This window comes from Hippopotamus amphibius, chromosome 8, assembly GCF_030028045.1.
Source record: "Hippopotamus amphibius kiboko isolate mHipAmp2 chromosome 8, mHipAmp2.hap2, whole genome shotgun sequence".
NCBI classification, from domain to species: Eukaryota; Metazoa; Chordata; class Mammalia; order Artiodactyla; family Hippopotamidae; genus Hippopotamus; species Hippopotamus amphibius.
In genome coordinates, this window is record NC_080193.1 from 138,756,443 (window position 1) to 138,900,621 (window position 144,179).

The 144,179-nt window shown below is 37.6% G+C and overlaps 1 protein-coding gene across 1 annotated transcript; it reads right to left on the reverse strand.

Moving 5' to 3' along the window:
* Positions 1–4,007: 4,007 nt before the first annotated feature.
* Positions 4,008–119,242, reverse strand: FIGN (fidgetin, microtubule severing factor). Its single transcript, XM_057746595.1, has 2 exons — positions 119,110–119,242; positions 4,008–6,741 (listed from the first exon to the last, which is right to left on the reverse strand). Exon 2 carries the CDS (start codon positions 6,731–6,733, stop codon positions 4,487–4,489), a length of 2,247 nt encoding a protein of 748 aa, XP_057602578.1. The 5' UTR covers positions 6,734–6,741; positions 119,110–119,242; the 3' UTR covers positions 4,008–4,486.
* Between the last annotated feature and the right edge of the window lie 24,937 nt (positions 119,243–144,179).

Here is a 144,179-nt window from a genome sequence, read left to right on the forward strand (position 1 = left end):
GACTGATTCATATATTCTCACACAACTCTGTGGCAAGGCTGACCCATGCTGCCGACATTCTACATATCACTGAGACAGGGAGGTGAAATTTTCCTGCTTTCAGTCTAATTGTCTTTGACAATTGCAGTGCCTAGTGCTACACTGCTTGTGTTGTATTTAAAAACAGGGGAAAGAGGAGAGACTTGTTCATTAAAGATGCAGTATCCCTGGTTCACACAAATGCATCTGGCAGGTTCAAAATCGAATGTCAACCAGAGGTCTTAGCAGAGTGTGAGCTTCAGTTCATGTGTGGGTTAGTCACAATTACAGCTGGTTTTGAATTCTGAAATACTAATAGCTCCATGTTTGCTAATGTGCTTCATATGAAAATCAGCAGGTGATTCAACAACTGAAGGCTTTACTTTTCAGAAGAAAAAAATGTATTAAAACACTTTGAATTGTAAAGTGGTCATGTATATCTCTGCATATATGAAGAGAGGACGTAACCAGTTGCTTCTGAGTCATGGAAAATAAACAGTTTTAAAGTTCACATAGTTGGCGGTGACAACAGCACACATACGTACACACAAACATACACGCTAATTATATATATGTATGTATATATATATATTAAAACTCTACTTTAGTGGCCTCAATAGTTCAACAAACTGTGTCCCTTTCACTTTGCAAAATAGTTTGAATGAGCATGATACCCAATTCTTGCTAAAAAGCACGAGCATGAGATTATATAAGTAACTTTCTGCTTGGTGTTAGACACATTGTTGAAGAAATAAATTCTAAATGCCTCTAAAACATATTTTCCAACCCACAAATATATTTAAATTTACAAAGACCTATTGTGGGAATTAATTTGGACTTTTTTTGGATGTATTCTTTTGAAAACTGCATAGCCAAGTACTATGCAACCAATGTAAATGGACCTTGGTATTTTACATAGCATAGCCTCTGGATAGCTTTTATCAGTTGCCCAGATGGTGTCTGGCCTATGTATTTTAGTGAAATGGTTTATTTTCTCCTTGATAGGTTTCAAATGCACAAGAAAACATTATACCCGTCTATCTGCATTTGAGTAGAATACAAACTAATAGATAAATATTTTGTGTGAAAGTAAATCGCCTTAACGTATACTGCCTTCACATTCCATTGATCAGCTCAGTCAGAAAATTTTTCTATATTGTCACTAATGTTCTAAATATTTTGGTGAGACGCATGCCAGAAGTGTAGAGTATTTCCATTCGTGTCACACATAAGGTCATTATGAACTACCTCCTGAATTTCTATTGATCCTTCTACTGAAGTAGTTTCTTTCACTTCCTTGTTGTCCCTGTTGGAAATGTTACTGCAGTTGTGAAGAAGGGAATTAGGGGCTAAGTGGACTGGCTCAAATCCCCTGGCCAGACAGCAAGAGATTTGGACTGCTTCATTACCTTACCTTCATTAGCAGCCTTCTCCAAATTCTTAGCTGTCAAAAAGAGGCCAAGACTCTGAAGCCCCATGACTCAGTTGTACCATCACTGATTGTACACATTCACTTCTTAGGCTGTGGTACCCCACCCCCACCCCAAGCTCCAGAACCGATGGTCAGAAAAGAGCTCATTATTAGGCTAGTCCGTAGAAGAGCTCGTAATGCTGCCGGGCAGAATCAAAGACTCACAGGAGAGCACTACCTACTCAAAGGTCAGCCTTATCTCCCCCAACAGATCTTCATTTCTTCAGCATGCCCAACTGCCTAAGAGATCAAATCCTAGAATTCGTGAGGCTGAATGAAATCCACACACGACTTCAGCTTCTGCCTAAATACGTGGATTTTTGACCACGCATATCTCAAAAGTAGTTTTTAAGTCATTTAAAGCTAAAAGCCAGTAGGCATGACTTTATTTTCAGTTTTATAAATGAGTGTAAAACACAATAGTGCAGTCCCATATTTGGCATGAACTCTTACTAGCCATGAAAATGTGGGTCAACACTGGATTTTCCAAAGTTGTCTAAATAAGATTGGGTTTGTCAAAACTTGCCAGTTGCTTTCAAGTGAACAAAGAATGTTGGCGGAAATGAAATGTGACGTCCAAAAGACTGAAAATAGGTCAGCACCGTGCAAAAGTAAACTCGTCAGTGAGATCAATATGAACCTACAAGTTAATGAGGATACTAGAATTTCCTTACAATAAAGGATGCGTGCAGGGTAGAGCCAGAACACGATGTAGTGTTTATTCACTTGTGAAAAGCAGAGTACGTACTTAAATATTATTTTTTGTATCCTTAATGAAAGGCACTGCTTTTTAATATGGAATATTTATATGTAAGAACAGTTTTAATTGATAGAAAATCATACTAAGTTAAATTCTGGTTCATTTGCTCAGTTTTTAGCAACAAGAAAAAGAAAAAAGGGGAGTAATGATGAAGCGTCATAAGATTTCAGAAATATGAAGTCCTTCATTAACTTTCTGTGTGTTAAGTGTTTCAGAGAATTTGACATTGTGGATGAAATCAGTAAAAAAAAAAATCGAAGGAAAACAAAACAATAACAGAAAGACCTTTCTTAGGGCTTCTCATTACATTTATTTAAAATTTTTAAAAATGTACATCACTTTTTGAATACATAAAATGCCAGTGCTTTGCAACAGTTTTGTTACTGCATCTCTCGGAAAAAAAAAGGAAGGAAGAGGGGGGAATAAAAAACAGGAAAAATACATTCAAAAAGCCAGGCTGTTCTGCTTATGCACGGGCAGTGGCTTTGGAGGGCTACAGCCTACACTATGTCTGTTCAGAGGCATTGCCGAACATCAGTCAGCTAGCAATGAAAAGTTGCACACAGAGCATTGAAGGATACAAAGAACAACTTGGTGGGGAGCAGAAGAGAAATGGGAAATTAAGAAAAATGCCACATATGCTATTGGGATGGGGTGGACTCAGGTGGAAGTGATGACTGATGTTTTTTGGAAACTAGATTCATGGTCAAAGATGAAAGAAAACAAAGTAACATGTTTGGCAAGCTATATTTGTGTGTGTGTGTGTGTGTGTGTGTGTGTGTGTCTGTCTGTCTGTCTGTCTGCTTCCAATTTTCTACTTCACTTTCCAAGAGAAATGTAACAAAACTGAGGTAGAAATGAATGTGGGAGCACTACAGCCCAGATTTCAAAATGAGAAGCAGAATTGCACTGACAAGAGAGGAGTCCAAAAGAAGGAAAGGGGACGTAGATATATTCTTTGTGGATATATATAAGTTGGTTGCTTGCTTTTGTATTTATTTGTTTGCTTGTTTGTTTTGGTTGCTATCTTCTGCATTCTGTCAAACAGCATGGCAAGCCTATAAGCTAGATTAGTGAACAGAATGACACCATTCCCAGCAGTTTTCAGAGAGAACTTGCAAACCACCACCACCACCATTACCACCTCTGCAGGAAAAGGCAGTCCTAGTTTTTAGGTACTGTGACTTTCAGGGTCCTAAACAGGTCTTGTGGCTGACTGTTCTAGACACTAACACAAACTGAATAAGTAGCTCTCCATTAACCAGTGTACCTTTTAAGAACATTTTCACTTCATTATCAAGGAGCAATGTACGAAGAACTCTTGCAGGTATTGATATAAAGAATTACTCTGCTCTGGTTAATTCCCCATAATTAGTGAAAGAACCTTAAAAAAAAAATCCTTCCATTTTTACTTTAAACTGTAAATATTCAGTTGTATCACACGTCAGTATTTTTCTGGATACATTCAAAGTAATTTTCCTTGCTATTTTCCAATTGTTGAGGTAAACATACATTTAATATAAAGTAACATTGAAGCCTATCCCATTACTCTCAGCAGTACATAGTGCTTTCAACACATTCCTTTGAGGTACTGTACAAATCACAATCACTTTCCTGAGTTTTTGCAGACAAGAACATTAAAAGAAATGAACTGCAGAAATTAAGGTCCAGATTACCGTTACCCTGTTTTACCTGTTCTTAGCTTAATACTGCAGAACAGACAGGATTGAGGAATACTGTTGCTCTTAAAATGGCAAAAATCTGGTTTTCTGTCGAAACACAACTGTTCATCTCTTTAGTCCAATAATGTTTGAAGTTAAAGCTCTTTATATTAGCACATGCCACCAATGTAATTGTGAGGCAAACAAAAAATAAAGCACCACTCCAGGCACTTGACAGCAACTAAATCTCGAGAACAGCAGAATGGAATCAACACACGAGGTTCATGTCCTTCTGAAATCAACACACTCGCGCCTTGCTCCTTGGTGAGTGTTGTCTAGCTGGAACCGAACGGAGCATCAGCAGGTGCTTTCTGTCATCTGGGGCTTTCACATCAGAAGCTCTCACTGGATGCATTTTTCCTCCAAATCTACCCTGACTCTAAAGATGCAACTTAATCGTCTTCTTCCCCAGTACCCTTTGCGATTTAAACACTACTGGGAAGAGGCTCTCTACCCTATGGAGCAGGTTTTATGTGTGTGTGCCAACATTCATTACATGTTTTTTTAAAGAAGTTATCACTGACTGCAACCAAACATTTTGTTCCATTCAACATACATATCAAGCTCTTTTTGAGATATGCTAGGCTGAATCTTGCAGAAAGCATTTTCAAAGTCTTGATATGTAACAGGTCTCAACTGGCTGGGCATAATGGCTGAAAGGTCTGTGGCTGGCATGGCATGGAGGGGGCCCACCGCCGCTTCCTGACACAAATGAGCCACGTCTAGTCCAGAAAAGCCTTCTGTGCGCTGGACGAGCAGTGCAAACTCCTTGTCATTGAGACAGTAATTGTGCTGTGAGAGCAGTTGTACTATTATCTGGTGCCTCGCTGTGCTGTCAGGAAGTGGGATTAAAAGTCGTTTCATGAAGTACCTCCGAAGAGATTCATCTATTTCTTCTGGTTTACTGGTGGCACAAATTACTACGATTTGGTCCTCAGCCGAAGTTAGTACAGTGTCCAGCTGCATCAGAAATTCGGTTCTCATCCGACTGACTGGACTGTGTTCCTCACTCACTTGAGAGGAGAGAAGCATGTCAATGTCACTGACAAAAATCACCGAGGGCTGGCGACATCTGGCCACGAGAAAAGAGGCGTGGATAATTTTCTCCGCTTCTCCTAACCACTTGGCGATAAGTCCAGAACCAGCGATTTTGAAAAACGTGGCCCCCAGCTGACTAGCTATGCATCTGCCCAATAAGGTTTTGCCTGTTCCCCGAGGTCCAAATAAAAGGATGCTCCGAGGTAAGGCCGTCAGTCCACTGAATGCATCTGACCTCAACACTGGCCATAAAACCTCCTCTTTAATGACAGCCTTTACCAGATCGAGACCAGCAATGTCGTTCCAGTCCACTGGCGGTCCTTGGGTGATAATCTCGTTGGTTACCAGGTCAATGAGGTGCGTGTCAGTATTCTTCAGTTGCTCGTCCACAGAGTGGTTGGATGAGGTAGCTGCACGGAGTCCGGGGCCTTGCATCGGGTGGGAGAGGAGCTGCCTGTGCTCGTCCCCCTGCTCACTCATCACTGGCGAAGTGTACTTCCCAAAGGAGTCACTGGATCTTGATCCCAATGAATTTTTAGCAGTGCTGTAGGAAGGAGGGGTCAGAGCCCTACTGGACTGGCTGCTGAATTTCCTTTGCTGTTCAGAGGACATTAGCTGCTTCGTTGGCTTAAATGCTAAGGATGATGTTTCAGCACTTCTGTCAAAGCCATTCCCCCGATTTGAGTTTGAAATGCTGTTGTCGGGCATTCTGTACATAGGACTCTGTGTAGATCTCTGTTGGCCATAGCTGTAATTTCCATAACTGGAGTCCATGTCTCCTTGCCCTGCCATATAGAAAGCCTTCCTTTTGAGAGAACTTGCCGAACTGTTTGTCAGAGCCGAGGGCGCGATAGGTGTCAAGCCGTGACCCTGGTAGGTGTAGCCAGGGACCGTGGTGGGGGGGAGGGGGGTAGGAGCAGGAATTCCTGAAGGCAGGTATGCTGAAGGAGGAGGCGGTGCACCCCCAGGGCTGTACCCAGATCCCACAGCAGTCTGAGGAGGGTAGCTAGCAGAGGGATAGCTGTAACTGGAGAGGTTAGAAGTCCCATTGTAGCCTGGCACCAGGGCTGGGGGCGGAGGCGGCGGTGGCGGCGGCTGCAGGAGCCCAGAGCTATGCAAAGGAGAAGGATGAGGTGAAGGAAGTGCAGGTGCTGGCTGGCTACTGTAAGTAGAATGCAAATATGAGCCGTTGTATCCTGGGGCATATTCCTGAGATGGGAGCCCTGTATGAAGACTAGGTACAGTGTGGCTTCCACAGGTACTACTTGAATAACTAGGTTCCGTCAGGTTGCCGGCCACCCCAGGAGAGCTCCCTATACTTGCAGAGACATCTGCTGGAGGGAGGGCTGAACTGACTCCAGCTTTGCTGGCAGTGATAACATCCGGAACACAGTTCATGGGATACACAGCGTCTGAATTCAAGGAAGGCTGCCAGGGTTCACTTTCATTTTTCCGACCGTTCACTAGTCCTGATGGTGCATCGGAGTAGTTACTGAGTACAGGTCGGTCCACAGGGCCTTCCAAAATGCCAGAATACTTCTCTGCATATTTTTTTAGGAGGTTGGATGCAGTCAGAGCAGATATGTCATCATTTGCCCAGGCGTACTGGTAGGTGCGCTGCAGATGACCTCTGTAAGCTTCAACTTTGTGGGCAGGAGACCGAGTGGTGGAGGTGATGTCAAAGTGCTGTTCTGGCCACTGGGCATGTTCCGGCGTCCACTGCATCTTCAAGCCTAAAGATGTGGGGGGAAAAATTTAATTTACTTAGATACTCATCAGAACTGTTAAAGCTTTTTTCCCAAACTTCTTTTGTTACCTATTATTTTCCACTGATGATAGTGACATTATAAAGGATTTCCACAGTTTGTAATACCTATCATGGTCTCTACAATGCAGACACGTTAAAAGGGAGTGAATTTCAACCCCGTATAAAAAGGAAGCAATTTAAAAGAAAACTCTGTAGAAGGCCTATTTTTTTCACTTTTAAGTAATAAGTACATTTATTTCTGCTAAGCCTATCAAGTTAGTTGTTACGCACACACAGAAACACACATATATATATGTACACACACATCCCTGTCAAATTAGAATTCAATCACAGGTTCTTACAACAAAATATGCATACATTTTAAATATCTAGCACGTGACAGCATTAACATGCAATATCTAGCTATCCTGTCTCTTCACATCACAGTTTCTGTTTTATATTTTAACCAATATAAAAATGAGACACAGCTGACAGATCGCATCTAGGATATCTCTCTTATTTGGTACTGAACACCTAGTTAGCACAGTATAATGCTCCCTGCGCAGAACAATATGACACAGACATAGCAGGTCATTCCATAATCCAACTCTCATCTAAAGTGGTCCACGACAGTTTCAAATCTGCTTCGTGGAGTGCAGCAAAGCAATCTCCCAGGCAGCGCTCCATCGCTTTCATCGCACAAAGCCTACAACTCGGTATGAATTACAACTGGCTCCTTTCTGCCTCTCAGTTCTGTTGTTGAAACTCTGAAAAAAAAAACAAGCATCACTTGTCTGTCGGTCTTCTAGCTACCGTTCTCCCTCCTCTTACCATCTTTCCCTCTGCCTTACAGCCTCCAAGGTACTGAGAGGGGAGAATATACAGAGAGAGAGAGACTGGGGTGGGGGGAGATCAAGAGAGAGGAAGGAAGCAAGTAAAAGGGAAGATAAGAATAGAGGATCTGGATTCTAACTCTTTACATTTATGGAAAGCAGTGTGTGGCATAAACTCAAAGAGTAAAACTAGAAAATGAGATGCTATGTGTAACTAACTCTATCATCTGCTAGATGACTAACTGAAGCAAGGTGACTATGTAGCAAACTATACGAGTATCTTCTCATTACAAAGCAGTTAGAATCAGAGAATCATTTGAATTTTACAGTTTAAAGCGAGACCTTAGACATTACCTTATTTCCCACATTAGGGAACCAGTACCCAAAGGGATTTATAATGTACCCTCGAGGACTCACATATAGTTAGTCACAGAAGAGCACTGGAACCCTGTTCTATTTCCCAATGCTGATTCCTCCCATTCTAATCTCTGCTTGACTGGAACACTTCCTATTCTGATACAACTGTATTAAGCAGGCCTCCTTAATCTCCTTTGTATTATCCTAAGTGAATTTTGCAAACTCTCTTGTGCCCTCTGGCAGAGATTCCTTGGTAAGAAGGAGGTCTGGTCCAAATGAAGCATCTGTGGCATCAGCTCCCTTCTGAATTACCACAGTCTATTTTGACAGCTCCTACCCCCTTCTGCTTTCCTCCTCCAACCCCTTTAGCTCTTCATTGCCTGCCTCTGGCTTCTGACATGGCCAGCTTTGACTTACTGAGCTAAACTGAACATAGCACAGAGTTTGGTAACAGAATGGCATGTTGATTCCCTTCTGACTCCCTCTTCCTTGTTTGCAAAACCACTGCACCAGACACTGGAAGTTAATTAGCAGGATGATGCTGTGCTAATTGTGTTAATTTACAAGGTTTTAGTCAAAGAGAATCATGCCAGGGCTGGCACTGCTGTCATGCTTCCGACTTAATGATTAAGAAATAGTGAAAACAAGGTGGGAAAGATTGCAGTAATTACACAATAAATGAATAAAGCAACAGGATTCATTTGCAAATATATTTTACTGCAGTTGTACTCATTTGCATTTGGATTTTTTAAAAGGATCCATGTAGATATTCATTTGCAAATCACCATCTCAGTTAAATTAACTCTGAATGTGCCACTGTATAACTTAATCAAGCTTCATACATATATATATATATTTAGTAAAAATACTAAACACCTTTCTACTTCTCTTATATATGCAACAGATTCTTCAGCTTCCTTTTCTTCACCTCCCCCCGAATCTTTATGTTTCTCTTTTAAAACTATTTTCAAAAATAATCTCATCAATTGGAAAGAACATATTATAAAATCCTGATGAAGTGCAGCTTGCATCATCTCACTCAGAGGAACTCTGGGGGGGCCTTCTAGGAAGAACCAAAGTGATACTCCTAATTGTTTCTGCTTTCTCAATCATTACTTTTTAAGGGGGAGGAAAACACACCGCAAAATGGGTGAAATGACCGAGACCACACTTAAAGGGGGAAAGATGCAATTTTAATGAAGCAGCATTTCAGGAATCATACTTTCATTAAATTCAACTGGAAATTATTAAGAGCAAATCACCAGGAACCAATCGCAAGTAATCAGTATCTAAATTCTTCTAGTGTCATGGGATTTACTTCAAGCCTTATAAAAAGGAGAGAATATTAATGTGACTGTAATGTAGAACTATCTAAAAGACCTACAAATTCATTAGTCCTGTAAATTATTTCCAGGGAATTTCTATTAGAATTTTTTTTTTCCTTTAAAAGATTATGAAAATACAGAGTTGAGAAAATAAGAAAACACATATGCTATGAGTAGGAATTTGATGAGATTGATACAGAAGAAACATGAATAAATGTCTTGAAAAAGGGTCTCAGAAAATAATTTAGGAGTCACAGGCAATGGAATTTACCACAAACACAATACAACACACACACACACACACACACACACACATACACACCTGCACACACCCCATAAAAGGGTCTGGCTTCCTTTCAGTTAGCTAAGCTAAGCCAAGCCACTGTTGGCATTAGTTAACAAACATATACAACAAACATGATAAAAAAAAAGCCCATTTAAAAAAAAATAAAACTGCTTTAGTTTTAGAGTAATTATTTTAAAAAACAACCAAAAAGCGCAACTTTCACCTTTATTGGCTTAAAATTTTCCTTATAAATTAATAATTTGTAAAATACATGCATAAATGATTTTAGAAAGTTATAATCACTATAAAAGACAGGAATATATAATAAGATTTAAATTAAAAAGAGGTTGGCCATTTTCACCGCATAGAGAAATGCATAGTTTAACTGCATAGTTTAACTCTAGCAAAAATAATTTTCATAAGATTTCTGTTTCATCGGAAATTAAACAAAGATCCTATCAAAATTATTTATTTGGAACACTTACTGGATACATCGTTGCCTTTTGATTCTCATGCTATTTTTAGATGTGCTTACCAAGACAACTGAAAGTTTATTTATTGATGCATACTAAATAACAACCTAAGCAGGGCTGCAAAAGTTAAGATTGAGCTTTCATTTAGTAACCTTAAGGGAACAGAATTATTCACATCCCCTGCAACATGAGTATTTATCCAGTGCTTTAAAATCATTAATACTATTTGGAAGTATAAATTAATAGTTAAACCATAAGCTAGTTCCTAATATTAGTAGGAGCTGAAGAAGCCAGTGTTCAGGAGACGGTTCTGGTCTTAGGACCACACAGAGCTTTTGCACCATTTTCTTGAATTTTAATACTAATTGGAAGTAGAACTAAACTTATTTTCATTGTTATTATTGTTCTATTTATTTGTGGCAATATTTCGGATGTGAAATGGAATAAAAACGGAGAGCCAAATGTTCTTTGAACAAAATATCATGCTCCCTTTGATTACAATGCTGTTATCTGTAAGAAGCAGCACATGTGTGTCACTTAACTTGGCACCCAAATAATAAGATGGGTTTTAAAAACAGTTTTTATATGGTTTCTCTTTGAAACACGAAGAGGAAAACCTCAGAAACAATACTGTTTTAACATTATTAGAAACATAACTCCAGAACAATAACTCCTGCTGCTGTTTAGAATAGCTTAAATCGGTACAATAAAAATTCAGAAAACAGTGGAAAGTAAGAAAAATAGTTCTTCAAGATAATTGAAGAATTGTTCCAAGACATCAATTTTTATTTTTGAAAGGATCAGAAAGTTCTTAATACAGCTGGCAAATTCCACCATGCAATGTGTTTGTTTTTAAAATATGTAATTTAATAGAAAATTGCTTTTAAGATACTTTGACATGTGTTCACAAGGATGACAGATACTACAGTAAAAAGCCTGAGCATTTTGTTATTTTATTGTTATAGGATGAATTTATGTATATATAAATGAACAAGTCTGTATTTCCCATAAAACCGGACAGCTTGGATAACAATATCCATTCTTATCATTACTGACCATTTTATAACTTAGGTTTACTTACTGAACAGTTGCTGCCTCATTGCTTTACTTCTTCCATTTTACTCTATTTTGAAACAAAACAACTGTGGCAGCCTTCAAAGTTCTGTCACAGCTTCAAAATGATAAAGACACTGTTATATAGAAAAATGAAGGACATAAAAACAACTTTCAGAATAGGAGGAAATAGGAGGAATAAAAGACTAGGTCTTCCAGGATCTATTTTTAGCCCACATTCCTGGAAATATTATCTAAGACACTCACTACCCCACCCCCACCCCTAACACACGTATGCTATTCAGAAGTTCATGAGGTCTATAAAAGCTGCTCTCTTCTACAAGGTCCCCATAGGGTAATTCTGGCTGTTAGGGACTCTGCCTTCATTTGTAGGTGTTCTCAGACTTCCTAAGGGCAGGGACCTGAGGCAAACACCTGCAGGCACGGCAGGCTTGCTCTAGGAAAGCAGTGCGGCACTCACACAGGCCTGCACGACATCTCTACACCTATTACACTCCTTTGGGCTACTGTACCTCTGAACCTTTCATTACCATTTTTAAAAATAGTTTTTAAAAAACTGAACACCACACTTACCAAGATTCTCTCTAGAAAAAAATCACTACTGGGGTAAATACAAAAAAGGAATTATGATCGTTTACTGCCCCCTCAGCCTAATAATGCAACAGATTCATCATCTCCTAGGTAGGGAATGGCAGAACGAACACACAGAACATTCAGAATTTCAAGCACAGAGTAGCAAATTCATTGGCTAAGAAATAAGAGTCTTCTGAGAGAGGGCCCACACACTTCCCGATGCTTCAAAATGGCCCTATGCAATAACTACTCACCTTTATCCTTTAAGGGGAGTGATGACCTGTTGAAATGTTTCAGCAGACTAAGCATGCTCCTTTTGTGTACCCACCCTCGTAAGCCAAGAGGCCAACACAGCAGTATCTAGTATTACCTGTTCTAATCTATTTGATCTAAAATCTTCCTTAGTCCATGTCCCAATAATTCCTAGCCTGAAAATGTGATGTCATATTTGAAAGTATTATCAGAGGAAAAGCGAGGGGAAGAAGCACAGTCTCCTTAACCTATTTAAATAGCTTCCATTATCAAGAACACCAAAATAAAAAGTCCTTTATAAGCTGAATATGATATATGGAATGTTAATTTTAATTAGTCAACAAGTTGAAGGCCCACTGTGTGTAAAGCCTTGTGATTCAGTGCTAAGAAATTAAATCAAGGGAATCCGTTTACCACACAAGGAAACTTCTCCAGCTTTCTGCAATTCTTTGTAGTTTCACATTCTAAATTCTCTTAGACTCTCTGATTTTAGTGATTAAGGGAACTTTCAAAGGACCTAGTCCCCAATCCAGACAGCCTCAGTTTAGTACTTCACTGATCATGGTGTACTGTGGGGTTGAACACTATTTTGTCTAGCCCAGTGCTTTATTTGGAGGCATTACTAGATTGATGGGATAGAAAGGGACTGGAGGAAATATAAAGAAGGTTCTAGAATTTTGTGTGAAGGGTGAATATCCCAAGCTTGAGAATCAGACCACTGGCCTGATCCATGCCATCACTTATGTGTTCCAATCTTGGTGAAATCACGTAAGCATATCATACTCAATTTTTTCAGCCATAAAATATGTACAGTAATAGTATCATACGCTTTACTGGATTGTTATTAAGGTTACCTAAAGCAGTGATATTTGTGAAGATATTTTCCAACGGTAACCTGCTACACAAATATTTCTCATTATGCTTTTATTTTGAAAAAGCCAGAGATGCATTAAACACAAAGCAAAACAAAGCAAAACTGACTAGACAGAAAAAAACTAAAATCACTCCTAGAATTTATAAATCACTTTTTCTTCAACCTCTGGACAGCTACTGAAAAGGAAATTTTCCAGTGGGAATGTTGCTTATAAGAAAGGTAGAGAAATTCTTTTATACTCAGCAAAACACAGAGCATGATCTCCTTAATCAAAAAGCTGTCAAAAATTCAAAATATTTTTATAGTATTTATTCTTAATGGTATTTGTGCCTCAACATTGTAGAGACCACAACTAAGAAACAACAGAGGTTTAAAACCAGTTAAGGATGATCTTAAAACCGACAGTCTCAAAATAAGATATTCTAATTATATAGCAATACTGTCAAAGATTTTTCTCTTCAAATCATACTCTCACATCAAGAATCCCAAGTATAATACATTTTGCAACAAACTACTCCCTCCCCCCATTCCACATTATTTGCATAAAGCAATCCTTTTTAACAATCACAAAGGCATTTCTGGCCAAATGGTCCTTAGTAAATATAGTTTAAACACCTCACCTTCTAACACAGAGAAATTGCCACCTGACAGCCTGAAGGCAGCATGTAACCTATAACTATGTTTTGTTTGGCCAACACAGAGTTTTTAAAATCAGTCGATTTTATATAAAAGAATCTGTAGTTCCGTATTTCCCACTCTTTCAAGACAAGCTGAATAAGCTTACAGCACCAGACCTCATGCTTGCCTGGCAAGTTGGCTGAATCTGAGCTCCAGTTGCCCCCCTAGACACAGCATGCCCGCTCCACTTTGTCATGATGCTCCCACTCCCCACTACAATAGCAGGTATTTTTATGGTACCTGCTGGTCACGTAAGCAATTAAAATTATGACCTCACTCTGAAGCTTCAAGCTCCAGTTTTTTCACTGAACTACATTTTCTTGACAACTAGCAAGTATAGTGCTTTAAAACGTAAAAAAAAAAAAAAAAAAAAAAAAGTAGTGCCTTTAGATTAAAAGTTTTCCAAAGACTACTTATCATTCCTGTCCTCTTACTCAATGCACAGGGAAAATATCTGATATTTCCCTTGTTGATTCAGTGTCAGTAGTACAACAGTGTAAAATGAGAAATGATTGCTTAAAAAAACGGTTTCCAGATTGCTGCTATTTCAGCATTCCCCCCTTTGCTCTGATTTGTTAGATACTTTTTCTGTTCTCCATGTCAGTCTCCACCATTCCTAATACGCTCCCTGAATACACCATAGGTTCAGATTCTACAAACCAAGACTTCACTTAATTAGACAATCACGACCTCTAGCACAACTTTTGAGACATTAAGTTACTCCAAAGTTATGCTTATTTCTCATAGAAAGTTATTAGGTAGATGGTATCTGGATAAGCAACTGATCTTGTTCTATATGTCATCATTTTGGGGTTTAAAGGAAAGTATTCAGTGTTACAGGCATCATGACTTGGACTAGAATGATATATAGCCTGTCCTTCAATTAAATTTGTGGGTAGCTTACGATCTGAATCAGTTTTCCTAAAATGCATTAAACTTTATTCACAGCAACAAAATAAAAACTCATCAAAATGTGACCAAGTATAAAAACGTCTATTTTGCCAGTATTTCATAATGAGGTTGAAACTTGGTATGCACGGGTCTCACAGGTCATCTTTTTTAACATGCAAGACATTATATAAGAGAATGACTTGCGTTTATGAGGATGAATGCATAAGGACTTATGCAAAGCAAATTACACTGATGAAAGAAATATCACTTTTAGGTCACTGGGCTTATGTTCAATACATTATCAAGATAGATAGCCTATCACTTAAAGCAAACCAAAAATTGTAATCATAATTCAAATAAATAATTTTTTTTCCTGTGGGGGATCCTAAAACTTCCCATACTCAAAGTATTCAAGTGAACATATAATCACACTCACATAAAATCCATATAGTTTATAGTTTAGATTTACAGGTTTTCTTTTTTCGGGGCATAGTTTTACAAAAGCATATGTGTACAAATTTTTGAATAATTATCTAAATCAAGTAAAAAACAGTGTCCCAAAGTCTGTGTATATCCTACCATAATTAATTCAACAGAATACACAACTATGCATAGACATGCAATTTAAAATGTACAAATGATTCACGCTCTGCATCTTCGTATTTAGTGTCAGGTGTTGTCAACTATTGCAAGGGAAAGAGTCTGAGGGTTAGTGGGTAAGAGGACCGATTTCCCCGTGTTAAGTCAAATGTTATCTTGTTTATTCTACCTCCGTGAATGATTTTAGACAATTTTAATCAGTTTAAATAGTGCTTTGTAGTTAACCTTTAAAGTTGTTGCTTTATGGCCTTTCATTACTCATTCTGTCTCCTCCCTTTTTCCATATATGTTTTCAATCCATTAAGGCCCCCCCCCCGTATGATCTTTCTGTCATACAGAGATCATCAGGACACACCACATATGTCCACAGGGACTGCCAGGGCTAATGAATATGTATATTCGTGTCACAACAGAGCACTTCCCCTGTTCTGCTGTATCAACCCTCTTATGTGTGTAAATAACAGGTGAGCCGTAGCGTGCAGGGATAAATAGGGTTAACACAACCTGAAAGCCCCATGCTAGATTCATAGTATCCAGCCTGTATGATTGATCCAGAAGGGGAAATCCAAATACCAAATGTATTGTGCATTTTCTATGTGTTTTGAATCTTTATTTTTTAAAAGGACTCTGCTGAGATAACATTACCATTGTCCTAAAAGTCTGAGGTTATTCCAGTTGATTCTCAAGATACTCTTGTGCCATATAAAATAAATGTGCACTTTTAATTAACACAATCCGGGCATGGGACCAACCCTGAATTACGACATGGCTGGTTAATGTCCTCGGTCACACTGCTAAAATGTTATGTTAATCATCGTGTGTACATAGTGCTATTTGTAAATAGTTATTTGTGTGTATCTATTCTATTTCAAGTATATAAATGCAAAGCTCAATTTAGCTATATCTAAGCTGGACTACATTCATTTTTGCCCAACATACCATGCAGACATGGGTCAATAAACAAATTCAGACTCTCCCAAGCCTCACGACCTTGTGTAAGATGGAATTTGCATTCGGCTTCTTTTTGTGTTCCTCTGAAACCTTACTCTGAAAAGACAGTTTACATAAAACAAAATGGATAATTAAGACTGCTTATTTAAATTGGCGGTTTCTCTCACATGATTAGACAAAGACATAAGAATATTACTTACATATATGTATACAACTCCAACCATTCTCCTTAAAAATTATTTGCTTAAGGTAACTCTAAAGTCTGCAAAGCCCAGACAAAATTTGTTTAGGTTATTCGTTCATTTTTCTCTTTTTGGCAATCTGTGCATTAATTTTTAATGCAGTAACAAAATAGCGCCTTGGACTTTGATAAAAATATTCTATAGTCAGGACTGGGTGACATGGTGCATTAATTCAGTGTCCTTCACTCCTGGGACCTGTGTATAATTTAGTCCAGGCTGAAGAAAATAACTTTGATCTGAAGGCAGTGGAAAAAGCAACATATGAAATGAGTTTTAGTAGGTTTAGTGTTGTTTCATCCATACAAGACAACATATGAAGATAAACTGCTTTAGAATACAATCAATATGGTCAAGGTTTAAAAGTGAAGAGCTCTTAGGAACACGGTAGTTTCCTCACCTTTCCTTTCTCCCTACTTGGCCCCATTCTATGGTTTGGTGAAATAAATCTGAGCACCACCTGTAATTCGGATGCTCTAATCCCCAGATAAACAGAACATTGTTAAAGTGCAGTGTGAATGACAGTCCGGTCATTAGCGCTGTTGGCTCTTCCATTTGTAAAAACAAAGAATGCTGCATAATGAGACAGAAACAGAAGAGAGGATATCAGCATCCTCAAAGAAAGTGGCATTTCCTGTCCTGGAGGGGGTGCCCAACAAAGTAATCCTTGGGGGAAAGCTAACAATAGGAGGGACCACAAGCAAAGAAATTGTTTCTTCAGATGCCACCTTGACTGCATTCTCTATGACAATATTCAACTGCATAGTTTCATCTACTGTTAGCATACACGAGGCCATTAAAAAAAAAAGTTTAGGCTTTGGCTGAATTGAATAAAATTGGTTGATCCAGTGGCATCTGTCACATGAAATACAGATCCCTTTTGCTTATAAATTCTACTTTAATTCCAATCCAGCTGTCTTCTGTTGTGAATAAACACAGCCTACTTTGTCTCTAATGTAGCAGTGAAACACAAGGTTGCTCTCAATACTGTCAAACAGAATTCAAAGCTCTACGGATGTTACTTCTATATGGTGAAAACTATTCTACAATTTTATACTTCTTATGGATGGTAATGAACTATTTTATGGGCCTCAGTTATGGATAAGCTCCAGGATTTGCTAAGAATTCTAAAGAAAAGATTTTTTTCCACTCACATTTTTAAATTAGCAGATAATTTGAAAGAAATGTAACTGAAAATTTGCTAGTTTTAGTTGCTTATGTTAAAAGAGTAAATAAGTCAAATCTTTCTGCTACCTCTCCAAATAGTGTGCTTCCTGTTTACCCAAAGTCCCTAAACAACAGAAAAACCAGAACCCTGCAGGTGATACAGGTAGGTTACACAGAAAAATCAAATCTAGGTGCTTCTATGTGTATATGTAAGTGTTGTGTCTGTAGTTGTGGAAAGGATATAGAGAAAATGGGAAAGATGACAGAGAAAAGGAAAAGAGACTTTTAAAAATGCTTTTATCCTAAAAATGATCTGCTTTATTATTTATAATCTGAGTCCAAAGCACATTCTAAGTTATTTAACTAGCATGTATACATAATATTTTAATCAAATATAATAAGCATTACTTAAAGTTTTCTTTAGCTATAAATTTATTATTTGTGGCTTGAATCAAGTCATAGATCTCAAAAAGTTTCCATACTTATAAAACTTAAAAGTCTTATTTATAACCTCCAAATATACTATGAACATCATTTCCTTAACTGAGTGCTATTTTCAAGGAGGTCTGGGTTTACATATATAAAGTTTTTTCAAAAAGGAGACCTAACGACAATATTTATTGACATATTTTCTCAATTGCATTCAAAAAGAAAAACACTTTATCAGAATCATTTGAGATGAAATGCTTAAAAAAATCCTAGAAAAGCAAATAATTAAAATATATATTTATAAGTATATAATTATTTATAAAAAATATAATAATTGAGTTACTTAAGAAAGCACCCCAATTATACATTTATAATTGTTTTTGTGTTTTCTATACAAAAGGGTTTTTTCTCCCCCTTAAACAGAATAGAAAAATTCATAGAATTAATGAATCATAGGTCTAAAAGTACATTCTCATTCACTGAACTGACATACCTGGAACTGGTCTCCTTTAAAGCAAATCTTTTTGAAAGTATCCAAATGCCTACAAGAGCACTATCATCTCACTTACATGTGACTTTCAGTCTTATGGCCCTTACATGATCACTTAGCTAACTTGTCAAGTTTTTCAGGTTAGGATGTTTGATTGTGCCCTCCTTTTTTTAAATGCTTCTACACCCACCCATTGTTTTCATATTTTACTTCAGAAATTATTTTATCCAGTTCAATGTCAAATGATATTATACTTTAAAAATAATCTATTCAGAAAATATAAAATAGTGGATTGCACCCCTGGCCATAGCTCTCAGAAGCATTAAAATGTTACTAGAGTGCCCGAATGACAGCAGTGACAGCTTAATCACTTAAAGGCTTTTTACATTAACAGTTTTTTTCTTCCAATTTGAGCAGTATATTCAGGCATGATTTAATAGGAGGTTAGCTGTTAAATGCAGCTAAATAACATACTTTTTAAAAATATCAAAATCAAGTTTAGTGTCTAATGAACATTCCTCTACACTTCCTGATATATTAGTGCACATTCATAAAGCCTGGCTTCTTTTATTTTTCTCCCAAATCAGTTGGATAATTAGCATGCATAGTGTAACAGCTTTCAGTATTGTTATGATTTTAAGTAGACGATCCATGGATAAAACATAACTGAAAGGTGAGCCTATTAATCTGAAGAATAACCTCTACAAACTAAATAGGAATGAAGCATGTTTAAGTCTCCTCCTCATTTATAGCTTTGTATTCCTAAGGAAAAATAAAATAAAATAACCCAAAGCAGAGGGAAACTAAAGGTGACCTTATTTAGACATATTAGTCAAGGCAGCCTTTGCTGTTTTTAAGCAAACATGATTGTGACTCCACTTTGTCCATCCAGTTCTCCAGTGTGTAAATTGGATGATGACTTGGACAATTCTCTCTTCATTAGTGAACTGTGGAAAGGAAATACAGAGGTGGCTTTTTATTTTTTAAACTCTGTAGTGTCTTGTAACCAGATTCTGAAGCATCAAGAAAAAAAAAATATATATATATATAATTTTTTTTTGCTAGACAAGCTGTCGTAATTGAAATGAAGTCTAATCAGACTCATTACTGTTTTCAGCAATTGGCACCACCAAAGATGCTTATTAGGTAACTGTGTTTAATAAACCACTCTTTAGAAAAATACCAGTAATGAGCTCTTAACAGCCAATCTTTAGCGTGAATGTAATGTGAAAAGTGTTCCTAGCGCTGAATAGATTTTCACATTTAGTAGTGTCATAATTAAGCTCCATGAATTGTTGCTGTGATGTTAGATTTATTACAATAATCTTACTTTTTTTCTATATTAGATCTACTTGGAAATGCAGTCACCTTCTATTAGAGTTGGATTATACTCATTGTACAGCCAATTTTCGGCTAGTGCCAAGCTGTCGAAAGGTTTTTCAACTGAGGATTTGTTAACAAATGACAAGCGAGGATTTTATGACTGATAATGGATGCTATCAAGTCTTTTCCTCGTGAGCATCCCCATACCTCAAAAAAAAGTCTTCCTGTCATTTGATTATATGGGAAAAGTTACCCAACATATAAATGTATTATGATCGTGAAAAGGAAAAAAAGTGCATTTCTATCACTAAGTTAAAACATAGGGAAAAAATGGACATTCTGAAAGGAATATTTGAAAATGTTGGCCTTTCATAATAGCAGCTGTGAATAACACTATATTGCTTCATTAGATATTATTCTTAAAAAACATGAATACCATTTTCCTCCTTGAGTCTTCCTTTTGGTAGCACTCCTTACTAAGATCTTAACAGTAAAGAAGAGTATCGTGGATATGTATTATTTATATGCACTAAAGGTGGTCATGAGAGTTAGCTAGTCTTCTTATTGAGAAAGGCCGAAAAAGAGTTACATACCTCCAAGGAGAGGAGTTACTTCCATGCAAGATGATACATGTGCTAAAATAAGTATATATCTATAGAATCTATATTGATTAGTCTATCAACAGAGTATATCTGAAGGTATTTCCATGGATACAAAATTATACAGAAGGGGGGCTTCTCTGGTGGCGCAGTGGTTAAGAATATGCCTGCCAATGCAGAGGACACTGGTTCGATCCCTGGTCCAGGAAGATCCCACATGCCTCGGAGCAACTAAGCCCGTGTGCCACAACTACTGAGCCCAAGAGCCGCAACTACTGAAGCCTGTGTGCCTAAAGCCTGTGCTCCGCAACAAGAGAAACCACTGTAAAAAGAAGCCTGCGCACCGCAATGAAGAGTAGCCCCCGTTCTCCACAACTAGAGAAAGCCTGTGAGCAGCAACAAAGACCCAATGCAGCCAATAAATAAATAAATTATGATATAGAAGGGATTGAAAATATTTCTTGAGAACATCTAAATAAGACTTATAGGGAAGCTGTTGAGCTCTTTATCATGAAATGTCTCACATAAGGTAAATATCTTTTTGTTTGCTAACAAACATTCTGAGACTATTCCATAAAGAAAATAAATTTAAAAGTCCCCCCAAAACCCAAAAGCCAGCCAACAAACAAAAAACCTGGAGACCAAGACTTTATATCTGCTCATGATAAACTGTTAAGAAGAATTCTGTTAGTGAATGATTCCTCTCCCAATACACTCTTATTTCTTCTAACCCAAAGCTTCACAACTCCTAATTGGAGCCAATAAGCCTCCATAACTGTTCTCAGCTTTCTGAATCAATAGCTATGAGAAGTGAGATGGTCAAATTGATGGCTTGTTTCATCTGATTTTGTGGAATGCACTTCTGTGCATTACAAAGTAGAGAAGAAACCAACTCATTCCCTTGTGAATTCTTACAGCTTTCAGATCAAAATATCTTCTAGTTTCTTTAAGTCTTGACTGAATTCGTATTCAGAACCACAAAAGACAAAGCCAGTGCATAAAACTACTAGAAACCTATATTTACATACTTAAATGACTCAGAGATAAAAAACAAAAATTAAGACAGGGTCCCTTTTAGTGCCTTTGGAATGCCTTATCATAACCTTGAATAACTTAATTTACAAATCAGAATTTATGAATGTTTTTGTAAAAGAGTGGATGTTTTGTACACTTGAATTTATTAAAAAAGCCAAGAGGCTCTACGATGTCAAATAATAGTATTGATGGCAATAATATTAATGATGTAATATGAGTAATTCTTTTGGTGAGCTTTCAAAATAACTTTCCATAATGATGAAGATAGAGTTTTAATTATGAATTTCAATTAGGAACTGAGTACTTAGTTAATAGTTATTTTACCTAGATCTAACTCCTGAGCTATAGAAGGTTGACAGAATTTGCCTCGGTCTTCATTTCTAATTTGAGGAAAACAAGCTAGTGAGTATGGATATATGCATAGATGAATTTTAGTGCAGAGAATAAACAACACATAAATATATATTATCACATAAATACAAGATATGGGTTATAAGGCATAATAAAATGATAGTGGTGATAGGGAGACCTGTATTATCAAGACTTTTTGGAGAAGGTGGGTTTCAAACTTCAGCTGTTGGCCATATCATTTAGACATTGATCTGAACATGCAGAGAAGTCACATACTTAAGCTTGCAAATAATTTTTAAAGAGAATTAGAGCTCATTAATCCTTAAAATTTTCAAAGACCCACAATACCTAATAATAGCATTATCAGTCTTAGAACCTTACTCAATTTTATCATTTGCTATATTCCTGAGCTAATAAAACTTAAGTAAATATTCTTCCATGTAACAAACAACAGCCAAGCAAGCAAACAAAAATGAAACCTGAAAAAAATTCAACTTCTTTTACTTATGTCTTAAATTCTTTCAGACTTACTCCAAGATCCCTTCTCCTCCATCTTCTTTTTGGCTCTGGCATGTGGGGCAATGAGTTATTTTCTCTCTTTTCCTTTCCTTCCCTTTCTCTCTGTTTTCAAGTAGTTTGTCAATTATGAGAAAATAGGTTGCAGAGAAAATGTATTTTAAACCTCAAAACTAGATCCTAAAAACAATCTTCCTTGAGTCTCTGAATCTTGATAACTTTTGTTGTCACTATTAAAAACAAATTGGACTAGTTGGCTAAACTGTTTAAAATATGATAATGACATTCATGTTCTAATAACATGTGAGTGCCTACAACTTGAGAGCTTCTGCCCTAAGTGCTAGCAAACAGAGGTCCCTGCCCCAATGGAACGTAGAAGTCTATCTTTAGTGGTGATCTACCAAAGAAAATATTTAGTTCTGAATCTGGTAGGGGAAGGTGACTATACAGAGGAGTTAAGAGTTGACGTATATCTTGAAAGCTGAATAGAATTTTACCAGTTAGAACAGGGAGAGATGACTTTTCCTCCTGAGGCAAGACTCAGTCAAAGTTACAGATGAAGCTAAGTGTACCTGGCACATATGGGAAACACGGTAGCTTGATATGGTTAGAAGACAGGAGGGAAGTATATGTCTATGCATAGGGAGGGATGGAGGTAAAGATGAAGCTTGAATTCAGTTTGCAAAGGGACTTGAATGTTCAAACTTTCTTTTCACCAACATAAAGTGCTGCCCTCGTCTATTCTTTAGAAATATATCAATAATAACAATATGGGGGGGGGGGGCGCTAGAAGCAGGGCCTGAACTTGAACAAAAAGAAGAAAAATATCTGAGAAAGATTTCAGATGTAGAGTCAGCAGGATCAGCTGACCAGTTTGAGGAATGAAGAACGAGAAAGGGGATATCATCATAAAAATAGAAATACCTGTGCGATATCTGTCAACAGTTAATAAAGAGATTGTGATGGATATTACATTTAATCCTTCAAAAGCCTAGTGAAGGATTCATTCCCTTTTATATAAGATAAAATAGGTTGCATGAACCTAAGGAATTTTCCCAAGGCCACCCTGGAGCCAGAACTGGGGATTATGTGACACAAAACTGTTGCATTTTGTCTCTCCTTGGAGAACTTCTCCAAGGCTTTTAGCTTGTATGACCAATAGATTGGCCACTAGAAGTTCCCATCTTTCAATGGAAGAGAAGTCAAAGGTCTACAAGGATATTTAAGAATCATGAGCAAATGGGAACCACTGAAGTTATGGTCATGGAAGGCATAGCAGAGAGAAAGTTGTATAGAATGAGATGAGAATGGAACTTGAGTTAAATCAGCATTTAAGGAGCAGACACTGGGGATTGGGAGGGCATTTATAGAGGAGAAAGAGAAACAGAGAGAGAGAGAATATGTTGTTGTAAAAGACAAGTGAGGAAGATTTTTCAAGGACAGAGTGCTTATTCACAGCACAGGCATCAGAGAATTCAAGTAGGATAGGAGGCTAGAGATGACCTGTGAGCGAGTGGTGCGGTCAGAAGCCATGGCGAGTGGGTTAGGGAGGAAATGGGTGGTGAGAAAGTGACATGGCAAGCATGAAAGAATTATCCTCACTGATAAACATCTTAATAAACATGAACAGCAGTTTATGGGGCAAAGGAGAACCGAGGCAAGAGATTTTAAGGGTTATGGGGAAAACCCTAGACCAAGGGTTCAGCAAACTATGGCCAGTAGGCCAAACACGATTATTACTTCATCTAGGAAGACTTCCCAGACATCACTGCCTTCCCTTTCTCGCTACCATTTTCCATATCACCCTGTACTTACGCTGCATTTTCATGTGCATTTTATTTTTCTATTTCATCTGTATCAACTACTAGCCTAATCTCTGAGACCAGGAATCCATGCCGTTAGACTAGGGCAGGGACCTTGTCTGTCTTGTTCATAGCTATATGTCCAATGCTCACAAAGAAGTGTCCTCACAAAGAAGGTACTGTTATCTATCTATACCTATAGATATATATCTATATCGATATATGTATCCATATCTTTATCTGTATCTATATAGAAAGATTTCATGCAGGCTCTAACACATACCATATGTCTAAATACTTAAGGTATTTGAAAAGTTTTGAGGGTATACATAATTTTGAAAGTATACACTGAACAAAAAATGTTAAATAAAATGTTTTTTCTTTCTACCTTGACAATTATATCTTCATAAACACCTGGAAGGCTAAGTTCAAATTTAGAATTTTCTGTCTCCTGGGTCATCAGGGCTCTTCCAGAATGGGAGGCTGACCTGTGGCTCTTTGTGGTTCCCTATCATCAAGAGGCTTACCATGCATGCTGTAGATGAATGTTCAATCCATTCCCTGACATTTCCAACTCCACCCAGCCTCCTGGCCTCATCTTGTGAGAGGACAGACCTGGATTAGAGCACTGTATGTGTCCAGGAAGTAGAGTCAGGGAATTTCAGGTGCCTGGGACATGGTCTCAAAGGAGAGCACGGGTTCTAAGTGGGCCCATCCTCATGGCCACTTGGATTCCTCATGATGGGGTAAAGTAATAGACGAGGGAAAGACTGGACTTTCTAAAACATGGCACCCTTCTCGCCTGAACCAAAAGATGGTTGCAGTGACTTGTATAAATAATTCAGTGGTCTCAAAAGTTAAAAGAAACATTATGTTTTACTTTGCTCTTTGCAATAGAAGATACAATATAAGGAGCTGAAAGACATACATTTTAATACTAGTTCCCTAGTCATTATCAAGATTATCTTGGTCTGAAGACCAATCTCTGAATTTAAGATTCCTCAGTGGTCAACCCCAAGCAATTGCTATAAGTGTCAATTGACATAATGCATGAAATTACTATTACATAGCTTATAATTGGCAGAAATTGGAGCCAGAACTTAAGTTTAATATTCTTATCATAATAGTTTTGTTACTCCACTTCTTTTTTACTAAAATCTTCTATATATTCCACACATTGGCTTTGATACTGCCTTCTAGGCCAACAGTGAGCAAGATATTTTCTCATATAAAAAGTAACCCTTCTATCTCACCATTCAGAACTCTTCAACAGGTTTATATTAGTCTCCAAACTAGAGCTTGTCTGTATCCATTTTCATGGGTACTCACCTCTGAGAGGAAGGAATTATAACCAGGAAGTATGATTGTAAACCTCTCTGTACTTTCTGGACCTCTCACTAACTTCTACCCATTAAAAAAAAAAAAATTAGGTGAGAATATACCAATTCCTATATACCTTACTGAATGTAGAAAACAGTACAAGGTCTCTTGGAAGAAACTTTAATAATGTAGAATTTGCTGCAGGATGTAATAACTTGCATTTGAAAAAAACATGTTCAAAGAACAAAACAGGAATCTGGTCTTTATTTTACATATTTTACCAAAATCTTTTTTCATACTGTTCATAATATCTTATTTATTCTTCTTACCAAGAACTACCTTCCAAAGATCATCATTTACCATAATAAGGACCTTAATTCTCAGTGATCAACTCTGTTGAAACATCAATGTTGTCACAGTCTGACCATGGTGGATTTGAATTTGGGCATATATTTGAGCTGTCCCAGATCTGAATCCCTACATTTCCAGTTTCTAATCATAGGTCCTTAAGCAGGCTACTTAGCCTTCCTAAGTCTCAGTATTCCCACCTTTCAATTTGGGGGATAATAATAATTTCATTGCAAGTTTGTCTGAGAATTAAATGAGATAATGGGAGGTGAGCAACTAGTACATTATATTACTGTCCAGGAACTATCACTGCCAGAAGGAGTTCTTTGATGTTCTAGGGGACAGAACTAAAGAGAAGTATTGAAGGCAAGGTACAGGTAAGTAGATTTCAGAAGCATAATGTGAAACACCCTCTAACCCTTCCCCTACTCATTTATGATTAGGAGATTTAAATTCATTTTCTGGCCCTGACAATAACTTACTGTGTTACTTTTATTAAAAATATTTTTTTTCCGGACAGCTAGAGTTAAGTTCTTAGCACATGCAAAGAAAATTCACTGATCACTCTCCAGGTTTTCTAGCTCTTCTCTTATCCTACATTCAATCAATGACAAAGTTTTCTCAATTCACCTTCTAAACACTAATATCTATTCCTTCCTCATTCTCCAAGCTGTTGCTTTAGGTCAGCCTCATCCCTTTTCAGCACGGTATCTTAGATTTCCTGTGTGTTTTTCTTCTAGTTCTTCTTATTTTGTATGTATGTATTTATGTATTTTGGGGCTCACTTTAAAAAAAAAATAAAAACTTGTTTTCCTGATTTTAAAACACAAGCTTATTATTTTAAATTATGGAAAATACAGAAACATAAATACTAAGTGACCATTATCTATAATCACGTAGCAATGACCTCCACTAAAGTCATTTTTCATTTAAAGTTTTTATTTTCCTTTGAATACTTTAATATTTGCTTTGAAATTTTCTATGTATTTCTAGTTCTTAATATTGTTGAGAGCATGCTGTACATACTACGAACTTTGAGAAAGCATCCTAGCCTCTCTCATACCTTATATCCTTGTGCACGCTGTTCTCTCTACTTGTAATGTCCTTCCCTGCCCCTCAGCATCCTTTTCATCCTGGACCAACTTCATTGTGTCTTTTTGACTTTCTCACTAGACTGTGATGTCCTTGAGGTCAGTTATCTTTTTCTTTTGTTTTCAGTACTGATCGTGTGTGTGTGTATCAAAATCTTATGAATTTATAACATGGATGCTATAATGCACATCTACAACAAAACTATTTTTGATAAGTGAGTATGAGTATTATATTGCACTCCTGTTCAGTGATTAGAATGCTGTCTGATTAAGAGTTACACACAGTCCTGCAAAAAAATATTTGGGGAACTTAAGCAGAGAGTGTTTACTCATCTACAGTAAATTCCTAGAATTTAAAGAATCATTCAGCCAATTATGGCACTTAGTTTCTTGCACCAAAATTGTTTATGTGTTGGTTTCTTTCACTAGGCTCAGACTGTCTTAGTCATCTTATGTTCCCAGCACCTCTCACTATACTTTGCACGGAGTATGTACTCAATAAATAAGAAAAGAAGAAAATAAGCAAAAATGTCAAATTAGTGATAAAACCTGCCTTACAAGACTCTTATGAAAACACAGAGAAGACACTATCTACCTAAACAGTACTTGTCACTCTTTTATAAAATCAGAATAACAGATATTTTCTATTAGTATCTATTATGTGTATGGTTAATACCAAATGCAATTGATAATTATAATATTCATTAATGCAGCCCTCACAAAATCTAACAAATAAAACAAGACTTCATTAAAACAGGGACTTCCCTGGTGGTCTAGTGGTTAAGAATTCGCCTTCCAATGCAGGGGACACAGGTTCAATCCCTGGTCAGGGAACTAAGATCCCACATGCCATAGGGCAACTAAGCCTCTGCACCGCAACTACTGAGCCCATGCACCACAACTAGAGAGCCCATGTGCCACAACTACTGAGCCCGTGCACAGCAACAAAGAGCTAGCATGCCACAATGAAAGATCTTGCATGCTGCGATGAAGACCTGACGCAGCCAAAAATAAAAACACACAAGCAAATATTTTAAACAAACAAAAAACAAAGCATATGTTCTTTAAGAAAAAAAGACTACATTATAATACTTTATAGGTGCTACTGAATAAGACATGCAAAAAGATGACCACAACATACTTACTGCACATATTTAAATATTCTGTTTAAACACTTTATATGGATAACCAAATATCAGAAACAAGCATTATAAATATGATTTTAAGTTTCTTATAGTTGAATTCATATCATTTGCAATCTATTTGCAAAACTCTATTAACAGAATTTATGTCGTGACTGGTCTAAACGATACTTGATAACTAATGGTTAGAGGGCACAGACTGATATTTAAGATGTAAGGTTGTACCACGGTAAATTTGATGGGTTATTTTATATTGAGGATAACCAGATATGACATTTCTAAGAAAGGTCTAGATCACTAAGGAAAAGGAATGGCCTAATTTTATCAGTGGGAACTGCTCCTTAGCATAGCTTAAAAAAAAAAAAAAGAAAGATAAATAAATGGATGGGGTGGTGAGAGGGTTTTTTTTTTTTTTGCGGGGTGGGGGGGGATTGCCATTTTTGAGAAGCGTCATACTATAAGTTTTTTTCAGTAAATCTAAAGGGAATAATAGGTACTTATAAAATCAGTAGCTTGCTCTTGTAATGACAACATAGTCTCTTTATGGTGGCTGATATGTTAGGATCAGTTCTGAGTTGCTTTAGCATACAGCTTGCTTTTTACAAGCTTCTCTGTTACACATTTCCTCTTTTGTGTAAGGTCATTTAGTTAGATTAAACTATTTGCAACAATACTACTTTTCAAACTACATATGCCTGCTTTCCAAGGGTGATATTATAATGAAGATGGAACAAACAAGCTACTGCACAATGACTTGCATCCAGTAGATGTTTCAGTAGATATAGATATTTAGCATAAATGTACTTCTCACATTATTCCAAATGCAATCCTAGGGATGTAGGTAAAACTTGCTTCCAGGGGAAAATAAACTATAACATTGCCAAGCAAACCATGGAACAGATTTTTAAAAATAGGTACTATCAAAAATAAAGCAAAAGAGTTCTTAATTATAAATTAAAATGAAATACTACATATCCTTAATTCATTCTAATAATAAAGAGTATTGAGGGCCTACTGTATGCCAGGCACTCTTCACTATTTGCAAATAAAACAGTGAGAAATTAAAAGGAAAGAGGAAACATAATCAACAAACAGCAATTACAAACTCAAATCTGACAATTGTTGCAACATGCTTTTTGGTTCTCTGGGACTTGGAAAGAGACTGTGTATTCTCAGCTTTCATCTCCTAAATAGGTTATATTCTTCTTGGGGTGTTAAAATCTTTTCTCACAAATCTAATTCTGACAGTTTTTGACTTTGCCCAATAAATTAAACAACAGTAACATCTCCTATGATAATAAAGGAAATCAAACTGGAGAAAACATCTTCAGTGCTGACTTCCGGCAAATAAGGTTTAATGGCAACTCATGTCTTCTTAGTGCCTCTCACTTAGAAGAGATAATGTATGTGAAAACAGACAAAAATGTAGGTTCAGTCGTATCAAAATGTGATTTATGCCAAAATAGATCTGGGAATGTCAATAACTGCAGAATAAATGACAAATTCTGAACTCCTTAAAAAAGAAGTGAATTCAGTAATTAACTTTTTTTGTGTGTGTGGTTGCAATAATTCTTTCTTGCAAAACTTTAAAATTTTTATTTTTCCTTGAGCAAGCCTTGGGAATCCAATAAAATGCTGTAACTACAGAGCAACACATATCTTAGTGTTTTTACCCTCCTGGCATATTTTTGGCATGATATGACTTTTGCCATTAAAAAAAATTAAACTGAAGTGGCACTGACAGAATTTCAAGTAAACAAAGCATCAACAGAAAGCACAGTGCCTCTGTGTGCTAAGAGCTCCAACAGACAGTCATCTGCAAATGGACAACTTTAATTCGATTCCTGGCACCATTGGCCGTGCTGAGAATTCTCCTATCTCTTCACACCAGGGGTTTGCTCTTTTAAGCATTGCTCCCTGAAGGGAAGGAAAAACTAGAGAGAGAGGATTTCCAATGACCCTGCACAGATGAATGGATATGTCAATGGTGAATATTGGTTCAGCTTTGAACAGGGAGTCCTGCAGTGGCCTCGCTTCTCTAGCCCTTCTGTGCTAGTGTGAGTGTCGCTGAAGACTTGTGTGAGCGTGAACCTTTAAAAGATCAAGACAGAGAATGAGACAGTAAAAATATAAGCAGAAAAAAAGACAAAATGCTTTTTAAAAATTAATGATAATTTAAATGTTTGGGAAATTCAATTCTCCCGAGACAAGTAAGAGTGTATTAACTCTTGTGTAAGTGGGGCTTTGCATTTAAAACCTGGGCCTCTGAAAGGTAAATTCCAAAATACTAATTGTTCATAGAGTCAATTAGTAACATGCTGTCTGTTTGACAGGTCTTGAGGAACAATTAAATACCAAATTGAACACTAAGCACTTAGAATCCTCTTATTTTTTCCCCTGCCAGTATTATAATGAAAGCATACACAGACACAAGCAAAAGGAAAAAATATCAATTCCACTTTGTTTGGAAGATGAGTGTTTTAGTTACTAATCTTGCAACTGGGTAGATGCAAAAATTCTGCTTGAGTAACTGCAGAACACGCATTTATTTTCACATGCTTTATGGTTAGTTTTCATTCAGCTATCAATCAATCAATTATGCTGTGACATGCTGTAATTTCCTAATCATACTAATATTCATGCTTTTATCACCATCAAACCTAGAGCACATACATTTCCATGAGACAGAAGTCTAATTATTTAAATATGCTAGAGCATATTACATCTCCAAGGCTGTTTCCTTTATGAGTTTTTCTCCCCTAAAAAAAAATCTAATTTAATTGCAAAGGGAAGAGTATATTAAACAGCATTATACCCCTCCAGTAAGCAAAACTGATTTTTTACAGACCCCTAGAAGTATGGAATTTTTATGGACCCTTATTTAAAATTAATGTTTTCTGCTTGTTACTCAAAATAGCCAAATAGAATTTATGTCACAAAAAGAAATAATAATCATATTCAAGGTGAAAGATACAATGTGCTTATTTTATTTTTCAATGCTCCTAACCTGAAAAAAATTATAGGGACTAACTAGGAATTGCTTTATATCCCCAAAATAGGATTTTGCATCATTTCTTAAAACTGGCTTAGCCCTCAAAACTTTTTCCTACACCTTAACATTTTTCATACTTTGAAAAAAGCACTTTTATTTAATCATTTCAATTTTATCCTTGACAGATGCCAGAGAAAATTTTTAAATTTTCAAGTAAGACTACTTTCCTGATGCATATGTTGCAATCTATAATTACAGGCTCTGTTGTGCAGATTACTTTAAAGGCAATAAATCAGTATAGGTGGTATAGGTTACACATGGCAAATATACATATTCCTTTACATCTTTACAAGGAAAAAAATTCAGACTCGGTTGCCACAATGAATACTTCCTACAGTGCTACGAAGCCAACAGTCCCCTCAAATCATGGATATAGCTCCTCAGATACATTTCCTTTAAGAAAATATGTTTCAATTTATATTTTCAAGAGAGTCCTGAAAATTCCATTACTTTCTTCAGTGGGGAGGGAGCACAGATACATTGAAAATTAATAGGAAACAGTTATACCATGAACAACAGCAAAAACAACAAAAAATCCAAAAGGCATTATTTTTTAAGTACAAAATCAATTAGTTTTCAACTAATAAAAGTTGTCTGTTCTAAATTTCATACCTTTACATTCACTTTTAAATAAAAAATCTTTTGGAGAAAATTTCCATCTGTTGTAGAATTAGCACATCATTATGAAACAGTAAACTGTTTTTAATTATGAAAAAATTAATATTTTTAATCAAGTTAAAACAGATACAGAAGGGACTTCCCTGGTGGCGCAGAGGTTAAGAATCTGCCTGCCAATGCAGGGGACACAGGGTTCAAGCCCTTGTCTGGGAAGATCCCACATGTAGTGGAGCAACTAAGCTTGTGCACTACAACTACTGAGCCTGTGCTCAAGCTCGTGAGCCACAACTACTAAGCCCGCGTGCCACAACTACTGAAGCCTGAAGCCTATGTGCCTAGAGCCTATGCTCTGCAACAAGAGAAGCCACTGCAATGAGAAGCCCGTGCACCACAAAGAAGAGTAGCCCCCACTTGCTGCAACTAGAGAAAGCCTGCACGCAGTAACAAAGACCCAATCTAGCCAATAAATAAAATAAATTAAAAATAAAACATTAAAAAGACATCAAAGATGTCTATAAATAATTTTTAAAAAATAAAATAAAATAAAAAAGATACTGAAAATACTGCCCTGGAAAATTTCACAAGATTGAACTAAGGAACACTTTCATGGTTATGTAACAAGAATTAGAAAATACAGTATATTCCTAATCAATTTCATGAAAATCTCCATTGATTATTCATCATTTTCCTTCTCCAGCACACCTTCTACCCTTCCCACATATATATGTGTATACACACACACACATATGCAGACACACACATATATACACACACATATATATTCGGTATATATGGTTATTTGTGTGTGTCTATACATGTATTTCTACTATTTAGATTTCAATTGTTTTTATTCAGACATTTCTGCTAGGAAACAAATAATCATTTGTAACTCCTGAGTTGAAGTATCTTTTATACTTTTAAAGGTCTCTACTTAAAAAGCTATTGAAGAGAGCAGACAGCAGTATCAAGCAGTATCAGCAGTATTTCGTCTTGTGGAACTGAAAACCACAGCCACAGAAAGATAGAGAAAAGCATGATATATTTAAAGTGATGCAAGGGAAGAACCTACAACCAAGAATACTCTACCCAGCAAGGATCTCATTCAGATTCGATGGAGAAATCAAAAGCTTTACAGACAAGCAACAGCTAAGAGAATTCAGCATCACCAAACCAGCCCTACAACAAATGCTAAAGGAACTTTTCTAAGCGGGAAACATAAGAGAAGAAAAGGACCTACAAAAACAACAACAAAACAATTAAGAAAATGGTAATAGGAACATACATATCAATAACTACCTTGAATGTAAATGGACTAAATGCACCAACCAAAAGACACAGACTGGCTGAATGGATACAAAAACAAGACCCATATATATGCTGTCTCCAAGAGACCCACTTCAGACCTAGGGACACATACAGACGGAAAGTGAGGGGATGGAAAAAGATATTCCATGCAAATGGAAATCAAAAGAAAGCTGGAGTAGCAATAGTCACATCAGATAAAATAGACTTTAAAATAAGAAATGTTACAAGAGACAAGAAAGGACACTACATAAAGATCAAGGGATCCATCCAAGAAGAGGAGATAACAATTATAAATATATATGCACCCAATATAGGAGCACCTGAATACATAAGACAAATGCTAACAACTATGAAAGAGGAAATGCAAGGCAGAAATAGAGACACAGATGTAGAGAACAAACATATGGACACCAAGTGGGGAAAGTGGGGAGGGTTGGAGGTGAATGAATTGGGAGATTGGGATACCAAATTGTACACTCTAAATATATGCTGTTTATTGTCTGTTAACTGTATCTCAATAAAAGTTCTAAAAAGAAAAAAAAAGCTATTTAATTCATTTTTCTGGAAATGGGAGTTTCTTATGTGAGGAACATCTCCCTTTCATCCTAGAGTCTGTTAGTAAATCACGATCTGTTGAATTTGAAAAAACAAAAACAACCCAAATGTTCTGAGTCTAATGCTAGGTCTCTGAACTATATTTAATTACACAAAAGATAGAGTTAACAAATATATGAACAGAATGCAAGTGTCTTCTTATGATAAAGACAAACAGCCAGGAGAAAATTCCTCAACATGTACTTGAGCAAATATTTAGAATAAAACCGGTATCTCTCAGTCCTGATGCTTTGCACCTCAAGTCTCCTAAATAGTGATAAATACCAGGGATCCCCAAAGAGTCTCTTCCTTGTCCCTTAACAGACTGTTTGGCATCAAGTGCTCAGCGGGCCGGAAACCCACAGCCAGCCAGGGAGGGACAGCACAGACGGAACCGTGTTTACTCTGTCAGAGGCAGCTGATTAGGATGACACCAACTCTTCACATTAAACCTGCTAAGCAGGGCTTTACCCAGAGGGCTTCCCGAAACCTGAAGCACTCACCAATGAAGTTCACAAACTACAGTGTACGTTATTAACGGTGGCGGTAGGCTGTTGTCGCTGCTTATACAATGCACGCTAAGTAAGACGTCTCCGGCAGTGGATTTCCCGCAAAGTTCATTTTGAAAAGTTAGGATTGTGCAGTTTTAAATTATTTAAAGAGAATATCTGCAGTAACTTCATCATTCTGATTTTTGTATTTGACTTATTTCAGAATCAGAGATATCCTAAAGGAGAATCTCAGAAATCAATGGAAAAATGAACGGCCAAAGCTCCAATTTCATATCACTGAATCACACAACTTGAAAGGACTCTGGAGGCCACTACTTCAGCCCTTTCATCTCACAGTTGAGGGGGCCGAGGCCCAAGAGTCCCCGCGGCTCAGGAGCAGCAGGGCCAGGGTGAGAACCTAGACGTCTCCACCAGTCCAGAGAGCTTTCTGTTATACAATCCTGGCTGACTCGCACCTTTTTAGAAAATACAAAAATCCACGTACTGGGACTTAATCATCGTTTCAAAGACAGTTCTCCAGAGGCAAAGGAGTTGGAAATCTGATGAGGAAAAGGAAAGCAGAATGGCGATCGCAGCAAATATCATGGGTGGTGGCCTTAAAAAAAAATCAGTTTCAATGGGTACAAAATATTCTTCGAATTACAACATGACTCGTGTTGCTAATGATCAGGGATGAGCTTATCATTCATTTTTCACTTAAAATCTAGTAAATAAGTCTGAGGTCCTTGTATGTATCGCATCTATGTTCTTTAGACCATTCAGGCTCCAAAGATTTCCAAAAGAATTCATGTTTATGCATTCAGATGCTTTTCAGTAATAAAGAACACTTGTCTGTCAAAACTGCATTATTAATGTGTTATGGTATAATCATGTACCAACCTAATCTGATAGATTCATTTAGTTGTCATTTTAAGTGAACGAAATATTCTTTTTCTACCACTACAGACTATTCTGGCCCAAGTTACTTGGGAATGACTGAGTCATGACGCCCAGCATGTAAAGTACCCATGGAGAGCTATTTTCTCAAAGTACATTTACTCTCCAGCCATCATGGTATAGTTTCACACACTGTTAGCCTAGCTTGATGCTAACGACTGGCACCCCAGTGATCCAACGGAAGTAGTGACTGCTTCCCAAAAGCTTCCATAAATACTTGTAAACCCTGTGGGACAATGGCAACAATGCTAGACTTAGGAGTAAAGAAGTCTGGGTAATTAATCTCAGCTCTCATAATTAGGTGTTCACTTAGCACTTGATTGTTTGTCTCTTCATCTACAAATGGAGTTCGCTTAGATCACCCCTAAGGCCTTCTTTATCTCTAGAAAGTACCTTTAGGAACTAAAGAAATGGGAAAGTAGGAGAGTATATGTATGCCTTATCTAAGACAACCTACAACCTACAAAACACTGTGGATACTCAGATGATGGAACACCTAATAACACTTGATAGAGCCGGTTATACATCCACCAGAACTCTAAGTTCTCAGAGACAAGTACTGAATATAACCCACCTTTACATCACTAAGAGCTAACACAGTTCTTGACCCATGGTGTATTGTATATCAGATGAATAAATAAATCTGAATCTTGTGGGATGGAAAAGTGGAATGGCATTCCAGATAGGTGGAATACTGCATGCGAAGGCTTTACAGGTATGAAAGGATACGATATATGTTCAGGGAAAGAAGAGAAGTATGCCTAGATCATGAGGAATGTGGTATAAGAGTGGCAGGAAATGAGTTTGGTTTCCCATTTGGGAAGGGTCCAAGAACACTCTATATCTGAGCAGAATAGGGAAAACATCCTCCATTTTGTATACCAGGTGGTAGCATGCAAAGCAAAATATGCAAACAATATACAGAATACACCCACAGTGTCATGATATGCCAAATGAAGTGGAACTGCTGGAAGAAATGCAGCAAATGAAGAGAAGGGAATTCGGTATTATACTTCCCAGGGAGGATCCTATACCTCTCCTCCCACATTCTCACTCCCAAGCCACATGGTGATGCTAGGCTTAACCATGTTGAGCAGAGGGTCCTCTGGATCCTTGACATTAAGCTGTCGCACTCCCTACCTTATTCTTACTTTCCCACATCCCAGCAAGTGTGGGGCAGGTCCTTGTTGCCCAGGACATTTTCCTTCCTGGGAAGTGGCACATGTTCTTGCTCTAGAAACAATGGCTCCCAAGGTAAAGCTGGCTGACTTACAAGAAAACAGGGCCTCTAATTATAACTATTTCTTAACTAGTCTCCTTGGATGAATCTACTTTAAATAATAAAGCTTGAGTAAAGGTTCTAAAAGCAAACTAACATCTGAGAGTAACTCAAGACTCAGAAAAAATAGTTGTAACTAACTATACAAGGAAATAAATAAGCAAGCCCAAAGAACCAATCTATTACTACAATACTCGTCACTATATACTAGTCACCATAAGCTTTGCAATTGTGCAAATTGTACAGTTAGCTTTGAAATTGAGTGTAAATTGTCAGCAGCACTAAATGTATTAGTACAGTCATTAACACAATCATTGGTTAATCATTAGTTAATCTTTAGCCTGGTTACTGCCCTTATCTCTGGTAATCCGCAACTATGCAAAGATCTTGAGATACAAAGCTCATTTATATAATCTTAGCTTTGGAGGGAGAAATTGTTTTAAAATCTTTATAGGACAATTTTTTTCTCTATTTACTGTGTTCTTAAAGGATAAAAAACTAAGAGATAATGTGATGTAATCTTTTGGAGTGACTCCACAGTCACTTCTGGGGAAAAGATGACCATTACTTCAAAGGGAAGCATTTGTAGTCACACTGTATTTTTCTTCATGCAAATATGATGTATGTATTTCATATAGGAATTTAATGGACATTTCTGCATTTTATACTCAACTGTAGGTATTGTTTCAAAAAGAAAATGAAAACATTATACTACAGTGATGTCAGCAGCCTAAAAGTTAAGAATGGTTTTGACCATTTGGTAGCTCAGGAATATCTTTTCATAGAAATAGCATTTTAAGCTCAATAGTTATATTTGCAGGTGAGTCTACAAAATGATAAGTACCTTACAAAAAGTATTACGCTTGCTCACACTAAAAGCACTGTTTACATGGAATACCAAGTCTGAGTTACAACTATATATGTGTAAAAGACACATGGGATGGGACCCAGTGCTCAACGGCTACTTAATAGAAAGTATACGTCCAGGTCAGTCATTCTCCAGTTTCTGTAAACCAGGAGACAAACGTTCATTATACATGTGAGGTGATCCTACAGACTTCCAACTGCGGGAGTAAGTCATTAGTAAGCCCAGAGGCTGGCCTGTATTTGCATATGTAAATTGATCACCGACATACAGCAATCTCCAGTACAACTTAAGGATGAAAATTATTTTCATCACTTCTGTTCATAAGACTATTAAAATAAATATGTAATTTGGAATATATGGCTTTTGGAAAAAATGTTTCTTTTTCTGGTTACTGAATTTTTACTGTTCTGTCAAATCAGGAGCAATATCAGTTGAATGGATCTGGTCAAAAATCTTCAACTATATTATAAGACTAACTCAGTGTAGGGCTACTATATAAAGAAATGCCTTTGTTCTACTGTATCTCCTTTTTGTTAACTAAAACCAAATTTACTTAAGCATTGTACTGTGTATTTTAGTCATAAGCCATTGTTGCTATGTTATTAAACTCTTATAAAAGAGACCCTAAACTATAAAAGTTTGAGAATTTGTGCATTTCATTGAAAACATTCACTGAGATAATAGGCCAAAAAGAAATTAGGGGTTTATAACCAACATTTTACTTTTCAAGTCAAAGGAGTCACATTCCCCCAGTATGTCCAAAATCTTACAATGATAGATCTGAAGATTCTACTTCAATTTTTTTTACAAAAGTATAGCTATAGCATGTTTCGATGAAATAACATTAAAGTGAAAGTAGTAAGAAAATAAATGTTATTACTGTTCTTTAACGATTAGCATATATATGTACCTCTCAGCCAAATAAACATTTAGTTTTAAACATAAAGTCAGTTTATGCACCATTCTATTAGAACAAGATAAATAGGGCCCACCACCATCTCTGTTGACAATACATTGATCTCACATTAATTTGATTGAAGGTGGCTTGCCAACACATCTCACTTTCCCCATTTGAGAGCACTCAGATAAGAAAAACACAGTGATGTTTAGCAGATAGGCCGGGTGACACAATAGAACACAACTCATTGAAGAAGTGTAATTATAGTGATTACTTCAGAAAAGAGAGTAGATACACTGATGGAAAGAAGTAAACACTGCCACAATTATGGGAGCCCAGTTCCCTTTTGGTATAGATACACACGTTCCAGACAACACCAACCTAGCAATAAGAACACAGAAAGAAAGCCTTCCAACTTAACAACATAAAAGCAGTAAAGGTTACAAAATGGTGTGAGCCAATTTGCCAAAGTGCTGGAACAAAGGCCCCCTCTGTTTTGGGTGAATTCAACATATCAAGTAGATTAGTCAAACAGAGAAGTCCTCATTCTACAATTAAAACGAAGTACCAACATCAGGAAAGTTTGCCCCAAAGGAATGTAATCTGCAAATGATTTTTAAAGCTCTTACTTTGAGGGCTGTGAAAAATAAACAATGTGAGGTGTCTAGTTCTCTCAGGTACCATCCCATGAGAGCAGCTGTAGAGGCAGGGAGGGTTCATCTATGACATTAATTAGGCATATATAATCTACTGGCATAAAAGCACCTAAGAATTGTATGATAATATGACCAAAGTAAGGAAAACCTCATCTCTCCCCCAGTCCACTAGATTAGAGATAAAAATAGAAAACCAGAGCTTGAAAAAGGTCCCCTAACTCACCTAGTGTAACCTGCCATTTCTGAAGAAACAGAGGCTCTAGGAGGTTTACAGCCTGGTCTCAGATCACACAGCAAGTTAGTCAAAGAGCAAGATTAGAACCTGACTCCTGACTCCCAGTTCTACATGTTTCCACTATAACCTAATTATTTTTCAGTAACACATCTTATAAAACACAAACAGCCATTTATATAACTCTGCAAAAAGTTTTAGAATACTTCAAAAGCATTTGAATCATCTTCTTTGTCACCAGCTCTCTGTGAGATACACAGAAATATTTTTATGTCACATGTATATGTACCTATATATGCAGATACGTAAAAAGAGAGACAAAGTGGAAGAAACACATAGATACTAAGAGAGAGAGAAGGAATGTGGGAGACCGAGAGACAGAAGACAGGAGACAAGAAAGTATGAAAGAGAGATGAGTGAGTGCAAAAGCCAGAGAAAGTGGCAGACAGACACACAAACAGAGACGTACACGCAGGCAGAAAAGAAGAGACAGTGAGGGCTTAAATGACCTGCCCAAGGTCAAAGAACCAGTACTTGAAATCCCCCTGCTCCTTCCACAAACCTTAAGGAAGGCTCCAAACAAAAGCAGAGGTGAATTAGAATACAACCCTTTAATTTTGTTTTTGGTCGCTGCTCTTTGACTTTGGCCTCAACCCCCAGCCCAACTCTTACCTCCAAGTAGGACGGTTAGAATGGAATGGGTAGAACCATCTTGACAAAATCAAAGCAATGGCTATGCTCTAAATGGTTGAAAGAGGCACTTTTCTTTTTAAACCATTAGCGAAGTCCTGCCTTGGGAAATAAAATATCAGGAGAAACATTTCTTTTGCCTGTCATAAGGGATTTAATGACCTCTACAGCATGGCGTTCTTAACCTGGGATTCATAGATGCATCTGATTATATCTGTAAACCCTGACACTGTATGCAAAATTCAGAGCATGTGTGCATTTTCTAGAAAAAGGGTAGATCTGATTCTCAGAGGTCCCTCACTCAGAAATTTTCAGCCACTGCTTTGTAAGTCTGTGGAAAGGCTAAAGGCATAAGTACTTTTTTTGTACATCAGAAATTACCTGAATAATTTGGACAAAATAACTTAATTTAGAAAACTAATGGTAATCAATCTTCAGTGCTCCCACACCCTACATATTTTTGTTTTGAGTTTAACTGCAAAATATTTCCCAGTATTTTTGCTCCAGCCAGTTTTAATGTGGAACTCTATTTATGAAAATGGTATGAGAAAGTGAATTTCATTTTAAAAGAACCATGGCTTAATTTAAAACTAAGTTCATCAGTATTTGGTGTGATTTGGTGACAATACCAAATTGGTAGGCTTTTTTTTGTTTAAAGCAAATCCTATATAAAATATACTGCATTTAATTCAAGTGTATTCTTAATGGGCTGCTCTATTTCTCAACGCTAAAACAAAGTGTTTTAAAACTAGACCAAAGGCAATCATCTCATATGTTGATACATATAAAATTTCCAATGCTCTTTGCTTCCTAATTAAAGCAGAATTATAAAAAGGACTCTCCTATACTGCTGAAGTATATCACCACCCGGGTCGTGGGGGCAAGTCAGGGATGAAGAATTAGAAAACCAATGATGTAGCAGATAGTATCCAAAATGGCCTCTGGGCAACCACACTTCCAGCCTGTCTTTGGTCTGATTCTTTAATCACAGTTGAATCACACCCTGGTTCCCTGTCCCCAGTAGAACGCAGCAGAAGAAGCAGCACCAAGCTAGTTCTTGTCATAAGCTTTTACACTTTTGGGGGCCTGATCTTTAATGTAAGAAGTCTGTCATCTGTTGAAGAGGCCACAAGGAGAGGCCACGTGGAGGGGCCATGGCAAAAGCAAGAGGCCCTGACACTAAGGCAAAGAGAGGCCCAGCTGTTCGGTGTCCCAGCTGAGCTTAGCATCCCTGCAGCCCGACCAAGGTACCAGACACCTGAGTGACCATACTGGCCATTCTAGTACATGAGTCCTGCTATGCCTGCAGCCCCAGCCCACGGCACCTTGAAGAATTGCTCATCTGCACCCCATCAACCCACATAATCATGAGAAATAGTAAAACTGTTATTGTTGTAAGCTACTAAGTTTTTGAGTGATTCATTAAGCAGCAATAGATAAAACTGAAGATAGGGGTAATACGGCATGAATAGTGAGTTTACAAGACGAAATTCAGAAGATGATGAAGTGTAAGTAACTGGAGCTTATCCCTGTTGAGCATGAAAGAAAAACATTTATTAAGCACTAACTAATTCTCCCATCACTTATCTCATTAAACCTCATCACTACACTGACAAAGGGAGTTTGAATAACGTTATTGCCCAAGGTCATGGTGCTAAAAAGTGGAAGAGCCGGAAGTCGAACACAGGTTTTCTTTCGCAGATTCAATGTGCTCATTTCATTGCACCCTATAGGCTGTGAAGAGGGAGGTCAGGAAGAAGGGAGAAGACTGACACATAGAGAGAGGCCTGACATTTAATAATTTGTGATGAAAACCTTTCTGTGGCATATCTATACTTTTAAAAATAGAATATATCCACCATTATTTAACCTGTTTTAATGACTAGGCATCATTATTACTGACACCTATATTGCAATGGCAATGTACTGTAATATAATATATACTTGGATAATGGAAATAAAATAAAAAATAAACAAATGGGACATAATGAAACTTAAAAGCTTTTGCACAACAAAAGAAACCATAAAAAAGACAAGACAACCCTCAGAATGGGAGAAAATATTTCCCAATGAAGCAACTGACAAAGGATTAATCTCCAAAATATACATGCAGCTCATGCAGCTTAATACCAAAAAAGCAAATAACCCAATCCACAAATGGGCAGAAGACAATTTCTCCAAAGAAGACATGCAGATGGCTAACAAACACATGAAAAGATGCTCAACATCACTAATCATGAGAGAAATGCAAGTCAAAGCCGCAATGAGGTATCAAAGCCACAATGAGGTATCACCTCGCACTGGTCAGAATGGCCATCATCACAAAATCTAGAAACAATAAATGCTGGAGAGGGTGCAGAGTAAAAGGAACCCTCCTGCACGGCTGGAGGGAATGTAAATTGGTACAGCCGCTATGGAAAACAGTATGGAGGTTCCTTAAAAAAATAAAAATGGAACTACCATATGACCCAGTAATCCCACTACTGGGCATATACCCAGAGGAAACCATAATCCAAAAAGAAACACGTACCACAGTGTTCACTGCAGTACTATTTACAATAGCCAGGACATGGAAGCAACCTAAATGCCCATCAACAGATGAGTGGGTAAAGAACATGTGGCACATATATACAATGGAATATTACTCAGCTATAAAAAGGAATGAAATTATCAGAGAAAAACAAATACCGTATATTAACACATATATGCGGACTATAGAAAAATGGTACAAATCAACCGGTTTGCAAGGCAGAAATAGAGACACAGATGTAGAGAACAAACATATGGACACCAAGTGGGGAAAGTGGGGAGGGTTGGGGGGGAATGAACTGGGAGATTGGGATACCAAACTGTACGCTCTAAATATATGCAGTTTATTGTAAAAAAAAACAAAAAAACAAAAAAAAAGAATGAAATTGAGTTATTTGTAGTGAGCTGGATGGACTTAGAGTCTGTCATACAGAGCGAGGTAAGCCAGAAAGAGAAAAACAAATACCGTATGCTAACTCACATATATGGAATCTAAAAAAATGGTACAGATGAACCCAGTGACAGGGCAAGAATAAAGATGCAGATGTAGAGAACAGACTTGAGGACACGGGGTGGGGGGCGAAGGGGAAGCTGGGATGAAGTGAGAGAGTAGCATTAACATAAATACACTACCAACTGTAAAATAGATGGCTAGTGGCAAGCTGCTGCATAGCACAGGGAGATCAATTTGATGATGGGTGAGGACTTAGAGGGCTGGGATAGGGAGGGTGGGAAGGAGTCGAGGGAGGGGATATGGAGATATATGTATAAATACAGCTGACTCACTGTTGTACAGTGAAAACTGGCAAAACAGTGTAAAGCAATTATATTCCAATAAAAAGCTTAAAAAATATATATACTTGGAGACATGTAGGATTATTTGATTCTATATTAAGATGATACCAAACGCCATAATAAATTTTGGTTCCTCTTTCTGATTTTCATATATTTTCTGTTTCTCTTCTGGTGTTAGGCTACCTCTTGTAGACACAGAAAAAGTGGATAACCAAGCTTATATGATCTTTGTGAAGAGAGACGATGACAGCTTGCAGGACTCTCCGATGAACAAAGTACATGTACCTTCTAACATAAAGTTTGATGTTTGGGGTAGCTAGATAAGTAAATTCTAGATGAAGCTGTTAGTTAGCTGCTGAATTCCTTGCAACACTGTGACTTTGTACAGGAACTAAAGGAATAGTTTCTGCTCTAAAGAACTCTAAGCCCTGTGGACAGCCTGGTGATTTTCAAATTGGACTCAGTGGGTACCCAGGGGTCTGCACCAACCCAACAAAAGATGTTTTACAGAAGCTGCAATTAAGTATTTTCTGGCAAATGCTAAAGACTTAAAGCTATCCTTTCATTGCTTTTATCCATTTTACAGTTTGGGGTTCTGCATTTGACTTGGTTTGAAAACAAAAAGTTCTACTGTTCAGATGCTTTTTGAAAATCAGTGATTTGGGAGATGCATTGTGGTGAAGGAGAGGTGACAGAGTTGTGGGGTTGTCTAGCAAGGGATCTTAAGTATTTTTGCCCATTTTTATGTTCTGTAAGGAGTAAGAAATGTAATGCTTTCAAAAATGAGAGCTAACAGTTACTAGAGAAAGTTTACGTTGTTGATACTCTGCTGGTGGCCACTGTGTGACTCAAATAGCTACAATATTGGCAGTGCCTCTAAGCTCAATTCATTCTATTTAGGAGATAAAAGACTTTTGATAGCAAGTCATTACATCATCGACAAACATATTTATGAGATACAACACCGGACCAAGTTATTTTTAGTGTTAAAACATTCAGCAGGTTAGGGTTGTCCAAGAAATTTCTAAAATGCCAATTTTAAAGGATTTAATTCAAGCAAAACTTATACCTACTTATAGTTACTTCTTTCAAAGTGAACTCAGGGTATTCACTGATCAAAATGTGTACAGCTATCCTTTAAGGACATCTACAATTACTGTTGTCATACCTCCAGTTAGGCAGTTCAAATTGCTTAAAACTTTGGTAATGACTACTTGGCTATGTTTGAATGAAGGTCATTTGCCCCTCCAGTCACAGCTCATACAGCGCCTTTTGTACACATATCGCGGGGTCCTTTACAAAGAACACTAATCAAGATACAAAATAACATTGTAGCAAATAATCTTGTCACAAATTCCATTACACAGTAAAAGCTAAATAAAAAATAACAGCTTTTCTGCCTATATTTAGAAATTTATATCACTTAGTGTCAGGCAATTCAGAGACAAGAATTCCACAAAAGAGAGGAAGGTGACAGGAAAATATCCATTAACCACACACACACACACACACACACACACGCGTGCGCACACACGCACAGAGACACTTTCACCAATAAAAATGTTAAGAATGAGCCTAGAAACTTAGTAATTAGGGATAGGATTTTTCTACATTCTTTTAACATATTTTACCCAAAAACTGGATTAAACTGATAAACTGTCTATTCTGAAATTACTTTGAGCAAATATATTCATCCAAATTTAGGCAATAACATAATATCTCAATTTAAACATTAAGCAGTTAAAATTCCTGCTTAGGTTAGTTAGCAGATATTCTGCTAAAGAAGCTTCTGTACTGTGGCTTATTTAAGAAGAAAAGGATGAATTATTCCGACTCCCATTTCTTAGGCCTCACAAACACCCTTTGAACTTCCATAACCTCTTATCGTCCATAATTTCTCAAACTTTTTTAATACTTGTTAGGTAATTTTCACTGGTTGCCAGGCAAAATTCTAATTGTCTTTTTTTTTTTTTGCCCTCGACGGCCGGCCCCGCCCCCCCAATTGTCTTTCTTGTTCTAGAAGTTGAAAAAACTAGAAGTTGGAAGAAATGAATGACTTTAATAAAACACATACTTAGCAGTGCATGTAGGAACTGACTGATTTCTATAGCACAAGGAATACTAATTGATTTTCCCTCAGACCTAAATATTTTGAAAAATTCTTTATCCTTCTTTCTAAGGCCTACTCCTTTTATTGCTCTCTCATATGTAACTCATACATATTAATTTGAAAGGAGTTCTTGAAAAACAGTACCTATCTCATGACAAGCTTGATAAACACTGGAAAATATATACATAAGTGACCTTGAAGAACTCACAAAGTCCTCAATTCACTTAAACTGCACATCTTCCTACATGTGCTCTCAAACATACACACACCCACTCTGCTTTAAATACATGTGCTATCATACTTTCTTTTGAAAACCTTGAGGTGATGACCCATAATAAGAAAAAAAAAGGCAGATTTTTGTGTTTACTCACTCCCACTCTTTTAGTCATTCAACACTTAAACTTTGTCTACTACACCAAGTATGGAGTAATAGTAATTAAGAGACAAGGTGTGGAGCAAGATTTCCAGAGTTTGAATTTTAACTCTACTTCTTACTGGCAATATAATCTACCAACCTGGGCCTCAGTTTTCTTATCTGTAAAGTGGCACCTACTTCAAAGAACTGATGTGAAGATTAAACGAGCTAATATATGTAACGTGCTTAGACAATTTCTACTATAGAATAAGCACTCAATAAATATTAATTATTTCTATCATATTTCAGGCCCTGTGCTAGCACTGGGAAGCCATAGTAAATAAAAATGGGCACAGTCCTCAGCCTTGCTAGACACTGTCTAGTTCTAGAGCTTTATGTATTATTTCCTTCCATTAAAATATAAAGTTGTTACCAGAGAATGAACAGACTTTAACAATGGGGAAAAGTTTAAAAGAAAAAACAAACTAAAAGTAGAAAACAAAACAGAACAGTATTTTGGATATAAAATTGAAGGCGATATTTAGCTTTATTTAAAGCTTCATATATTTCTGCTGCTTTTATGGATAAAACTATGACAACAACATTACCAGTTTTTCCAGAACAAAATTATGGTTTCAGTTTATTTTCTGATTTATTGATTATATTAAGGCATTACTATTTTTTAAAATATCATTGCTAATGTTTTATATCAGAAAGTAATCTATTTTAGGTCTGCAATTTCAAAATATTTAACTGATCTTAGTCTATTTGGAGCAATTCCTTCCCTTTATCAATGAATCTCTATCTGTAAGATGGAAATTAGTGCGAAATGCAAAACAGATTTTGTGCAACAGAAATTTTCTTTTCAGGAGGTTTTACTTTTTATTGCTATTTATTTTAGAAACACTTTTATGGACATTTTTTTTCCCCTAGTTCTGAAAGTAACAGAAAGGTAGCAGGATGTTTTTAAGGTCTATATTTAGTGTTATCTAAACAATCTATGGTTGTGGATTTAAGTTATAGAAACGTTTTGCTAAACTGGAGCCAAGACCTAATATGAATATAAGAAGAATTTGAAAGCTCTGGTGTCCATAGGTCTCCTTTTGAGTAGGTAGAAGTCTTGATGTATGAATAATCTTGAAGACTGGAAGAAAGGTGGAAAAAAAAGTTTTCTCATGTAATTTCATTAACTATTTTTTTATTTCACTTTCTATCACTGATTTCATTCCAACTATCACAAAGACTGAATTACTGCATCCTCAACAGGGTGTTGTGCAATATTTAATACACTGTATCTTCATCTGTATTTGAAGGGAGAGCATATTAGAATGATAGAAAGTGCATATTAAACTGTAATTGTTTACAGGCAAGAACCTCATGTTATTTGCCTTTAATTTTGGCACAGTACTTAGCACCAATCAGGTTAAGAAAAGAGAGGTTATTGATGAAGATGGTAACGTATTAATCAGGTGTTCACTCATCCTCAAGAGCGCTAATGCTGGCCTCTAGGTAATTATTTCTTTACGGTAGTTGAGACTTTGACGCACTTTCAAGCTTAGTAATAAGAATTAGGGTATAACTCAGTGTTGTATTTGACTTTAAAGCACCAAGTACATCAGCATAAAATGGATTAGAACTGCTCTCTAAAGAGGAAGGGGAAAGGCAAGAGAACAAATCTACATCAGGTGCTAGTCTCTAGGCCTAGTTATTTTTCACAGGCCCTCACAGTTAATCATTTACTTAAAGGAGTGAAGAAAAAGAAAGAAGTGGGGGTATTTTATTAATTCACAAAGGAGGAGAGTTCTAGCAGGAGACTGATAAAGTGTAGAGGGCATTCCAGCCTGGGATGAGAAGTTGAACCAGGGGCTTCTAATGTGAGTTTATCAGTTCTGTTATCATAAGACTTTATGCTAAAACACACCCTGTGTTAAAACAAGGTACGTGTTTGCATGCACGCGCGCGCGTGTGCACACACACACACACACACACACACACACACACACACACACAGCACATACTCAAGAGATTTTTATTCTTCTCTAAGAACTGGTTTCCAGCTAGGAAATATGGTATCTTGGGCCATGACTTTCTTTCAAGATGAAGTAGCCTACACTTGACAAGCCATAACTTGCATACAGTTGGTAGCCCAAATGGCTCCTTGACATTTATTTACCAAACCTCACATGTATTAAGCACCTCCAGAGATAAAGAGGTAAGACAACTTTAAGCACCTCACAGTCCAGTGTTGAAGACAAGATAACAATCAATTGTTAGATAATGTGGTAAGAAACGTGACAGAAAAAGATCTTCCTAGTTTCTATCATCAAATTCTACCAGCAGCTTTTGTAACCAATCACATCCTCCTGAAAAGGTAATCACATTTTTTATAATTCATGACTGATGAATCCATTTTGGTATGCTGTATTGTAAAATCAGGATATATTCCAGACTCTTGAGGCTGATGCTCTTTCTCCCACATTTGGCTTGGTTTCTCAGAGCAAAATATGTGGTTTAAGCTCTAATGTTTATAATGTCTCCTATAATGAGGCATATACTACACTATACCCCCCCACACACACACACACAGATCTACATTTGCAAAGCTAACTCCTCTAAACACTCCAGGCAGCAGAGACATTTTGGGTCCTACTAAGATTCTGGAGGTACTTACAGAATAAGTGACCTGAGCTAGGTAAGCTTTCACTGCTTCTTCAATAGCTTCTTATAACAGCTCTTTGAACAGTGTCAAATTAGGTTAAGAACACTTTTACATCAAATGACTGAGATTTGGAATAAGCAGCTTTCCTGTTGCAAATAATCAGATACATAAAAAGTGTTAGCAACAAAATATGCTATCTCTCCAAGATTATTCATGTACAAAATAAATCTGTAAGATTATTAATGAATAAAAGAATATTACCCCCTGGTTGCTGACTCTTCCCTAGAGATATCCAGAGATAATTTGGGAGCTAAATAAATTTTTTCTTGATGCTGATGAATGATCACCTTATACTGTTTACTGGATATCAAGAGTTCTAAATATCCAGCAGCTTTAAGACAAGCACTGTGACATGCCACCCCAAATCAGAACTTACTAGAAGTGAAACTTATATGATTATAATGAAACAGTCAGAAAATTAGGAAGGTATCCCATAAAAGCATAAAACTTGAAAGGCTAAATAAACTTGCTCTTAGAACTAATCCAGCCCCTAGTTGTAGCCAGCCAAGTCAGGCCCCACTCCTAGAGGGGTTCCTCAAGCCAAATTTCTGCTATGCGCTAAACCTGAGCAGATTAGATTGCCTCCACCTGCCAAATCAGAAAAACTGGGACACTGGATCTGGCATGAGAGTTTGGGTTAGAAATCTACTGGGAAGTCAGAAGCTAAACTATCAAATGATTAAAATTGCTTCCAACAGGCATTATTTTCCACTGTTTCATCAATAAGGAAGCAGGCGCCTCTGTACTATTTCACAGGATGGGAATGCTTTCTGGAGTTAGATTGTTCAAGAGCTGCTTTTTAAAATAGCAGTACTCTTATCATAGTAAAACTTGCCTGCTGAGTCAAAAGGAAAGTTGGCCTCATCTACCTGTAGAGCCCAGGAAGAATTTAAATTGTAAAGTTGCCTGGCATGATTCCAGCTATTGGCTACTACAGATATTTTTAAATACCCACTCTTTTATTGATCTGAAGGTATATGGATTAGCAGGTATACACTGTAAATGGAAAACAGAAAGAAGGCCATCTTTAAAAGTCCAACTGACTGAAAGCAAACAATAAGAAACCTGTACTTTTCTTTTGTCCATCCAAAGAATCTGGCTCTACCAAACTCCAGTCCAGGAGAAAAAAAAAATCACAAATAGTGCCAGAGTCTATCTCATTCCTTATGATGATGAAGGGAGGAAAAGTTTCAAAAAAAAAGAAATAATATCCCCAATAAGGACATTAAATCTAATACTATTTTGATGTCAAGTCCACCTTCCCCAATCCTCACTGATTTGTATTCAGCTCAATTTGAAGCCACCGCAGAATTCTGTTTTAGGAAGCCTCCTCACTCTCAACAAATTTAATTAGGAAGGATGACAAAATAGGTTTTGTAACAGTAAATGACTAACCTGGAAACATAAACATTGATAAATTCCAATGGAACATTTGTGCATAAAATGCATAAAATGTGCCAGAAGAGGTATATCCTTGCAAAATGTTGGCGTATGTCAAAGATCAGGATGTCAGACAAACGACAGAGAGAGAGAGAGAGAGAGAGAGAGAGAGAGAGAGTGTGTGTGTGTGTGTGTGTGTGTGTGTGTGTGTGTGTATGTTAGGATGGAGTTCACCCAAAGCTGCCTGAGTGAAGCTGAAAATTCAAGAGGAATTCTAGAGTAGTCACTTAATACAAATTAGAAGACTAGGATAATTAAGAGAAGCCTATATATAATCAGCAACAAATTCTTTCACTTGGCCAGACTCTGGTAGTAAGAGGGAGGTGGAACCCCTTATTACATATTTTTAGTATGCCATGCCAAATGGTGTAAAAAGTAGAATTATTCATACTTCAATGAAAAGACTTCAGAAATACATAATAAAAGGTACAGTATACAATATATTCAATTTGAGATTCTGAAACTTTTAGATATATATAGTAATTTTGTGTTTGGAAGCTTAAGAATGAAGTGAAAACTGTAGTTAGAGCTTACTTTCCCAGGTTTAATATAAATTTACAAGCTGGGACTAACAACATTACTTGCCTATTCCAGGGAGTCCCTGAGAGAAAACAACCTGTATGAGCTACTAAAGGGAAAGAGGGGAAAAGGACTAGAAAGCAGTCATCATCAGACCTTTATGTTGTTGTTTTAATAAAAAATCCTGGTGTTTTCTTTCTTGGGAGGGATAATTTGTCCTTGGTGGAAGAGATAGTACTGGGTAGTCTTAGGAAGCCCATTGCTTGTGGTAGGTAAGTGGTTCTTGAAAAAGTAGAGGAACTCCCTAGGCACCTTACGGGGCATTTGTAGGATGTCTGCTGGTGAATAAGGGGGCTGAGGGCTAGGTCCCAGGCTGTGGCAGTCCACAGATCTGCAGTGGGTACATGGAGGAGCGGGCACAGTAGTCAGCCCTTCTTGGGAAGCATCATCCCCTTCTCTCACTTGTCCTTATATGCCAGCAGTGAGAAGAGAGAGAAGCAACTCTTACCAGGTGCACCAGTTCTTCCACGCCTAAATCACTTTATGCTGTGAGTGTTCTTGAACATTCATCCAGTCACTCCCTGTACCCAACATATGGTTTTACAGCCAGAAAAGAGTCAAAACAACCACATCACCTGTATGCAAAAAATGCATCTTTCCCTCTACCCAACCCTCTAAGGAAACCGTAAGTGTACTCTCTGCCTGCTAAATATGCAGAAATTCTATGGTAATTGTTAAAAAACAATCTAAAGAAGGAATGATAAATAAGTTCAACAGATTTGTTTACAAACCCAAATTACTTTTTGGAAACAAAATGAGAAACAAGATGAAAATCAAAACGGAACAAAGCAAGAAGAAATATTTTGGGGAAATGCCCCCAGAAGAAATTTGGAATGTACACTGCTCTACTGTCATAGATACCATTTGTTCAATAATTTGAGATGAACTAGTGTATTAACCCCAACTGCCAACCTAAATTACTAGGAAATTCTGTTCTCAGGAATACCCAAAGCATTCTTTAAATGCATTACCAACTGCATTTCAACGTGCAAAATTGAACTACGTATTCTTCTGAATTGGAAGATGTGATCCAGAAACCCCTGGGCAGATAGAGTCTTCTAGGAGCACAGGAATGTACCTAGACTATCCCCAGATACTGAATGAAATTCTAAATCTAATCTAACGAAAACCCATTTCTTGAGCTAATCCCAGAGCAGCATCTCAATTGGCCTGAAATATTCTGGTCATTTTTTGAAGGGGGAGAAATCAACTGGCTTCTGAGAAAGTGAAAAGAACAGGCTCTTTTATAAGCATTCTTGACAATGGTAATTAGATTGTTATTATTTGTTGGGTGACAAAAATCAAATGAATCTTTTTTCCCTTCTCCTAAATTAGCAGAGATTGTCACTGAAACACGTGGTATGTCTAACAACTGTGCACAGTAATAAAACCCAATTTCAGTCATGTTATCTAAACACCAAGATGAAAAATAAGCTTCAGAACTCATAAATGCAACTGCTGATGTATTAATGAGCAGGAAAATTACCAATAAAGGAAGCTGAATATTGTAATACATTTTTTAAAAAGGATTAAGGGGAAAATAACTTGTCACGGTTTTGATCTTATTATATAAAAAGAGTCAACTCCCTCTTTAGAGATTTATCAGTTTTCTTAAGGCCTCTGGGTAGCCTAAATGGTCGCGTAGTGCTATATTATTCCAAACTTTCATAATAGTATTCAATGCAGGATAATGTAATTTAGGCGTGAAAGAACTGCTGCACCTAGTAAGACTGCTTCACTCTCTTCTCACTGCCAGTATCTGATACAATAGGTGGAGACATGCTGAATTGTCACAGCCTACATTTCAATGAGAAGAATCACTACAGCAGAGAAATATTTATGGACGCGCTGACAACATATCAATTAATAATGCCTGCAACATACAGAGAGAGAATATGCTATCCTTTACGAGTTGAGAAAAAGCCAACTCAAAGACTTCACTTCATGCAGCCTTTTGGATTACAACACAGCAAGTAACTTCACCTTTGGTGGACTAGTCAGACCTGACTGAGATGTTGCTACTAGCTGGAGTAAGAAAGGGCAACAAGCAAAACTGTGTGTATGGTGTGTTACCACCTATGTAAATCGGAAAAGTGTAAACATTTGTGTATACAAGGAATCTCTGATTTAGGACAATACTGGGAAGGTGGGTACGCCTGAGGTGGGGTACCCCGGGCAGGGAAGAATTAGACTTACTTTTACTGTATACTCCTTTGTAATGATACTGTTTGAATTTCTTCTTTTTCAACCATGAGTATATATAAACTACTTATGAAAAAATGTTTTAAAGAATGGCTGGAGAACAGATGAAGACTAAGTATGTTATGACACACAGTAAGTTAGCAAGCTGCTAAAGAACAATTCTGAATTTCAAATGTCAGTTAAAAAAAAAGTTTACTCTTTGGCCTACAGGCAAAGTGACTCAGGCATTGAAACAAAGACAGTTTAATGACGAAACCTGACTTGATAACCCCCAGTACTGCTATTTATTAGCTGTCTGTGGGCAGTGAGCACCTATGTCCTCATGCATAAGTGGATCTCGTTACATGCATGTGCGTGCGGGTCTGTGCATGGCAGGGAACAGGCTGGGTGTCAGCAGGACTGACGACCTGGGGGGAGGAGTGGGTCTCATAACTAAAGGAATGGATCCCCTGTATTCTGTATTAGCGGGACTTAAACTCTGGCGAGATTCTGAGTGAGCGCTCCTCCTCATTTAAAAAAGTAATGAGAAGTGAAGACCTCCCTGTTGCGATACTTCCTCCCTTTACAGTCTTTCCTTCAGCTGGTTTCCAAAGCTGCTTCATCTATGATACTCTTCTTTAGTGAGAGAGATGCTGGACAGTTTTGTACATTTCCACGGGCCTATGTTTCTGGAAAGTTATCAGAAATGTGTGTATTGTTTATTCAACTCCGATATGTACCTTCTATGGTTCACTTACACTTTCGCTGACACAAAACCCCAGCCAGCTAACCATTAGCACTTTCCCCCCTATTTATTCATCACAGGTATCCTTCCAAAACAGTCTAAATTTCTACCCATGTTTATCTATGTGAGTAGCCAGTAGTAAGACGTCATTTCTTTTCCTGTTTCCTATGCTTAAACCAGCTCTCAGTCTATCTGTAGACCAAAGAGAGTCAACTCAAATTCACTAAATAGGGCTGACCCAGCAAAATTGTACTTAACCCATCTTTGATCTTTAGGAAAGTTTAACTGTTACCCCAGGTTTAAAAATTAAGCTATGTGAGTCAACACTAACACCACAAAGATGAAACAGGCAACAGATTTCTTTTTGAATGAGTTTGCTATTTCGTGGTTAGTTCTGCAAACCAATCACATGAGCTTTAACACTGAGTCACACCAGGATGCCGGACAGTGGATGTTTACATGAAGGTACTCTGGAAGTAAAAATTGAAAACAACTCCCCAGTCTAAACTGACTGCCTCCTGTGTAGGAGCTGTTTCCCCAATGGCCTGGCAAAATGAACTGTAGTTTTGTATAGTAATTCAGAAGATAATTGATTATTTGCCAGTGGTCTGTTTTTGAGTTGCCACGTATTATTATTTTTTTTACCCACTCCAGGGACACACTTTCAATTTCACAGTCTTTTGCACATTGTGGACAGTGGTGTTTAATTTCTTTAAGGAATGCACACACTCTCTTTCTATTATAGTTAAGACTAGTTGCTCTCCAAAGAGCAGGCAGAGAACTTTCTATCCGGGGAGAAAATGTCTACACTCATGTTTGTGTGCTCACTCCATCCATGGTGTCGTGGTTTACAAGCTGGGAAGGGAATTAAGAAAGAGCCTTTTTTCATGTAAGAAAAGAAATCTTTGTAGCTCACATTCTTAGAGGTTCTGTCTGAGGGATGGTAAACATTCCTGAAGATATCGTTCTTTAATTGTTTATGGATTACTTCTCTTTATTTTACTGTGAAAATAAGAGTTTCTAGCAGAGTTAAAGAAAACCTTGTCAGGAAACAGTTGTTTTCCTCCTACAGACTAACATTCCTGCAGGCAATGCAGCAAATTAACCAATATAAATGTTTCCTTCAAAACACAGAAATCTTTTATCTATTTAGGAACAGATCACACAATATAACATGCTGAACTATTTCTATTAAGCCCAAAGATGACAAAAAATTGAAAAGAATAAATCCATTATAAAGAATTCATATCTGCTGCTTTGTGAGCAACCCATAATACACCGTATTGTGCAAACTATAGGAGATGATGACCTAACAATACAGAATGTAGAGAGGGCTTTTGACAACAGAAAAGCATGAGAGAGTATCATTTAATGGAGAGTGAAAAAAAAATGATCCTGGATTCTTTTTCCCCCTTTATTTGTTGTATCACTTTGTAAAATCTCTCTAGGCCTTGCTCTCTTCATCAGAAAAATGAGACCTATGGTTTTATTTTTACAAAGTGCTTTAGGATTTAGGAGAACCCAGAATGCATTATATGATGAGAGCCACCATGGTGCGTGCCACGTGACTGCAGCAGAAAAGGATCTAGGGACCAAAAGCAAAACATGAATCAGCAATGAACACTCATTTCATTTGTTTAAAACCCCAGGATGTGCAAATATATGTCAGAACTGAAGCTGACCCTCTTCCTTTACAATCACACATTACTACATCTGGGTCTGGTTTTGAAACTTGAGTGTAGTAGAAAGAATGTGAACACAGGAAGGAGTAAAGGGCAAAGTCTCTCTCAAGCAAATCCCAAGTCACGAAGAGCTACATGAACTCATGCTGAATCCTCCAAAGGACTAGAGATAGAGGGCACTGGTTTTCTCTTTTCCCTCTTCCTCAGCATCACCCTATGGCCAATAGAGCTATGCACTGAAGAGGCAAGGCAGCAAAGGAGGAGCTGTCTCCTCCAACCGCCCAAAGCTACATGGGTTTTCAGGACCACAGGAGAGTCAGAACTGAGGACAATGTGGGTCGTTATGCTGAGAGAGAGATCAAGATGGTGTACGAGAAGTTAGGAGTTCTAGGTTCCAATGCTTATTCCAACACAAACAAAAGAGCACAGAGAAATGCCACAATCACACAGTTACCTTCTGGCAAAATCAGGACTCGAATTTGGGGTTTGAAAACAAATTCTGATTATTTTTTACACAGCATAGGATTTTCTATAAATTCCCCAACTTGGGAAGTCTAAATCTAAAGTCATTAAAAAAAAAAAAAAAAAGTCCTAAGCACAGTGACACACACACTCTCTGTCTCCCTCTCTCTCTATATGTCACTCAATATACAGTGTATCTATCAAATAAATAGTATTCCCATATGAACCTGTTCTGCTTTCTATACCCTCTTTTTGATTAGTGTCACTCGCTAGTATCCAGAGATAGAAACCCTGGCTTCATCCTCTCTCCTTCATTCCCACTCGGAACCACCTGGCATTCACCTGATTTCTTTCTCCATTTCTGTATTCTTTGCTTCACCCCCAACACGTGTGCATCATTCAGGCCTTTATCTCTTGTCTCACCTCTCCCCTCCTAACTGGTCTCCTTGCCTCTAAGTCCCTCCCCCATACCATTGCTTTAAAAAAGATATCTTTCTAAAATTAAAATGTAAGCATATTTATTACCTGCTTAAAAACTGTCAAAACTCATTAGTTTGCCCACAGGATGAAGTCTAAGCTTCTCAGTAGGAAAAACCAGGCGCTTTCTGCCTCTGGCTGCCTTTCCAGCTCGACTCCCTTCATTCTCCAAGTATCAATACATTCCACGTTTTAGCAAGAAACAGATGCTGGCACACATTTCCCAGTGACTGCTACTGCATACCACTGTGTCCGGGCATATGCTAGCATCTCAGTCTGCAAATTCCCTATTCCTTTCCCATTGTTTCTTGAAAAGTTCCATTCATGTTTTAAAACTCATGTAAATCCTCCCTCCACTGGGATCCCTCCAACTCCATACCTTCCCTTGGAGTTAACCACAATCTTGGTCTAAGCTGCTTCTGTACTTTGGACAGGCTTCCACTGTTGCATTCTTCACACTGTACTGTAATTGTTTATTTGTATGGCTCTCTCCCTCACTAAACTGTGAAACCCTTGAAGGCAAGAATTGCATTTTAATCAACTCTACATCCTTAGCGCAGTGCCTGGAACATGAACGGTGCTCACTATGTGTTTACGACTATCAGCGAATGAACAAACAAGCAAACATTCATTAACTTAACAATTATTTTACTAAATGTCTCACAGAGATCGGAAAAAGAAACAACGACAACAAAACCTCCACAAATAACAAAAAAAAAAAAATAGAAAAATAAGCAAGTTAAATTAACAAAAAAGAAAAAAATCTGATAGAGATAAGAGGTATCCTGAGAATTAAACTGACATGATAGAACGGAAAATGACCAAGTATCCACATTGGTCTGCATGGTTGGAAAAGGCTTCTTCTAACCCCGAATGACAAGAACTGTCTCATACGCTTTGCCAAGAGAACAGCTATTGCCCTGATGATTAGCAGCAGCTGAAACTGAGGGAAAGCGTGTAATCAAGGATAGCTCAGAGGGTTTTAGTTTTAGCAACCAAGTAAACAGTGCTATATACTCTGATAGGAAGCCTGGGAGAGGTGCAAATCTGGGGAGACAAAAGTTATCCATGTGTCTTCTTCAGTTAGTGGATGCCTACAGGACATCTAAGTACAGATGTCCAGGAGGCAGTTAGATTCAGAAATCTGGTGTTTTCAAGGGCATTGTGACCAGAGAAAAATACTTGGGAGCCATCAGCTCCCCTTAAGTTGTTACTTAAAGATACCATGAGGCTGGATGAAATCATGTACAGCAAGTGTGTAGGTTAAGAAGAAGGGCCAAGCCCAGGGAGACACTCTAACATGTAGAGTTCAAACAGAAGAAGAACCAGTAAAGGATACTGAGAAGGATATACTACTAAGCTAGGAAGAAAACCAGGCGATCATGGTCAACCGTAAGAGGAACGTGTACGAAAAAGGAGGCAGTGGTCAACTTTGCTGACCTCTGCTGAAAGGTCAAGTAAGGTAAATATTTAATTAGCAATATCCAAGGACACTGGTAGCTAAATGAACACTCTTAGAGACAGGAATGAAACCTTATCTGAGTAGGATCTCAGCTTTTCATAATAAACCATAGAACAATATCATGCAGTGATTAATAAAAACACTTTTTTCTATTTCTAGTTAAAGCAAGGCTTAAAACTGAGTAAAACTTAGATGAGATTTAGAATTGATTTCAGGAAGAAATTCCTAGCAGCAGAGTTAACAAACCTCCTATCACATATTTAAAAGAAAGGAAAGGCATTTGTTGTACTAATCAATTTAACCACTCCTTTTATTTATCTGTATTTCTAAACTGAAAAAACAGTTGATCAAAAAACACTTGAAATATGATTATCATTTTTCTCACATTTGGGGACAAAGTCTCTTATAAATCAGTACACCTTTAATAACAACTAAGCATTCACTTCTGCTTTTAGAAACCAAGAAATAAGGGCAATTACTATGTGCACGAATTTCCAACTGTAATACATTTATGGGTTGAAAAAGAAAATTCATTTTAAAATTTGTAGATGGAGGATAAAATGAAATGGCACATTCTACAATCAAAGCGTCAGTCATAGCAAGGCTGAATAAGACTACTTCCTGGTATGGATTCTACATCTTAAGTTATTCTCACAGCTTTCTTCCAGAGAGGTGACAAAGATTTCGCAAGTTATAATCTGTTGAGCAGACTCTCAAAGAAACAAAACTAATGTACATCAAGGTGTCAGCCCCTGCTTCCCTAGTGACAAAACCGTTCTCTTCTAATTGCTGAGGACTTCCGTGATTAAAAATGGTTATCCTTATAACACTGACATGTATGATTTAATAAAAGAAAACAAATTCCCACTCATAACCTTCTAGTGTTTGTTGGAGGAAGTACTGATACCTACTTTTACAGGGAGCAAAGGATGTTCAAACAGTTTGAACATTAATGGAATGTCGAAGTAAAAACAATAACTATTATCACAAGACTTATGTTCTTTTATTAGACAGAAAAAGATGTGCAAAAAGGTAATTTTGATGGACAGAAAAGCTGGGCTTTAGCAAAAATACAGTGATCTGCTTGGGTGCACTACGATAATTTTATAATGATCTTAAAATAAATATGACCCCTTTTAAATTTTAGCTGCCACAAGGCATTATGTCAAATATTAAAATGACGCACATAATGTCAGCTGGCAACTTTAGTTAGAATAACAGTAAGATGGCTTTTTAAAACAGGTACTGATTGTTTAGAAGCAAACAAAACAAAAACAAAACCCATAAAAACAAGTTCCTTAGCTGCACAAAATAACTACCTAATTCAAGCTGGTGGCAGATATATAGCATAATGATGCCGTCATGAATGTTTATCTCTTATGAATGAAGTATTTTCAGTCACTCATATCTTCCTCGAAATACACTGAACACCTGATATATATGCACCATACAGTAAAATGAATTTGGAAAAGAGGAAAGACTTTTGGCCTTTATGACAAGACTGTCATCTATAGTACAGTTTATTTTTTGGAGAAAGAATGCTATTGGTTTATTTTAGGAGCATGATTGGTTCATCAATAATATGTAACCAACCGTAACATCAACATCAGACTGGAATAGGAACTGCTAGATCACATGATGACTCACATTATCTACCCAGCTGGCATGACTTGGCAAAGAGTATCTCACAGGATATCACACCAGTCTGTGATCTCCTGGAGATGCAACGTGCCCCTTCTCTGTGAGTGAAGGCGTGGCATGTAAACTCTAACTGCCATCACTCATTTTTCTACACCTTAGCCACTGGCAGCTATTCCATGTGTAGCACAGTGGAGGGTTTATGAATACGAGACTGCAAAAAAAAAAAAAAAAAAGGCAGACCAAAGGGAATCAACCTCCACAGCATACTAACCATTTAAAGCAGTTGAAGGGATCACGCATGTTGGAGGTGTCATGTAAGATACAGGGCAGTGCTATCACATGCAGTACATACTACAGACAATAACAAACCAAACACACAGAAAGGGAACTTATGACCATGCATACCTCCCAAACAAGCACTTAGTGTCGGCCGTAGTCTGAACTCAGAGCTCTATATGGTTATACCTCCTGACAAACTGTCCTATTGTTTGTCTCATGATTTAAGAACAGGTTGATAACTTATAGCTGTATACACAGTTACCTCTCACCTGTCTACGTATCAGGGTCAACGTATCAGCAACTAAAAGGTAACCACCAAAACGGGCCATGCAGTATTGAAAAATGAGCACCCATGAGCATTTTCAGGACAGCAACCAAGAATCAAAATCTCATGTATCGAATTTTTTCTGTAGATTTTTATAACTGGAGAGGATTTTCACTGTATTTTAAGCACCAATCAATGTAAGTACTATATAACATCAAAGAATTACTCACAGCTCTGATTCACATTAAAAAGCATAGGCTGATGTCAAGTCACAAAATAGGTGAGTGTTAATATGACAAGGATATGAAACATGCATATATGCATATAATTCTGAAGTTTTCATCATTACTTCTCTCAGATAAATTTAGAAGAATTTCTTCATAACTCTATGAGTCACTGGCCAACTCATTACAATAATATAATCAATATATTATTGAGATAGAAATATCCTGGCAATATGGCAAGACTCGAGAAATGCCAGTGTCTAAATTAATGTCAAAGTATTACACATCCGTCATAAATGGCTAACAAAGAGGTTCCAAGTCATCTGTGTTACAGAGATAATTGTTTCACTCAGAAGTTCCTTAAGATCTATTGTGTTATTTCCCAGGTTGAGCTATCTCCCTCTCTCCTTTCTTTCCCTTCACTCTTCAATCATAATGTAGAATTAAAAAAAAAAAATTTGAAATAAGTTATTTCAACGGTTCTAATGTAACTTTTTTTTTTAATTCCACATGATTAGTTTTGTTAAAGATGAGAATCCTTAATCTGCTTGACAAGATTTGTTATGGAAATTTTCCATATCTATGGTTCTGTGATAACCTTCAGAAAACTAAGATACTAAAGCAGGAGCTTGGGACACATGTTTATAGGATGATGTGTCCCTACTAAGAATCTGTAAGAAAGGCTTGTATGCCTTAGTTACATTTTCAAGTGTATATCCTATTTCTCCTCTAATTAGACTGTAAGCTCCTAGAGGGATTTAGTAAGTGTCTTACACACAATAGGTGCCTCACAAGTATTTGGATTCATTTATTGAAGAAGTGTCCATATATGACCTCATGGAAATTCAAGGGAAAATCCTCTTTGTGAAAAAGTGCTGCAGTCATTGTTTCGTTTCCATGCTTCTGCCAGCAAAACAAAACAACAAGAACAAAACAACAACAAAGAGCAATGATGATGTGTACAGTGAAGTTTAAACTCCTCCATTATTCATAGAGTCAAATAATTATACAGCTTGTCTCTTGGGTGCGGACCCTTCAGTTCAGTATCTTCTTTGTACCAACCACATATTTTAAGGAAACTGTAACTTGTTTAATTAGCTGTTTTATCCTCTCCCGCTTTACACATCTCCTTGGCTATGATATTTATTCTACCTTAATTTCTATAAACTGTGATTTCTGTATCTTTCTAAAGAGGAAAAAAATATATAACGAAGTACAATAGGGGACCATGAAATTATAATTTACATTATTGATGTATTTTTAATGCCAACGCATAACTGCTTAGAATTTCTGGCTAGAACATATGTGTGGGAGGACAGCAACTAAGTAGCTTATGATAGGGGAAGATTATTCAAAATGAAATGACGTCCCTTATTTAGAAGAGATGCAGGTAGGCAGTGTCAGAATTAACTTGCCCTAAATATGGAGCCATGCAACTGGATCTGCAAAATGTAAATAAACATCTACCTTGGGATACGGGATTCACTTAAGGATGTCTTCAAACAGAAATGTACTTGTGAGACACTGGGTCCCCAAGGGGAGACAGCTATAGAAACAGACTTCATTTCTACTGTTTCCTGTAGTAAGTTGAATCTGACAGCTGATTCTCCTCTGGACAAGGGGAATTTTTAAGCCCAGAATATAAACATAGTCCATTTCTTTGTCCTCATCTTATCCTAGATGGTGCTTCTCCCAAAGATTCCAGTGAATGAACTTACGTTCAGTGAACTCTCCAAGATTACTATGCCTTTCCCAAGGGGAAGAGATGTTCAAAAATTACACTGCCAATTACATGTACTAGTTTCATGAAAGCCTGCATTTAATTGCCTGGGATTTATAACAGATCTAGTAACAAAGCCACACTGCCATAAGTTATCCCAGCCTGCAAAGAGGAAACAGAAGCTCAGACAGGTTTAACCTATACACTCTTTGGGGCAGGGATGGTGTTCACTGTTCTTCAGTGTATTTTCATGGCCCTGCAACAGTGTAGTGTAGTGGCAATAATATAGTACAGCAATTAAGAACTTGGAGTCTGGAGTCAGATAGAACTGCCTTGGAGCACAAGTGCCTGGTGCTAGCAATTACTTGGTGGGTGACCATGGAAACGTTGTTTTACCATATCCGAGCCTCAGTTTCTTCACCTGTTAAAATGGAGATGATGATAGTATCTATCTTATAAAGTGTTGGATAATTAAATGAAGAAATACATGTAATGTGATTAAATAGTGTCTGCTCACACAGCTAAAACTTAATATATCAATGTTATTAATAATATTCTCATTATTATTGTCTGGCACACAGGAGGTATTTGATATTATATGGAATGAATGGATGAATGCAGCTATTAAGCACCAAACTGGAATCCTGATTTTTCTCACTTCCCTCTCAATTCCTGCCTCCCTTAAGTCATACTGTATGTGTAAATGGAAGTGTCCAATATGGTAACCACTAGCAAAAAGTGTCTACTGAGCACTTGAAGTATGGTTAGGGCAAATGAGGAGCTGAGTCTTTATTTTATTTTGCTAGTTGTATTTAAATAGCCACATGTGACCAGTGGCTATAGTATAGAACAGTGCAGGAGATAATCCTTCTCTTTTAAACAAATTTCCCACATTTGCTTTTACTTTTATCAAGTTATTTTGATATTAAATCAACTTTTTATTTTAAAAAATTATTTCTCTAAATTAATTCTCTCTATAATTCCAGCCTGTTTCCTTTTGTCTTCTATTCAGTGACATATTTGTGAACACCTTTCATCAAACGGGAAACAATTTTCAGAATCCCACACCACACTGTTCTCTTTGTTAAGCCAGATAAGTTTAACTCAGACATTTTATCTTCCCTTGTCTTCTTTTATTTTTCCTGTTCATTTCTATACTTCTCATTTTTCTAGATATGTGAAGCCAAAATAAGATGTAACATGTACTGAATAAGGTTTACGTGTGGGGAGGAGGGAGGGAGAACTGGCTGATTTTTTTACATTTTAGATTTAGAGAAAAGTTGCAAACACAGTACAGAGTCTACCCCATACCTAGTTTTTTATATTGTTAGTATCTTACATTAGTTTAGTATGGTAGATTTGTCACAACCAATGAACCAATATCGCTACAGTATAATCAACTAAAGTACATATTTCACTCAGGTTTCTTTAGTTTTTACCCAATGTTCCTTTTCTGTCCCAGAATCACATTCAGAATACCATATTGCTTTTAGTCTTCATGTCTTCTTAAGCTCCTCTAGACTGTGAGAGCTTTTCGCACTTCCTTTTTTTTTTTTTAATTGTAGTATAATTGCCTTACAATGTTGTGTTGGTTTCTGCTGTATACTGAAGTGAATCAGCTATATGTATACATATACTCCCTCCCTCCCACCACCCCCCAACTGACCACTAGGTCACTATAGAGCACTGAGCTGAGCTCCCTGTGCTATACAGCAGGTTCCCACTAGCTATCTGTTTTACACATGGTAGTGTATTTATGTCAAACCTGATCTCCCAATTCATCCCACCCTCTCCTTCCCGCCATGTACACACGCCCATTCTCTACATCTTCATTTCTATTCCTGCCCTGGAAATAGGTTCAACTGTGCTATTTTTCTAGATTCCACATATATGCATTAATATATGATATTTGTTTTTCTCTTTCTGACTTACTTCACTCTGTATGACAGACTCTAGGTCCATCCACGCTTTCTTGTTAACTGATGATTAATTAGAATCACTGTGGTGGAGCAAATTTATGATTGAATGCCAATAGTCGAGAAAATAAGTATAAAATTAATTTCAAGATCAAAGAGAGAGTACTTCACCCAAGTCTGGTGAGCATACCTCGACAGAGATCTTTACAGATAACACCAGTCACCATGGACCGTGGAAGATGTCCTTGGTATACTTTCCTAAATGCAAGTAAATCACAGCTAACGACTTGTAGGATGCTGGCGACTCCCTAGTGAGTAGAATTCAACCTAACAATAAGACAAAATTTTATGTCCAGCTCATTGATGACATCACGTGAGATTTAAGATACCATCCTATTTTATCCCAACTCACCATCTACCCCTACACATAATACATGGCCTGTCATTTTTACCATGAAAGGAAACTGAATTTGTCTGGAATAATTTGTTCTTCAAAAATTAATCTGTGCATTTTGCCAAAGAGGATATATGAATGGCAACTAAGCACACAAAAAGATGTTCGACATCATTAGTCATGAAGAAAAAGCAAATTAAAACCTCAGTTACCATTACATATTCACTGAAATGACTACTGGCAATACTATTGCTACTATTGCTAAATGATTACTACTATTACTGGCAATATTTTGTATTGGTAATATGGTACAAATGGAACCTTCACACATTGTTGATGGGAATAAAAAAAAGGTACAGCAAAAAAACCCGAAACAAACAAACAAAAAACAAGAAACAAAACAAAACAAAACAAAACTAGTCTGTGACTACTTAGTAATTTGTGTTATTCTATACCATTGCAAATAATAATTCAATAACTATGCTAGTATATTCTTATACATTGAAGTTAAACACTGAGCCTTCACAAAACACTGGGTATATATAAACACATTATCTCAAGCATATACATGATAAAGAGAGAATATATTTTAATGGAAAGAGGGAGGAATGGCTTTAAAATTCTTACAGACAGTGTCACCCACCCTGTGATCTCCTTATAATTTACAAAATCGGTGACTGGCTCTTGGATAAAGACTGGGAGCTATAAAAGAGTGTTAGAATGTATACTGTTTGAGCTAACTTGTGGATCCTACTTTTTAAAATGTACCAGTTTCAGTCTAACCTACTCCCTTCCTGATAATAGTCTAACCTACTCCCTTCCTGATAATAGTCTAACTTGCTACCCTCTTATAATAGTTTTATCTTTTTAAACCAACATTTCCGTGTTATTGGGTGTGCACATGAGAAGTAAGGTGTTTAAAGGTTCAATTTTCCTTGGTTCCTTGCTTTTACTGCACATAATTTAAGGCTATTTCCCCACCCCTCTTAAAATGTCTCTTTGCTTCAGTTTCTCAGAACTTGTCCTTAACAAAAAGATAGTATCTGTCCTGTATTATCTGTCTCAATTTCGACATTCACTAAAAGTTCCAACGTGCCATTTTTTTAAAACAACTTATGTTTTAGAAACTTTGAATGACAGAGCTTAAGAACTGAAATCAACTTCTACATTGTCTGGTATATGCCCTTCATTTGACACAAGAGAAATCTGAGACCTAATACCTGGGAAAGATCACAAAGTTTGTCAGCAGAAGAATCAATTCCAGGTCCTAGATATCCTAAGTCTAAAGTGTAGAATGAAAAAAATAAGTAAACAAATAAAGAGTAGAATGATTCCACTATACTACATGGCCTCTTTATTTCATCGAAAGCAAGTTTCTCCAAAGGGAATTAGTTCCTAAAGTGCTAAGAGCACTTTTCTAAAATGGTCTGACTTTTGAGACCAAGTATGGACTCTATAGGCATAAAAATATGGCAGTAGTGAATATACCTATTAAAATGTGTGGTATGTCTCTAAAATTAAGGTACAAGAGTCTCCTTCCACATCCTATTTGACTCCTCTTGTCCCTCTACCCAGTCTTTCCATCCTCTTGGAGGTTTTGCTGTCTATATTTTATAGCTGTGGTAATGGCTCCACACACCCAGCACAAGGCCTCACTTCCTCACTGCCGCCAACTACCTCTGGACTCCCGTTCTGGGGTGGATTTAGTTCTCCTTAGCAACAGGTAACAAGTCTGGAAGAACAGTCAAGGGAGCAGGCTGACACCACCACAAGCCCAATCTCATCTTCCATCATCCCTCACACTGCAAGCATGGAACTGACTTGCTCTTCCGACGTTGTCATCTTCTTTCATGCGTCCGTGCCTTGGCACATGCTTACGGCTACACATTCTCATTTCACCTTACACTCTATCACTCAGCAACTGCCCATATGTTCTTCAAATTCAGATAAATCATCACCTCTCTGTGCTTTCTCCAACTTCTCCCTTTCCAGAGTAAGATGTACCCTCTGTTGGTTCCCACAGCGCATTGCATGTAACTCAATTATGGTACTTGTTATTTTATAGAGTAAAACTCTACCTAACTAGATATCTCCCCCACTAGACTTTGAGCTCCCTAGCAGCAAGAAACATGCCTTATTGGTTCTGGTGTTCCTAGCAGGCTGCCTAGTAGAGAACTTCTGTGTGTTGTAAGAGTAACATGATATTTGAATACATACCTGGCACCAGGCACCATGCCAAGCTACCCACAGGAATTATCTATTCCTCACAATGAATTTAAGCAATACTGCTGGTATTATGACCACTTTACAGATTGTAAAATTGACATCTGGAGAAGGTAAACAATGTGCCAATGCGCAAACATCAATTAAGCGCAAGAGCTCAAATACGAGTCCATTTTCTTAAGTATTTTGTTGCTTCTCTGAGGGAGTCAATAAATAGTTGTTGAATACACTAGTGCACGAATGTCAGTGAATGAATAAAAAGAATACTGTATTAAAGCAAATAATACCAAGAATTCTAAATGCTTGAGCGTCTTGTCATGGAATCTCACTGGACAGACTGCAGTGTTCTGAGAAAGAAGATGGACATTTAGTGGGAAGGTCATCAAAGTGTAAATCTGTAAGGGACACAACATGCATTTGAATACTTTTACAGGGAAAAGGACAGAATCACTTTTCCTACTGGCTTATGAAGAACTCTGTGGAGAATGCTAGAATGACCGCTGTGAAGAAAAGGGCCTGAAACCAATCCAGGAACACTCTTTTCTTCAAAAGAAAATTCTAGCTGACCCAGCCAGAAATGTGGCTTTGAACAAGGAAGGCAACTGTGAGCAGCTTACACTGGATTGGACACTTCCCAATTTTTTCCCATGAAGCTACGGTTTGGCCTTGCTTTTAGGGGCTAGTCTGTTAAGTGACCAAGACTGTGAGTACTTAGAGACCTCGGGAAAAAAAATTCCTGGCAGACAATAAATTATTTCATCTACTTTCTTTTCCTGTTGCAATCTTTTGCTTAAAAAGAGAGCGAGAGAGAGGTCAAAATGAAAAGAATGTGAGTTTATTTTAATGGGAAAGGCATTTTGTGGATATAAAAATTCCATTTGTTCCATTCCTTAAGAAAAAGGGCATTTCTTACACTGAGTAAAAATTCAAACTTCATATTTTGGGATATTTGATTCTAGTGGGTTTTAATTACGATTAGTAGGGGCATAAAAACTAGGGTATAGCTTCAGGGCAATCCAGCAAGCCCACCCAACAAGTGTGTGTTATGCTCTGACTATGCTGGAGGGGACGGGAAAGGGGTACATGGCAAGGATCTGTTCTTCAAGGCACAGATGTGCTTCTTGTTACAGAGAAGAGGAGACACATCCAGAAGATGATTAGGGAAGAAGGAGCATTTAAAAAGGCTAAAATATAACCCAATAAGTTACTTTTACACAAATCATGGGTGTAGGGAAAGACTCAGGCAGAAGTAGGATGAGATACACCTTGAAGGATTGCTTTTATATGTGAAAAGGAGATTAAAAAAAAAAAGATGTTCTTATTGTAATGGCATGAACAGAAACAGAGAAGTGCAAAATAGCATTCATTCAAGTGTTCATTCAACAAGAATTTGCCAAACACCTGTGTCGAGAGCTAGTATGACGACGCCTCTTCTAATTTTCCAGAGTGGAGAGAGCACACTAGCTGGAACAAGGGGCAGATGTTAGCTATATGACTTTGGTTGAGTCACTTTACCTCTCTGAGCCTTCCCTTCCTGTCGTGCGAAAAGAGAGGATCAGCCTTCATGATTTTCAAATTGTTGTTTTTTTCCTCTTAGCAGTGAAACTCTTTTTGGCTCTAATGACATCTTAAGCCTAACCCAAATATATTACAAAACCAGAATGGCCCTGTTCTAGCTGCATCAAGAGCTGGGGTTGAGGGAAAGTTGAACCCCAATATGCCTCTTGTTCAGCATCTCCCTCTTCTTCTCCCTCCCCAGTGCCTGCCCCAAGCCTCCCCTGCAGAATCCCAGGACTACAAGAGAAAACGGTTTTACAACGCATCTCGCTAATCTTTCAATTCCCTCCCAATTGTAAAGTGTTGCAATAGGAAATTATAGGATTCGTTCTTTAAATAGTTTGGTTAGAAAGGATCCTGGATTTCAAGATGCCAAAGCAGTGTAAGGTCTTAAGTAAAGTGACAAAACTATTGTTTGAAAGTGTCTGGTAATGCATTTAGGAGGGACTGGATGAAGAAAACTAGATATTAAGCTATAAAGGCCTTGGCTAGGGGATGGTAAGGGTCAAACCAATACAGCTAAGGGAGAATCTGCAGAACTTGGTAAGATTAAATAAGGATGAAGGAGACAAAGAAGGAGTCAAAAATAGCATTCCAGTTTATAAATCCAATATGGTACTACAGATAGATATGGGGACGTGGATCTCAAACTTGGTGCGCGTTGGAATTGCCTGGAGAGCTTTAAAAAATACTGATAACTGGTTCTCACCCCTAGAGAGTCTGAATTAATTGGTTAGGGGTGCAATCTGGGCTTTGGGATTCTAAAGTTCCCCAGGTAATTCTACTACGCAGTCAACGTTGAGAACCGGTGAATTAGAAGGACAGGGAGTTATGGAAGGCCTGGAGAACATGCTTTAATGAACTATCTACTGTTATTTTTATAGTCCAGCTAATTTTTTTTAATTAAAATTGACTTCTGTTCCCAATCGTCTTTGTGTAATATTAAATACTAACCATATAACTACAGAGTTATATCCAATATCACTTTTTTCCTATATTACTCTGTCAACACATCTCTATGGTATTTCCAAGGACACCAGTCTGTGTTTTTCCAATGTTAAAAATCAATGAAAAAAATTTCCACTAACAAGAAATGTGCATGTGTCTATATGTGTGTAAATGCTATCACTTCAAGAGTTTTCCTTTACAACAGATGGTTGTTACAGGATCATAACGATGGCTATCCAAAAACTGTCTTTCCTTAACATACATGTACATACACACACACAGACAGAATGCAGAGACCTATAAACATCATACTACTCAGGCATTCTTATCTTGAAATACTACTTAGTCTCTATAAGGGTATTATTAAAAGTCAAAAAAGTTCAGCCTTTACTTTGCCTAAACATAGTAAGGCAAGATAAATGAAATGTTATGTCACAGCAATCCCTAATATTTGCAAAGCCTTTCTGAGTTTTTAAAAAACCCTTCTACAAACATTATCCAGATGGATACTAACAATATTTCTATTATTAAATCATGACAGATACTATAATTTTCTTTTTCTAGATGAGGAAATGGAGGCCCAGAAGTTAGGTAAAATGCCCGAGTCCCAGTGGTAGAATTTAAACCCATTAACCCCCAAGTCTTTCCTTTTCTAGTTCAGTTCTCTATAGTTTCTCTCAAGCAAACACTCTAGTTATCAGGTGCACACCTTGATCTAAGCACTAAGAGGGAGAGACTGATGGTTCATCCACTCAAAGTGGTCTCTCTTTCCTCTGTGTCTCACTGGACTTTATCAGTACCATCTAATAAAAACATTTTTTTCTACTTTGTTAGAGTTACACATATGCTTATTTTCATTACTCTACTATAAGCTTCTTGAAGGTTGGGTCCACGTAAGATTGTAAGAGTCATATTTCCTATCTCCAAAGCACCTAACACACTTTCATGTTCTTAATCAGGCATGGGAATTTCTTCTCTATTGTTATATCACCTTTTACCTAATTTGCTAGTCTTTTAGTTCAGAATCAGAAATATCATTTTTCAAGTTAATTTATATTCTTTATTCTACCCTCTTGTGATGCATGCAGAACCTGTCTGCTAGCTTCTATACGGCAAACAACTCTTCAAATAAGGAAAAACTATTACCAAATCTTCCCTGAAGCATTTCTTCCTATTGCCAAGCCAAGTTTTCCCAATTTCATTAAAAATTTAAAACAGCAAAAGTTTTCCAAGATCATTTACTTTCTTTGACAACATCCTCTAGATAAAATTCATGTTTGGCATAGACACTCCAGGACTAAAAACATGACTTCAAAAGTGACATGATTCATGTAGAGTTCAGAGCAAGTACTACCTTCCTTGGTAGGGATCTATGATTTCAGATTAAAGTTATGTTAGCTTTCACAACCATCAAGACTCATCAATAGGAAGGCTGAGCCTGCATTTCTTCTAGGTCAATATTAATGATCCAACAGTATCATTATCTGAAGTAAGTGAAAGAATAATTTGTATATCTGAGCTCTTCAGATAGTTTTTCCTGAGACATGAAATGCTACTGAACAGATAACTGGGACGCCAAACCAGGGTACGCTTCCCGACAGTCTGGGATTCATTGCGACTGCTGAAGGAGAACATCACTCTCCCAGCAATGGGTTTGTAGAAATGAGTTAAAGACACACAGTCTAAATTACCAAGTAAAGAGCATCATGAAAACACATGAAGAAAAAAAATACTCTCTCTCTTTTTTTTTTTTGTAAGCAGCTTTATAGGAAAAAAAATCACGTAAAATTTATCAAGGACACAAAACTATTTGAGAGAGTTATCAAGTTTGGACTTTTTCAATTTGGCATTAAGCCTCATAACAACTTGTCAATTGATATGTCCAAAGAGATTATTAAAACAGTGCAAAAGCAATGACTGAGAAATAGCATCACAACATTTTTAAGTGGTGGAAATTCCAGCAAGTTATCTTTGAGGTTCGGAACAGATTTCAATTCTCATTCCCTCAATTACCAAAAATTAGGGGGTATCCATGCCCTACTACTCCTAACTTATCCTGACATAAACAGAAGGAAGATGAATTTCAAATTACCTCTACTCATGACAGTTTTATCCTAGACAAAGTTCCTGCCACAAAACAGAGGGTGAAGGACTTCTAGAAGAGCTGTAATTGCCATGATGTTGATTAAATGTACACTTAACGCAGGGAAAGCTTTCCTGTGGCATGGCAGAGCAGTCTTTGTAGTGCTATTAAAAAACCCTTCAGGTACCATCTTCTCAAAGTGGTACTTCTATGAGCACTGCAACAACACACCTGAAGTTTCATTGGTATGTAAAAAGCAGGCTGGAAATGAAAAGCAGTGAGAAATGCAGGTGATACTGCCTTATACACACTATGCATCGCACACAGACTTCTAGTTATGGACTACACAAGAAAACCAGGCTTATTTGATAGCTACAACTCTTTTGAAGCTAAATATTCTTCATTTCTTTTAATCAGTTTTCATCTTCATTTACTAGGCTTGGCTCCAACTGACATGTAACTATTTTCCCAAATCGTGTGTGTGTGTGTGTGTGTGTGTGTGTGTGTGTTATGGGATAAGTGTTGCCAACATTACAGATAATCAGAAGAAGGTGGCATGGGACATAACGTACTTCCTAAGCAGGAAGGACAAATGCACTTTGAAGGGCAGAATATGTATTTGCAATTTGTTGAATAAGTTTTGGAAAATTTATAATTTAAAATCATCAGTCATTCCTTAACAGTTACACATTTCATATCCTGATGTGTATGAGACTGTATACACACACACACACACACACACACACACACACACACACAAACACACACAGAGCTAGATGCTTCCAGAGAGATCCTCTGGTGAAGAAAAATGGGATTACCAAAATGGTAGACAAGATTTAAGTCAGGATTCTCAGAGGCATTTGGGAAGTTTAGAAGAGAAAGAAAGAGAATGGTATTCAGAACAATGAAAACTATGTCAGAAGTTCTCCAAGCCCTCTTCCCTGCCCTCCAAGCCCACCCTAGATTCTCTAGATATAATACTGAAAGGGCAGTACCTAAACACTGTAAACCAGTGTCAGGCTTAGCTAGCCAGACAAACAAAAACCTCCTTCTGTTAGACCAGCTGTGTAGGAATGGCAGCTGCAAGCTAAACCACTAGTCTTTGCTGGTTTAGAGAGCAGGACACGCTGTCAATTGACACTTGCCTTTAACAATCTGTACACAGTCAGGTCATCTGACCCCCAAGCCTCATACACAGCTTAGTAAACTGTATTGCTCCCCAAAGAATAATTTATCTTTTCAGAGTGCTAGACTTCACTCCAAAATGAGGTAACTGAGAGTGGTCAACTGACTTCACATCAAAGCACTACTCTTTGAGAAAGAGAGTCAAGAATAGAGAATCTAGTCACAAAAGCAATTAGTTTACACTTTTTTCCACTTACCATTTGATTAACTACCTGTCTACCTAGGGAACAAGATGTTTTGCACTGAGACTAACAATGCAAACTTAAAATGTAGCAGTATATTATGTCTTTATTCATTACATGCTAACTAGTTTTTCATGACTGTTTTAGTAGTAATTCTCTTTTTGAAGTAGAAATAAAAAGTGAAGAATAACATGTAGACTTCAATCAAGGCTAGGGAGTCCTCACAAATCTTTGGTCAGGAAGACCGACATGCCTAACCAAAAGACCACAAAGAGACATCATCCCAGACGGGTAAGTTAGGAGTTAGTGCACAAATGCTTTAGAAAGTCAGGTATTAACCCACTTAGTGAAAACTGCATAATGTACCAATTATATTTTATAAAATAAATGTTCAAGAAATCCCCCCGGATTCATCTCATGTATTAGTCTTCATTAATGAAACCTGTCAGAAAATATTTGAGCGTACGCCTCCACTTTATCGAGAGGATATTTACACAGCATTCACTCTCCCTGAAGTGAAGCATTCTAAAAACCAATGTCTTTATGCCCATACCTGCTTATAAAAGATGCTTCCTGTGAAAGAGCCAGGAGATCAATCACCAATGAAGAATCCAATGATACCTACTGTGTGCGTAACATGTGGGAACTTGGTAATAAAAGACAGGGTCCTAGGTCTGGCATAGAGGTTGTAAAACAGTAAACAAAAATAAGCCATAATACAACTGAGAATTCAATTGAATATTACAGATAAAGTGGTAAAAAAAAAATTGGAACTGAAAGAGGTTGGAGCCTAAAACAGTTACACATAAGATGACACTTGATACTAGCTATAGAGAATGAAGAGGATTTGGATGCATAAACAAAGGCCAAAATGGAGAAATATGTGCATGTATAGCTAGGGGAGGGTAATTTTTAAAAAATCCCTGCTTAGAATAGAAGGTGAGACCATGCTATTGCAGCCTTAGAAGTAAGGAGGAATTCAGACATAGTGCAGTGAAAGTTGGGAGCTTCAGAAAGCTGCTTGACAAAGAGGCAGACATGGTGAAGACAGCACTCACCTGACTGCTCAGTCAGGTAAGATAAAGCGGGTGGGAGGAAGGAGAACCTACAGGCAGAGCTGACAGCTCCCAGAATCTTCTTCTGTTTGACCAAACAGGAGAGCAAATATTAGGAAATTTATGTTCATGTTTTCAGAAAAGGACAAGCAAGTCTAACAATTATTGCTGAAGAGAGAAGCAGAGAAAGCAAGTAGCCTAGCAAATGAGTGATACAACAGTGAGATTATGAGATGCTGGAAAGAAATCTTAGCTCTGGCATCAAGCCTTTCAAATGTAACACAGCAGAGACAACGCTCTAGTTTTGTTCATCCAACTCAACTCGATGTTCATCCCTTCATATCTGGTTTTATGAGTCCCACATATGTGTCTTGGTCTCATATACAGCTTAAATTTCCATACCATATAAATTCTCGGTATTATGGATTTTCATTATACCTATGCCTGTTTGTATGCTTGGTTCACTCTGACAATCAGAAAAAAAGGATTTTTAGTAAAAGAAGGGAAACATATGGCTAACTAATACAGAAAGGGATCAAACAATACCACAAAATGGAAATGATCAACCTTTTTTAAAAACAACAGAGAATTTCAATCGACTGGTGTTCAAGTATTGAGTCACTCTGAATTACACAGAGCCTTGACCAATATTTATTGCTACATGTTTTGGAAGCAATTTCCATTTTGATGGGTTGCTTCAAATGTGGTATTCTGAAGCAGTTAGGTAACATAAAAATATAGGATCAAGATTATGTCTGTCAGATGAAAAATACAGCATTTATGCAGCATTATATAATCCATTCGCTGGTTTATGAGCCCAAGGTCCCCATGGGAGTGTCACAAACCCACATAATATGCTCCAGGGTTAGATTCTGCATTTGAGAATACAAATGAGAAGGAAATACTTTCTAAAACCACAAGTGTAACTACAATACTTGTATCTGGTACTATAAAGTAAGTCCAAAATTACAAATAAGTTCAAATTGGCGGCTTAAGGTGTCCTCAGTTTGGATGACCCAGACATTAAAATACATGCACTTTTTCTCCAGTATGTTACTACCCCTCAATTGTTAAGATACATAGCACATAAATCAGATGGCCAAATTGGGCCTATGAAAGAACAGTTACCAATGATTCAATGTCAAGGAAGGCTACTGCAGTGTTCCCCAAGGATAAGGCCAGTATTTCTTAAACACTCCAGTTAACTGCCTTCAATAAAGAAAGAACACATGATACTTAATTTCAAAGATGACATCACATCAGGGATAGCTGGTGCGGCTAACGTAGGAATGGACATAAGTGGAATTCCAAACAAAAGGTTATATCATGGACATAAATTTGAAAATTAAATAAAGGACTGAGATAAGATTACACATTTATGAAAGAAAAAATACAATGGAACAATCTCTAGCAACAGAAACAAATGTATAAAACAACTGTAGGGCCTGAAAAGAACCAAAAACTAACCCTAATTTGGTATGGAATCATTTTTAAAAAGTGTATCTAACCTGGATAAATGTATATAACATATAAAATATAATAAAGCAGTTATGTAATTCTTTGGTATTTGATATGATTATTAATAATACCAGTTCTTCCAAGGGGAAAACATACAGAAAAAATTTGAAAGTGAAGTAAAAGCTGAAGTCTGGTTCAAGAGTTTTGAATATATAAACGATTATTTTGTACATATCTAGTTGCTTTACATTCTAAAGAAGGAAGAACAAAAAGAAAATAGTTCATGTTACAAAGACAGTTTTATAAAATTTTAAAGTTATTGAAATGGGTGACAAAAGTTAAAATTCTTTTGAGTTCATACTAGGCCTTACCCCAATCTATGATTTTTAAAACTGTACACTCAGTCTAGACTAAGACTGAAGATTTCATTAGGCAATATTAGGAATTGACTTACAACTCCTGACATTTTCCAACATGCTTCTGGGTAAATTATCAACCCAAATTGGCTTTCAGTCTTTTGCTTAGAGTCAGGACCACAGAATTCAAAAATAAACTTTTTCCCAAAGGAAATGCACCACTGACCATTGACCACAGACCACAGAATTAGGAATACTATGCACGTTGTTTTTAATATAACACTAAATTCATCTTTCAAATTGACGGGGTTTCTAGAGGTCACCAACTGACAGGCCATGTACAAAACGCAGACTCTACAGTGTTTGTAAAATCTAACAATTTTTAAAAATTTATATGAAATCTACATAAAATGGAATCTCTGGTATATCAAGAAAAGGAAGGAAAAGAAAAGAAAGGGAAAAAAACCTGGCAATGCTGTGCCTTTATTTTCCCAAGTCGACAATCTGCCAGTGCTCAGTGGTGCCACAGAAGGAACGAGCTTGCTATCTGTCCTCCTGCATTAATTTCTAACCAATCTGGTCCTAGGAAGCATCTGAGTTTGCTGTCCCTGGTTTATAAGTGTGGACACTTTCTCACTTTGCTGCAGGGTGGGACCTATTTTAAACAGTGACTTCAGTATGCTTAGCATATAGTGCAGCACAGTAGTTAATCCACGAGTAACTCAACACCAGTAAGTCATGGCGCGGCAGTCTTTAGTGAGCGGTCATGCAGTTGTTCGGTCTAGCCAGATTTCATCTGGTCATCAAAATACTTCATTTTACCTACACTAAAATAAGTTAGTGACAATCAACTCTCCTTTTCAAGAACTGAGGGAAAAATTAACCCCTTTTAGGAAGAATTAAAAACAAAAAAAACAGAGTGGAGTTGCGGAATAAGGAAAGAAGGAAATATGTACTACGATCACGGCCAGAGGAATTTCCAACTACAGTAAAGAACACAATGTTCTGTACAAGGAAAAGACAAATCAAAGGCTTTTCACTTTGTTTTCAAGGATTCTCTCCATAAAGTGAGCAGAGACTCAGAAGTGAGCTCTTGTTTAAAAACTTGATACGTTCACTCGAATTCATCCTAAGCATTTGTTGTGTTATACCTAGGGAAGGCTATTCTAACATTACTGTCTTAACAAACAAGACTATGTTTCACAAAAATAAAATGTTCTGTTTTGCGTTATTACAGAAAACTATGAAAAATAAAATTTTGAATTAAAAATATATAAATTGAATTTTTTACCATGTACTTCTACCATGTTTAACAAGAAGGATTTTATATTGTCAGTTACTTGTTTAGATAAAAGATTATCACATAAGAATTGATTCTACAAGCAGCAAAGGCAGGCACAGGGCTGGTCTCTCTAGACACATCCAGGAGATTCATGAGAAGTACCAGTAGGAGATGTTGGTGCCTTTACAAGGCAAAATTACTTACAGCTGTGCTCTTAAGCGTGGTGTTAAAAACGAGCTCAACAATATTGAGCAATATGATACCCAATGTATTTTCTTCTAAGGAGCTGGAAGCACCTCGGATGCTTAAATATAATCTATGTTTATGCATGCCAACGAGACCAATAACGCCTCTTCAATTAAATAAAACAGCCCAAATGCAAAGCAATGAAAGAATTAGGAAAAGAAGTTTAAAAAAAAAGTCAGTCTACTATACGTGTCTTTCTACTGAAGATTATCATTCCAAAAGGGGTCTGAAAGTCTATTCCTGAAAGGTAATAGAGGAGACAGACTTCAATTAATGTTGTGTCCTCTGACATCTAGTCTGTGGAAATAAAAGGAGAGAGCATTAACTTTTAACAGTGGATACGTTAAGAAGAAGAAGAAAAGAAAAAACAAATGAGCAAATTCTAAATAGCTATGTGGAGCAAGGTGACCCAGCCTGGTTTAACAGAGAACCAAAATGTAATCAAATGAAACCTATGACCTTTGTACCAAAGAGACTGAGGGAGACAAGAAGGCAAACACCATTTAAGAATCTGTGAAGAAAAAGTAAAAGAAGTCACATCCGTGTGCAACATCCCACAGGTGGCCTGCGCGATAGCCAGTCCCTGAAAGAGCTCCAGTTCTCAAAACAGGCGGCCAAGCTCCTCGGTACTTCCTCTAACCTGGAAGCTTCAGCTTCTTCCGTGATCCATTTTCACCTAGGGGAACCAAACGCACCTCACATCAACAGGGCAGAGTGAACCAGAACTCTGTAAACCGGCCGCCAACCGCCTGAAACCACACCTCCAGTTTCCAAGGGAAAGCAAATGCCACTGACTGTCTCAGCGCTAAGCAGATTCCACAGCTGGCACAGACCCTGTATCTAATCGTGTGTGTGTATGTGTGTGTGTGTGTGTGTGTGTCTGGCACAGACCCTGTATCTAATCGTGTGTGTGTGTGTGTGTGTGTTGGTCTGTGTCTATATATGTTCAGTGGAGTGAAGGTGGCCAAGGAGATCAGAAGAGAAGGAAGGGGTTGAATCCTGAGAAAGAACCACCAAGAGCAAGAAAAATGAAAACAGGAAAAGCAAGGCAGAGAGTGTGCCCCTTTCTCTCATTCTTTCTCCAGGGCCTAGCACGGTGCTTAGCACACAGTAGGCGCTTAGTAAACAGACTGGTGAGTGAATCAACAGAAAAGCCTCTCTGCTGAAATTGCATTTGCCCCTTAGCAGGGGAGGGGTGTGCTTGCCATGATGATCACAGTCTAAAGCAACCGAAATCAGGGGGTTATGTTCATAAAGAAACCCTACAGATACAAAACACAAATATGAAATAACTATTCAAGTTAAAAGAACTGAAAAATGCACGCTAGAAAATACTATTAAAAAGAAAACATTATTTTATTTTATTTTACCTTATTTTATTTTATTGGAAGGCCCAATGTTGCCAGTAAAGTACTTTTCCATTTTAAACAGTATACTAAATATCATATTTCAATGTATCTGAAGTAATATGAAATAAAGATGTTAGATGATATTTGAACTATAATGACCTAAACACCATATAAGCAAACTAAGGCACACTACTCCATAATTATTTTCCTTAGCCATTCTGGAACTTTTGAAATCATACAGGTAACACAGCACCTGTTTTCTTGGGCCTCCTTATAAGAGCTTTATAAGCCAATACTGCTTTTTCTTTAGCTTATCCAAGGGACGAGGTGGAGGGGCCAGCTCTCTGCCACCATCTCCAAGCAATGATGCCTGGACAGGGCTGCACTTTTACTTCTGCTAATATTCTATATGCCCAGGGCCTTTTTTCTTCTTCTTCTTCTCATGGAAGGAAATACATTATTTCTAAGCAAACATCCATGCTCACGAGAGAAAACAGCCATTAAGCAGTTAGCCCATGTGAACTTGGGATAAAATTCTTTGTAAATTATTTGGGAGAGTAAATGCTTAGATAAATGTTTCCCACAGTATGCTCTATGGAACACTAGGTTACATAGCTACATCACTTTGAGGGTAGTTGTATATTATATAAGTTGTATATAACCCCCTCTTTAAGATTCTTAATACACATTAGCATTCTAGAGGCTCTGAGAGGTCCTTTTGTAAAGAAATCTGTTTAACTGTAACCCAAACTTTAATCTGACTGTGGAACCCTCTTTTGTAGGATGAGGCAGGTTGAGGGGTAGGGAGGACAGGTAACTGGTTGAGCCTCTCATAACATTTTGATAAAATGCAGACCCATAATTAGATGGAAACTTAGAAACTTCACTTTAATCCCTCACTACAGATTTGAAGAAATTAAGGTCTAGAAAAGTAAAACCATTTGGTCAAGATGACACAGCCCGTTTCATAGGCAGGCCCTTTCTCTTGGGCACCAGACTGCAATTTTCCCACCTCCTTTGGGATCTCATGCCCTCCCTCAGCCCTTTCTCTTTGGTGCTTTTCTCCCCCTCCCTTCTGACTTTCATCACCAATTTCAAGAATGATCAAGTGCTATCTTTCATCTCAAACTATCAGCTTAGTCACTCTTTCCCTTTATTGCCAAATTCCTTAAAAAGGTGTCTACACTTAACATCTCAACTTCCTCAACTTTCATTCATTCCTTAATCATTAAAATCTGGTTTCATTCTCCCCTACTCTCCTAAAAATTGTCCCCACTACTTAAGCCCACACCCTGCAATGCTCCAGCCACAAGGAACGTTTTGTTTGCCATTGTCTCTTGAATACCTAATGCCTTCCTACATCCCTAGCTTATGTACGATGTGCTCCTTTCTCCACTCCAACTACCTTCTCCAACTAGCGATGCCCTCAGCATCTTACTCCAGCTCAAAATTCACCTTTCCTGAGAAAGTCATCCTTGATTCCTTAGTCTGTCACACGTCCTTCAGTGTACATGCAAAATATCTTATACACATGCATATTTGAACTCGTGACCATAAGATCTGTTGCTCAACTAGGACACATTTGAGAATGACAGATTATTAGGAATTATGACAGGACAGCAGGGATAAACTGTTACCACCCCAGGCAAACCAGAAGGGATGGTCCCCATAATGATGGCACTTATCAGCTCATACTGCAAGCTCCTTGTTCACACGTCTGCTCTGTATCCAAGAGACTACAAGTTCCTCAAGGACAGAGACCTTTTCCCAACCAGCATCATGCTTAGCACATTTAGATTCTTAATAACATGAAGAAGCCAAAGGAAGATATCAAAAGAAAGTCTTCTAAAATGAAGACAGTTGATGACAATAGCAGTTTCCTTTGCAGGAACAATTTCTTAATAAGAGCAAATGTTAGGTAGTAGGACCACAATCTTATATTCCAACAAAATTTGCAGAGGGATTTCTGAACCCTGGAGTATTTCCTGATTACCCCTTGAAACAGACGAGAAAACAAGTACATGGCTTGTAACTTGGCTCCCTTTTTCTACCTTTTTCCCCACCTGGCAATCTCTTACTGATCACTGAAAGTCCACCTTTAATGTCAATTTCTTGATGAGATATTGCTCAAATTATCCAAGTAGTGAACTGCCTCCTCTTTCATGCTCCAAGAACACTTCGTGGAGATTCAGTCATTTATTGAGCATTTACCATGTGCCAGAGAGAGCGCCAGAAGTTTTCACATACACTCTGTCACTTAACTCATCTAATAACCCCATGAGAAACTGTTACTACTCTGTTTTAGAGATAAAGAACTAGATAGGCAGGATTAAGAAAATTCCTCAAGATGCAAGGTAGATCATGGAAACTGTATCCAATCTTAGGGCTTCTGCTTAAGCCCTATGCTTCCCCAATACAGCACTAAGCATATTTTGTGTCAAGATCATTTATATGTCTGTTTCCCCCACAAACCAGTCCAGGACCTGTGATCAGGGAAACTATTTCCCAGCAGATTCCAGCAAACAACTGGGGACACAGCAGATACTCATAAATGGCTAGGAAGAATGAGTACATGGATAGCATCTGTCTGACCACTGATATGCTTTTAAAAGGGCAGTATGCAAGCCAGGGAATACTTAATTTTGTAACTGAATAGAAGGTAGCTTTTATTGCTGAATGAATTCCAGACAATTTATATTGCAAGAGTTTAGATTCATTCAACTTAGAATCAGCAAAGGGTGATCTATTTAAACATCCTAAGAGTCTTAAACTGAGACTCAAACGTAAAATTATTTACGATCTCATTGGTTTGTTTGTTAATACCTAAGGCCCATGTCGCTGGGGTATATCCTCCTGAGTCTCTTTGTGTCACCCTATGAGATGTGCTTATTAAGTAATGAGCTAGATTTCACAAAGTACAAAGGAAAACCAGACCCATTACTTTATAATCCCATTTTTCTAATTACCCTCATCCATCCTTTATCTAGGTCCTGTTCATGGCAGACTGATTCCATCTCTGTTCATGCTTGTATCTCAAAAACATCAGGGTTGCGAGTAATGGGCCAGTCTCCCTCGTCCCCCACCACCACACGCATAATTCTCATACATAAAGAACCTCCTGGCACTGGGTGGGCTTCCCACCCTGAGTCAAGCCACGGTGGTCCTCTCAGAGGGAAGTCGCGATGTCTGGATTTTAGCAGGAGGGAAAAAGAAAGTATGAAATAGAGAAGAAAGAGAGCATGCTGCCCTCTTAAAACGGACACACAAACCTTCTTCTTGAGCACTCAACCCTCCTGCTCCCCATCATCTTCCAGGCTGGGTTGGCAGAGACAGAGGACAAGGGAAGAGTATGAAGAGGGCAGCACCAGAACGCAGGTGCTGTGAGATCACACCGAGCTGGCTGTGGGGCACGGTTCCACCATACACTAGTCCTGGGGTCTTGGTCAAATTACTTTCCCCAAGCCTCAGTGTTCCCATATGCAAAATGGAGCCAGCGACAATTGCTGAACCTCACAGAGTTGAGGTAAACTTTATAAAACTAGCGTAAGTAAAGCACTTAAAATTGTGTTGAGCAAATCATATATGTGGTGTAAGTACAATAATAATATTATTATTATTGGTATTTTTCCTTATCTCTTCCCCACCATCACTCTATCTCACGGTCACTCCATTTCCCTCCCACCTTCTTTAGAAGAGATAAAGAATGAGGGGGATGGATGGAAAAGGGCATTCCCTTCCTGCTCATTGTGTAAGGCCCTGTCGTATGCCTGAGAGAGCGTAGCGTTGGAACAAGAAAGACATGCTTTTGAATCCTGCCTCACCCCTTACTAGCTGTGAAACTGTAAGCAGCTTATTTAACCTCCCGGAGGCTCATTTTCAAGTTCTATAAAAGGGATCTGTTCATTCCCCCAACATATAGGGGTTTGGGTTAGGATTAATGTTATTCTTGCCCTCTCTCCGTCTTCCCTGGGAGGTCCCTAACAGCTCATCCCGAACCTTTTCAATAAATTATTGAGAGAGAAGGGGACCGCGAGAGGATGGAAAAGTAGGGAAGGAAGAACGAAGGCGGGACAGCCTGTGCTCATTAGCCCTCCTCCCTCCATCCCCTTTATCCACATCCCCCGCACCGGCGCCTCTCCCACTCCCCCGACTCCACTTTCAGAATCCCTGCCCCAGGATAGGGAGGCCTTGAAGCGGAGACAATGCAGGTCTTATTTCCAGCAACACCGCCCCCCCCACCGCCCCGCCAAGGACAGAGCCCAGTGAGAGTCTCTCCTCCTGTTACCCGAGCTACAGAGTGGAAGGAGGCCACACTCCCTGCTTGCTAATTGCTAATTTGAAACTCTGAATACACATATTCCATGATAGATGGTAAAGTCTCTTCATACCATAATACAGGTAAACAAACAAAACTCCTGTAGACTGGACAGGAACCCCAACCACAAGGAAAACTACTCTTTCTGTGCGATCCCGCATTCTACCTTTCAATCACTCGCGAACAAACTTGTGGAACACGCGGAATGTTCACATAAGCCTGCCAGGACAGTGTAGTTAAACTAGTGTTAGAGCTTTCAAGTTCCTGTTGGCAACAAGGATGCTTTTGAAGAAGGATCCTTTCACATAAAGTCTTCTTGTTTATCAGAGAAGAAGCAAAACACACTGAAGGAATTTTGGTTCGTTTTTGTCTCTGTAATGGGGGCAGCCTGATGTTGACAAAGTAATGTAGAGTTTCTCTGGAGCCCTAGGGAGGAGAAAGCGCTCCAGAGGTCAGGCTTCTGTTCCCTGCCTCTAGGAGGAATGTACCTAAACTTGCCACAAAGAGCCCTTCAGGAATAAATGAGTTAAAGCACCATCTACAGAATTTAACAATAGTTATGCATTGGGAAATTGCTAAATGAAAAACCTTTGTGAACACAAAGTTCACAAACACAAATCAGGAAAGAAGGAAAAAGAAAAGTTAGTTGTTAGGACATGACAAAGCAGATACGAAGAAATTATTTTGTCAGGTATTTTCAGTCTTATAAAATTAAAATTAGCTTTTAAAAACCAGGATAGCTTTTTAAAACCATTAAAAAAAAAAAACATAATGCCATTTTATACTGACTTTTCTGGAAAAAAAAAAAAAGACATGCCAACCATATACACATTCGGAACCACACAGCTATCTAATTCACCTTCAGAAAGATGTGATCTACACCTCAAAAACTGTCAAGCAAACAAAATAATACAATCTTAAATGAGTGCTTTCTGAAATGTAGGGTATTCTGAGTGTATTTGGAGTTGTGTTCACAGAAATGTAGTTTCTAATATTGTTTTACATTTAGGACACTTTTTTTTTTAAACAAAAAGCAAAAACAATGAAGAAAAATTTCATTATTACTTTCTAACAGTACATCTTCCCTAAGAACAGGGATGGAAGAAAATGCTATTCGGGGAGAAGATTAAGATTCGATTAAAGTTTTTATATTAGTTTAAGGAAGGAACATTTTCAGAGTCCGTGGCACATTATTGAATAGGACATCTAGCACCAAACAGCTGTACATAAACATTTTTAGTAAATCAGATAATATTAATATACCAGAGATACTTGATATTCAGAAGACTGTACGAAAAATTTTTTTTATAAAACAAATGAACCATTTGTAAAATAACCATGCTCTGTCATCTGCTTAAAAATTGGTTTAGGGACTTCCCTGGCGGTCCAGTGGTTAAGACTTCACCTTCCAATGCAGGTGGTGTGGGTTCGATCCCTGGTCTGGGAGCTAAGATCCCACATGCCTCGTGGCCAAAAAAAACAAAACAAAAAACAGAAGCAATATTGTAACAAATTCAATAAAGATTTTTAAAAAGTTGGTTTATGTATACTGAATTTTCAGGTGTGTAGGGTGAGTTCACCTATTATTAGGAACATGCTATTTTTAGGTATTATCCTTTGGCTGTATGAAATTAAAGAAGGGGTAAAGAGAGAAAACAGGAGCTGCAGAAGGAAACGAACAAACAAAAAACAAGGCATTGGGTTCAATGTGGGCTTTACAACCACACCACAGGGGTTTGAAACTGATTCTAAAATACAGGGATGCTGTGGTGCCTTACACTCTCACTTTAAAAAAGACACGCACCTGATAAGCTGCTGGTATTGTTTTTATTGCAAAGTTGGGGGAGCCTTTTTGTTCTCTCAAAGCAAAATACGTTGAGGAAATAATTCCACCAAATGGACATCAGAGAGGCAGACTTTCCTATCTAACTGACAAAAAAGGGAGGCTGTTTCAATCACCAGCATACTGTTAAAGGTGCAGATTTGGAAGCATGTGAATAATGAAGTCTTGAGCAGTTTCACTTGAAGAAGAGAAAGGAGGAAGGGGACACTGGGGCAGAGCTCTGAAATATAGTTTAACAGGATAACAAGAAGCAGAGCTGGCAGCTGAGTGGCCATGGTGAGAACTCAGAAGGGTCTGGAAAGCTCTAGTTTCAGAACACATCAGCCTGGATGAGAGAAGATGAAATCCAGAATTCAGAGACTGGGCTGCAGCAGTGTCATAAATAGGCTATACTGTGGGAGTGGTGACTAGCAGATTTATAGAGAAGGCAGAAAGGGAAGAGTTCAGCCAAGGTTACAAGCAATGGAGGCAATTGGAAGAGGGAAATGCAACAACGAGGGTATGTGAAGACGTTCCATTTGAGAATAAGAAATGCTTCTGAGTCTGGGATGGCATTTTTCGAAAGTAGAGAAGTAGAATATCTAAAACCGCTGATGGCTTTTCAGATAGCTCTGTCTTCTCACAGAAGCATGGCCCCAAACCACATACAGTCAAGGTCATCGATTAATACTGTCTCTAACATAGCACCCTGCACTCTCTAGGTGCTCGATATATGTGTGTGTGTGTATGAGTGTATACATATATAGGATAACCAATTCATATTTGTGAAACACTCACTAGATACACTACTCTTCAATGGGTGTTTTATTTAGACACTTTCTTATAGTATAGTTACTAGGGGATTATATATCTATTATATACCTATATATAGATGCATTTAAGGAGAAATTTTTTTTTACATTTCTCATCTCTCCAATAAACTGCAAGCTTTGTGTGAATGTTAAAAAAGATCTCTACTGAGTCAGTATCTCAGGGCTAAAGGCCTCATTCTGCCACTTAACTGTATGACCTGGAGCAAGTCCCCTAACCGTGGCTTTGTCGTCTGTAAAATGTGAATTATAGCATTTACTCTGCCTACCTCTTAGAAATGTGAGGAGCAAGGGAGGTAACTGATGCAAAAGTATTTCATAAACTATAAGCAGCTACCCAAAGGTAAGATGGTATTATTATCATCTTTCACGTATCTGGATACCCTACAATTACTCAATAAATATGTGCTGATTCAAAGTGTAATCTAGACACAAGAGAGCACACACACACACACACACACACACACACACACACAGAACAACTACCAAAATGAATGCCTGGTTCAACTAGATGCTACAAGTGTGAAAATACCCATAAATCAGGATTACTTGCCAATGATTCCCTGGAAACCAAAGTGCTACAAGAGAAGCCATTCTAGGTTCTAGAAGTTCTGGCCGACAGGCTCCCGGGCAGATCAAGAAGAGGCATGTGCGAGGCCCCTTTGGGGCTGTGACACTGAGGAAGTGAAGGCAGCCAGATGAAGGTTACCTCCTTCACTGATACTTTTCAGTTCCCACTAGAATCACTCAACATGAACCAACATCTCCCTGCCCTAATTATTTTTACTAATGTCAACAATTTTAGCCTACTTGGTTCTTTCTTTCCTGTGTGACTTCTTTAATATGAGTTCCACACAATTCGGTATTTAATCAGAGTTTAGCGCCTTCAGGCATAGGCATAGTCTATCAACAGGGGCATACCATTTTTAAATTGTTGGGACTGATTCAAATTTTTTAACCTCACCCCCAATCCCTGTAATATTTAACATCAGTGCCAGAAATACAGAGTAGTGCTTATTAACCTTTCTAAAAACAGAACCAATCCTATCCTCTTTGGCGTGAATATCTATCAAAACAAACCTCACACATCTGGTCAAGAGGAAGACGTCAAATACCCATTCCCAGGTACGACATGCGGAATCAGAAGAGGCAGGTCTACAGCGCAGCTTAATGAACCTAAGTTTAAGGGATCCTCATTAGCACTGGTGCCTTCCAACACCTGTACCCAGTTTTATATTTTTAATTTATACTATTATTCCTAACACAGGGCCCCATGTGTGTAAGCTTCAGGACCTACTACATCAGGATGTACCCTCGATAATCAATACACAAAGAACTACAGATCGCACAACATTCCGTTTAGAGATACTCTTCAGTGTCACCTTCACATACCAAAGAGGTAAACTTCCGAAGCACCATATAACCATTATCAGGGTCACGTGTTAGATCACCTCTTTTTACAGCCCTGTGACTCGTCTACTGACTTCTTCTAGGCCCTTCCATGTGATGCTACCATTCCTGATGTTTCCATTTCTCAAAAAAAGTTTATGGTCATAGCTCCAAACCAAAGGCTACCCTGAAAGAAAAAATAAAGAAAAAAAGAAAAAAAAAAAAAAAAAAGGGAAAAAGGCCCTATAATGCACTTGTCAGTAACAAAGCAATTATGAGCATCATATGATGAAAAAGAAAAAACAAAGAAGTCATTTAAATAATGAACTCTAATTTGACTATTTAGCAATTCACTATTTAGCAATTTGCTATCTTTATTACATTTTAAATCAATCCATCTAACAGAAATTCTCTCAACCCCACATAGTACTATTTCACTGCTGTAAACCTATATTTCACGGCAAGACAATATCTTTCTATAATAAAATGGTAATAAAAAGAGTACCAATTATCCCAGTATTTTCTCAAAATAGGTAGACTTTCTTTCATGCCTTAATTTTATGTTTTCCTTTGCCCCATACTAAAAGCTCGGCATAATTATCCCTGAACAGGTTGAGCAAGGTCTCTGCAAAATCTGCTCAGGGTGATTATTTAGCTTTTTTTTTTGTATTTGCAGAATTTAGCTGAGACTGTTACAAGCGGTTTATCAAAATAAATGCTTGATTGGCTTTAGCAGTTTTTCGTAATTGAAAAAATAAAGAAAAAAGAGTTTTCTAATAAATGGAGGGAGAGAGAGGTTAAATACTTTAATTACTAACTTGCAAAAAGATTTCCATTTGAATATGGAAACAATGTGAAGGGGTCCCTAATTTTTATGGGACTGGAATCACTCCAGAGGATTTAATGATACTGCTGGGCAACCGAAACTGTACAAGGGAATAATGTGACTTCCTTAAAACTTAATAGTGCTAGGGAATATGTAAAGGGGGTTATTTTACAAGGAAAATTGAATATGCACATTTGTGTGGGGGGGGAGAAATTAAGGAAACAGTGAAATTTTTTTTTTAATGGTACATTCTTCACTTTCTATCTTAAAATGAGTACCAGTTACTTTTGAGTCAACAGGCACGCGAAGGAGAGTTACAGAAGGATTTCCCATCAAGGATTGCTAGATATTAACTGAAGAGCTGAGGTAAATATGTCTTCCCCTTTTAAAGCATCCTTGACATTTCTGATCTTCGAACTCTGATTTTCACTATTGGTAGGGCTCCTTAGTAAGGTCTGAAGAACTAAAGGTCTTCTTGAGCTCAAATGACCCTCATTGCTTCCTGGCCCTAGTCATATTTGGGCACTGTATTGTGGAAAAACCATATTAACTAGATTTCAAGGATTCAACCACTTCAGCTATACATTGTACCCCCAAACTGGAGATTTCATAAACAAAGGAATCTCCATCCTTCTAAATATCAGTTAATTCCACCTAATCAGACTATTATCAGCTCTAATCCTAACACGTAGATTACCAGCCTGACAAAGCAGTCAGTACTAATTAGCCCTCCTTCCTAATACCACTAGCCCAGAAAAGCCTACCCACATTACTACATTAAAAGAGAGTCTATTCTGAATCGCTGTTTTGTTTGCAAAGGAAGAGGGGAAAAAAAATCTGTGTTCCTTTCCAGCTGGCAGTTTTCCTAAATTAGATTAACTTTTAATTTAAATTAAAAATTTTAAAAGCCTTACACAAAGAGACAGTAATTGCCCATTTGAAACATCCAAAAAAAGGTGATTGAAGGGTACAGTAATATGCTTACATGAATAATAAATAATACTTAGCATTTAGATAGAGCTTTCCCCTCATCAAATCACTTCTTTATAAGCATTAACTAATTCACACATTATCCTAGCAAGAAAAGTAAAATTAAATGATAAAATGTTTCTCTACTTCAAAGTTGGGTAAACTGAGGCACAAAAGAGGCAAGTCTGTCATGATGATGACACCCCTGCTTTACAACGTGGACTGTATTGCCAGGCATTTCCTTGTGGGACCTGGATGTGCCATTAAGCTAAATCTGAAATTAATTTCTGCCCCAGGCATCGTGTGGGCTTTGATGACATTGCAAAGGGCAATGTTGATTCCCATCTCTGCCAGTGGCTGTGAGGAGCTGGACAAGATACCTAAAATCTTCTTGCCTTAATTATCTTTATCTATGAAATGGGAAAAAATATTCACATACTATATATACACAGACACACACACACACACACACACACACACACACACACACACACACACACACAAGATGCCCAGTAAATGCTCAACAAATGGCAGGCATTATTCACCATTAGGAGGAGTTCATAAGACAACTGCTAACAGTAAGCTAATGGAACATTTCAAGTACTCAGACAGGAAACGGAGCCATCACCCTAACTAGGTGTTCAAATGGAATAAAATATGCCAAAGCCCTTGGAAAAATATTAATGGCACAACTTCCAGGGTAAAGCTTAATAGTTCACATTATGTGCAATTAATGTACTCCCAGTGAGTACACGTTCATCTCAAATTACTGGTTTCCACCCTTTTCAACATTAAAAAAAAAAACCCTCATAGATTCAAGATATTGATTTTACTTTTAGCATCCATTGATGGAGAAAAGAATGACGAAGAATGACAGTGAATTCTGTGACACCGTTGTGACATTTCTAAACAGATGTGTTTTTATTCTAATCACAAGAGACACCACCTATATCAAAAAAAAAAAAAAAAAGAAGAAACCTCTAGAGCATATGTGTGACAATCGTATGTTTGGTGCACACGTGAATTTGAGAAACCTTTGCAATAAGTTCAAGATTCCTTGGAGGTCTGCAGCCCACAGTGTGGGAACCACTCTCCTAGAGGCTGAGAAATAACACTGTCAGCACTCTGCTGCTCAGCTGACATCCACCAGAAAAAATCCAGCAGCACAATCAGCTTCCACGTTCTTAAAATTTTCCAACGGAACTTTATGAAATGAAACTTAGGTCCTCATAGTGTTTTTGAGCTGCAAGAGTATTTAGAAATCTTTTGATGCAAGTCATCCACGTTAAAAAGAATAACGCTGAGATCAGAGAAGCTGTGTTTTTACGTCCTGAGCTACCAGATAATGGCAGAATGTGATTCTTAAAGTTTTAATTACAGCCCACTGTGTGTGTACGTGTATGTGTGTAAATATTTAAGCAGACAATATGGGGTACTTCTAAAAAAAAAAGGGCACTGTCTAATAAACTATTTTTGTTTGTTCTGGTTATTTATTTATTTATTTTGGTCAATCCTGACAGATATGATACAAGATTGCTCCCCACAACTCTCAAGCAGCACGCAAAATCTTTTATTGTAATGGTTCTCTTTTCCTCCTCTTTATCTCCTCAACCTTTTTTCCATTAATACAGTGACAAGATAGGGTGCTATGTACATGTTTGGTTTTTAACATAACTGGTTTAACATAAAATCCAGTTAAGATACGCCAGCCTCTACAGAGAAAATAAAAACTTCAAATCTATTTTCATCACACTTATAAATGAGTGCATTTTTAAGCTGCCAGAATTTTAAATATATTTTCATTTCTCCTCATCTGGAGAATTTACATGCTTGCAAGAAAACCTTGTTGAAACCTTATTTTGGTCTTCATGGAACATAATCTTAACATCTCAGACAGCCTGAAGCACGCTGAATTATATTTGCAGCTTCCTCTGGGGCTCTGCGAAGCTCTATTAGTACTGCATATGACACATAAGTTACTTTTAATGCTCTTCCAAGGCTTGTTAAATGCTACACAAACTTTACACTTCATGGCTCTGACGTTTAACTTACCTATGAGTAAACCTGAATCCACGATTCATCTAGTTGTCCATGTTGGTGATTTCGACCCATTATTATTTCTAAACGAGTTCTTTTTTTAAAGAACTAGATTTTGATTAATGGCAGTTACGGATCATGTACATGAAAAGAAATGCCTTGAACCTTTGCCCCAAACATTCAAGAAGGTAAAACCAAAGATGTAAAAGGTGGTGGCTTAATAATTTGATTTAAACTGTGACATTATTAATAGGCACAAACAATCCATTCAAGATTATGTATTAAATGTGACTGTTGCACTTACTGGGAAATTTAAGTACCATCTAGTAAAACAAACCTAAACAGGATGATTCTAACAGGTGAAAAATGTTTATATTTATTCCAGGGTTAGATTATGCTAATTTTTCTTTTTGTGACGTGAACCTAAAATACACTATTTAAAAATTCACAATACTACTCTCTGTATATCTTCCCAACAAATTGCATTTAGATTGCATATGTTTTTGATTTGATAGAAACCTGTCCTGAGCTACCGTGCAACCTAAAAATCATGGTCTTTGAAGAAGAGCAATGTTGAAATATTGGTTATCGTCACTGAGGAAATCTTTGTGGCTGAAAATCTGACAAAATTTTATTTTCAAACAGGTTTTTATTAAATTTTTTTCTAGGACACTAACCTCATTTTAAACAGAAAAGTGTGTGTGTGTGTATATATATATATATATATATATATATATATAGCAAATATGCCCAAAGGTATAAACAAACTAATGAAAACTTTCATATTCCTGAATGTCACAGCAATGGTAGCATCACATCAGTTGCATCTGGAAGGAGAAATCTTAATGCTTCTTTCCTGTCTTCATTGCCTAATATCAATTCAACTATGCAATTATTATACAATTACTCTTAATTTCTATTTAGGAATAAAATTTCAATCATTTTTATCTCAGGACATTACGAATATTATGAAAACAACCAAGCTTACCATGGATATCTGTCAGAAGTACTCTCTTCAACAATTTATGCCTCATTTTATTTTAGTAGGGAATTTGTCTGATACCAGGTTATTTCAAAGATACAGAAACAAAACAAAACCAAAGTAGATTAAAAACCCAGACAAGGCAGAATCTGGAATTTAAGTGTTTTTAGTAGATTAAAATAATCTTTGTGGAATTATTCAGCCACAACTAAGTGCATGTCAAACAACATTTGGAAGATAACAGTAATATTCAGTAATCATTGTAAACTTCATAAAAAATGAGATTTCCAAGCATACTGCTTTTATCTTAATTTTCAGGCAACTTAACAGTGACCTATTTATGGCAAAAGCTTTGTTAAGGAGATAAGAGCCCAACTAGTTCTGAAAAGAGGTGAGAAGTGGACTTTTTTTTTCTTTTCATGTAAATTTTATAGTGAAGAAAAGCATATGTTTAGAGTTAGGAAAATTAGACATTTAATAGTTACATCATCTTGACACAACCATAAATTTGAGTACTCCCCCAATACATTGTTGTAGTCATTTGTTTAAAAGAAAATTATATTTAAGATTATTTTAGGAAAAAAAGGCCACGTTTTGATACTGAATCCTATTTTTTTGGTATATTATAACAGCACAGATTTCTCAGCATTTAAAAAGAGCTTCTGTGAAGAGATGACGTAGTGTAGTCACTGAGAATTCTTTAAAAAAAATTAATATGATGTCATCAGAATAAGTGAACCTTGAGTACTTCACACTATTATTTTGATAGATGAGTCAGAAAATTAGAAGGGGGAAAACACCAAAGAAAACATACTTGTCATATAGATACTACCCCATGCTCACCATTCGTACTACCAATAAGAATGACGTCTGTGATAGCTGACCCTAATCAGTGCCTTAATTAACTGGTATTAAGTGGTAATTAAGATGATTCCAGTTAAGTTTTGATTTTAAAAAATTAAGTACAAACTCAGTTATTCAATAAAGACTTGTAGTCATTCGGTGTGTTTCTAGGCGCAGAATATAGCAATTTACTATTGACAAGCACTAACGGACGAGGTCATTTCACAAGTATAGTGTGGACAAAGGTGAACCGGGCAACTGATGAAATCTGTGGCCAAGGCGAAATAGCAATCTCTGAGCCAAATGGTAATAAAGTTACTGAAATGAAGCAATGCAGTTTCTAAACCGAACTGTCATAAAGGAGGATATGGGCTTCAAACTGGCATGTCAGGAGTAATTAAAATATTATTTCTCTTTTTTAAAAAGTTCCAAATGGCTTTAATAGTCTGATCGATTTTTTATTCAAACAGCTAAAAGTGAGGTTAGGAGGACACTGCCCATCCGTAGGGGAGAGGGGCCAGTTTTGAGGTTTCGAGGGAAGGAGGGTGAGTTCTGCAAGGGCAGAAAAAGGAGAAAAAGGTAGATGTATTAATACACTGGAGATGATAAACGCTTCCACAAACAGAAGACTACACTGTCCCAAAGGAAAAAAGTTAAAGGGATTCAGAAGGTACCTATGATATGAATATTTAAAAGGCAATGGCTGCACATAGATTATATTTGTTGTTCACAGGGATATAGAAAGTTTCTATTAGACAAAACAACAAATGTAAAGGTCTCAACACAGACTTCTCCTAAAAATTCCAAGATATTCTCTATATAAGTTTCTCCAATCGATCCTCAAGTTGAAATGACTGGCTTGTCTGGTCAAATACTTGGTCAACTGATTCAGGACAGGTGTGACTGATACTGTTACGTGCCAGCACAAACAAAGCTTGAAGAAAATGCACTTGTTTTGTGCTCCTAGCTTTCCCCCACTAGGAGAGACTGAGCTCCTTGCTAATAAGAGATAAAATCTGTTATAGCCACTTTCGGTATCATTTTTGCTATTGTCATCTTGAAAATAAAGCAGATCAGATAGTTTTGTATGTATGAATACTTTCCATGAGACATTATGGAATCAGAAACCTTACAGCTGGAAATAATCACAACATCATCAGGCCCAGGCTCCTAGCTTACCTTCAACAAGAGTGAGAAGGCTCTGAACAGTCCTGAAAAACATGTTTGAGAAAAAGGACTGTGAAAATGGAGACGGCTGTTCTTCACACATATGCTTGAGTATAAGTCTTCACACAATCTCAGTGCCATACTGAGGACTGTGCTTCCTCATACAGCCAAGTTTCCATGTGCACCACATAACTTGGCCCTTGGCAAACACAGAGAAGAAAAACATCCACCCTGCAGTCAAGTGAGCTGTGCAGCCTAAATCCGAATCCAGACACTCCTTAGCAACCAACACACTCCCCTTGGCAGTGAAAACACTTGTAAAAAGTAATATGTAACCATAAAACAGCCTCGGTACCAATTCTTTATGTAATCCACTTTGCAACTAGCTAATTACATGTGATCATCTTTCACTTAATTGAAACCACACTCACATTATTCGATAATGAAATGATTTGTCTAAGGAGAAATATAAAACACAAAACAGTTCATTTGGAAAGGATACAAACAAATCACTAGGACCCAAGTCAGAGAATCAAGAGAACCTAAGTTCTAATAGGAAAAAGACCAAAGTTTTGGAAATTATTGCTATTTTTTTTTATCCCCTCCAAAGCTTGATCCCATGTTGCAAATTACAGCATTCCCCACTGAGCTGTTGAGCCCAAGAAGTGATCTGCTATGTGATCAAGGATCTATCTGCACAGGACTTTACAGACCTCAGATTCTACTACCCCCAGAAGCCCCCTCTTGCCAGTATGTGCCCAGCCCCCAGAAAGCAAAATAAACATAGAACACATGCTTCCAGAATCAAAGCTGGCTTTTCTTCTTGTATCTATGAGCAAAAAATGGAATGGTGTTTTAAAATGGGCAGGCCAATCAACTTATTTTTTCTCTCATTCTTGGAAGCTCTAGGAGGACAACGGAAAAAAAAAAAAAAGAAAGAAAGAAAAAGAAAAAAAGAAATACACTAGCCAGATGTAAACTGTTATTTACATTTTTCGCACTGCTTTACAAATGTTAACATATGCTGTCATATGACTAGCCCATAAGGAAAATAACAATACAAATATTAACCAAATAAGAAATGTTCGATTAAAGCTAATACACAATTGACTGCAACTGTTTCTGTACTATGAAGCAAATGATAAATATATGCAACATCTTCTCTAAAGTTGTGTGCCTGTTACACAGATTTTTAAAATTCTATGCCAATGTAGTGAGATCAATTAATGTGACAACAGTAATCATTAGAGTTCTGACAAATAAAATACCTTCCTGATGCAGAAAGCAATGCGTCAGTGAGCAACCTCCATTTCTTAAGGATAAACGTCTTCCATACAATTCTCCAAAACTGGGAAATTCCAGCTTGGAGGTCTATGGTCGTTAGAAAGAAATATAAAGTAAGATTTAGCAAGGATACAAGCTACCCATTAGTGAAAAATATGAAGATTAAGCAACCTCTGGACTGTCCTTGGTTTATTTTGCTTTTTATTTTGGTAAGGCTAAATGACCTTCCTCCACAGGAAATAAATCTGTATGGAGCTGAAAATCATAGGCAATTAATGCACTGACCAAGAAGAGAGTCCCCTCAAATTAGGGTTTTAGATGTACCACATGCAGGTGGAAATGTGTTTGTGAAAAGCAAGGTAAAGCAAAGCCAGGCAGGCTTGCACTACTGCTGTAGAAGAGAATCGAGTTTAGTTCTGTGCAAGATCTCATGCTGCCTGACTGTGACATAACAGTGTCAGCTAAATGAAAGGTTTTATTTAGCGCCAATTTTAACAAAACCCAATGTTTAACTTACGACACAACAGGGATTTGGAGGTCTTCCTCATCGCCTTAAAAGGAAGTAAACCAGAATCCAGCATGAGACGAAGGTGCCACTTCATCTCGGACGGTTCCCGCCCTCACCCCAGGTAATAACTCATTTATTGGTAAAATAAAGACCTATAGCATTAGCTAAAGAGATGCAATTACAAGATTACATGGAGTCAGTGTTCACCTGTACACAATGGTTTGTCTGACTATAAAGAGCCATCCGTTTCAAATCTTTTCATTTCCTACAAACTCTATATTGCTTCACTAAAACTAAAACCTACACACTTGTGCATGTGCACGCGCGCGCACACACACACACACACCAGGAGAAAAAAAGAGCGTTCAATTTTAACCACAGAACAGCAATAAAATCAAATATCCTTTTTACACCAAAGGCATCGCCTGGATTAGAAGACGCTTGCCGATTCTCAAAGCAAGTCCAGTTACCATAACAAATGTACATTTTACCAGCCTTGGAATTCTAATTGTGTTTAATACAGTTTCATGTTGCATCAAAGTACAAAATCAATACCATTTGTCCAGCTCACAGGAAAAATGGAAACTATAAACGCCTCTTATTGAGTAATTAAACACCTATTATTGTCATGGGTAGTGAAACAATGAATATGATAAGATAAATTTTTGCAAGAAAATACTGCAGTGATTAATACCTCCCTGCGTATTAAATAAAAATGACTGCCTTTTGTGCAGAACTGCTGGCAGAAGAACGGGGACGCGAGAAGTAGTTGCCAGTGCCACAATAACAGGCTAACCTTGAACTGAACTCCTTTCCTCAAGAAATTAAATGCTGTAGCAGGACTTTAAATCCCCCCACTTAGAGCTCATTTGTGCGCCATGTAACCTGCAGTTCCTGAAAAGAACTCATTATCTTCAAAAGGAGAATCCCTTTATAATTTCTTTATGAATGTGTATATTGTTTCTACAAAAAAAGTATTTCAATGTCCAAAGAGGATAAGAATATTAACAGTGTAAGCAAGGCAAAGAGACTTGTACCAATCAGATACCATTTCTACTTCCAGGAATTCAAATGCAGAACGCAATCTGTTATGGAAAACTGAACATTAGATGGAGAATGAGGTTAGAGGAAATGCATATTTAGAAAAAGAGATTAATCTGTTAGACTGATGCTAACGGTCTTGGTTATTCTGTTGCTAGAGTTCCTGCATCTTGCTGGGTCTCTGTCTGTCTGTCTCTCTCTCTCTGTGCATAAGTATGATACCCCTCATTCTATGCACCACCCCCCTGCTGTACACACACACACACCCCTCACACTCCCCACCCACCACATGGTTCCTTCATCATGGCTTTGCCTTTTTTTTTTTTAACTTAAGAATGATACACCAGGAACAACTACAAAGTACAAAAGATGAATCTACGGATGTGACACTTGTAAAGGGTAACCCTATTTCACAAGTGAGATGGGACAAAAAAGAAAGAAAAAAGGCCACTGAAGCAATAACTGCTCACTGAATTACCATTAAATTGTAAGATTTACAATCCAACGTACAGTAAGTGCATATCTAATGGAGTTTGTCCTCTAAAAGAATATAAAGTGAATCTCTGCAGCATAAGATGTGTGTAGATGATGTATGTTTCTTTTAATCCAATCTTTTAATTAAAGACAAAAAAAGTTCAAAACACACAAAAAAAGAACACATTGATGCAACACCAGCAAAACCCAGAGGCAAACTTAGAAGCTTACCTAATTTTAAATGCACTTTATATTAACTATTCTCATTTTCTATCAAACCAAATTCATTCCTCCAAAGACAAAAGGCATATAATCAAATAAGTATGGCAAAACAGAAGTCATGCTATCTTTCACACAGCATTAGTACATGAACAGTTAACCTTTTTGAATCGTGTTAAATTAAAAAAAAAAAATACTGAATCCAAATGGTTGCTTATAAAATGCTAGATTTGTGCTGAAGGGAAAAAATAAGACAGACAGTTTATTAGTAGTATTGAGTCATTTAATAAAGGCAAATAAATTCTTATGTTGACACCATGGAGAGAATTCAAATATGATACTAATACAACCAAATATCAACAATATTATGACTATGTTCATTTTTATTAACACAAACAGCCCCCAGAAAGGAATTTACTATTTTCGAGCAAAATCATTTAAACTACTCTAATTAATAACCATTAAAAGCAAATTCTAATCATGATTATCTATGTATGCTGCTTTCTAAAGGAAAAAATTCATGAAATAATTCCCATTTTCCACCTCATGACAAACTCTTAATAAAACATATCATATCATGAATAATATTTTAGCAAAAGCTTTCTGGGAGAGGAAAATTGATATAACATAGCTTAAGTAATATTATTAGATGATTTATTTTATTTAGATAAATAGGATCTTTTTTAAGCAGTATCTCAGAAGTCGCTGTCCTTGAATTAAGTAATATATAAAACTATAACACCGATTTTGCAAACCTATGCTTTGCTCTTCTCACCTCTCCCCCACATGATCTGAATTTTACTTTAAAGGATTAACAAGCAACACATATGATCAGCAATGATATCCTTGTTCTTTTAAACCTTAGTGAATCAAGTTCGCTAAAGGTGAAATAGTGGAATTATCAGTACAAGTGGCTGTATCATCAGAGCCTTCAGAAAGGTGCTGTATAGAAATGCCTAAACAGCAGCATAAAGGATTTTATAGATGAGATATATATACACACAGATCTCTCTCTTTTTCTCACACACACACACACACACACACACACACAGCCTGCCTCTGGTTATTAAAAATATAAAATAGATTCACTACTGTACATAAAGCAAAAGCTATTTGTAATCCCCCCTCACATTAATTTTAACTTCAGTGCTACTTTAAAGGATGTACCGTTTTCTGCCCCCCTTTGCCAAGATATGTGAAATATTATCTTAGAAATCAGTTGGTTAAAGCCCCTCTCTATGCTACAGTGAGCCGGAGAATTTCCAGCATCTGATGAAGACCAGTGGACCACCTGATACTTTTTCAGCAGGGTGATAAAATTAAAGGATGGCTTTGATTTGCTTGAAGGATTACTTCCCTTACTTAATTGTTTAAAGTGCACGGTATTAACACAAAGAGGGGGGAAAGAAGAAAATTAAGAAGGTGACTGTAGAGCCCGAGCTAATTGCAAGCTGATTAGATTGTGCCATGCAAGAGCTCTCCCTCCGTTACATACCATCACCAGCTCTGGTCTTTTCCACCCTGCTGCTGCAGCAAACAAGCTGATTTGCTAACAAAGTGGTCAGCTCGGGCACTCACACAGCAGCTCACGGGGTCCACAGACGGCTGCTCTCCATGCAGAGAATCTCAAGCTCCATTTTCCAATCTGATTACACGGCTCCTTGTTCCAGCAGCCTTAAACCTTCATGGCAGTTTACCAACATTTTCATCACTTTTTTCTTTTACAAAGCAAAAGAACTGATAAGCTCTCAGGTACCCAGATCTCATAGTCAATGGCTGGCCAGCAGCCAGCATTCCCTCACCACACAACTGTTTCGGGCCACACTGCATAAAGCAGACAGGATTTACCAGACAGCACAGAACTATTCGAATTTTGCCTTGAGTACAAGGAAGCAGCATGTTTCCGTCCTTACAGACGTCGACTGTTTTGTCTAATCGCATCTAGGAAATACAGGGACCTAATAAGCGCCCTGCCTGCCCCCGCCTCCATAAAATAGAGGCACTGCAAAGCAAACCAATGAGCACATGCCCATGAATTCACTATTCCCCTAACTGATGTGCTCGGTCGCGGACTCTGCCTGGGAAATGAAAAGCACTAATAACTGTTTTTAAAAGTCCCAGTCTGATTACCTGGACCAATTACCTTGATGACTGTAAAAATGATCCTAGTGACTTTTCCTTAAAATCTAACATTTTGTGGACCACACAAAATACCTGATTAGCATCTTAAAACTTTGGCCACCCCCTAGAACTTTAAAAAAGACACCGAAAGATGCAGAAATGAAACACAAAATCTATCCTCTGAAGCCACCTCATGAGAATTCATCTCACTCCCTTGAATTCCCAGAAAACACATCACGCAGGTACCAAGAGTCTCCATGTAATACATTCACACTAGGAAGTTTAAAACAATGACTGCTATAACATTGCAAGTAGAACACCTATGTGTAGATTCTCCCTTCTATGTAATATTTTTACATTCATTTTTACCTATAGCCCACAGGCCTAAAATGTGGACTTTACAGTGAGATGATGTAAATGTTCACTCGCTGTCTGCTTCCGTGCAGCCAAAAAACAATAAACAAAAAATAATAACAGAGCCTCCTTCGGCCATGGTCAATAACTTTCTAACAAAGATGAGGAAAAGAAAAATGGCTTTTAATGGCTGCAGCTCTTCCTGGTTCATTTTTGCATAATATTGATCTATAGTAAGGGGTTTGGGAGGGGAGGGGATGCTGAGGAGTCTCCAGTTATGGGAAAAATGTACAACTCAGCTCACACAATGCCTCAGTACGCCAGCTCGCCAGTGCGCTGACCCTCTGTATCTCGGAGTCATTAGCTGGAATCCCAGCCCTGCCTCCAGGAGGGGGGATTTGAACTCACGCACAGAAGTGGAGAGATTTGGGATCTTGAGCATGCTAGACAGATGGGTCATTCCTCCTCGCTGATGAGGAGGACGCCTGTCCCCTGGGGAGGGGAAAACTGGATGAGTGACTGTCGCAAGATTCAGGCAATGGATGTGCTGCTGACTCAGGAATGGACTCTGACAGCCACCCTGCTTTAGTCCAGCTGCTCCGAGTGGGAGCGAGTTTAGGGCAGCTGTATTGACAGGTACATGCAAAAGTTAGGAGAGAATGGAAGAGAGAGGAAAGAAGGAAGGAAGGAGCAAATGCAGCAGCAACTCCTTTTCGAGACACATGCATACAAGAAATAAACATTTTTCCTTAGTGCAAAGTTGATATAACCCAACAGATAAAAGATGAGTTTGTGGATAGGCATATCTAGAACACCCACAGCATTTCTGAGTGGATTTTAAAAGAGGACGTGCATTTTAAGAACTGACAGACTAGGCTGGGTGCATGTGCACATCCATAATACTGCAAAACTCCAGAGACTCCCAGAAAGTACACCCACCCACCCATATATGTATTTGCATGTGGGTGGTATTCTGCATAAATGACTGTCAACTTAAAATGCCATTCTCTAATTTACATGCAAATTCTACCTCTGGTAAAATAAAAACATATTTTAAGCAGCTTACAGTGCCAACACATTATTCCCATGAATGATTCCTAGTAAACTATTTATGCCAACTGTGGGTTTTTTTTTTTTTTTATGATTTATTGGATGGTGAATGAAACCACTTAAACTATAGTTGTCTGTATGAATCAGTAATTTTCATGTTTCTAATTAAAATGTAAACAGCGTAATGAAGACATCAAGTTTTTAGGCAAATGTCTCTTCCATGCCACTTGGGGTATGGTAATTACTGGAGCAGATCTATGGATGCTTCTGAGTCCCCATACAAGTCCAGATTAAAAGCATTACTGCTAAACCTGGCTTTTTACACTAGGGAATTGTGGACTCTAACCCATTCCCAGTTTGCTTACAGATGCACACTGGTACCACCTTTAAAACCTGGTCATTAAAAAAAAATCAAAATGGAAAATAACAAACGAAGTAATTTATATTTAAAATGTTGATTATAAAACATTTACTGGCAATCAAAATGCTGGAAAGAGATCTACTCTGATTTGATTCCTTGCCATTAGCATCTTGAGAAAAAAAAAAAAAAGAAAAGAAAAGGAAAAGGAAAAGGAAGAAAGAAAAGAAAAACAGCAACCAAACAGTGTCTACCCTACATTTCTAGAGCCCAGATCTGGGTTGAGGGGTGAAGTGATAAGCTGATTCCAGATGCAAAGATAACATTTAACATCCAAGATTTATTTTGTTTAAATGAACAGTTTAAATGAAGTAAGTTCACAATACACAAAACAGCAAAATTTTAAAACAATATATAATCCATGGAGTAAAAATGTGTCATTTCCCCTCTCATATTCAAGAATATAAAAGTGCCTTTGATATGAAGCTGTAATCTGTTTTCATTTTTATTTCAGCATCTATTTCTCTCAAATTCGTCAAAATTTATCCTAAAGCAAATGACCTCTTCCACATGCTGCAGAAATACATCACCTCTTCTGCCTACAACTGTTAATTGAACTTCCTTCTGAAGCCTATTTTTCCAAGTTAACCAGCATGCTTGCTTTACATATTTACTACCTAGCACGTGAACAGTTATTTTAAAAAATATATATGTATATAATTCTGTACTGTCCCTCCCTCCACACACCCCTTAGAACTACTGCAGCTACACTTGCAGTTGAGCAGTTACAGCTGAAATCTGCAGTGATGTTAAAAGTCTAAAATGTAGGATAAAAGGAGGATTCCTTTCCCTCATCCCAGCCCCACCTCTGGACTCAAAGTCCACAGACTGATTGATATGGCCAATTTTCATATTATTTTTACATAAATGCTAGACAAGCATGTTGCTAAGGTTGGATGTGGAATTGAAAATGGATAAGAAACTTAAGTGGGGGGGGGAGTGGACATGAGGCAGAGAAAGAGAGCAATTTTTGCACTGTTACGTTTTATTACTAAAGTAATGCAGACAAACAAATGTATACCCACCATCCTGGGGTCAGAGGGAACGTTCAATCTAAAAGCATTTTCTACTACTTTACCATCTGAAAACATAACCTTTTTTTTTTTTTTTTTCCCTAATTTGGGCATAGAGACATAGTATTTTGGGGAAGGGAGAGGGTGGGACATGGAGAGAGAGAGAGGATCTGAACGAGGCATGTTTTGGTGATGCTTAATTTTTTTTTTTTTTTCAACACTCCTGGGGGCTTCCGAGGGAAAGAAAGCTGATTAAACAAGGCCAAGTGTTTTGTCGGCTTAAGGGTGATATCATAGTTGTGTTCAATATCAGAAGTGTTGCGAGTACAGGCATCATTTCTATTCGCTTTGTGCCAGAAAGGTAAACACTGGATTGCACTGTGGATTAAAACAATAAGAAATCCCTTTCCTCTCAGGCTTTCAAGGCCGTGTTAATCGGGTGTAATTTTTAATGAACACTAGCTGCTTGGTACTCATTCAAGACATTTCATTAGAAGGTTATTCATTTAAAAATCAACGTTTCAACCATATCAAGCTGTAACCTTTCTTGAAATGTAAATGAATGGTTTAAATGAGAAGATTCATAAAGAAGGGATGTTCCAATTCCAAGCATGGCATGCTATGTATTTTTAAATTTGTCTATGCCAGATGCTGTCCGTCAGAACAAAAAACTGTCCAAGCAGACAATCTGTGCGTCTGAATGTTGATCATGTTGGAAAGTACAGGGGGGAGGAGGGGAGTGTGTCAAGGATTCATGGTCCTTCATCTTTGCAGTAGAGCAAACACGTCTCTCAGTATAGCGACAGACAGCTGCTTCCACTTTCTAATGTGCCCTAACTTAGATCACTGAAAGAATTGTCAGCACTCAGAGAAACACACAAAGATAACACAGCCAGCTGCCATGGAGGGGAAAACAGCACAGCTCAGAAGAAATGGGATTTGTTCCATTTGCATGACGCGGCCTCCCCTGGGCCCCTTTCTTTCAAATCCAAAGCACAAAAGACAACACTTAACATATTTGCTTAAAGATGACAACCTCATGTTGATTTCATTTGGATGTAACAGTGTCAGGATTACAGATATAAGAATATATTATATCTGTAACAGAGACTGACAAATGTACCCATCAGTGGACCTGTCTGATTCATCTGCTTATACAGCCATTTTGCCATCCCAAGGGTGCCATCTAAGTAGTAACTTTAGAAGACTGAAGGTCTAATTTTATTACACCACATTTCAACCTACTAAACAATATTATTTCTAAAATAGATCATTTTTATTGGAAGTCTCCCTGATGAAAAATCCAGTAGACACCAGAGAATTTATGAACTGTATGGGTCCTTTGAACTCAATATACTGCCCATTTTAAACAACTTTTCTTGCCGTATGCCAAAATCCCAGTATCGAATAAGTGAAAGTTAGAGAGAATATGTATGTTTTGAATGTCTAAGTACATTGATACACTAAACAGATTTTATAGATAGAGAGAGGGGGAGAGAAGGAGACTGATTGATTATATGGACAACTATAAAATCAGGTCTTACCTGGTCCATTTGAGTAAATTCTTTGTAACCACTTCTGTCTGCTTCATTATATGTCCTTCCTCAATATAGCCTGTGTACTTCAATAGCAACTATATGAATAATCATTGCCTGTCGATACCTTTTGGACATATACTCAATCTGATTTTCAGTATTCTTTAGGCAGAGGATAAGGCCAGAGGAAGATTTAAAGCTAAACTGGCTAGCCTCTAGTCATTATAATATGTACAGCTTAGGAAAAAACATGATTCTGACCTGAAGCCTACATACTTTTACAAATCTTTATTCTGTATGGCTTTATGGATTCTGACTTTCTTAAGCAAATAAAAAGATATAGGAGGATGTGACTGATTTATTTGCATCTACATTACTCTAATTTACTTGATTGGAATTATGGGGGCGAGAATGGAGACACAAGGAACAGGTAGAGAGGAAACCACCATTCTCTTCACACATGCAGTACACACACACACACACAGGCACATAAATGCCTGGGCCACATTCAGCCCCACAGCCCACCCAACTGACTTCCCATAATAAATGCTGGCTCCCTGTGCTCCTGCTTTGTCCAAAGGAACGCTCTACTGCATGTTGCTATTTACTGGCAACATTATAATTCACTCATTTGGTCTTGTTTTATAAAATAGAGTTAAGTGCTATATGTGAAATTTCTGCACAGCAGATGGTTACCAATCATTATTTTCCATTTGTTTAGTTTCTAGTAAGAACAAGAGAAACTGTGGAGTAGTGATGCAAAAGAAAACTAGCAGCCTGCCTGAAAACCCAACCAGTGCCAGAAGACACATTAAAAAAAATTACTTTTATCACACAGTAGATCAAGGCTAAATATAATTTTGAGCCATGGGGAGACACTACCCCCCCACCCTCATCCGTAAAGGAAAATGCCATTTAGCAATTTATTTCTTAGTATAAAATCCTCTAAGAATTAGCCTCTCTATTTTTTTAAAGTGATCAAAGTTTCTAGAAGCAACTTATTATAACCATTAATGTTTGTCATCACCTACGCTGAAATCACTTTCTTTACCTCTAAGTGGCCCAGTTGTCCAACAGAAAATGGGAAATAGGAGCCATTTGTGGACAAGTGCACATGCACAGAAAATTAAGCTGTAAATATCTGGGCCGGGTTATTACTGGAATCTGGAAACATCTGGGGCTACAGAACAAGCCAAGCCCCATTTCCACAATGTCCAGGTAATTGCTTAAATGATTTATACCTTACTGTTTCTATTAAAAATGTCTTTAAAGAGAAACATTTGTAGGCTCGGTTCTGCAATAAAAACTGGTATCTGATTTCACTTGTACAAAATCTTGTGAAAGATGCTACATTTCTTCAAGGATATGTGCATGACAAAACTAAACCCTGGACAAAGACGGGAGTGCTAAAAGAAGGCGTGGTCAGTCATTTAAAGAAAACACTCATATCAGGCAAGCAAATTTTAAGGGGCTTACTTGTGATTAGTTTTTATTCTAATCCAAGGAATTCATTTAAAAAATTCTCTTCATGCACATCTGACAAATACATCCAAGCCATTTTAGGGTGAACTATACCTCAATATCCATTTTCAATTTCAGTTTTAACTAATTCCTGTAAATCTTGTTTACTGAGTCTTCAACTGAATATCATGCCAAATCTATCACCTAAGGGACAAATAAGTACCACCTCCCAGAGAGATATGGGCCACTTAGTTAAGAAACTGGAGAAATTTAAATTGGCTCCCTTAGATGGTGTCTGTATGGAGCTACTTAACTGGCCCATTCAGAATGAAAGCGCTATCAATGCTGTCAGTTGTTTCATAGGTTTCTCTCCTGAACACACACACACACACACACACACACACACACTGCTGTATTCACTTGAAATGATTTTGTTTTATTTCAGATTTTAAGCCAAGAGGACAATTATAGCTTCATATTCTTCAAGAACTGCCATGTCTAGACCTAACAAAAAATTCAGTGATTGACAGCTGTCAGCTATGCTTATGAGAGCAAGGGGGAAAAAAAAAAAAGAACAGCAACAAAATAAACTATTGACCAGTGACTTTTAACTATGGCTTATATTTAGTGACCGCCAACTTACATCACTACCCTCTCTGGGGAATCACCCTATTTTTTTTCTATGAGATGACTAAGGGGAAAATGGCTGACATTTTAGGTGTGAAGAATCTACATGGATATTTTTATTTAGTTAGTTTCAACACCCCCCCCCCACTTCCTGATAATAATCAGATAGAATTTTAAGCCTATGTCTTTTGGATCCTCCCTTGATTTAGTTTGGTTGTTGGCAAGCCACTTTCTTAAAGGTTTTATAATTCATGGTCCTTACTCTCAATCTCATGGCTTTCAATTTACACTTAAGCAACTTTAACGTGCTTGAAGATTACTGGTTTCTTGAAAACCACAAAGGCTAATTTAACAAAGGAACTAAATAGATTGTTGCAGTCAAACTGCAAAAATGCTCTTGCTACTTTTAACCTATTGTTTCACAACCTTTATTATTCTACCTCTAATGTACTATACTTCTTTACTTTTGAAGCTCTTTGCTGAAGATGCAGTGTTTTCATGCAATTGACTGAACAACATTTGTCCACTGCAGCTCACTTAACAGTGTATCTTTGCAATAATTTAGGTTCAACAATCAGCATTGCAGATATTTTCTTCTACATGGAGTATATGAGATCAACCTAGATTTCAATATGAAGTGGTGAGATAGCATCTAGAACTTTTCAGATTTGAAGAGCCCAAACTGGAAGAAAACCAGTGAGCTTTCAGTAAAGGTTATAGGTTTCCTTAGTAAAATTGTGTTTTTAGAAGAATGACAATAGAGCCTTTGTTTTTTCTGAGTTCTTTCATGAATCAATGTGAACAAGTGCTTTTCTCTGGTACATCTATCTTTAGGTTCAAATACAAATGTAAAACAGAAACTTTGAAAAATACTGTTCACTAACACATTACAATTTCAACATTTACTCAAATTGAATTTCCCTTAGAAAATTTTGTAATGCTATATGTTGTAACATTAGTGACAGGTTTAAGAAAGAAACTGACCCTTCCACAAACACACAAACTAAGCGGGTAATGCATTTGAACCACTAGAAGACAGGGTCACTGGGTGTCACCCCAACTAAATTGTTTACTGCCTAGTATTTAGTACAAAATAAATGAATAGTGTCAGACATTAAATATGAAACAAAATGTCAATTAAACTGTTAACCAAAGACATTCACAAACTAGAGAGTCAATGAAAGTTATAACAACTGTAGATCAGCTAGTTTGCATCTCACATCTTATCACCATAAGTACCATCATGTTCCCAAGGAAATCTGTTTTGAGTATTTCCAGGCATATATTTGCACACTGCTTATTTATCAGAGAAAGGACAAAATAGAAAGAAATGTCTTAGGAGATGCTGATTTCACATGTTCAACCAAAGGCTGAATAACAAAATGTCAATCAATCCTATGCTGGCAAGAAGTTGATTTGGAAGTGTCCACATCTAAAATTTTATGATTCTATACCCTCGAATTTTTCTGACTGCAAACACAAAAGGAAAAATACTTAAATAGGTAAAACACAGTGATTTGAAGCCATGTGTTACTGCCTGTAAACAAAATAGGTTATGGATTTTTGTTAGATAGCATTATAATGTTCTGTTTCTGTAAAATAGTTTAAATGCTCTCCTATCCAGAGATATGAAAATAGAATAAATGGCTGTAAGCTCTTTTTTTAGCTGTATAATTATAAAACCATTTTTTTAGAATTATAAGATTATAGTCTTTCTTTAGTAATTAAAGAATATAGAAATTTCATTTTTTAGAGAAATACATAATTTTAATATATCTGTTCTTTAAGTACTTTTAAAGGAATCTTCTAGTTTTTTAAAGTAAGATTAATAAGAGATGAACCAAGTGACAATCTCCTATATTTTTATCAATTCATCTCACCAAACATTTATTGAACACCTATTATAGGTCCTGCACTGTACACACATGTTAAGATTAAAAATAAAAAATGAATTAGATGTAGTCTGCTCTCAAGGAATTTACAATTTCATAAACGAGAAACACAAATGCCCAGCAATCTACAGAAGAAGAAAGATGATGGCAAATGACTAAAAGATTGTTTTTAAGTATTTAGGGAATATCAGACACATGTTGAAATGGATCCTGATTAGGGTGGCTCAAGAAGTTTTCATAGATGATGCAACATCTGAACTAGATGTCAAAGTCTTGGTAGGTTTTCGACAGGTGTTGCAGAAGAGCATTCCACAGAGTAAAAAGAAGATAAACAAAGATTAGTTAGGGATAAAACAGAGAAAAGATGGAGTTGCTTCCAGTCTGATAAACATCCAACTTTCATACTGATCTATAATTTTGACATATTTTTGAAGACACATGAAGTCCCTAACTCCATTACGGCTAAAGTTAATCTGCTCGTCAGTCTATTCATATCTCTTACAGGGGAAAAGCACCGGCTAACACTCATCAACTCTCAAGATATTAGAACTGCTGACACATTTGCTTGTAAGCAACTAGTAAGCATGTTTAATGAATGGTTACCATCCCTCCTGAAGGGCTTAACAAAGTGATAAATGGTCCTTCAGCTTCCTTCATTATTTCCAAGACAATTTCTGGAGTTTCTTAAAGGAAACAAAAAATCTTTGCATTCAACCATTGGCCACCAGCAAGGTTCCAAGTGACTCAAGCTCACCAGTCAATGACCAAGCAGTCACGGATTACATAGAACTGAAAAAAATCTTGAGTCGTTGGACCCACTCTCCTTACTGAGGTTCAGAGAGGCTGAAGGCCTTACCCAAGGTCACAAATATGATAGGCTGGTGTCACCTTTATCACATTCCTGAGGTACTCTTACCAGACGGTGGCAATGCTCTTAAGATCCTTCGCAGATTGTTGTTGAACTTTAGCCAGATAGTCAACCATCTCTAGTACGTATCATGAGTACATTCAATTCTAAACAGATCTCTCTATTTTTATGACTTCAAACCAGGAAGAATAGAATTTTTAAAATTAAAACTTAGAGCAAAATCTTTAAGAGCTCATGAAATGTATAAATTTTTGGTTCTGAGAAGTGATTCTCAATCCTAACTTTACATTAGAATCACTGGGGGAGAAAAAGAAAAGGTTTTGGTCATCCCTCAAAACCTCCATTTAAGTGGTCTGAGGTGGGGCTTTGGCAAATATTTTTTGTTTTGTTTTGTTTTTGGTCATTAAGGTACAGCTAGCATTTACAGGGTAGATACAAACTTTATCATCAAATTTTGCTCAAATCAAATTAAATCATATATCTATCTACGTCAATGATTTGAACTCCTATAATGGCAATAAATGCATTATTTTCCAAAAGAAGTCTTAAAAAAGATATATTCCAATCCTCAGTAGATTTTCTTCCATAATTTCATTTGAGGCTTAACCAAATTGAGTAGGTGAAGGAGAAAAAAAGAGTCTAAGAGTAACATGAATCATCTTTAAAGGCATGTGCATTTTTTACACTTTTTTCAAATTATAGGGAAGAAAAGGGGAGATAGTTCTTTTAATTTGGGTGACCACAAATCCCATATATATCCAAGATCTGCTATAGAACCTGCCATTTTAAAACAGGAGACTATAATTTGTTTAGATTATAGTGCTTTGTGCTAAGTAATGTGACTAGTCACTAATTCCTAATAAATGCTGTTTTCTTGCATAATTATATGAGGATGTGATTTTTTAAATTAATTGCCAGCATCATTTTTAGCAACAGCCATATGAAGGCAGTCCTTACCCTTACTTTCCTATACAACTTCCCTAACTTCTTTTGCCTTTAGCTATTTCCTCATTTCTACAAGTGGTCTTTCACCCTCTGTCCATGCCAAAAAATGCTGCTACACATTCCTCCTAGTACATAGCCCAATATCCTCTTAATTAATTCAAGGTACTTCCTCATGATCTAAATATCATAGTCCACTGGCTCAAGTGAAATCTGATTTTCCAGATGATCGAGTATAATAAACAGGCCTACAGATAAATACTTTAAAAAAAAGGAAGAAAAAAAGAGAGAGAGAAAGAAAGAGAGAGAGAGAGAGGGAGAAAGAAAGAAAAAGAAAGAAAGAAAAAAAAGTTCAGCCCCTCAAAACAGTAAACAGGTATGGGTAAGGATGAATTTCAGGAGCATGAGGATGGATGAGACAGTAAGGTTTCTGGTGAGTTTGCAAATAGCAAAACAGATAGAAAACCATTTCCCCACTGGCCCCAAGCACAAGGACACCTACAAAGTTGGCTATTAGAATTTACAGGTAAATATTTTACAATATGCATTTAGCTCTACGTGAACATTACAATTATACAGGAGCAACGCCTCCTAGACTGTAGCTCAGCAGTAGAGGCATTTTGATTTAGTAGAGTAGATTTCAAGGAAACAGACTATATTAGGGTAAAATTGGGGATTTTTGCTCAACACTACAGAAAAAACTATACCACAGGTTGTACTATACTCACTGGGTATTTTTAAGAAGAAACAATACAAAATAGTTTCCTGTAAGGTCTTTTTACTCTGATGCTGCAACAAAATAAAACAAGACACAAATCATAAAACAAACGAAACGAGTATTAATGCATTGCAGGTACTCACTGAGGACTTATTAAAAGAACACAGCAAAATAAAGAACTTCCAATAGTAGTTTTCCTAACACTTTTATTGCTTACATATTATTGATAGATGCCACCCACAGTAAAAAAAAAGACAAAAAAATAATAAAACCAAAAATCCCAAGAGATTTTGCATATGTACAGATTTTTTCTCTCTCTAGAAAGACACTACTCAGTCTAAACATCTATTTCTGAATCAGATTATTTAGTCCTAATATCTTACCATGCATAAGTAAGTAAATGAGTTGATTAGTTGATCGGTACTCTCAGAATTACATAAAACATATTTTTCCAATTAGGGAACACATATTCTTAGTGCATTTAAAATCTTCCCACAGAAAGGACAAGCACTGTTCATGTAGACGTATAAAATGCCTTCTAGTTTGTCAGACAAGGACTCTGTCAGACAAGGACTCAGGCCATGTGGAATGTCCCACTGCCTACATTTGGATCATATCAGTATTCCCCTCAAAAATGTTGCTTAATTTTCTGAATAATGAAAGCGAAAATCTCTCTTTAAAGAACTTTATACCAACACTACTGGAGTAGAATACCACGATAAGGGGGGTGGGGGATTAGACCCAGATCTTTTGTAGGTTGGGCCTAAAACTGACCCCAGATTTGTGACTCATGAATGGAAAGTCAGTTTTAATATAGATGTGCTTTAAAAGTAAAAATGGCTATTATTCTTAACAAGTTACACATTGAGTATTATTCTTTAAAAACGACTCATAAAATATCTTTTTAAGGACTTAAAGTCATGATTATGTTCTACTCTCTTACCTCTGCTTGAATTTAATTTTTCATTTTCCAGGAAAGGATACATTTTCTAACTAACCCCGTTAACCTAATTACTCATAAAGAAATACCAAAAGCGTCCCTGACATCAATACCTTCACAAAGAAATGTATCTGTGCACATGCACAAGAGCATCTTCCATTTAGATAATCAAAACTGTAATTTTTACTTAAAAGATTCTTTTAGATCCATGTAATTCCTGGCAGTAAAATTTATCACAAGCACTTAAAGTGTGCAAACAGTAAGACTGTCCTATTCATATCCTTATTTCTTTATAGATTTAAATTCAAAAGTATTAACTGTTAAGCTTAAAAGACTAATAGGACTCTATTTAATGGTATTTGTTTGATCTTAAATGGGTATTGTGATGAAAATGCCTTCAATCTTAAAGGAACCTTTTATCCTACTCAGAATAATTATCTTGCAAGATTAAAATCAGTGAATCATACCTAATTAAGATTTATAATTTCGCATCATTCAGGTATATGATCTAAGAGAAAGAGTTTATAATCCGAACTTCAATTTAAATGGAAAGGAATAAGTGAATAAAGGGAAATAAACAGCTGTTGGGGGCACAAGGATGCATTACTATTTACCCAGATTCCTAGTTTAATCTTTTTTAAAGCTAAACATTTAATATGAAAACACAACATATTAAAGAATAGGAGTAAGGTGGGAAAAGAAGGTTCCCAAATTAAATCAAACTACAGAATTTTTTGGTTATACAACATAGAATATTTAAACATATGCATTGTGGCTAATGACCTCTTAAAAAAATCAAGTTTGCAATGCCTTTAATGCAAAATGATTCCTAAACTGTGGGGTGAATTTATAATTAAATGGGACACTGTTTTAATAGTTATCTCCAAGCCTCCTTTCATTAAAGTACATGTCAACTGAGAGAGCAATACCTTGTTATTACAAAGGGCACAGATTTTTCTTCTTAGATGGTCTCAAATGTAGTATTTCTCTCCACCAAGTCTAACGAGGCATTCAAAATAAGTTCGGTTTTTTTCTTTCTTCAGAAATATCTTTAAAGCCTGCCCCCCCCCACCCCCACCAGTCTTGGATTACATAAAAGAATAGTTACTTTTCTGAGCTCTTTGATATTTTTCTTCCTGGCAGAGTCATCTGATGTGGGAAATATCTTTTGAAAATAAATGGTGCAACTTCAAGTGCACTCAGATCCATTACTTGCTGGACATTCCATCATATCTGAAAAAGCCGCTTGACTTCAAAATTTAGTTTTAGGGATCTCAATATGAAGCTTGATCTCATTGAGAAGTATCTTGGGAAGCAACAAGGTAAACGTTTTATCCACCCATCAACCCAGACTGCTCAAACCAAGGGGGCAAGCAGTCACAGATGGTGACTACATTTTTCAGGGGGAAGGGGATTGTTCTGGCTTAAGTTCAGAAACGAAGTGCACAATTTGAATATAACATCCTGCAAAGTTAATGTTACTGCAAGACTTACTTTCATCTTTAACACAGCTATCACCACATGTTTATATAGCTACAATGCTACTTACTAATGTCAAAGTATCAGTACTGCTGCTACTGTAACAAGGTAATTATTTTTGTGTTTACCCGTCTTACCTGGCTCCTCTTACCTGACTCCAGGAGTTGTGCTTTTATTTCTCAATGGGCAGAATTTTCTGTATTTTTAGATAACTTAGGATTCTACATTAAAAATACCTACGTCGCTTGTGCTTGAAACTTGCACAAGTCAACCTGGCACAAAGCAACAAAGAAGCTCTCAGGCTCTTATTTCAAATCTTACTAAAATCCTCCCACCCTAATCGTTCTGTGCCTGGGGAATACACATTTAAGAATGTACCTGCCTGCAAACAATTACAAAACAAAGTTGCTTGTAAGAATATCTGCACAAAAATTCAAGCAACCTATGGGAGCACATCAGGCAAAAGGCAATGTAAGATAAAGGCAAATATTTCAGTCACCAGTTCATGTATAGAAAGAGCAGAAGATCCCTAATGGTCCATTTTCCCATCGAGGCTCTTACTCAGCAAACACTAGTTATCTCTTCAGGCAGAAGCACGTGGAATCATTGTGGACTGGTCAGTCTCCCGGTAGGAAACCCAGTGACTTCCACAAAGTTTGCGGGTAATGAAGGCAGGGCCTGCTTCATTGCCCTGTGACCTGGGCAGGTCTGCAGGTCCCCCACACAGAAGGGCCCTGCACTTGGTTTAATGTTCTGCTGTTGCCGTCTTGAATTCTTAATAATTTTTGAACAAGGTGCCCCACATTTTAATTTTGCACTAAGCCCAGAAATTATGTAGCCAGCCCTAGGTGAAGGTGACAATGTTGACGGGAAGGAGAATATATCAGAAGAATTGCAAAAAGTTTACAGCAACATCTAGAAACCCATGGCTTTACATTATACTACTTTAAAATTATTATTTTGAATGTTACTGTTTCCATGAATAATATTTCCTAAAACCATAGCATGAAAGTAGAGGTCACTCATACTCAGATAAGTCTACTGTCATAAGTATATGGCATTTAATCAATTGTCAGTTGCTTAAAAAGCATCCAGTTGACATAAGGCAAACATTAGATGGGGAGGGGGGTGTTGCTTGCTGAACTAAAACTGAGTTTCTGTTTTCTTGCCAGCAATATGTCCACAAGTGGAATGGGATAAATATACAAATAACCAGCAGAAAGAAAAACTCATAAGCAAGAAACTGAGTAAAGGTATTATCAACATTAAGATATTGGGGAAAAGAAAGCATAAATTTTCTGAGTATTTTACAGTATGTATCCTACAGCAAGAAAATACTTTTTGTAAGTTATATATCACTCGTAACTCATATGAAAATAAGAACAAAATCCTAACAAGAAACAAACTTTCCAATATGACTTAAAAAATACTTTCTAAAAATGATTTCCCAACATAAAAGTATAAATATTTAAGCCAGGATACAGGGTAGAAAAAAGTTTAACCTTGGGCCTTTAGATAATAAATCATGAATTTCTACTTTCAAGATGTATCAGTTTCAAAAATGACTGGAAGCAGTAATGCTATAAATGCTTTGAGAAAATCACAGTAGCTCAAATATAAGCAAACATATCCATTTATACATATACTCAACATAAATACTTCTGCATTGCAATTCTTCTTTGAATTCACTGCTTCTAATATCCTCTGAAACCACAGCTCACCATATGCAATGTTAAGCACAGTGTCACTATTCAAGTAACAAGACAACAAGCAGATTTGTTGCATAAAATATGTAAATATTATTAACAGAAAGTGCCATATGATATCTCATGTTTGGATGGTTTCTGATCACCTATCTTTTCTGCCGCCTCACTCTCTTAACTAAGACTGTCGGCAACAGGTACGGCACTCGTGTGCTGTGCTGTGGCAGAGCTCCTGAGCTGGCATCTGTGCTGCTGCCCTGAGGAAACTTTGCATACCCACCTGCTTTTGATTTGCTTCAAACTTATCAGTACAATTTATTTGTACCATACTCTTGCCTAGCTTTTATTTCCACTATCTGCATTTCTTATAGTCAGCATCCCTCAAGCACAACTGCCATTTACATGATAACATCCAAAATATCAAAAGGATCAGTAATCAGTAATCATGTCAAAGCGGCTAGGCTTGAAATTTTCACTGTAAGTTAAATGAAAAAGTTGCTAAAAATTCAAGTTTAGGAAAAAAAAGGAAGAAAATTACAAAAATCCAACCATGAAAAGTCCCTGCTAAACAGACATTTGCAGTCTTTCCAAAAAAAAAAAAAAAAAAAAAGCCTGTCATTTTTAATAGATTTTAAAAAAAAGCTAGCTATAATCTGTTGTGTGTGAGAGAGAGAAAGAAAGAGTTAATTGAAAGGTGAAATAATTTTTGGACTTGAAGACTTCTTAGTAGTTCCCCCAGATAATTTCTAAGTTCAATTTATTTTAATAAAACATTAACTCTTGCTTATCTCCAAAGAGACAATTATATTACTTTTTTTAACTGAAAGAAAAAAACTGCATTGTTTTCTGTGTCACTTGTTTATTCTAGTTTATCAGGGACCAAAGATAAAAAAGCAGATATGCTGATTAATCACACCTTATCGATCAGTAGTATACATCAGTATTTCACACAAATATCTGTAGAACAATTTCTCCCAATCAAAAATTTATAAATCAACTTAAATTCCTGGTATTTAAAATTATTTGCTCTGCAAAAATAAATGTACTTTACAAAAGAAGTATGTAAAATTTGTACTCAAGAATACCAAAGGCAAAACAGCAAACATTTCTATCAAACCAAGGTTTTAAGAACAAACTAGACAGTACAAAACATAAAAGCCTGCAATTGTTTTAAGTACACCTAGCAATTCTGCCGATTTGGGACCATTAAAACTGATTACTTAATTAGGCAATCATTCAAGGCATCCAAACACTCACAGACAAAAACAGGGAATTATTAGCATAGCCATCTTCACCTTGAGATGCAAATTCTGAAAAATGTTGCAGACACTTAAACTTTCAGGATCTATCCCCATGCGTAAACTAAGCAAAATACTAAATTCTAAAAGGTGACATCCCCAAACTCAGGAAAAAAAAGAATTTACCTAAAATGACATTACTCATCTGTTTTTTTTTCAGATGGCTAATATTTTGAACTATCTTAGAATGTAATACAGATTGTCTCTAGATTCTTAGAAGTACTACTCCCTTTCTCCCCTCTGGTCATACTCTTGTACTAGCTGAAAGTAATTAAGAAAAATTTTGCTCTCTTGTATGCCTGTCAGAAGTACCTGCCTCCAAAGTTCCTGCCTGACATGAATAAAAGCAACAAAAAAGATTTTCTATTTATGGGAAAAAAAAAAAAAAAGTATTGGAAACTCAGCCGCAGGAGTCCTTAATATAACTGAGGAAAAAACTCTCTGTTTTCACTCCAAAGGTATCAGAGACATTTTTAAGAATTTCACTGATTCGGTGTAGTCAGGAAAAAGAAAAATATTCCATTTTCGAAAAAGATGGCTCCTGAAATAATTCTAAAGTGACCCTATAAACTGTCTTTTTAGGAGAAGAAGAAAAAAAGCAAGTCAACTCACACATACAGCTTCCAAACAGAAGTCTTACCCTCTTCCAGGAAAACAACGAGATTTTATTTACCCTGCTATGATTCTTTCATTTCAGATATGATTAATTAGCAAGTATTACACTTTGCAAAACTCCCACCAAACTCTTTGTGCTCTACCAGCCTAGCTGTTGATAGACCCATGTGAAATAACAAGTAGCCACCAGCAGGAAAAGACAAGTGTCCAAAAACTCTACATCCAAGAAGGAACACTTCTCTCCTATCTTTGCCTCCCAACATGAAACAGGCTGCTTTTAACTGCTTTCACCGAAAATAAAGAAATAAATAAAAAATTTTTTAAGTTGGTCCTTTTCTTAATAATACTGTTTAAAATTTGAATAATGCATGCAACATTTCAGCATCCAAGAATACATGGCATATTTAATCGGTTACCCACCTACATTTTGAAGCTGAAATTCTGAAAGACTTGTGAGTTCCTGGGGCTTTTATTGGTAATGACCCACATGCACAATTAATAAACAATAAAGATGATGTGAGCGAGCGTGTTTTGGTAAATGGTTTTTACAGGAAAAAATGTTTCTTCCCCCACTAACAGCTATTATGCCACATGTATAATGAAGATGGGCCACAGAAATAAAGGGCTAAAAGAGAACATGAAGAGAAGAGAGCCACTCTAAAATCTGAGTGAATGAAAACTCTGATTTTCTGTATATTGCTCCAAAACACCGCTTCAAAATAATTTTTCCTTTAAAACAATCATTTTCAAAATGTCCACGTGAACCAAGAAGCAGGCCAGAACTGGGTGTACTATAAATATGTATCTGAACAACAGTCAGTTTACAAAGGCTGGGGTTTCCCCTTAAACCTTTCAACTGTTATGTCCAAAAAAATTCACACACAGTACAATACTAATAAATAGATCTTGGTGGTTCCAGGAAACATTTTTTTTTAAATCTATTCTGGTCAAAATATCCTTGCTTTTTTTCTGTTGTATTAAATTTAGGATCAAAAACATCAAAGCAGCTTCCACCTCGGACCTAACTTTTAGAGGATCAATGTGACAAGGCAGCCCCTGATAGATGTTTCTCTTGATAAACGACTTGTTCAAAAGAGACATTGTAGCTTTCATTTCCTGACCACAACACACTTTTAATTTGCAACAGCAGAGCTGCCAGAGTGTGAGCACTTGCCCACTTTCCAGCCTTTTAGGTTTGTAGCTCTGGTTCCCTTAGGCCACACATGTGAGACAAACAAAATCTAAAAATAATCAGAGTAACAGAATTACAAAATAGGAGCCACTAATGCCACTCCATACACACGCACGTGTCTACTTTATAGATTATATATAAACTTTTCCTCCGCAGAATTCTAGTGTATGATAACAAGCTTCCTGAATGAACATCACTTGCATAATGGGCATTTAAACACACAGGGAAATAAATTATGTGAGTATTATTTAATAGTAAGCAGAGACGGGGGGGTTATACACTTAAATCTGCTGTTAAATGTCATGAATTATATGATTACCTACCCCAACGTGTTTTTTACATATTACTGCAATAATTATTATTACTACTACCCAGAAATCACATTTAAGTATCAATACGGTGAACAGTCAAACCATCCAATTTCTGTTCTCAGCACATTGTCCGAGCTCCAATTTAAAATTTATAAATGTAATATCCTCCTCATCACAGGCAGCAGCCCAATCTGCTCTGAATATATATTACAGCTTTAACATCACAGAGGGAAATCGCCCATCTGGCAATCCCATTCGCTCCAACAGCTCCGGGGGAAAAAAGCTGTGCTCTCCCCTCCTTAAAACATTTCTCAGGGCAAATTATGTGCATCTAAAATAAACAGTCTTCTTATTGATCGCTTCAAAGTCAACAAGTTCCAAATGCAAAATTCAATCAAATCCTTCCTATCATGTAAGAGCGGTGTGTGTTTAGCTCAATAGTCACCAGAGTCCAACCAGAAGTGTCTGTAGCGCATCGGCTCTTATAGTCCCTTTCCTTGTATTCACATTTGTGTTATGAGAGAGCAGTAACCACGGCCACATTACAGACCCCTGGCAGCTTTGCCCCACTGCTATTTCTTTCTTTCACATTTTCCCTTTCGTTCTTCCTCTCTTTTCAGGATGAATGCATGGTGGTGGGTATACGTAACAAAAACAAAAGCAAACATTTTAAAGTGGACATATTCTCTGGTTATGCAAAATACTTTTTAACATCTTTTTGTTGTTCCCTCCTCGTCTTAATTGAATATCACAAAGTGTACACACGGTCACAAGAGCTATTGAAAACCCCCTCTCACTCCATGTATCAGATCTTTTTTTTTTTTGGTAAAGAAAGAGGAAAGAGAGATTTCAAACAAAGTCAATTTCAGTGCCTGCTTATTTAATTCTGTCACAGGTTAAAAGTAAAAAGTGCTGACAGGCAGACAAGTGAATGGCAAGGAAAAAAACAAAACAAACCCTACCACTGTTCCTTAAAAGGCATTAAGGACTGTAAGCAATCACAATACATTTTTTATTTTCATGTAAAAGATATCCCTTCTCTCACTCACCCCAAAAAATACCACACTCAGAACTGATTACTCCACAAAGTGCAGTCATCGAGAGAGCAGAGTCAAATTGCATTAGTAGATTGAAAAAAAAAATTTCACCCACTTCTGTGTGTGTACATATATATATATATACACCTTCATTAGTAAGCAGTCTTTCCCCACACTCCCGCCCTCTTCCCTCTCCACCCAGCCCCCTCCCCAAAAAACCCCACACTGAGTTTAACTAATTTACATACCATTTGACTTCAGCAGTTATATAGTGCATTACTAGTAACATGCAACTTTGGGATTACAGCTAAAACCGACAAAGGTGGACTCCAGTAATCTAGTAATCAAAACTGAAATATACAAACAAGTGATAGCAGAAGCAAACAAGCATTTTGACAGATTAAAATATACATTTATATATATATATTTTTTGGTATGTATATATATATATTTTTAAAAGAATTCTATATCATGAGCAGCTGCTTCCCAAGCAGAGTCTTCAATGGGTTTATCATGCTATTTAATTTCTTTCCTATTTAGATGCAAAGGAAGTAAATTCCAAAACTGACATACCATAAACACTGGTGCTACTGATCATTTCTTGCTGGCAGCACAAAAAGCTGAATTGGATTTCTCACAAGCAGGAATTCCAAAGGTTGCTTTTCATTAAAGCCACTTTTCCTCTCAGCTATCAAATGTCACTGCCTTGAAACGTGGGCCCTTTCGTCAGGTATTCATTTAACCTACATGCATATAATTAAGGGGGAAAGCAACATCAACAAAAAGGGGATCTCAGATCACAGGAGAAGAAAGAAAGGAAAAAAAGCACATGACCAGGAATGCAAGTCCATGTCAATTTCACTCACTCCCATTGAAACTAACAAGAGCTCCGGGGAGGACGGTAATAGGATCAGTGGATTGTATATACCATTAAATTATACATCTTTCTCTCCCGTTCCTTGCCAACAATACGCCCACCACGCTGTACCCCCTCCAAGATGATGTGCTTACATTTTTCTGCAACCGATCTTCTGACATTTTCGCGTTCCTCCAGCCACGAGATTGTAATTTAACCTCAACTTTTTGTGTGTGCAAGATTCTTATTTACACTTCTTATTTACTTAGAAGTTAGTTCCCGAAGAAAGTCTAGCCCCACCCTACGGCTCCGCTTTCTTATTTTTTTATTTTTGAAGTAAAAAGATAGTGATAAGTAAGCCCAATATAGCGGAAAACGAGATTCTTGCAGTCGCGAACTCTTAATTCCACACTATTGTTACGATGATGAAGCAGTAAAAACATGCATTCTAATGTTTCAGGGCTACTTTGCACAGAGAAATTAGACAGCAGGTTGGCGTACAGAACAGAGACGAGTGCACATGAAATGTAATGTTTACGGCACAACTCGAAGGTCTCTTTTCATTACGGTCTTGGATTTACTTATGTTCTTTAAAAATCCAACAAACACAAACAAAACCAAATTTAAACAGATGGTAGGAAACTACGGAGCTCCTCTTACCTGAACGCGCGGAGCGAACACCCGATAGGTTAGCGTAGCATCGATCCGGTGTGTTTGCTGATGAATGGAAGCTAGGGTTAAGTGAAGGTGCCTATGATTTGAAATCATTCCAAGTTTTTGAAGGGAAGACGGACTGCAGCCTCTGCCATGTTGGAATTTCAAACCCAAAACAGCTGCTTGGAAGGAGCCAGCATGCCAGAGGCTGGGCGCAGGCGCAGAGCGCCGCCGAGCCAAATTCAAATCACTTTCACACTAAGAGCCAAAGATCAGTTTTCAAAGGAGAGAGGGAGAGGGAGACGCAGGCCGCCGCGAGGGAGCGGAGACGGCAGGCGGCGGCGCGAGGCGGGCCGCGGGCCGCGGGCAGCGCCGGGCCGCGGGGGGACCGCGAGGCAGAGCGAGAGCGGGAGCGAGAGGCGCGCGGAGCCGGCGGGGGAGCGGGGAGGCGGGAGGCGAGCGGCGGGCGGGCGGGCGAGCGAGGGGCGCGCCAGAGATTCATGGGCAGGGAGGGCGCAATGGCCGCGCCGCGCGGGCCGGCCGGCCGGCCGCGCGGGTCATGTTACACGGCCGGGGCCGCGGCGGCCGCCCAGCCTCGCCGCCGCGCCCGCGCGGCCCGGAGGGGGCCCCGGGGGCATGGCTCCGCGCGCGGGGACCCGCGGCCCGGCCTGCCCGCGCTCCGGGGCGGCCCGCGCCGGGGGAAGGGAGGCAAGGGGCCTCGCTTCCCCACGCGCTCCCGGCCCGCCCCAGGCCCTCTGGACAGCCGCGGCCGGGCCGCCCGCCCCCACCCCCCACGACTCGCGCGCAGGACAGCACCCGGCCCCGAGAGCGGGGACCTCACCCGCGCTCCCCCCGGGGCCCCCAGCACCAGCCGGAAAACGACTTTATTTCTGCCAAGAGGAGGCAACTTCGGGGGCGGGGGTGGGGGGGGGAATCCGAATTCACCGAGTCCCCCTCCCCCGCTGCCCTGTGAATACAGAAAAGCCGAAGTGGCTAGGTGTGCGGTCCCCTCTGCCGCCCTCTGGCTCCCCTCCCTACCTCCCCCAGGCGGCTCGGGCAGGGGAAGGCAGCGCCCGGGGGCCCCTGGGGCGGGCGGCCGGTGCGCAGGCAGAGACCTTAGGCTCCTGCTTTCCCAACCCCCTTCTCTGGAGCAATCTGGGGACCCAGGAGTGGGAAGGGAGTAGGGGCTTTGTGGTGCTGGGAGCTGAAGAAGAATGAAATGTGCAGTTGAGTGTGTTGCTGCATCCCGGGGAGCGATGCAGTGCTGATTGTCTGTTGCTGAGATAGCCTTTTGTTCGGAACATAAGGTTTAAGAAACACACACACGTTTTCTGGGGTCTCTTGTTAGATGTAAATGTGCTGCATCCAGACGCTTACTATGCAGTGTAAGCTCAGTTGGTTTACTAATCACCCCGCCCCACCCCCAAACAACCAGGATCATTTGAATGGGAACCTCATTCAGACTTCTAGGCTGCGAGTATTGCCTTCAACCTATTTCATTCTAGACTAGCCAACCATCCAACTGAGATAATAAAGCAAAACAATAACATTTGATCATGATGTCTACGAGATAATGTGCCCGGCAAAGTTCTTTAGAAATTGTAATGAGAAAGAGAGTGAGGGGCGTAATAATTTTTCTTCGTTTTCATTAAATATGACTTTAATAGATAAATGGTAAGTTTATACTTTGGCCTAGTGGACATCCGGTCCTCTGTATTTCAACTAAGCGAAGAATGAAAGAGGCAAATTAAATAGTCGACCAGGAGCCCATCAAGCTGAAAATGTTATCTTTGAAGACTGGAACCGAAAATATACTTGTTTAGGACTGACCCTCCTCTTAACGAACGGTATTCACATTTCCACCGCTTCTCCGCTGTAGATTTAATAGACTAAATTGCACCTCTCCAGATGATGAAATGCAGCTTTTAAAATATACCAACTATATACTGCGAACTTAATTTCATTCTCCTTCTGTGATTTTTTTACCTTATAGATAGCTATTGAATGGATGCATTTAGCTAACACGAGAAAGAAAAATGATTTTAGTTAAATCTAGGCAGATGATAGAATTTAAAAGAAGAAAAAAAGTGTTTCAAAATCTTAATAAATATTACTAGGGAATGAAATCTCTGTTTGGAATAGATTTGACCTTTCTGTGCATTTTTTTTTTTAAACCGAGCTTCAAAATACAACAGAAGAACTTTATTCTGATGTAACAGAGAACACTGAAGCCCCTTTAGTTATATTTTACAAGATAGCTTTGAAAATGATATTATGAGAAGTTGCCCATTGGATTTCACCACAAAGGAATAAGTGTAGGAAAGTATCTATGGGTCACTGTTGGATTGAGTACAGATGAATTAAACAACAACAACTGTGAAGAATTTATCATTTCAGTTATTGCCCATGTGGAGAATGCTGATGAGAAGTCCTCTGTGCAATTCAACCAAAACTGCTCTGTCCTTGTTTGTTAAAAAACAAAGTTCAAAGCTCATCAACCTTTAACACTAAATTCCTACTACTGAATTTACAGTTCCTCATGTAAACCAAAATACTGAATAAAATAGAAATAATGGAATAACCACTGAGTAAAAAGCAATGTATTTTGATGATCAACTTAAAGAAATTCATTGTCAATATTTAAAACAAAATAAGCCCTACTTTTAAAGGGGGGCAGGAAAAGTGTGGTTAGCAGAAGTTTACTAATAGATAAGTAGTACCTTCTTCAATTCTCTTATGTATTCATTTGAAATACAGATTGTAAAATCCATCATTCAACATACAAATGAACATAATTAACTTTGGAATCAAAGAAAGGGAAACTATTCAAAAGAGCACTGCTTATATTTACACAGAGTTTCCAAAATTACATAAACTCCCAGGAAAAAAAGACTTAAGTAATAAAATATTATGGGATTTGCATGACTAATAAAATCCACAGCGGAGTTTGTCATCCCACTATTTCTAGCTTGCTTGCTTGCTTGCCTTCTTGGTATGGATAAAGGTTGCTTTTCTTCAATTACATTTTGCAGAGGAATATGAAACTTTGTTTTTCAAAACAATTCATTCTTTGCAAAATTAGCACAATGTTTAGTTTTTATTGCCTTATTAAAACTATCTGTAATGATGTAGTACGATTAAGTAGCATTTTATTAGTCACCATATTCTATCTATATTTTTTAAAGTTTTATTCAAAAGAAATATTTCTGGTTGTAACTGATACCTACCTCTATAACATATTTTATGAAACTTTTCTTGTGATGATATGAGAACAAGAAATTGAGTCTTTAAAGAAAGTTGTGACTAGTTAATTCAACGAAAAACCAGGCTAATTTTTTTCCCACTGCATTACATATATTGCTTATCTCTTACTTTTTAATGTAGAGAGCTATATATAATGAATTTCTAATACACATATTCTGACTTGGGCTTTTTAAGAAAATCAAAAGAAAAATAAATATACCTTTTTTTCCTTCAGGAGTGTGTGTGTGTGTATGTGTGTGTGTGTGTGTGTGTGTGTGTGTGTCTGTGTGTTCCTCTCAAGCTAATTCAGAAGGAAAAATTCTTTTACTTTTTCCCGTTCTTATTCTCACTACACGTATAAACAACAACCAAAGTGATAGGTAAGGAAATAAGCAAGGTGAAACTGAATGGGATTTTGCAGATGACCATATGTTTGTCTGCACTGGACTAAGGATAATTTGACCCAGGTTAGACACAGAGATGTACTTTACCTATGTGATGGGAGAGGAAAAAGAAAGGAAAAGATGAGGGTAGACAGTGTAGAGAAAATGAGGGAGATGAGAATGACAAGATGCTTTACAGAGAAAAACAAGTTTCTATAATGTTTGGTTTGTTAAGAAATGCTCAACACAGTTCAACTTTTAAAACTTTTTAGCTTCAAACTCAAGGACTATTTTAATAAAACATTAAACTAACTAGTAATATCTTCTTCCACACTACTGTGTTTCAAAAAACATTCCAAGATTTAGTAGCTGTTTACTAGCCCTACACATTTTTTTTCATATTGCTCACAAAATCTGAAGTGAGTCTTAACGCAAATTTCTGGCACAGTAATTTTTTAATGTTTCCATAAAATTGCAGTTTAAGAATCTTCATTTGCACTTCAATTGAACTAAGACTACTGAGAAGTTATGCACTACCCCACGTCCTCAAAAAAAAAAAAAAGTGAAGACCTTGACCTCATTTTTGTGAAATTACTCAATTTGTTAGAATTACACTTGAACACAGGTACTGTCAAGTGGTATTAGAGTGGTCCATACATCTCCTGTGTGATCTAACCCTACAGTGGAGAGAGAACCAGAAAATCCTGTGATAGGATCATCAGAGATGTTTCCTTGGTTTTGCAAAAGTGTCTTCTAATAACCTGAGGATTAAGTTTTTTCATTCACTCTTTAAAATGGGGGTACTTCATGTATTTGCTGCAACCTCTGCCCGATTTTGCATGATTCTCAGTTTCACTTACGAGGCACATACTAAACACTTACTGTGGTTAAAAGTATTGCACTAAAAATTGCAGAGGATTTAAAAGAAAACTGACATTAACATTTTATGGATGTGCCCAGATAAATATAGTTCAAAGTGAATGTTGAACTATAATAAGTGACTCATAAAGGGGTTCTGTCCAGAAGATACGGGCTCTTTCAGGAAGGAGAGGGCAGTTTTCCTGGCCTTTGTAGTCTCAATATTTTCCAACACAACACACCACTTGTAGTTTGCACACACCATGTTTTGTCCTCTTTGTGCCTTGTTTTTCATTGAGCCCCAGGTTTGCCCTCTTCTGTGAGCTCTGATTCCCTGCAGACTCTCAGCACTTATCTCTTCCAAGGAGACTTCCCAGCCTTCTTAGGGACACTTCAGTATCTTTCCCCTGGGCTCTCTTCAGACTCTGTCTCTCTCTCTCTCTCTACATTAACACATCATTTGAAAAGTATCTTTGTGTTTGACTCCTCTGTTAGATTGTAAACTTCTTGAGGGCAGGCAATCGTAACTTCCATCTTTGTTTTGTTTTTGGTTTTATTTTTGTTTTCCCCCAAGTACTTAAAAGAGTGACAATCTGGGGCTTCCTAGGTGGCGCAGTGGGTAAGAATCCACCTGCCAATGCAGGGGACACGGTTCGATCCCTGCTCCAGGGAGATCCCACATGCCGCGGAGCAACTAAGCCTGTGCACCACAACTACTGAGCCTGCTCTCTAGAGCCCGTGAGCCACAACTGTTGAGTCCATGTGCTGCAGCTACTGAAGCCCGCGCGCCTAGAGCCTGTGCTCTGCAACAAGAGAAGCCATGGCCATGAGGAGCCTGCACATCACAACGAAGAGTAGCCCCCACTCACCACAACTAAAAAGAAAGCCTGCGCACAGCAAAAAAGACCCAACACAGCCAATAAAATAAATAAATAAATAAATTTATTTAAAAAAAATAAAATAAAATAGTGACAATAAACATTTAGTGATTAAATATTTATTGAGGAAATTAACGAGTTGGCATCTGGAGGAAACAGATTCACAAAGGCAGCAGGGAAGGAAACTATTCGGGCCTGTGCAGGAAACAACATATAATCTCGTCTGGTTGAGCCTCTGCTTTGCACAAAGTGGGAAATAAGGATGGGAATGAGAATAGGGGATGCATTATGGAGGAATTTCATTCAGTCCTTGGATGAGAGGTTTGCATTTCAGTAGGTAGGTAACAGGAAGCTCTGGAAGGTTTTGAGGCAAGAGATTTGTGAGGTCTGAGACCTGCTTTAGAAGATACAGCTAATATAGAACTGGAAACGGGGAGACCGGCTGGGAAGTTATTGCAATGGTCTATCATTTTCTGGTCCCTCAAACTGTCAATCCTTCTTGTAAGGTTTGGTGATATGCCTCCTTGCCTTTTTTATAGATGGTCTATCTGTATTGATTGTTCAATACTGCACGTTCATTTTGTAATATTACAAAATGTCAGTGTGTTTAAAGACATTCATTTAATGTCAAAGATATAAAAAGGTACAATACATTGAAATGGAATGTTTTTCTTCCTCAACCTGAACATAGTCTTTCTTCTCATTATTTCACCTCCCCTGCCCCCCCCACCGTCACTGCCACTTTACAATTAGTTCCACTCAGCCTGTGCTTTTAGCTTAGCAGCTATTTCATTTTCAAGGGAAGTAATGCCTGAAGATAAGAAAAGTTCCTCCCTGGAGTATGTTTGAGCAAGCAAAATAAGCAAAGTGAATTTGGTTTTTATATACTGGATAAAAATATAGATGCACATTTCCTTCAAAGTATATTAAAGTTTCCTAAACAGGATTTTTAATTCATTTAAAACAGCATTAGGTTAGGTGGGCTGTTGGTGCTTTGAATTAATGTGCAAGCTGTTAATCTCCATAGACCTGGATTTAAAATTAGACAAAGCAATAATTAGTTTGGCACCATCATTTCACTACCCAGAGGGTAATAATGTAGGTCATAAAATACTACAGCCTGGCACAAGTTTTTTGTACAAAACAAGGATCCAGTATTAGGTGGTAAGAAAAAAAAAAGACTGTCATTAGGAAGTACAATGGCTTAGCTTTTGATATATGTTCCACTATTCCTAAAGAGACCTAAATTCAAAAATTCTTATCAGGTTTTCCTATTTTAGGTGAGTCTTTCCCATCTAAATGATACAAAGAAATCTTCTTAGTTTCCCTCTGTAGCTGGTGTTTGCTGCCCATCCCCCACCCCATAATATGTTTCCATACAGCATTTGTGTATTTAAGTCACAGAATAAAGATTTTAATTTACACTACACTTTTATTTTGCTGTAGTTATCTTCCCCATCAGTTTGCCATTTTGTTAAATTACAAAAATGGCATACTATAAACATTTTTTAAAATATCAAAGTATTGCATTCAAGGAAGTGCTTACCATATATATCTTGATTTGTTTTCATGGCAAATGACTACTGGCAATATCAATAATTCAAGAACAGAAACAATGAAAATACAGAGGAATTGCATTTGGATACTTCTTCCTGTCAATCATCTTTGCCAGATTCCTATTTGAGCATTCGGAAAATGAGGAAGCCATCAGATCTAGCCTTAAGTATGAGTAATAGTTTTCTGTTTCCTTACACTGTTCACCCCAACTGAGCTTTTAAAGCACAGGTATCTTGGATGTCTCTGTGTAGCTTAATATTTCAAGCTATGGAAATAATGTTTTAATATTGCATTGAAAATATATTTCATACAATATACATGTACAGACTTTCTATTTTACATAAAGCAGTAAGCATGCACCTGTGTGTATCTATAGAGAGTGTTCAATGTATTAGATGAGTACATTCACAAATCATTTAAGTTGAGCTTTTCAAGTGATGTGAGCTACTGATACAAACTTGCTAATGATAATTATAGAACTGATGCTGATTTAGTCATTTCAAAAAAGCCACGGAGGCATAATTAGTGTCTGAATGGCCTCAATATTGCATTATTAGGAGGCTAGGGTGAAACTTGAAATGAGAACATCAGGCTGATAACAGAAAAGAAAACATGAAATACATACATAATTCATTCTGAGATATTATAAAGGTTTATAACCAGAAACAATAATTGGCAGAAAGCATTTCATGTACTGGAGCCAACTGCAATCATTTGGTCAACCTGTTAAAGATCAAATAGTATATTCTTAGCTATTCTCAGTGGTGTCTTTGTAATAAAGTAGCAGCAAACAGACACTGTTTGCTTCTGGTCACTTTTAAAGAATGTTCAGTTTATCAGTAGGGACTTTAATCTCAACCTTAATAGAGTACAAAAGCAGCCTTGTTCCTGTGCTTCTCTTCTTAAGGCCACAAGCCATGTGCGTTTTTTTAAATTCAAAGAAGAAAAATAAAATTCTTTGGAGAACACTAAATACTGTGTTTTTTCCCAGACAGTAATTTTCATTCACCTTTCTTTTTTTTCCAATACTTCTCTTCTCCCTCTTCTTGCTCATACACAAACGCGCCACCATATTTCACAGTCGTCACTGGAGCGAGGACATGCAGATACCTACGAAGTATACCGTCATGGACCCCCACCAGGCCAACCACTATCAAGTGACCTGGTGTGCCTGTTGACTAGAGCATTATAACTCAAAAGTTCCCCATTTTGGTACTCACTCTTATTAGGGGACAAAAAGGTATGAAGAATGGCTCTCAAACCATGTAAAACATAGAAACAGACTGCAATCTTAGTCACTCTTTCCCCTTAGTATGGGTATACAGGTAATCAGACAAAGGCATCTTTAAGTGTAAGCTGTTTGCTATCTAAAATGCCTGCCTCCAATGCGGTTGTCATAGCTATTGTTATTATTACAGTTTCCAAAAATGACAAGTTTGGGTTGTATTGTGTAGGAGAAATCTGGGCTATAGTTTAGGACATATCATGAATACGTATAAATATTGTCCTCCGTTTTCTAACGAGGTGTCATACTTACAGAACCATCAGATTTTCAACTCTCTGAATGAAGAGAGGGTGAAGAGAACCATAAGTAATCAGAGTGTTAGTTATGCAAGTGGAAAGAATGAACCCTTGGATGCAGGTTGGTGTTTTAGGTGAATCAAATATGATGCATGAGACCAGACTGCATTCTGGTCTCCTAACTACCACAGCCAATCAACAATAAAAACAACAAAACAAACAAAACCACAGAAGACGCTAAAACAAAAAAACCCCAAAATCAATAAAACAAACAAAAAAACAAATAAAGATTTATTTGCTAAGTCTCTCCACCCTCCCACAATATCTGGTAAACACTGAATGTTAACCATGTCTTTGCTAATTTCAGAGTCACTGACTTGCAGTCCCCTAGGAGACAGGTGGGACTACCAGCAAGCTGGGTTTTTGCACTTCCTGATCACTAACTACAACAGCCTTTCTATCCCACCTTTTTCCACACCGATGAGCAGAGTAGCCAAATTCATGATTTCATTAAGGATGCTTTTGGCTACAAATAAAAGAAGGAACAACTAACAGTAGCTTAAGTACTAAACAGTTTATTATCTCTCAATAGAAATTTGTAAGTAGCGAGGTTCTCAGGTTTCTACTCTACTATCTTGACAGTGATATTTCCTCTCCATTATAGGACTACAGCTTCAGATGTTACTAGAGACTAGACGACATCAAATGAAAGAAGCGGAGTATTGTCTCTTTTCATTTCTAAGAAAAACCCTTTCAGAAGCCATCAGGGGATTTACTCTTAGCATTATTGGGTCACATTTCTTTGTTTAAACCATGACTGACAGGGGAGTGAGACCACGGGGACTCACTTAAATTAATCATAAATCCGTTCCTGTGCTGAGAAAGGGGTCGACTATTGATAAACACAGAAACAAACATGAAGATCTCTCATCAAGAAATAAAAAACACAGGGGGTTGTGGTGACAGAGTTTGCAGAATGGCTGTGCAGGGCCACCACTCTTCACAATACCAGGAAGCCTTTTCCCCATGGCTGCTGTGAACGGCGCCCGCTGGAGCAGCTGCACTGCACAACTGAAGTGTCCGCACCCTACGGCCTGCATGTGAAAAAGAGTCTAATTCACTTGTCGTGCCTTCTAGTCCAGTGGCATGGATGTGAGCCAGTTTTTTATGATCTAATGTATATCTTTAAGAGCCCACTGTTCCTAAGTTTCAATGGCTAATAGCACAGGTAAGAGGCCATCCTTTCAGAAATAATCAGGAGCCTGGGATGTGGAAACTATTATTACGAACATCAATGAAAACATTTACATGCTTTCCAGCTTAAGCAAATAATACAGATGCTATTAGCTAAATATAATAGTAAAATAAATGAAAGCATTCAAATACTAACTTTCTTAAAGAATTGAAAGTGGAAATGTCTGTGGTCTGGCACATAGGAGACACTCAACTGTTGAATAATTGAATGAATAAATGGAGTTAAGTCCACCTAGAGAAGAAACAGCAAAGAGGTAAAATTAAGGCACTCCCTGAGAATCCAACTAGCCATTCTTAGAACCTCGGAGATAAGAGGGAATTAAAAAAAGCAACAGAAAACATTTGGGGTGGACGCTGTTGCACCAGAAAAGGAGTCAAGCATCGGGCCATTAACAAGTTCAGTTACTGAATCTGGGGATTTTGAAGAAACGTAACTTTTACCTGGGATGACAACGTATAGAGCGTGAACTTAAACTTATAAAATATCATTTCATTGTATTGACAGTGAGAAAAATGATGACAGCTTTCACTTGAAATAATTTTCTATAGGATCGCTGTCACTGTTTACCTCCGAGGAGGAGGCAGGGGAAGGAAGAGTAGGAACAACGGGTAACTTAAAATGTATAGAAGCATGACTTCAACTTTAGGAAATACCTACCTATGAATATTGTTTCAAAAGTAAAAACCATTCTTTTGATGACTGTAATTATACTTTTAATTTTTTTCTATTTCCACAATTACACATGCACTAAATCTACTTTTATGGGAACAATATTCCACAAGATTCATGCTGGCTGTGTGTCAGAGTGGATGGGGCATTGAAGAATAGCAAATAGAGATAAAACTCTATAAGAAACCAATGAAACTTCTTCTATGATTTCTGTGCAAACCGGTCACCCTGCTAGTTCTAGGTGGTCTGTCTTTTCAATTTCTCTTAGTCTCTTGGAGATGCACTCAGTGAACTCAGGAATCTTCCTCTTCTCTTCATCCTTTCCTTTCTGTGAGGGGCATTCTAGGGCCTGTTTTCGACATGGAGGTTGTGGTCCACAGCCACACTATGTCCTTACTGAGGCTTAATTCATTCTAACTCAGTTTTGGTGCTTCAACCTTTATCTCAGATATATCTGTAGTTGGTATCTGTGGTCCTATCATGTGGTTTTCAGCTTGTATGATCCAAGTAGCATCTGGTCAGGGTCCAAAGCATGTTTTCTCCTGTCCACTGAAACCCTCTCAGCTCTTCTGCATCCCTCTTAAAGGCTCTTTGAACATTTTTCCCGTGCCACATCTGGTGCCTGCCTTCTTAGAGTCTGTCCTCAGATCTAATCCTATAGACATCTTACTCACTCACTGCTCCTATTCCACAGGGACATCACGATTAGCCCAAACTTTTCTGAGAAGAGAGAATGGGAAGGCAGGCAGCAAGAACCCCACCCCTGCAGCTCAGCCCTGCTTGTCCGCTCTCCTTAATGATCAAACCCCTACCACCTCTGTCCTCGTCCATCTTTTCCCCTTCTTTCAATCCAATGGAGTTTTTGCTCTTTTTCTGTATTGGAAAAATAATTTTTTTACTTCATATTTTAAACTTTCCAACTCTGTTATTTTCGGTATAAACTCTTCTACATCCATAAGGCTTTTTATTTGTAATTTTCAGAGAAGTTCTCTCTCAAAATCCTTCGTCTTTTCTTTCTTTTTCAAGATTATTTGTCTCTATGATTGGAACTCAAAGCTGAGATTGTGACTTTTATTTCTTCCTTAACTCTGTAATCCCTCACTGGGAAGAGGATGAATTGTGCGGTAAGGGTAACAGGTACAATGTGGAGGATGCCCAGGGAAAGAAAGAGCATTAATATCTCAGAATACAATCCTATGGACCCACCATTACTAGCATGCTAGAGTGAAAGAAATCCTCACAGAGAAACCATCTCAGAAAAATAGCCAAGTATTAAATCACTCCCGTATATTTCGTCAGCATGGCATTTAGAACCAAGTGATATTTCAGTTACAAGCAACGAACGTCTCCATTATGTTTTTTCCATTCTGGTTACTTGGGTGTTTGTATCTCCAACGTTCTGCAGGTAACCTCTATGGATGAGCAGACTTGATTTGCTGCAGAGCATCCACTGAGGCAGGCTTTTTACCTAACTTATTTCACCTAATCCGGGGGAAGGAGTTACTTTCATCTCTGTTTTTAGGTAAGTAAACTGAGTCTCGAAGAGGATAAATAATTTGCACCAAGGGCAGAAATCTGGTGAATGACAACGCTAGGACTGACAGGCGGTTCTACTTTATTCCAAGTCCTTGCAATTTTTATTACCTCTAGCTCTTGTCCTGCTCACCTGCAGTGGTGTTTTATGCCCCCGTGCCTTGCTGAACATCACTCTAGGAGGTACACACCCAGAATCAGTGTCATGACGGCAAGGCTCAAGACTTTTCAGACTTGTTCAGGCAAAATTTCCCATCCTAATTCGATCTGAAGTTATTCACTCATGCTGTAAAGCAGAGCTGAAACACTGTGCAGTGGAGCTCTTCTTGTTTATTGTTCAGTTAAACGGGTAGTTCTCAACTACGTTTTTTTCTTTTTTTCTGAAACGTCAACTGCTTATTAAGATGATGGGGATGAGGGGACAGTATGTCAGACCAAATGTGTTTCTATATTTTAACGCCCATTTTCTTTCATTTGAAAAATGTTCATGATTCAAAATATGTGCATTTTCAATAAGTTTTCACTTGTTCCTTTCGCTAAACTAAAAATGATACACATTGAGCATGACCTCAACTTCTTTCATAGAGTTTTTCTGTTTCCTCTTCTACTTTTCTTCTTTTCTTTTTTTTTCTCCCTATAAGTGACTCTTTCTCTTAAATCACAATTATCCTTTCCAGAAAACAAAGATATGCAATGTGGAATTCATTCAGGTCTGAGGTTAAATGAAACAGAATTATGTATGTATACATAACACATTATAATATACATATACAAATTCAAAGTGTGTTTCTAAAATCTTTGGTAAATTTCATGTGCTTTAGAAAAGTGGGCACTTCTAATTTTCCACCAAAACAAATGCAGAACTATAGAACTAAATCTCCATCTGCAGATAAAGCATAAGACTAGAAGGGATATTTAATATTCCTTAAGGCAACATTTCTCAAAGTATGGTCTCAAGCCCCTATATTAGATTCGTCTACGGGAGATTACTGGATCCTATTCTAGATCAGCCAAATCACAATCTTTTGAGGAGAATCACAGAATCTACTTTTAACATGCTCCTATGATGAGTTTTTAACATACTTAAATTTGAGGGCTTCTTCTTGGTGGCCTAGATCTAGACCATCCCCACCCTCAAGTGAGAAGCACACTTATAAAATTCCAAGGAGCTTGAATCCATTTATGCTCAGTTTATCTTCCCTTCCTTCCATTTTTTCTGATATTGATAGATATAGAGATGATGGAGAGAAACTATACTCTGTTAGCAGATAAAACAAATATGTTCCCTCCTTCCTGAACCTTATTGTTTCCTTCTGCCCTATTTGACTACACAAGGATTCTCCACATTCTTATACTTAGCAACACCTCAGGGCACAGCTAAGCCTTTGCTTCTTTATAGGTTCTTTCTTGTCTTAGTGACTCTTCTCTTAATCTCTTCACAAGGTCTTTTCGTCCCTCATTTCATAAACACCAACACTGTGCACAAAGCTATAAAATGCATGGGACCACTATGAAGAGACATATTGGTGGCACCATTATATCTTTTATCAGGGCATTTCATAACTGGATTTAGAATGATCTTTTCTTATTATTAACTGTTTTGATACCTACATCTTTTCATCCTTCATACTTAACTAGATATGGATTACATGGCTGGTGGAGATGGAGATCACCTACGCAATGCTTTTCAGTCTTCTAGGAGGTAACCCTTGTTTACTCCTACACACACATACTCACACACAATTCTGGCTAAAATATTCCGCAGTCCTCCACAAAAACAGATTAGACATCATTTCCCCCATGAAGTCTTCCCAAATAACCAAATCTGAAGCAGTTGTCCCTTTTATGTTTTGCGCTCCACTAAACAGACTGTCTCTGACTTACAACGGTTCAACCTACAATTTTTTGACTTTAGGATGGTGGGAAAGTGATAAGCATTCAGTAGAGACCACGCTTCGGATCGTGATTTCTGATCTATTTCCTGGCTGGCGATATGCAGTACGATTGTCCCTTGTGGTGCTGGTGATCAGCAGTGAGCTCCTGAGGGTAAACGTGAGGGTCAACAATGATACACTCACTAGTATTCTGTACCCATACAAGCATTCTGCTTTTCACTTTTAGTACAGTATTCAATAACTTGCATGAGATACTCAACACTTTATTAAAAAATAAGCTTTGTGTTAGATGATTTTGCCCAACTGCAGGCTCATGTAAGTGTTCTGAGCACATTTAAGGTAGGTCAGGTTTGGTAGGTTTGCTGTTTGGTAGGTTACAGGTATTTAAATGCATCTTTGACTTAATGATATTTTCATGTGATGGTGGGTTTATCAGGATGTATCCCCATCATAAGTCAAGGAAGATCTGTACTGCCATTAAACTCACTATGTTAGTATCTTTTGTAGTCTCTTTCTTACCTCACACGTCAAACACTTTAAGAACAGATATTATGTTTTATGACGTGAGCAGAGCCCAAAACAATTCCTAACACACAGTAGGTACTCATTAAAATCTCTTGACTAAATAATCAAAAATGTAATTCTTTGAAATAAAGCATTTGTATCACTATAATTATAGCTATTATTCCTTGAGAATAGTAACTATTTGTGAAAACTGTAGGTATTCAATAAATATCTGCTGAATAAATATTAAACCGATAACGAAACTGTTCAGAAATGTAACTAAATTCAGTTTACCGTGAGGATTATCACATTCTCTTAAACACACTGATGCTATAAAACACGTATGTTTTCTTGTAATTCTTTATCATGAAACATCTCACACTTAATTTCCTCCTTTTTAAGCTAAGGAAAGAGAAAATATCTTATATAAGAGTAGCTACCTACTAAATACCATTCAGATGACTCCACTGCAATGCAGAATCCGTTTTTAATGTGTGTGTGTGTGTGTGTACATACATACCTATGTCTATGTAGTTTCTAACAATATATCCGTACGTGCACATTTATTTATCAATATAGGTATACATATATGCACATATATGTATATGTGTGTATGTGTGTGTGTAGCCACACAGTTTTCCAGAATATATATTTTGAATATATAAATAGGAAAAGGAGAGAATAAGAGCTACACAGTTTTCAGGAACTATAAGATATTTAAGTGAATTCATATATTTCTTCGTAATATCAAAATGATGTTTGCTTTAGAATTACTACAGAATTGAGCACAGGATTTAATGTTGTAGGATAGTTACTAACAGATTTATATTGTCATTTTTTCACCTTTCTCTTTTTCTTTCCTTCTAGTTTTTCTGCTGTTTTTCTTCTTTCTCCTCACCTACTCCTCTTGCTCTTTAAATAATTCTTCACCTCAAATATGCATATACAAAAAGCATACTGGGACTTCCCTGGTGGTGCAGTGGTTAAGAATCCACCTGGCAATGCAGTGGACACAGCTTAAATCTCTGGGCTTGTAAGATCCCACGTGCCACAGAGCAACTAAGCCCACATGCCACAACTACTGAGCCTGCACTCTAGAGCCCGCGAACCACAACTACTCAGCCCACACATCACAACTACTGAAGCCTGTTGGCCAAGAGCCCGTGCTCTGCAACAAGAGAAGCCATGGCAATAAGCCTGCACACCGCAAGGAAGAGTAGCCCTTGTTTGCCACAACTAGAGAAAGCCCGCTCACAGCAACGAAAACGCAATGCAGGCAAAAAACAAACAAACAAACATACTAAGAAGGGACAATGACTGAATCATGTGCCTTTATTGAGGTTCCATGTAAACAGCTCTTGTTACAGGATGCTTGCTAGAGTTCAAAAGGGGACTTGTGTTTACCATATTTTCCTTATCATCATATTCTCAGACAGATGGGTCAACAGAAGAACCATATCTACATCTACAGAAAATGCAACTCCATCCCGACACTTGAACCTTCTTGCTGGGCTGAGTCACAAGCTACTAGGGATTTGATTGGTCACAAGTAAACAAACGGACAAAGCTTCCTGACATTGGAAAATGCATGTGGGAATTTCCATCCGACGCTCCTTCTCTCCAGGGCAGATGCCTGCCTTTGAGCTGAGGTGAAGGTGGCAGGAGTTTATTCTCTAGGACTGTACCTTAATTCTTCATAACCTACAAACAGAAATGAGTCAAGGTTTTGAATCAGTAACAGCAGTCTCCACTGTGTGTTCTACTGTATCAATGAATGTGATCTCACCTAATGGAATAGATGCAGAGGTATGATTTGGTGCTCTGACTCAGGAGGGTCTCCTCATTGTAGAAAAAGAGAAGCTGCTTGCTTCATTTTATAGGTTATCACTCTAAACCCTGATGTGCTTGGCATCTGTGTCCTCCTGAAATTGTCTTATTACCTTGTGAATGGGCACCATGCCACACTAGCAGATGGACATAAAAATGCCAGAAAGCTGGGCTGTGTATCATTTTCGAGTATTAGTGTATAGAAATCTATGACATTTTAAATGCAGCTTTAGAGCTTGAAACACACTTGGAGAGAACAGTAGCACACTCAGGGGCTGGTCAGATAATAGTACTGAGCATTCCAATGGTGGACAAGGGCAGGTATAGATCCTGTACCTCTCTCTTGATCTATCACCATCAAAATGTTGTATTTAATTACTGGGAATTTGTTCCAAGAAACACCAAGAGCCATGTCTCAGATGGGCTTTGTTGGCCCATAGAATAAATTACTTAACCTCTCTGAACCTAATTTTTATCATTTATAATATGTGAATTGAGGCAACAAATTACATAGTGTTAGGTATTTGTATAGGTACCTCACAGAATTATTGTGCAAGTGAAATACAACACTGCTTGAGTGCTCTGTGAATTGTGCAGTATCATTCAAATAATAGTTGTGAGCCTTTTTTTTTTTTTTTTTGCACCTGTTAATAGCCCAGCTAACTTTCCTATTGCTGGTTGAAGTTCTGAGGAAGAGAATGTCAAGACTAAGCTTGGGTATCAGAAGTTGTTGTTACTGAGTTGCTGAGGAGAGGTTAATAGTGTGCTCTATTTTGGCAAAAAAAAAAAATTTCCCAACTTGGAAAGGGCAAGGTCATCATGAGCTCTTCACTGGGCAGACAAACAGCAGGGCAATTTGTAGACCACATTTATGCTGCCCAATTACAGGGGAGAGGTGAGAAATTTTCTGGTGACTTAAAGCATGATAGACCACTGATCCAGATCACTTGGGTCCCAAAGTGAAAATCTAAGCAAGAATTATTCAGAATGGCTCCCCCTGCAGGTCAGGGTCCACTGACCATAGATTTGCTTACATTGGTTTTGGACTTTCGTGGCCAAAAGATTGCTGCCATTGTTCCATTTGATTTCTATTCAAATAAAGTATAAAAAGAAAAAGAAAAAAAACATATGAAAAAGATAAAGCAGCAATCTGAGACTAATTTTACATTTTTGTGTGTGTGCAATATAATTTACTCAGCGTATGAACGTGGATGAGGATGGTATCATTGCACAACTTGGATCATAGGTGTTAAATAATAGAGAGCATAAAAATTCTGCCTCTACCAACCTCTATAATCTATGAAACTGAGAGAATTTGGCACTGGGTTCCCAGCTCCTTTTCAGAAAATTCTTTGCTTATTACTGAGACTGGATTCTCCCCTTTTTTCCTGCCAATGAGCCAATTTTATGCTTGTTGAGTGAGGGGGGAGAAGATAAAATATACAACAAGGGCTTCCCCCACAGAGCTCTGTGATTGTGACATAATATGCAAAAGTGATTTCTCCTTATAGGTGTCGCTCGTCTCAATGTAAAGCCCAATATGTGACTAATAACACTGAGAAGTTGGAAAACACTTAAAAAAAAAAGAAACACTCATACTGGAATCTTATATTGCTATTAATTTTCCTAAGATTTTTCTCATTTTTATTTCATATACTACTTTAAATCTATGTTGGTTTGTTTCAGCTTTATGAAGTGCTCATATCTGAGGCAGACAAAACTGGGGGAAAAATCTGTATTTTAATGAGTAAATATTCAGCTGATAAACTGCCATTGGCTAATCTGAGACCAGGGAATCTAAGTGGTGGTGATTATGTTCAAATGAAATTATTTCTTAAATTCATTATCTTTCTATAAAATTTTTTCAACAATATTTAGAGAAAAATACATTCATTGGGGAAATAGGTTGAATTTCATATTGAAACAATACAGCTCCCCTTTTAGGGAACTAATTAGACTGAAGAATAAAAATGATATTAATTACTGAATTGATGTTAACTTCTTAAATTTAGGAAAATTTTAAATATACTTAAAACAGTGCTGATTAATATTTTAGAAGTATTATTATGACAGGAATAAAAATAAATCAGATTAAAACTATACTAGAAGAGATGGTTTCAATGAAATTGACATCACATACAAATTTACTGTCTGGTTTGACACACTGTCTTTTTACCACTGAGAATTCCCTTAGGAAAACATAACAATAACAAAAATAATAAAAAAATTTAACTATGCTCAATTCATTCCCACAGTCTGAGCAATGAGCTTTTTATGTGTCAGACTGCTTATGAAATGCTAGAAAACTCTGGAAATCAGGGGGTGGGGAGCATTTGCTTTTTTCTATAAGCCTCGTGCCCTCCACATGAGCTACATCTTGACATAACTACTACCAATATCTTTCTAACTGCTCTAATAACAAATTCTTGTTATTTCAGAGTGTCTCCACTGGTGGGTCAGTGTTAGTGATTAGAATATCATAAATGGATGTAGACTTAGTACTGTAATTTCACTGTAAATATTGAGTAATGTATTTCCATATAGACGATGAGACTTGGGCTGTACTGTTCTAAGCAGTAAATGAACTCTGACATGTCTCCATCAATCCCTATCTAGTGATTTTTTATGACTCCAAAATGAAACATCCTTTTTTAAGAAGTCTCTTTTTATTAGTATAATATAATACATGGTATTCCTTCACTATGTGTATGCAGGTTGGAATGAAAATATTAGCAGCTGATGTTTGCAGAGTGTTTTAGGGCTTACAAAGCCTCTTCATCTACCACATTCTATTTAAAAAAGAACTTAAGACTCAAGGGAGTTAAGTGATTTGTCAAAGATCTCATAGCTTGGTGAGTGTCACAGAGTGGACTTGACATCTTCTGACTCTAAATCCCAGGCTTTTCCCAATGCTAAACTGTTTTCCCTGCAGAGTGCTCAAGGTTAAGGGCTTTGAGGTCAAATGACCTGGGTTTGAATCCCAGCACTTGGATTAACCTTGGGTAAGACATTTAACATCTTAGTCTGTGTAAACTGGAGAAACTCTCAGTAACAGCCTTATAGAGTTGTGAGAACCAAACAAAGTAACTTGCTGTTTTGCTCCTAGCACAATGCCTGGCACATTGCAATCAATCAATATTGGTCATTGTTAACATGTACAATCATGTGCTCACTTATGTTTACTAGTCATCATTTGTGCATTTGTGTGTTTTTACTTCCTTCAAGTCTAAACTGGTCTCTCAAGTTACTCAAGGGAAATAACTTTCAATTCATTCATAGTCTCTGTAGATGCTAGAAAAAGCTTTTGGAATGAATGTGGAAATGAATGATGCTAGAAAAAGCTTTGGGAATGAATGTTGAATGAAAACAAAAATGTTTCAATATGGCATTTAATTAAACTATTGGAAGTAATTGGAACCCATTATAAGCATCTATTCTAGGGAATATGAATAACCAAAAATCTGAATTTTTTTCACTTATAGTCCAATTAGTAGTAGTGCTTTCTGAATTATGATGCCAATACTTTAATTTACTTTATTCACTGGTGCAGAAACTCTCTGCTTTCACATATAATCATTTTAACTTTTGCATATCTAGGTTTTTCATGTGTTTTGGCAGTTTTTAGATAAATATTCTTATGTTCCATCAGAACTGCAATATTAATCTCTGAGTTTACCAAATCTGGCTTTTTGTAGATTTTTCACATTTGGTAACATATTTAGTCATTATCATATAATCAGCCACAATGTATACAAATTTTGGAATTGCTTTCCTTTTTTAAAGACTTTATATCATATAAAGTAATAAAGACAAAATAACTTTCCTTAAACATATCAAGTATCACATCTGTAAGTGGAAGAAATGTAAGAACCTGGTACAGATGTGTGTGTAGCAAATCAGGCAAAGTGTATCAAATGCTAAATTCACTTTGGTTAAATTTCAAATTAATAAATGTACATCATTTCTGGGACAGTTACTGCATTTATCTTCGTTTTTCATTACCAAACACGAGAATATAATCTTTCTCTCTTAGGAGCTCATCAAGCTCACTGCTTCTTCTGTCTCTGAGGTCATGTTCCCTTGCTGTAGGGAGGGTTGTGATGTCACAGAGAACAATGACTTCAGCTAAGGTAGAAACAGCAAGAGCCAACCGTTCACAAGCAACCAAGAGCTTGTTTTCAGGCAAATATTCTTGGCAACAGCAACACAAAAGCGTGATAATAAATAACTATCTATGCTCTTCTCAGACTTTCCCACACTGCTTTAAAAGTGGTTTTGGCAAAAAATTGAGATTAATACAAAGATACTAATTAAAATAAAATGGCCAGGGATTTATAACTTATAAGAGTAACTCTCCAAGAGTCTACTCTCCTGGTGGCCTCCAAAACAACCAAGAATCATTCCAAAATCTATTGTCTTTCTAAGTATCAAAACCATTAGACAGCTGAAGAGACCAATGTGAGCAAGACCCATTAGTCTATGATGGCACCAGGGTCTTCAGAGTCCTCAGGTCCACATAAGGCTGGCTCCCAGGCTCTTATCAATGGGAAAGCTGGTTCTGAAGCCCCAGTCAGAGTGTAGGGCAGTTTCTTACTCACTCCTAAGGGCGGGGAGCTCCAGGCCATCATAGGGTACTTCAAATCACATTGATTTATCTAATGGGACGCAACCTTTCAGAGGATTAATCTTCTCGGTTATCTTCTGACCAAAATAGCTCCTAATTTACCACAGCTTGGGGAAATTTCTGCATATGCACAGTTCTCCATGCTCCCAGATGAAGGTTTCTTACACATGCAGACACACATGGGGTACGCAAACAGATACACACTCATATGTATGTATCATAACAAATACATGTGAGGTACTAGGTGCTAAAGTGATTGCAAGATACAAATCTTGCTTTCAATGAGATTATGTATAATCAATGACAGAGTTGGAGATTTTAAAAAGTAGGCCCATCTAGTCCCATTCTCTCAATTTATACATGAAGAGCCTGGGGCTCAGAAAGATTGAATCGCACAAATCAGTAGTAGATTCAGGCCCGTCTCCCCTAACTGTAACAGTAATACCTTCAATGGCTTGGATGGTGACCACACCATGATGGCTCTAATCCTTATCACGCACCAGCCTAGTGCTAAGTGAGTTGCAGGCATTGTCTCATTTAGTGACCCAGCGAAGGTCAGCACTAACACTATTCCCTTCTTATGGGTCAGCCTGCTGGCAAGGCAGGGAAGTTCGAGTTTTGCGCTGATTTGATATCCCTTGCCCTCAGCCAGAGAGATCTCCATATGCAGACCCCTTTTCTTTACATGCTTGCGATTTGAGAAAAAAAATTGAGAGTCAGTATATACTCAACTGTAGAGATAACTGATGCTCAGGGTGGTCAGGAAGGGTGCAAGTCCTGCTTGCTCCTCCATGGAGAGTGTGTGAAGAAAGCTGCAGAGGGGGTGCTGAGTAGGTGTAGGGCGAGGGGATGTGAAGAGCCCACCCTTACTGAAAGGGGTATGCAGTGGCGGGGCTAGGCTGCAGGTGTTGCCAAGGACCTTTGGCACGCTCAAGATGAGTAACATTTTTTGTAGCTAGCGTTACCACGTTGGTCTGCTGGATTTTACAAATTAAGGCACGTGTCTTTTTACCTGGTGTTCCAACTGCTCTTTATTTATATATTAATTTGTTAATTCCAACTGCTCTTTATTTCTATATTAAGTTGTTAATTCCAAAGAGCAAGACCCTATGAAGGGTTATTCCAAAACTAATGAATTGTATTGCACTGAATTATGTGACTGTGCATGATATTTTTGGTTTTTCATCCTAAAAAATCAGCGAAATAAAGTATCCAGCAAACGGTCTTTCTCCTAGGCTTTACCTTCACAGACTGCTTTGGACAGTTCTGCATTTGCTTTTGTGAACTAGATGATTATGAACTGATCACTGGAAGGACATTTTAAAAAGCAAGTGTGGTATTTAGACAATTTTGGAGGAGGGGAAGAAGAAAAGAGAGTAACTGTACAGGATAATTAAGTTCCATCTTTGTATTCGTCTTAGAAGTTCAGGCCTGTTTAACTGACCTACTGTAACCTACTGCAAAGGAAACATTAACAGCAGTGGAGGTATAAGTATTACATAGTGCTGTTATGCTTGCATTAAAACAAAACAAAACAAAAACAAAAGCCTTATAATTTTTCAAAATATTGGCACATTTGCTGTACTGGGTAAGAAACCCAAATGTATAGCTCTGTAGCACCAGCTTAAAATAATACCTTAAGTAGGGAAGGCTCCCCTGTCTTTTCTTAAGATGACTAACTAGTGGAGCACTAGTATGGTCCGTAACAGCACAACACTGGGAAAACAGTTTTCACAAGTTTGTGCTGTTTTTCTAGCAGCTGTCGGACATGGAGAGCTTGCATGACTCTGTCACACTAACGGGCATCTCTGTGTGTTTCAGCAAGTCAACTACTTCTGGCTTATCCTGTTGGTCCCGTTACTGTTCACCTGCAGACAACGGAAGCTCAGGGTAAGGTAGGGAGGCTTAGCTCCTGAATTCCCTCTGAGACTCAAAAGAGGTTTGGGGCTATTTTTCATAGAAAAGTTAACTTTGCAATTGACCACTTGACCATTCAACTATATGTAATAAGGCTCTGGTTTCAGTATTAAATTACACACTTAGTAGTGCATACATGACAGGACGCTCGTTCAATTAATTTCTCGGCTTTTCCTTTTGTCTTGGAAGGCATTTTCTTTCTTCACAGAAGCAGCCCTGATTAAGTGGGGGAAGGTGTATCTGAGGTTCTTCACTGTCAGGATGTTCAAATGATAGAAATATCATCTTTGATACGCTCCACTGAAAATGTCTTGTATGTGGAGTACAGATGCATATCCCTGGAGGAGACAGTCCTGCATTACAGAGCAGGTAAACAGGCAGGGATGGAGACACTTCCCTGCAAGTCTCCTAGACCCCACATTAATATGCTTAGACTTGAGCCTGATGCTTCCCAAACAGGCTAGGTGCTGCCCCTTGCTTAGATTTTGCTCCTGACAGGCCACGGGCTGGAGGGCAATTCTTGCTGGACTCTGCAGTTTTCTGGCTTTCCTTGTTTGACAGAATCCAATTCTCCTGACCTTCAGGACATGGAGCAGAACTCATCGCTTCCACCTGGCCTACCCAAGGAAGTAAAGCTATGCTCCTGGAATACTGCTGCCATGGTTAGTTTAATTTTAATTTATTGCAGAGATGGTTTTATGCATATGACTTTATAACTGTGCACGTACCCTGAGACCTCTGAAGGTCAAATAAAGAATAAATGCTCATTAAGAGCTTGGTGCTTTTGCTGAAACTGGCCAACAGAGGTGTCATTGGTGATACTTTCATGTGGCCAAATAGCATTCAAGTCAAGTAGGACCTAGTATTAAACTATTACAGTATTTGGCTTTGCTGCTCTAGAAAATTATATGCCAGCAATGCCTATTCAATCATTAAAATAGTGGGACAGTTTAAAACTGGGAGTTACTTGCTGTTTAACTTACTTTTCCTTTAAACCACTGGAATTTGGGGGGTTATTCTTCTTTGCTCTGTGTGTGTGTGTGTGTGTGTGTGTGTGTGTGTAGAATGGGAGAGAGTGGAAAGGGGGAAGAGAGACTTTTTAATGAAGTCTCCTCCAGCTGTTATAGGTTACAGAAGGAAACCCTGATTTTTACTTTGTATGAGGTACTGAATGGGGTACCAAGGTGACCCCAGGCTGCAGCTGCAGAATTCCTGCCATGAAAATCCTGGCGTCCAGATGTTGTGTATTCAGAGTCCTTCAAAGTGGAAGTGCTGCCCCCATCTCTGACGTGCTGTCTCTTTCTCCACATCCTTGGGCTGCTGTGAGGGGCCCGGATGTGGATCAACGAGAAAGTGCTCAGTGTGCCCAAGGCCTCCTATCTGAAAAATGCTGAATCACTGCACTTTGGACCACGAATAAAAGTCACTTAAAGAATAAAACATAGAAATCTGACAACTTTGGTTGATAGCACTTATATAATCTTATCAAACAACATAACCTATTAATGTAGTAGGGAATTCTACTTTATAAACATCAGTGTTACGCTATGTTCCAAGCACATTCTCCTCCACGTTAACTTATTAAGATATATTTATGACCTAATTATGTACATACATTCTATTCCTTATCCTAAACATATTTATGGCTAAGAAAGGAAACCTAAAATTGGAGCTGATTATGTTTGTTTCATTGACTCAAAAGCAACCATGACCATATAACCATTTTGGAAACTCAGTTCTCTTTAAAAACAAACAAACAAACAAACAGAACCAAAACAGTGATCCTAGCTTTTAATTTTAATCATGTAGAATTAATCTTAATTTAGAAGGGTAATCATCATGGATTATTATATTCTGTATTTCCTTGATGTGTCTAATTTTACCTTTCTGCTTTAATAACTTTGTTCATGTCAGTAACTATATTCAAATGAAGATACTCTGATAACTGAAATCTCTCTCCAATTCCTAAATCAAAGCTTTGGTTCCTCATTCTACTCAAGAGCCAGTTTTGGATCAGATCTGGAATGGTAAAGAAGTTAAACTGTGGAAAAGGTGTGGGAGAATAAGAGGGTACATTCTCAAGTTAATTCCTCTTCCTAGCTCTTTCCTTGCAAATTCTCCCAGTGAATCTACCTGAGGATTTGATTATGTCCCTCCCACAAATTGACAGAATTTGTTTTAATCCATCCAAAGTTCTTATCTTGTTTTGGGTGTCTTAGAGTCTTCCTTGATGTGGACAAATTTAATCCATTTTTTTTTACAGCCCAAAAGACCACCATCATCCTGATTTGCTTTATTGATTTTCCTTATAAATTCTATAGGCTGAACATAAAAATAAAGAGAATTATTTTAGTCTTGTCAATTCCACATGGCCCTACTGCCTTTAATGTGTAGAATCCTTAGTAATCAGCA

Bases quoted from the DNA above. Each gene is read 5' to 3' on its own strand.
- FIGN (XM_057746595.1), bottom strand. From the start codon at position 6,733: ATGCAGTGGACGCCGGAACATGCCCAGTGGCCAGAACAGCACTTTGAC.